General features: G+C 49.3%; 1 protein-coding gene across 4 annotated transcripts; it reads right to left on the bottom strand.

Annotated features, from left to right (window-relative positions):
* Nucleotides 1-75,457: 75,457 nt before the first annotated feature.
* Nucleotides 75,458-140,855, bottom strand: LOC119378968 (nuclear hormone receptor E75). Of its 4 annotated transcripts, none has more exons than XM_037648082.2 (6): nucleotides 140,666-140,855; nucleotides 80,043-80,131; nucleotides 78,694-78,838; nucleotides 77,463-77,701; nucleotides 76,746-77,145; nucleotides 75,458-76,664 (listed from the first exon to the last, which is right to left on the bottom strand). In XM_037648082.2, exons 1-6 carry the CDS (start codon nucleotides 140,721-140,723, stop codon nucleotides 75,754-75,756), a joined length of 1,842 nt encoding a protein of 613 aa, XP_037504010.1. In that variant the 5' UTR covers nucleotides 140,724-140,855; the 3' UTR covers nucleotides 75,458-75,753. The 4 variants fall into 4 exon arrangements, with proteins under 4 accessions (XP_037504010.1, XP_037504009.1, XP_037504011.1 ...); XM_037648081.2 differs by lacking the exon at nucleotides 140,666-140,855 and adding an exon at nucleotides 80,688-80,983; XM_037648083.2 differs by lacking the exons at nucleotides 78,694-78,838; nucleotides 80,043-80,131; nucleotides 140,666-140,855 and adding an exon at nucleotides 78,150-78,375.
* Between the last annotated feature and the right edge of the window lie 3,324 nt (nucleotides 140,856-144,179).

Below are 144,179 nucleotides of genomic sequence, written 5' to 3'. Positions count from 1 at the left end.
TGATGAGGCATCTAAGGCTTTCGCCTTAAAAGCAGATGCTTCCGCTGCTGTAGATGTCAACGCACCGCTGCTCTACTCAGGGAATGCAGTTGTTCGCGTTTGGTATAGCAAGGTATCCAACCATAGCAGTTATGGTCGGATGTCTCGTTATATCTTATCAGTCCAAAAGTTTTAACCGTTTTTTATAAGTGTATATCGACATGATTCACCAATTTCTTGACCCATTCCGCATAGTTCGTATGATTGATCCACGTATATACAATTGAAAATAACGATGTCTGGAATATCTTGCGTTTCGCATAGAAAGGCACCCAAATACCGCAGCACGCAAGGTATACACCTCCGGCTCAAATGACCGCCACAGTCGCGACGCCGAGGCGTGTACCCATCTGTGTGCCATACCGCCGTATTGCTTGAGGATATACAGTGGTGGTCCCCGTGTGCGGATGGAGAAGGCAGGCCCTCTTCCTTTCGGTTTCCGTCTGCCTACAGGTGTCGTCCGCTGACTGCGCGATCGATAACGCGACGGTGAAGGGCTGCACGAGAGGCTTGCAACTCAAATACATGCCTGACCCTGAGCGCACGTCGCTGTTTACGCGCAGTCTACGAAGACAGCGAATGAAAGAAAAAGAAAATGCTGGTTTCGTTTTCGAAATCGCGCCCTGGAACCTCGGTGCGGCCGCCCGTGCTGATGCAATCCACTTTCATAACGAGGCTCGCCTGGTTGCGCCGTGCAATTGGCGTTGAGCCCACAGCGCTGCCGTTGCGCTCGCCTTGTAGAAGTCTGCACGTGGTGTGACGCGTCGGGACGATCTTTAGTCGACTATGCCAACCACTAGAAATCTATTCAAAGAGAGCCTCGGCCGTCTCGATACAGAGCCGTAATGGTGAATGTTCTGTCACGTGTTAAACGGCCTGTCAAGCAGGGCAATTACCCAAAACAACGGAGGATCATATTCCTCTGCGCAGGGGCGTAGCCAGAAATTTTTTTCGTTGGGGGGGGGGGGGGCACCTCCTTGATCTGAAGTGGGGGTAGGGCAGGCAGATGTGATCGAGTGTCATTTTGAGCTCTGTATGCCATGGAAAAAAAAAATTCGGGGGGGGGGGGGAGGGGCACGGGCCCGGTGTGCCCCCCCCCCCCTGGCTACGATCCTGCCTCTGCGTATGAAGCATGCTGTGGCTCCTGCGAAACATCTTAACAGCGTGGTATGTTAGACTGCTCTGCTTCAATTCTACGTGCTGCACACGTGGCTGCTATGAAAATATACTCCACTTGGCCTGCGATGTCCGACCCTCGATGATTGCCCTGTATCCGATTGGTTGTGCTTTTATACACGCGACCATCTATAGGCCTATCGCGGGCCGCCTATATTCTCATGAGAAGCTGACTTGGCTTCCCAGTTGCAGAACATTTATTTCATTGTTATGGAGGTAACTTTTTTTTTTCTTTTTAGAGTCATTTCGTATTTAGTTTGGCCATCGCGTTTTATTTATCGATTTCTTGCTTCTGGCGTGTCCGTTTTTTGTCCTGCTGGCGCACTCTATTACTTGTCGTGGCTTTACTTTAGCTTGTGTGGCTTGTCATGTTATTCTTCTTGCCTTACTCATTTCCCTACCAGCACCTTCTTTTTCTATCCCCTGCTGCCTAAAACGTAGGCACGCGTTGGGCCCCTGTGGGTGGCAGTTGCCAGCTTGCTCGCTCCCTATTTCCATCCTTGTCTTTTGTACACGTTCGTTTTATTGCGTAATAATGGTAACAATAAATACTAATCGCAGTGCGGTCGCAGTAGCCCTCGGGGTCACACACTACCGGTGTTCTGCTCACTTTGTTCACTGCTATCAGCAGCCGTCAGTTGGCCATCAGCGAAGGCAAGCCGACACACGAAACGCGAGACTTATTTGCACGCTTCGCTGAAGCCGACACAGGGCGTGCTGGGTCTTGCTTGTTTAGGACTCCGGGGCTGCGGTGAGTCCAGATGGTTGGCGCCGGTGGGTATACGTACATTCGCCTGGCCGGCGGCGCCATGAAAGGAGAAAAAGAAGAAAAGCAAAAGTGAGCGATAGGGCTAGTTAGCCGTGCGGTTGTTGCGTCATGGCCTGCCTTGGCCGCGCCAGTGGACGTCTTATTTTAGAAGTGGAGCTTGCGTATGCTGAGGATTCCGCGCAGACGCCAGCACAGCAAGCCCGCTGTTCGACAGCAGGAGCCGAACAGCATTGAAGACATTTATTTCTTGTCGTTTTTTTCGAGCTTGCACTTGGCAAAAAGACAAAAAAAAAAAGCCTGGGATGCCGTGCTTCTCAGGGAACAATTCTAGTCACGCAAACGTGATGATTTGAAATTAGATGAAACAGGGTGTTATTTTATGGACTCCACTGGACTACCACGAGGAAATGGCAGCGAAGGAAGAAGTTCAAAAGTGACAAAAGCTCAGAGTCGCAACAAAATGAGATACTATTAGATATTTGCGTTGCATCTACGTTGAAAAGATGGGGAACTATTTGAAAGACGGAATATTCGCTGCAAGACAGTGTGTAACGGAGGTTATGCTACATCACAACAAAGGCTGAGCAGAAACGAAGCCTGTAAACACAGATTTCAAACAACCTCCTTTCCATATCCCATTCTCCTAAACCGGATGTACACAATGAGCCTGCAACAAGGAATGCAATCACTGCAGGGTACCCCACGCCCTAAACCACATGGTATGGGAATGTGGCGGCCGTCGACGTACAGGGCATCAAGGAACCCCGACCCTGAGGACCACACTCTTGTAAAAAAATGTTAGTGGAAATCTTGCAACTGCAAGCAAATGTTAGTAACGGCATGTGTTACTACGTCTTGTACACGGCATCTTGGATTGAGGACGCCACCCACCTTGAGCGAAGATGTCGCCTGCTCCTCAGAGCAATAAAGCTGCTGCAGCATGCAATGACGAAGAGATCAGTAGCACCGCTAATTACGCTTGGAGAAAGGAAACAGAGCCTCGGCTCTGCAGCTCGCGCTTGGTTAGGGAGAGGGAGAGATAGAGAGTATAGATCTTTGTTTGAGCAATAGAATCTTGCAGCAGTGGTTCCATCAAAGCCAGTTACTGAGGCAACAACAACTGCTCTGCGCTGAGCCCTCTAAGCGACTGGGCTTACTGCTCAATAAACCCCCAAAAAGTATCTTTGCTTCGCATTGGCGTAGCCAGGGGCACGGGCCCGGTGTGCCCCCCCCCCTCGATTTTTTTTTTTTTTTGGTATGGCATACAGAGCAAAAATGACACTTGATCACATCGGCCTGTCCGGTCCCCACTTCAAATCAAGGGGATGCCCCCCCCCCCCCCCGAAAAAAATTTCTGCCCACGCCCCTGTTCCTTCGACTGCATGTGTTTGAGCGCCTTTTCCACCTAGACGAATTAGTTTACCATTTCAGTGGATGACTCCACGTCAATAATTACGTTCTGAGAGAGCAAAGGTTTTGAAATTATCGATATATATGCTACATCTTCTAATAGGATCATATACACCTTGGGCTTAACGCCGATGTTGTGGAGTGCAATGTGCATTTCCTGCATGTATGTGCATGTGTGCATTTTTGTTTTGTTTTTATTTTATCTCTCTCTCTTTCCGACCCCTATTTCCCACCCCTGTGCAGGGTAGCAAACCGGTTATTACTACCAGATTAACCTCCCTGCCTCTTCCTTTTCATCTATTTCTCTCTCTCTCTCTCCCACTTATGGCGTCAAATATAGCGCGTACCCAAATGCGTCGATCAAGATATTCGCATATCTGCGGAACCGTGGTGTTTCGAAAACGTACTTTTTAGAATGCAAGCCGTGACGATGAAGCTAATGCCGTAACACGCTTGACAGTCTCGCCCTCCGCGAAATGTGCGTATGAAATATAAATCTTATATTTATTTGATATCGTCAAGTCGTAAGCGTTAACGCGAGAGAAAAAAAAAACTTACATTTTTAAATGGAGGTGCTGACGTCTTCGCGAGATGCTTCTAAGAGCTTAACGTTCCAATAAACGGGCAAATAATTTCAACCTACGCATAACAATCACTTAACTGTCAGATAACAGCCCCTTTTCAGAAAGAGCAAAAGATCTCGACGAGTACAAACCATGACATCAACATGATCTGCCAACGTGCGTTCGGTGCCTTGTGTTTGTGGTGTCGCTCCAGTCGTGTGATTCCGTTGTTCTGCGCGAAAACTTTAGCACGCTGCGACTCAGATATACCTGTGGCATTTCGTTGCGGTGCTCAGCGGTCGAGGATTCGATTCCCAAGCGCGCGGCTGGTCACCTTTCGACGTACGCAGAATACGAAAACACTATCCGCGATGCGCAGCGCCTATAGGGGCGCCACTGAAAGCCGCGTAGCGGCGGCCGTTGGAACCGCTCGCGGGTCGCGTAGCAGACGCCTCAATTGCGCGCGTGCGATTCGCCGGTTGTGCGCGTCCCAGATAATTACTTTTGCGGCAACAGTGTGCGCAAAGGAGCCGCACTTTATAATAGTGGACATGTGTCCGATGTCACAGCTGTGTGGGACGACAATGTCGCCATACGCGACAAGTGATTGTCACAGACAATCGACAACAAGCTTCTCCTACGAAGTGGAGCTCATCGTAAGTACACCGCTTTCTTTATAACGTCCCGATCACTAACGCCTGCATGCGTTGACGCGTGAACCAATGTTTTTTCTCGACACAGTAGCTTCGTTTACGTGCCATGTGCTGATATAGTAGATTTTGAGGGAGCGCTGTCGCACCGGCGTATAGATTTCACAGGGTCGGCCACGTGAAGGGTCAGCGTTGGTAAAACATTGCAACCAGCACGATAAACTTGTGAAAAAATAAACGATAAGCTTGTCATCATCGGTGCAGAAGCGCACAGCGAACATTCTGCACCGATGATCGCATTCCAGTGCCATCAATAGGTAGAATGCAGCCGATTTCGTACAGTACACGTGTGATTCCACGGCGCTTTTTTAAAGGAGCCGTCACCTGCCCTACATTCTCTCGCATTGCGCTTCGCGCCATTCGTTTTTCAAGTGAGCCAAGGTATCGCGTCTTATCAGTAATAACAACCTCATGTGAATTGTAGTGTCTACAATGCAGGCGAGGCGACCAAGTGTAAACGTAGTAGCGTTCGCTGAAAACGTAGCGACAAAAAAGAAGAAATAAAAACACGGTAATCGTTCTAACACTGCTGTAAACAAAGCGCCATTGCTTAGCTTCTACGTCGTAAAGCCGCAATCCACCGCCGCCGTCGCTTTCGCTCATGAAATAGCACCGGAAACCTGTAGATGTGCGTTCCTGGCGATTTTTTGTGTGTGTTTGAGCAGCCGACAACGCAGCAGGTATTTTTCGACATCGCTGAGGCCCGCCTCACGATGAAAAACACATCCATCCGTGCACTCGCGGGAACACTGCTCGCCGGGCCCCGCGAGCGCTTCCGAGCCATGGCGGCAGATGGCGTCGTCGGCGCTTTGCGCATCGCCTATATTATAGGTGCAGGTTGATATCGCGAAAGGTCAAAATATAACTTTTAGCCCGCGATATCGCGCCTCCCTTAGCTTCAGGAGTTGCTATTGGATCAGATCGTTCTGTTTGCACGTACAAGTAAATACTTTTTTCCTCTCTTAGTCCTTAACACTTTGGCAACGGCAAGTATAGAAGGCGTCGCCAAATTCGGGCTATTTAAACCAGTCAGGTTGCATATTGTTCGATTTAAGTTTTCCAGCTTCTATTACAAGTGTGTGAGCGTTTGTTATACCAGAAAGGCCTTCGTTAGCATCGTTATAGCAGGTGCCTCCTTTCGCATCGTGTAGCTTTTTGAATAATGTTCTCACATGCCATGCAGGGACTGCTGACTGTTTGTTTTTACATTAAAGGGACCGACAACCAATGTTTATGGTACCTGTTTTCGTTAGCGCAACGGAAAACTTACCGAGCAAAGTGTCTAGTCACGGAATGGTAACCTGGAAAACGCCGCGAAACATTTATTTCTAAATGTTTCGATATGCGGCGGCTATGAAGTCGTGTACACACAACACATGCAGCAAACAGTGGGAGGTGAGCGCGAGAGCGGTTCGTGTTTGTGCGCATGCGACTCGACATGTTGCACTATTTGCCGCGAAGGCAAATAGTGGAACATTGTGCATAGTAAATATATAGTGCATGAAAGCATCAGACTACGTACAGCAAAGTGAACGACTCCATAATCCATGGCTTAAGGGCTCGGCTGCCAGACTGCGCTACATAACGTTTTTCTTTTTTTTTTTGTCTGTGTGTGTGACTTTTAAACGCGATTTAAAAATATAAATCCCCCTCACATCGCGAAGAGGAGGCTTGAATGTGTCACTATAATTCACGCTTCTTTTTTTTTTTCATTTCCACCAGGATCTAACCACACGTTCTGGCCAGTTGTCGACACCTTTAACTGGCTTACAGCTACAATAACTTTAAAACTTCGCATTTCGAATAGATGTGAAACAAACGAGCCCTAAGGAACGGAGACTTAAACGAGAGGCACACAGGACAGGCGTTCATGATGTCCCCGTTTCTTAGCGCTCATTTGTTTCGCATCAAGTATGAACCAACTTGCCCGAACACGTGTCTTGCTAAACGAATAGATGTGTTTTACAGCGAAAGCTGTTATGAGATCATTTCTCCGGCCGTTTTTGGCGCCGTAGTTGTCCGCCGCCGCCGCCGCCGCCGCCGCCGCTGCCGCCGCCGCCGGTGTCCGTAACCAGTATCGCTCGAAATAAGAAAAAAAAGCTAAATAAGAAAAAAATTCCAGGATGGAACGAGGTTCGAACCTGGGCCCTCTGCGTGGGAGCCCAGTATTCAACCTCTGAGCTATGCCAGTGCTTGAAACTGCTTTGCAAAAAGGTCCTATACAGGCTTCATGTCGGGAAGGAACCACATTAGCATATGCAATATAGCGTGGTAGAAGATTAAAATAAGCACCAAGCGTCGCACAACGCGAATTCTGTAACCAGGCGTCAAACAATTGCGAATTGCGCAACGAGTAGGTTGTTGAATGCTTCCAACCCATTACAAAAGGGCTCTGCCATAATTCTTCATCGTCATCAGGCGCAGAATCAACAAAGTGCGCATAATCCCTTACATGCGTTTAGCAGGTACCAACGCTCTCTGTAGAATGACGAAAAATGGCACAGTGCCTGCTGCCCTTCTTCTAAAAAATTACAATTATTTATAGCGTAGTGGGTTCCTCGCAAGTGCACTTGCATTGGTTGCCAAGGAAGCCCATAAGCGCATGATCCACTTCCTCGGGGTCTCAGTAACATTACAATGATTTATAGCGTAGTGGGTTCCTCGCAAGTGCACTTGTATTGGTTGCCAAGGAAGCCCATAAGCACATAATCCATTACCTCGGGGTCTCAATAAAGTTCTTCGCCCCCCCCCCCCCCGTCTCTCTTCCACGTCAACGTATACAGCATGACGGGAGAAGGAAATAGCGACCGGGCGTCACCCAATGCAAATTACATAACTGGTGGGCCGTTTAAAGATTCCAACCCATTACAAAGGGCTGAGCCATAATTCTTCATCGTCATCAGTCGTCACGTCAACAAAGTGCACATAATGCCTTACAGACGTGTAGCTGGTGCCTCGCTTCTCCATAGAATGACGAATAATGGCTTAGTGGGTGCTTCCGAACTTCACAAAAATTTTGATTTGTGGCGTAGTGGGTACCTTTCTAGTGTACTTGTATTGTAGCCCCAAGAGAGCTTAACGGGCTCTAGAAACGCCGCTCTTCCAGCTTTCGCTGTGACTGTGCTGCGGTTTCAGCGCAGGCCTGGCGTTTTTTTAGCGACTCCACGTTAGAGTCGCTGTGAAATAGCGGGCCACTGGAAAGTGTAGCCTATAAGTTGAAATACCAAACGCGAGATGCTTCACACGCGCTCACACAAAAACGCTGCACTTGGTGCTCGTGAGCGAGTTCGAGCGTTTTTCGGTCAGTTTAATGAAAAATAACGGAGCATGGCTGTGGAAAAAGACGAGCACGGTGTGATAGGACATACGCCGGCGGAAGGACGTTCTTCGATTCAACTTCTTCGTCACTGTCATTTTGTTTGCGATGTTTTTTTTTTAATTTATAAAAGGTGATTTTATCGTTTACTTGTTTATTAGACGATGCGGGATTGTAAAACCGCATGTGACAGATAGCGTTATCGCAGTCCTTGAGCTTGATTACTCGAAACGGCGGCCATTGCTAGCTCAAAAAATGGTAACACATGATTGACCAATTGACAAATAATCACTAGTATCTTTCTAAATGATTACTTTAGGGCACGTATCGCAATCTGCCAATTGTAGCCCGCGAACTTGCAAAACAAACCCACTCGGAACAAAATCTGAGGGTCGCACAGATTTCGAGATATGCGCCATCAATTTCCCACTAAAATGTCCTGTTGTTCGAGTTGCTTTTTTTTTTTTTTAACAAACCCCTGTTTTGTGCTGTGAGGCACGAAAGCAACTGGGACGTTTACGTATTTAATTGCGCTTTCAGCATGAATTTCTTCAAACTAATGTCACCCTGGAAATTCACTCAAAGTGGATATGCCTTGGGAACTCAGTGGTTACAATTTGTGTATTGCAGTATGTACCGTAAAGTCATGAATTAAAAGCTACGTTGCAAACTTTTGGAAATCAGGCATTTATTTATTTATTTATTTATTTATTTATTTATTTATTTATTTATTTATATTTGCAGGCCTAACAGGCCCAAGCAGGATTGGAATGTCAAGCAATTGTTGGTACAAATTTAGGCTCACAAAATAAATAATGTCGTTAGCAATTGAATAAGCGTATGTGTAATCAATGTAAGCGTAAAACATCATTTGCAACAACCAACCAGCTTTGGATCTCTCGCTGAAGCAATGTCCAACGCTTGGAGTAATCGAGCTGAATTATTACAAATATGCGATTTGCCACTGGCGATTTTTAAAAGTTGTCGAAAAAAAAAAGGAAAACATGCCGTATATTTAAAATAACAGGCCCACCATGATTGCTTTACGTCAAGGTCTACGTGTACCTGTGAGGTGGCCTCTTCATTGTTTGTGCCACGAGCGCAGAAAGGGGGACGGCGTTTATGAATGAACAACGGAGCATAAAACACGGATGCAGGATTGAGGCTTGTTGTCGAAGTCACAGGGGCGGAAAATGCAACAAAACAAGATAAGCCCCTGTAGGCGCAAGCTGTCTCGTAACGCGTCTGATGTTCGTTATCAAGGTCGTCGATCCCGCGTTTGGAACCCAGTCAGCGATGCGATCCGCGCTCTCACGAGGGCTTGCAGAAAGCTGCGCCGCTGTCGCTGTAAACATGCGCAGCGGACGAGTCACACACACGTGCCTCGGCGTCAGCGGAAAAGCAACGACTAGGTCAGGTCCCTGCTGTTGGGCTTCGCACTTTCTTTTCTATTCTATGCCACGCAAGGGAGAAAAAAAAAGACAGGTTGTTTGTTCGCTCGACTCAAAAAAAAAAAGGAATGCGCGCTCTCTGCGATTGCGTAATGAATCTCTCTCCTCACAGTGAAACTATAGGGGCGTTCCTCGGACTCTCTTACGTCATAGTTCCGAGGTCTTTCTTTAATGCTGTTGCAGGAAAAGTACCAGGGATTGCCGAATTCGCCATCTTGTCAGCTCCGAGTGGCTCACGGGACTCACGGGAAAAAAACTACGGGAAGGCTACGACCTCTTGATTGGCTCAAAGTGTCGCCATTGAAGAATCTGACATGTGGTATTCGACAGTGCCCGGTAAAACATCCGAGCCCTCTGGATTGCGGCGTTTCAGTGAATTCTGGCATTAGGTATTCGGTGAATGTAAAAGCTAAAGCTAAGCGCGGAAAGACACGTGTGGCAAGGCTGCGTCACGAGGATCTTAACGTTAAATAATTAGATAGTCATTTACACTGAGAGGACGAGTTAATGCAAAACGCAAGAATTATGGTTTCTTATAGTTTCCTTTCCCGCTACGGTTGACCTTTATAATCGTTCAATATGGCGAGAGGAAAGAGTATTTTGCAGGGAATTTGATGGCAGGTTTACAAGAACAAGAGAGGCATTCATGAACCTTCGTTAATCTGTACACCAGGCGTCGTTTCGGTGTTTAGGAACCTGCATTGATGCTTGCAATGGCTTTGTGACACAATTGTGAGGTTGAATGTGCGGGACTAACCTTATCTCATCTTTCCTGTTTGATAAAGTGCTTCAGTGAGTCAATTATTTTGTATGCGGGTGAACCACTCATCTAAATAGATTAACCGCGGACCGCTATCCTCCCGATGCTTCCAGCGCACGTCGGAATACGCTCGCCTACTTTTGAAAGCTCCCGGGACGCACATATACACTTAAGTGAAAGTCTGCCGCTTTTGTTGCTTTCGCAAACACCAACACTACAGTTCGTGTACATACCACGAGGCGTCACTGCAACATCTCCATCGGGTTTCTCCTTTCCCTCTTCTCATAGTTTCTTACCGTAACGTGATCCCTCATCTACACCAAGGCATTCCTTAACGTTAGTCTTTTTACTAGATTGTCAGATCCCGTGTCCCTCTTGTCTATTCTTTAGTCGAGATGCGCCTTGTTTGCGGCGTGGCGTGCGCGCTGACGAAGCGGCTCTCTAAACACAATGACTGTTTGCGGATGCCACGTATAGGGCACCGTTGACCGCAGGATGCGACTGCGCAAAAAATATGGACGTAAATAAATACCTTCGTCCCAAAGAAGGCTTAACCTTTAGCCAGGACGCTGGCAGCGTAACTGATACGGTATTGTTGACCGCATTTCTCGGCGCGAGGCAACGACGTCATCGCGAGCAGCTTACACAAGGCGCTTTCGCAAAGTTTCGGAGAGGGCGAGCAAGAGAAGGGGTGTTGGTGGCTTTCTGCTTATCGCCTGTTGATCCCGCCTTGGATGCCTGCGTGTTTCTGATTCCGCAGGTCTTTCTTGCTGCGGCTTTTTTTTTTTTCGTTTTTGGCAAGAATGCGGCGTGGATGGGTGAGGGCTCGAGCGTCTCGCCTCCTGAGCGTTTTAGCCTTTTTTTGCCTCATCCGTTACTTTCTTTATTGTGAGGTATGAAAAAGAAAGAAAAAAAATTAAAAAAAATAAAAATAAAACCTCGGCCTGCACCATAATAATACTGCAGCCTCCGCATGGTCTCTCGCGGTGACCTCACCAACCGACGTGTACACGTATGCGTTTTTCGCGGTACTTGTTGCACTGAGGCGCAGTCAAGCGATAAAGCTAGCTGTTCCATCTCAACTAAGCTCGTGCGCGTGTGCTTTACGTTATTACGACGATACTATGTAGGTGAATAATACTTTCATTTCTCCCCTTTTGGCGTGTCATAACATCGCGGTTCGTTGTCGCGCCGCCCACACTCGCGACGTCTTGATGGTGCTCGCTTTCACTGGCACCACTGCGCTTCGCAACGCAGCGACGTCCTTGGGGGGGCCGCGGGCGCCGTGCCCTTCCGCTACGCGGTGCAGGGCAATCGTTCCTGATAAACGTGTCTTTGAAAGAAACGGGCTGCGGCCGTAGCGCGTCTTCGCCGGCACGGCCGCGAAGCCCCGCAGTGAGCTACGAGGCGGTCCAGCGAACGGCGTCGCATCGCCGTCAACTGATGGCCGTTCGGCACGTAAGCGGCGCTGTCAGGATGCGCGGTTGCCTCACGTCGTCGTGGCCTTGTTGACACACTGCGATCATCGGAATGCGTAGTGCCGCGGCACAAACAAGATGGGGCAGTACACATCGGGGGTCGGCAACCGAGACAAGCGAGCTTCGGACAACGGGCATTCGAAGCTTGTAACCTTGGCTTGCGGACCAAATTAATAGCAATGTGTAAATGCGTCGTCGTTAGCCCAAGGAGAAATTGAAGAAACATGTGTGGAGTTTGGAAATCGATATTTTGCCAGAGTGGCGCAAAGTGTCCTCGCGATGTGCGATGAGTATAGAAACAATACCTTAGGTTAAGAAAAGTTATTGCATGATCTTGGGGCTGCTGTCCTCTAATTACATAAAATTAGCAGACATTGTGTATTCGTCCAAAGTCTAACGAGCGTTTGTGTTTATGGAAGAGGCACAGTGGATTCCTTCAAGCCCGGAGGAAAGGAAATGCGTGTAAACATTTATGTGATCTCGCAACCTCCAGGACTGCTTTGACGCGTGCTATACTGCGCCGTTTGAACGACGAGAACTGCTCAGACAACGTCGCTGGTTTTTTCTTTTTTCTTTTTAAAGGCCGGAAAACTAAGATCAGTTAGACAAAGCTACAGCGCATTATCGGTACTGTTTCTTTATATATTATATATATATATATATATATATATATATATATATATATATGCTGGCAGAGGAGGGAGGGAAGAAAAGAAAAGGTTCTGCCGTGTTCTCTCACGTTCCTTCGCTCGTTGTTAATAGTTCTTGCTTTTAGCTGCTTCTGCATAGGTTTTCTTCCTCAGTATGCGGCTTTGCTCACTCCTGAAAGATACTGCATTGCTGGGATACTAGTCTCCCGACGAAACCTGCCATGGAAAGAGTGGACGCAGACACGTTATACGGTCGCTAGTTGGGCGAGTCGGTTAATTTGCATCTTTACACACAGTGCGAAGGAAATAACATAGACAGTATAGAAGAAAAAACGATAAAACACTAGCGCTCACTCATGACTAAAAGTTTATTCACGCAAACCACACATATACAGAAAAAAATTGCACATGGGCGTGAGAGCACACCTTGCCCTCCACTCACCATGGCGCAATAACTACAAGAAACGCGGCAAAAGGTACGGGTAATTAACGATTGCATACATAAAAAAATTGTTTTTCCCTGCTGTGCAAAGTAAGGGACGCCATGCTGATGCCCCTATCGCCGCACTTGGAGATCTGATAGGCTTCAGAAATCAGGCGGGTCTTTTCGTTTCTACTTCTTCAGTGAACTCTTGTAGTATCAAGACTGGGCGTGCAACCACAAGCCGCACAATGGGTCGCCAAATATGATGTACCTGCGTTCCCTAGTCTGAAAGAATGTTCCTGTAATCTCTTGTCTATACATCGGCCCGTTTGGCCGATGTGGCAAAAACCGCAGGACAATTGAATTTCGTACATCACATTTTCACCACAAGGCAGAAATCTTACCTATGCTTTACATTGCATGAATTGTGAACAACAGACCCTAACATCCGAGCGTGTGTTTGTACAGCTTGGCATAGAGTGGATAACCTCTTCGGACACTGAAAAACAACTCTAACCCCATAACGGTTCGCCACGTTCTTCAGCCCATGTATGTATAAATAAGTAACAACTGCTAGCCTTTTGCGATAACTGTTTACACTTCCATTACTAGAACTTTCTCTTCTTCTGAACCATTTCCCCATCTTCTCGGCAGCCGCCCTAATTATGTGGTCAGGGTAACCAGCCCTGCTTAGTCTAGATACTTGTTCATTAGCGCCTTCATTACGTCTCAAAACCACGTTATGATTATGAGGGAGGCCATAGTAGAGGGCTCTGGAAATTTCGACCACCTGGGGTTCTCTAACGGGCACTTGAATCTAAGCACACTGGCATTTCGCCTCCATCGCAAAGAGGCCGCCGCGGCCGGGATTCAGTCGAACACCGTAACCACTAGACAACCGCGGCGGGCTTCAAGCAACGGAAGGCACATGGATGCAAACCATTAGAGGAAGAAAAGTCGGGTACGAGGATCTCTGTTAAGTCCGCAGACGGAAGCACGCAGGTGCAGGCCTTGTGTTGCTGCGCGGTCGGCGTGGCCGTTGAAGTTTAACTTGAAATCACAAAAGCACAGCGGGATCCCCTACTTTCAGCAGCCCCGATGAAAAGTGCATGATCAACTGAATTAGAGAATGCAATACTATGGGGAAGAAGTGACAAAATTTAGTTTTGCGAATGTTTGATGGAAGTCTGTTTATTGGGCATTATTCGGAGAATGACGATCGGTCTGCGGAGCGCGGCAGTCCTCAACAGGGATTTACTCTAAACAGTGATTCAAGTCTAAAACATTACCATTACAGTTCTCAGCAGCACAATGTTGATCAAGGCAGTTGATTAAAAGCTAGCAGTGAGTAACATTTGTTCGTTATCGTGTCATAGTCAAAAGATGTCTAGTTGTTTCATTGAATGGCCAAGTCTGTTAAGGCTACCAAAAATAAGTAGTCGGTGATCTAAATGCATGGACGCAACATGTTCGGTAGATGTGATAACCTCGTCAAACGTGACAGGAGTCAAGTTACGTGACACATATGAAGTTCCAATTAACATACGAAGTTCTAATTATCTTGCCAGAAGGCAAGATAATCACTACACAACCAGGTTTGGGTAATTATAACATTGTGGAGAAGGAGGAAGCAACGCTAGCGAAAAATTCAGGTGCCTTGCTATGAAGCCGTAGAGCGCCCTCCCGATTACAGATATCAAAATTACACAATTTGACACATCTTGGCCACCGCAGTACAGGATGCAGCGTATTATGCAGCTCAAGGCGAAACCGCTTGAACAGGCAATCCACCGAACACACAGGTGGGTCGTTCAGGTGCTTGAAAGCCACGTCGTCAATAAACACGTTGAAGGAGTCGCAGTTTGTTTTAGGCAGAGGCTGGAAACGGGGTTAATATTGACAGTGGTGTTCTATGAGCTGTATACAAAGGAAGGCGAAACGTGAGAGTTTCGACACATTTGACACGCGTAGAAAAAGAGAAAGAACATCAGGGCGCGTCAGTCTTTGGGCAACAGTTAGTGATAATAAAGTTTCGTTCTCGCGTATCCATCAGAAAAATGGTGGACGTTTTTCTACTCAAATTTTGCAGACGTTTGCCCTGGGAAGCAGAATTTCTACAGACATTCTGATGACCTCCTGATAATCATCCGTCTCCTCCTTGTTACCAATTGTGACGCATTTTTCCGCAGGAAATTATTGTGCTGACCATTTGCAGGTATATGGTGCACCTTCTTTGCAGACATTTGACAGAGTTTGTGTAGCACAGCAATCGTATGGCAGGTTATCTGTAGAAAGTCTGCAGTACACTTTATGCGGAGGTCTGCGCCGACTATATAATTAGAAAAAAAAAAGAGCCACAGTTTTATTAAATCGCTTCCAGTGATTTTCCATCTGGGAGTTAGTTTAAAACATAGGCATCAGGACTGCACAGCCGTGGAGCAAATTTTGAAACTTTGACAGAGGACTGCAATAGCAGCGTCGGATTTGCGAATTCAACACGACAATGACTTTTGAAACAACCACACATACTTGTGGAATATAGAGCACCGTATAAAGACACTCGAGAAATGTTAAACGCAGAATTTCGAAAGTCATCTAAAACAACACACACGCTGCGACACACAAGTAGTGGGCTCTCATTATTTATAGTCACGATTCGCGTTCCTCAAAACGACCTAATGAGCAGCTGTACTGTTTTAAGGATTACGAGTCACCTGCTCGCGCTGGTTAGATCCGTTCCTTTGAAATCGACGTAATGCGTAAGACAACAAATAACTTATAAATAAAGGCATCAAGAAGACCAACTTGATTGAATAAGGTTTCAAAATTAGCATCTATTAATTATTGACTGCGTGCATAATTTATGTGTACCCAGACCACAAAAGGTCTCCTGTGCATAGAAGGGAACCCCACGAAATGAGCAGAATGTCTCTATACTCAGGCCTCACAGGTATGCAGAATCATTTACACAGGACAATCACAGGATGTACGCACAAAACATCCATGCTCTGTATACAGGAATGCAGAATGTGCAGGAAGATGACGGAGGTGAGAGGAAGTATACAGCTTGTCTGTATAATTGTCTAACTCACTTTTGTAATGGATAAGCGCTTCGAGACAAAGCAAGCCATCTTCATAAGCGTTGCCGAACAGTATTATGCTGCGCATGCCGAGCGCATTATCGAGGTCTTATATGTGCACACTATCAGAGTGGCCCCTCACATGCATGCAAGCGCTACAAATAACCATTTACCGTATTGTTTCTCTTAAATGTCTTATATGTTCTATTGTCCAATGTCGGCATACAGCAATGAACTCTAGTTCCCTTGTTACGCCACACTGCAAACTGCGTGAGTATCCGGTGAGTAAACACTAGCGAATTTTAAAAGGACTTGCCTGCATTCTTATTTTCGAGCGGGGCTCTTTTGGGACAGAATTAAGGCTACTCGTATCTTGACAGATAAACTTGCTTTTTAACATGTTCAGAGCAACATCGTAGTTCACAGCGGGACATAAGCGTCGCAATTTCTGTTACGCCGTGTCGGTAATTGCAGATTTCTGCAGCTGAGACGGGTTTCTACTTCGCTGCCCTGGTGGCCGCATTGCGAAGAGGACATGGCGCAAAAATGCTCGCGTGCCTAACGTATACCTGCACACTGAATAACCTGAGGTCGTGAAAATTAATCAGAGGCCTACTATAAGGCGCCCGTGAGTGCATCTGTGGCATGTTAACCCGAAACGCTATACTACTGTAATTTCATGTTCTGCTCAGCTTTTTTTTTTCTGCTGTCAAAGTCAGTTATTAGGGCGAAAATAGACTTCGTACTTCCTTCCGTATAACGTGTTTTGCGTGTCTGCACCTACGCGCGATAAAAGGCTCGAGCCATTTATCGTCATGCAGGATAGAAAGCTAAGCCACCGATAAATTGCGGCCACGGATTGAGTGGCTGGACGAGAACTTGTAAAAACATTTCTCTGTTTCTTGCCTATTCTGAAAAATCCGCTTGCGCGCTAGCGACGTCATATGTTTATTGTTTACAAAACGCTTGTCAGTAGCAACGTTTTGTTCATAGACTTTTTATCTCTGTAAGAGTAATTATGGGCCTCTTTTTGATGACGTTGCTCATCATGTTTTCAGCACTAATGTTAGATACAGAGCCTCAGTTGTTTTCCCAAGGGACAACAACGGTAATCGTACGAACACAGACATGATTGCGAGATTTTTGCTTTTATTGCTATAGCAATTATATTGATACTCCCGGCGTATTTTTGCCGTCCTTTTCGGCATCGGTGCAGCCGTGCGGTTCCGTATGAAGATGAAATCGGTTAACTTCGCTCCGCGCGTCGTACGTTCTGTGTGTGCGAGTGAAAGCGTGCGAGGGCAGCCGGCGATCGCGGCTCAAGCAGAGAGGAAACGCGCCGGCCTTCTCCGCGCGAATGGTGGCTACATGGCTCCGGCAAGAACTTCGTACTTTGACCTGCCGGGCGAGGACGCCCGCTGTCGCCGTATCTTGAGAGGGATCCGCAGACGGCTCATACCGTTGTCCGTGTTGTGCTCTCATTGCTAAGTTTGAGTTGAAGCCATAGACAGCACAAAGGTTTGTCGCTGAAACGGCAACGTTTCCTTACGGCAGCGTTTTGTTGAGTTGCGCCAGGTTGCATGCTAAAGGGGTGAGCTGCTAGCCTTACTTCGTATAACATTCAATTTTTTTTGCTATCGCATTCATTGCTTCGCCCTTGCGGTAAGGCTGTGACTTTTTTCTATCACTATAGTTAATGATAACCTAAGAATTAAATGGCATGTACAACTCGAGTACAATTGGCATGAGGCAAATTTATATGAATTTAACTGGCCCTAGTCAATCTGGATTGCTGATTTCTTCACGGAGGAGGCGATCGTCTTTCAATATCGGTGTCGCAGCAGTGTTTGGTGCATGAAGGCACAACGATAAAGGTTAAGTGTCGCTCTGTGAGAGGAACTCGTACTGCATCCTAGGTGTATACACCAGGGAGATTAGGCAAGTGTTGACCATTTTAGAAAAGCAGCAGCCATTCTAGCGTTACCACTACGGCCTCATATATACTATTGAATCGAAGAGTTCATAAAGAGGGAGGTTAGAAATAACATAACTAATCAGCTTAGTGTGCCTAAAGACATAAACTCCGTCTGTGCTCGTTCCTATACTCTACCTGTGAATTCATTTGTACGCCCAACAATAGAGTAGCGTAACTAAGGATCCCCTATTTCTGAGAATTTTAATTTCATTAGTGGGCTCGGGCTTCGGTCGCATGTGGGTCCTCTTCAAGAACAATTAAGCGGCGGACATTTTATGAATATGCTACCGGATGCAACCGCGAGATTTTCGAACCATACTTCGACGGCATGTCCACGGGATGTTTAGAGTGGCAAGGTTGTCACAACGCCATAGGGGAGGGGTATAAATTGTATGCAGATCAACAACGCACCGAAACTGCCGAATCTGAATGATGTGACCGCAGGTGTCGGTTTCTAAGCTTTGGGTGCACCTTGAAAAACCACAGCTGGTAAAATTAATCTGGATCCCCACCCTAACTTCCGGTGTCCTTTATAGCTCATTGTGGAATACCTGGATGTGAGGCCTCATACTTAATGTTTGTTACGTTTAATGCAGCAATGTGCTCTTTATGGAGTATTATTGAACATTATTTGTTTTCATGGTCATCGCCATTTTTGCACACATACCCACACACACGCAAAAAAAAAAAACGTATATGTTGTTTCACAGGATTTGGTGAAGTGATACCAATGTTCCGTTACCAATGTTTTTATTGAGGAAGTTTTCCTGTGGCTCGCTTCTCTACAGGCGGCAATAATTTGTAAGGTCTTCGTCCCGTTGCGTGAAAAATGGTGATCGAGCTTTCGGCCGGTGTGTTTTCCTGCGAATTTCTTCCCCCCCCCCCCCCCCCCCCCCCCCCCCCCCCCAGGAGAAAAAAGGCCCTTAGCTTCGATACGCCTCTGTCGAAACAACAAGACAAACTGTTAATGATGAGCTACCGTCTGGTCAGCTCAAATGACGCCCCCACCTATAACGCCTGCCGCCACTGGCGCGGCCGGTGCGCGCGGTCACTGCCAAGTGACGGCACCCAAGGGGGTCATCGTGGTCGCTTGGTGGTCCAGCGCCGGCTATAAAAAGCAACGCGGCGGCGTGGGCCCGGGCCCGGTCCGGAGGCAGCGGGGTTCGACCCCGCGGCCTCGAGCGTGAAGGTGTCGGGAAGAGCCAAGGTCAGCAGGCGAGCGGGCTAATCTTGGCGACGACGGCCGTGATGAGGGGCAACCGGCATCGATTGGGCTTTCCTCTCGCGCGCGCGGAGAGAGTGGAAAGATTTTTCAAGGGCAGCATCGATCGGCCCGCCGACACCGACGCGGCTGTAGACCGGGGGCCCGAGGGGCGTGCTCGCTGAGCGCCGCCGGGCGAAAAACAAATACACGCCACCTGAAAATTCGGCCGCCCCGTTGCTATTTCGCGCCTGACCGGCATGCGCTCTGGCGGCGGGACCCCGGACCCCCGAGCGAGGACCCACCGGTCGCTCCGCGTCTGGGAAACGTCTCGCGCTCTGCTGTGGTGGCACGCGCGTCCCTCCCGTATCGATTGGACTGCCGGAAAAGTGTCGTCACAAGCACTTACACCCAACCTTGCCCACCGCGCACTCCTTACTACCAGTGGTACGCAACCCGCGCTATAGTCCTCCTAACCAGGTGACCGGCACCGCACGCGAGCGGTCCGCGAAGCTGCGCGCTTGCTTGCGAAAGTGTGCGGCCCTGCAGAACTGCAACGGTTTTGCAACCTTCCCGTTGCCGGGTAGCATGAGACTGCGGATGGTTGCAGCACGGGAGGGGAGTGGGGGGATGGGATGACGTGCTTCCTCCCGGAGTGAAATGCGAGTGCATAGATAGCTGCCCTTCCACGATATTCACCGATCTCATCCGCCGTGAGATGAAAGTGCGCAAGTGCGCAAACGGGCGCTTTCGAGCACGAATAGCGGATAGAAACTTTACGTCACTTCAAGGCTCACTAAAAGCAAGCTATATACCAGCTAAATACATCTATTGGGACGATCTCTTTGTTGTGGTAAGAGAAAAGGCTTCATCAGTAACCGAAAGTTCAGTTGAGCGCCTTTTTTTTTTTCTTTGTCGGCATCTGGTACGGCTGAACCGCTGCTAATGTTATATATTGTTTGATATCACAAATTTCAGTGCCTTTTCACGCATGGTTCTCTGTTACTTTTTATTTCTTTTTTTTTTCTATAAATCATCCGCAATATTTTTTTATAGATACTTCTTGGGTATTTGTTAAAGCGAAGCAATTCTTTACAGTGTAGTGTTGCATCACCTGGACCCGTGTATGGAATCAAGATGGCCTCGCTACGTGTCGTACGCGCTTGCGTGGTTTTACCACATATCAAACGTTTGTACTAAGTTAGACAGGCGGGTTTGTTGGTTGACGTCCATCTTCGTATTTTTTTAAAGCGCTACTAGAAGACAGGGCAAGCACTTCAAGGGACTCCACCTTGTCCATTCGTTTTCCTCGCGCGAACCTTTGCGTGAGACTTCTGTATATGCAATGCCGACTCATATAGGTATCCGTAAAGTGCACCGACATCTAAATGGAATGGCCCATTATTATCAACATATTCTTTGATTTATTTCATTTCCTTTGATTCAGCCATTCGCCAAAATCCGTTGCACGCGAGCCCATTCTTAGCTAATCCTCCAGAATGGATCTTTACCACTGTAACACAAGGGGTGCAGAATCACTAAATGTAGCAAGGTGTGCGCATATACCCCTGCCATCACCATGTTTTCATCGACAAGCATCATACGTCATCGCTGCGCACACCTAGTATATTTGAATAACGGAGAGCTGAGCTAGTTGGTAAGTATTCATTCTAAAAAGACAGGGCGTGCAAACACGGACACAAGAAAGAAGTCAGGACACCTGGTGTCCTGACTTCTTTCTTGTGTCCGTGTTTGCACGCCCTGTCTTTCTAGTGTATTTGCGGGATTTAATGTTTATGTTTGATAGGTTATGGGCGATGTATACAGCGCATAAGCATCCTCATTGTGCGAGAATGAAGCTGTGTCATTTGTGGCTGATAAATGTAAACATTCCAGCAGAAAGCACTTTGCATGGGACAGAAGTAAATACGTGTCCATCGCCGTTATCTTTGAAGAACTTAGTTAACGTGATTCGACTAAAAAACATTGCTTCACATAGATTCCAAAATATACCTTGGATCTGCCTAATTATTGTTGTTTTTTATTGTTTTTTTTTTCTTGTTCATTTTCTTATCGTCTTAACCACCTCCGTTTGTACACCGATAGAAGCAGAATTGCATATAAGGTAAGGCTGACATTACAAAATACACATTTCTGCTCTTTAGTGTAGTTCCTTGGCGAACTGACACTTCGCCTCGAGAAAAATTTAGGACAAATGCTTATTTGATTGATGCCCTCCGTACAAAAGTTCACCGAAATTTACATAGACACAGACATGAGCTCTACACCCCCCCCCCCCCTTTTTTTTAAATCTTTTCTCTCCATCGTTCCAGAACTAAAGTTCACGGGGATAAAGAAAGCTCACGGCAGAAAACTTCGTTGCCTGTAGACATACTGAAGCGGAACGTCAACATGGTCTTCCTGGAACACGCATAAGAGGAAAAACGGATCACTCTCTAAATAAAACAAGATTAAGCCGACTGAAAGTGTGGTTGCATGAGAATTTGCTCAGTCTTGTAATCTCTCAGTGGGGTTCTACTACTACTATCACTAATAATAAAGGTTGGGGCGTCATTTACGAAGTTAACCAGCACGAAAGACGAGACGAAAGACACATGTACATCAGCGCTGGTCCTATTGTACAAGTGTCTTTCGTCTCGTCTTTCGTGCGGGTTAGCTTCGCAGAGAACGCCCTTGTTCTTAGACTTAGGCGCACGTTAAACAACCTCAGGTGGCCTAAATGAACCCAGAGGGCCCCACTACGGCGTGCCTCACAATCATATCGTGGTTTTGGCACGTAAAGTCCCAGCAATTACTGTTATTTTTAAGACACACACACACAATGCGTGCGTGACGGAAAATACGCTGCTGTACAGTGAGCTCTTGTCCGACTTCCAAACTCGAAGCCTGTCTGCAAAATTAGGCTGATAGTCTGTTTACATTGCTCGCGCGATGTTGCCGCCCTAAATCTTAGCGGATTGGCCACACTTCGCGTGGCTCCCACCATGAAAGTCGAGGGAGCCAACGCAAACATAAGGTGCTTCTAGTACGCTGACATTCGGACCCGAGCGTTTTGTTTTGAAGAGAGAATGTCAACAGTTGTGTGACGTGCTAAATTTTCCATATACGTGACCTATACACCTCGAAGTATGGAACAATGAGTCATTGTTTTTCAGCAGACACACTTTTCCATTTGTTATTGGGACGTGCTGGGCTGCTCGAAGAAAGTAGACATTCTCATGTCCCAACTCATAATAAACGTGTCGGAAATTAAGAACAATCAAAGTCTCTATAGTTACGAACCGCTTTCTGCCAAATGACGTGTGTTGAAGGTTAGCGGTGTTTGTGCTTCGTTGCCCGTGAACTTTTGCTCTGATGATAGTTCAACGATGTACTAGGATTTAATTCGAATAAAAGAAGTACACGTGCGGTTACTGATCATAACGAGTGCGCAGGGGACGGTTTGTTGGGGCTTGTAGAGATGGGTGCCGTAGCTTTGGCTCAGCTTTCTGTGAAGTATCGCACTATCACATGCTGCTAACCTTTCCTGGAATTTTCCGACGCTTCGTGATGTCTTTCGTACGTAGAAGGCTGGACAAAGTGTCTATCCTTTGTCCTCCAAAATGTTTAGTAATCTGCTCTACGTGTCGAACTCGGCAACTTTTCGCACAGATTTAATTAAACATTGTGCTGCTTTAAATATCTTCCGACTTTAATTATTTAAGTAAATACTACATAGCAGGCCGCAATCATGTATAGGTACTAATGACGGAGAAGTCCAGACATCGTTGCACTTCGCTCAATAATGCGGCTACTCCACAAGTAAAAACCGTATAGTCATTAAAACAAACATTGTTCATGGATGTTGTTACACTGAACACGGAACAATTATACAAAATTTGAAGCGCTCTGGTGCATGTAAGCGATGCGTTTAAATAAAAAGGTACCGAGCGAGGGTGCTTCGTGGTTCTGAGGCATTTAAGCTGTTCTGAGAACATGAACTCGCTGGTTTCAGTTTCGTATCGTTGTAATATAATTAGTTTCATATAGATAGATACTAGACGTTTGTATTCACAAACATAATCACGTATAATCGTAGTGGTTCGTGGCTTGCGGTCGCGTCGGCTGTCATTACACGCGTCCCCACGTTGGCCGGCCAGCGATCGGTGCCTTAGGTGATTGATGAATGAGCAGGCCGCCTAAAGCTCGAAGCGCTCGGATGTCGACATCTCCAGAGCGCTCTTACGTGCGCAAAAAAACAAAAAACAAAAAAAAACATTCGAAGCATGTCACTGTATACTCGTAATCGGAGTTCGTATGCCAATGGAACGCTGGGGAGCCGCGGCATTTCACGCTGCTCTTTCGTGTATCCAGCACCACACTTTTAACGCGACAGCGTTAAAGAGCTCGTTTCGCAGAAATTCCGTCGTTGGCGTCGGCGTCGTTGGTTGTGAGCGAAAAAATCATCATGTTGTCCGTGATGGAAAAATCGAGAAAGATGCAAACAAAATTACCAAAATTTTCGGTTCGAAGTCAGAATCGAACCCACGCCATCTGCGTGGCAAGCAGGTGTTCTGCCACAGAGCCACGCTACTGCCTGAAATCGCTTTGGAAAAAAACACGATATGAATGCCATGTAGTGGAAGGAGTCTCCTTAACGCATGTAATATTGCGTGGCAGAAGCGTAGAATCGCGCCAGGCGTCAAAACATGTGAATTGCGCAACGAGTGGCTGTTTTAAAGGCCCACCCATTAAAAAGCCTTCAGACACATTTAGTCATCATCATCAGCAAAAGCATCAACAAAGTGAGCAGCTGCGTAGGTTCGCGTGTTGCCTTGCATATCGTAATTCTTCCTTTTGCGAATCAGCGTAGTGGGCCCGCTGATTCGGGAAAGGAAAAATTATGGCGTAGTGGACACTTAACAACTGTACTTGCACTAGGTGTTCTAGGATAGTTTGAAACGGCCAATGTTACGAGCCCAGTCCTTCGTTTCCTTACGGCACGGTTGAGGCATAACCGGGAACCGAAGCGAGGCTAGACTTTGAGAAGGCGATGCGCACGGGGCTCGATTGCGCTATCGCGTTCTCTCTATAGAAGGTGAAGCTCAAGCGTCCTCCAAGTTTTTCTTTTTTCCTTCAGTTTTAAGCTCCTTTGTTCATTGGTATTATATTATTATTATTAGAAGTTGTAGTAGTAATAGGAATAATATTTTGGTATTTTAGGATTTGGCTTATGTGCCTCTTTATCCCGTTCTTTTTTTTAAAAAAAAATTAATCTTTTCGTTCCATTTTCATCCCCTAACTTTTCTTGGCAATTGTTTTCCTTTTGTTGCCTTTTTTTCCCTCCTGCGCGCCAGTGTCTAGACACCCGGTTTCCCATGGGCAAGTAAAATAAAATTGATTGATTGATTGATTGATTGATTGATTGATTGATTGATTGATTGATTGATTGATTGATTGATTGATTGATTGATTGATTGATTGATTGATTGATCAAGGCATCTAGCGGCATCCCTCAAGCGTCGGTAGGAACACTAATGTTATTAACGTTTCTTTCGGTATTCGCATTTCTTATTTCGTTCTATATGCCGATTACATATGTAAGAATAAATTCGCATTGTTAATAAATGTCGCATCCTGCAGTCTGACCCGTTTTTCTTTTGTTATTTTTTTTTCCTGAATGGTTCAAACATATTGACCTCACCTTGATTACGGCTAAAACCAAAACTTTTGCTTTCACCCGCAAAAGAGCAAGGAGTCTGTTTTCTATTTTGTATCGTTGCGTAAGGTTTTTGAGATCGATGAATTCCGTGTACTTTTCGATACAGCCTTGCGCTTTCCTGTTCACACTAAATATGTTGCAATTCCCGGACTGACACCTCTAGACTCTGTTTGCAGACTGTTGCAAAATTCAATTCTCCAGCAGCTCTCTGTAATTGTCTCGGCATCTGCTTTCTTCAACGTGAATGCGTGTCGCTGGAATGACACTTCTAAACATCACAAAACTGGCCCAGAAACATTTTTTAGGCATATAGCATCATCCTTTTCCTATCATTGGTACGAGTACTTTGCTGAGTTGGTTCATAATAGTAAACTGCAGAGCACAAAATAGGTACGGGATATAGAAGAACACAAACAGCACAGGACAGGTGCTGTGTATGTGCTTATATGTCCCGCAGCAATTTACTATTAGGACCCCTCCTAATCTCTTTCTCCTTATCCTTTACCACTCACCCCCACTGCTGACCATCGTTCAGGTGTCAGTAGATCACGCTTTACAGACAAGTGCGATCAGCGGTAAATGCCATTTTCCTTCCATTCTTTATGTATTCGTGAAGATGCAATACTGTAAATAACCAACCACTGCTCTGCTCTGCCCTGTAACAGTGAGCGGCACTGAGTAACGTAACTATATTACGAGGGCGACTCTGCGAGCGGCTTCGCTTCAGGGCGTGTCCCTCCGGTGCACTTGAAACAGCGGCGCGTTTGCTGGAGCGCGTCCGGTAAGGGAGCCCCGTAGCGGGTGTAACCCTGCTTTTGGGAACTGGGGGTCCTACGGGGGCCCGGCTGCCGGGAGTCCTTCGCGGCCGGAAGTGCTACAGCGGCGGGCGTCCTTTGGCTGCGCGCCCCGCGCCGAGGCGAGCTGCCGCAGGTATAGCGGCCTCGGCTCCCGGCGCCAGGGGCCTTGAGGAGGTCGCCGCGAGGGTCACTGCTCCGTGTCAAGGTGGTCTCCGGCGGCGGCCGACGCTCCAAGGCTCGGTCGCCCCCGCGCGCTCCCCCCATTACGCCCCGGCAAAGACGCGGGGTCCGAGCCTCCTCCATTCGCGGATTACGTGCTGCGCGTGTGCTGCATGTCGCTTGAGCAACCGAGCCTTGGTCGTTTCGTGAAGTTGGGAACGCTCCGTTCGTCGACTCTATCTGTTTCGTTTTCCTTATTTCTTAATGTACGGAGGCGCTAAGAAGTCAATGATGTCATTGCATGGTTTGATTTCAGTGCTAGAGTGTAACGGCACCAGAGCAAAGCAGAGGCCACGAAGGAAGCCAGTAGTTTACTCTGTATTTAATTTGGCAACCGGGGGTCCTCTTAATGTGCACTCGGTTCTCGGAATGCGCGAGCATTATTGCCTTCTGTTTCAACCAAAATGCGGCCTATGCGGCCGCGAATCGAACCCGCCACCTTGTGTTCAGCCATAGCCACTGAGCATATGACCTGTGATGTATAGCACAGCAACCGCATCGAGTGGAGGAACAGCATGTGGCGTATGAGACGGTATGACTTCTACAGCGTTGTTATTTTTTTTTTTTTAGTCCTGAGCCGAGTCTTCAATTTCTTGCGCTCGCATAACCACTGAGCTAATCGTTTATCTCGGAAGTGATTTTTAACGTTTTCTGTAAAACGTTTTATTTCGGTAATTCAATTCCATTTAAGTCAAATTAAATCATTTTATTTCCCAGAAAAAAAAAGAAACTGATTATGTAAAGGTATCATTGGTTAAAAGCTGTTATGGACAACTTGACTAGTCCAAGGAACCCTTTTGCAAGGCAGATGGGATTATGAAAATTTTTTTCAAGAGACAAGAAATATATGTGACATATCACTGTTTCTTCCCCTAAGCCACGTACTTGTTTTAGCTGCTACGAATATTCATGACTACAATGCCCGCATTTTAATCTTTATGTGTAGTATAGGAAGGCAAAAAAAAAATGACCATATGGAAGAGCGACCCATATTTTTGCCGTTCTAGAGGATAGCGGTTTGAATGGCACCATATCGCTGGATTCACTGGAAAGTGTGCCTCGCTTCATCGATCATCACGGCGTTGTGGAAAGAGTGCTTGAATCTCAAATGGTGGAAAGACGTTCTAAATGAAGCCGCGTGAGTCCCACGGCACCCGTATTTCAGGTGGCAGTTGCCTAATGGTAATGACTGAATGCACCTTCAAACTCCGGAGGGCAACAGTGAATTAGCAGGATCACGGGGCGGACAGACTGATATTATCACATATCCGACTGTAGACATATTTTGTTTGGGGCGGGGCAGTTTAAGAGTAGCACGTGGCACCGTGAAAGAGATGACCGAAAGGTATACTACAGCGCTAAACTACCTCGTAAACTTTAAAATTCAATTGCTGGGTCTAAGGGGTGGCGGGGGTGTAATCTGATCACGTGGGATTTTTGAACAAGCCGCCAAAGCTTTCTAAGCGATTTCTTTGCACTTACCTGATCCCGGCCGCGGCGGCCGAATTTTCGATGGAGGCGAAAATGCTTGAGGCCCGTGTGTTTAGATTTAGGTGCACGTTACAGGACCCCAGGTGGTAGAAATTTCCGGAGCCGTCCTAGTGCTTGTGGAGCCACCCCGCTCAATGCCGCCGGACCCATAAGTTTTTACTCACTCATTCCACTACGGCGTCCCTCACAATCATATCGTGGTTTTGGGATGTTAAACCCAAACAATCATTATTATTATTATTATTACATCGCTACCATCAAAACGCGGCTACCATGCCAAGGAATTGATTTTGCGACCATGTTCTCAAATAAATTGCTCCCGTAAACTTCACATGCGCTATTTTTTTATTTATTTTTTTGCCGAGGAAGGGATTTCTTAATAAAAGCCAGTCATACGGGGAATAATTGCAACCGCCTTTTGCCTGGTCAGAAGTAATTAATTATTAAATTATGGGACCAAGTGATAAAATACAGTTTAGAAACGCACTCTGCTCCACTGGCCGCAGTAGAATGAGTAAACCTTTATGTTGGCCCGCCCTCATGCGGAACCACGACCATGCGCGCCCTGATGCTGAACTTTATCTCTCTAGTGGTTGCATTGTCGTGCGCTAAAAACGTCGCCATGGCTACGTTCTTAGTATCTGGGCCGCGTTACAGCATGGATGCGGTGAGCGTGGAGCTTCGCGACTTTGACCGCGACCCCACAAGTAATCCCGTGATTACAACGACTGGCCATTTTTTTTTTTCCAGCTTCAGTGTTCCACCGTGAGTTCAGTTAGGAGAGGATGTCCGGCAGTCACCGCGTACATCCTTTTACGATAAGATAGGCGGGCGACTTTAGCATGACTTTATGAGTGCACGGAGGTCATGGTTTGGTACGGGTCAAAAGCAGCTGTTGTGAGGGTGTGAGGGCCTTGATTACATATCTAGGTTTTCTTTGCCTTTCATTTCCTTGCATCGCAATTTAATCTCCTAGACAGAACAAGAACCGAGCGCATGTATTTTTAACACTCAGCGCCAGAGCGCTGCGCGGTACGTGAGCTGCGTTCACAATGACGGCAACATATGCTGTTTTCAAACCGAACATAGTCGTATCCGTTAACATACGCGGTCATCTTTTGAAAAGAGATGTTTTAAAAGTATACAGTTCAGCGCCTTCTATAAAAACACTCCGGCTGAAAATGGATGGATGGAAAAACTTTATTATATCCGGCTAAAAAAAACATTTATTTCTTTTTCCTTTATTCCGTGAAAGCCATTCAATTTCGCGATAGAGACCTGCATACAATTTTCTTTTTGTGGCTACATAAACGTGAAACCTCTTCTTTAAATATGGAAACAGTGATATTTAATATTCGATGCACCGAAAGCCCTGTCTTTGTGGCTGCTGCGAAGTAAAAGAAGTTATTATTTCTTTCAAAATCTCAGTCATCCAGAAATTACCGTGACTTTTCTTGCAGTTCTGGAACAAAACAAATATGCATTTTATTCAACGGCACCTTAATATACAAAGGGAGGGTTTCTACCCCGAATAGAAACAAAGGAAAAGGGCTTCATAACACATGCGTGCTCAGCGTTTTCCATTAGGGGGTGTCAAGTTTCACCGCAGCCCTCCCCCCCCCCCCTTTTTGTTTTCTTTTGCTCGAGTCCGAAAGAAAACGAGCTCCGCAATGGATGCAGAAATGAAAATTAAGCGATGACGTCCTTCTCACAAAGGCCTGCCATTGGTCCCCGGCTTTCCGGGATAAAGGCGGGAGGGAACAGACATTTGAATGCAACATAGGGGTCCTTGGATGCCATTATCGTCAGAAAACATGCGTAGCCCTAACCCTGTGCATTGAAAAATGACGTGAATGGTCCGACTGAGTAAAGGTATTTCGCAGTAATGCCCCCCCCCCCCCTAGATAATTGGGGGGGGGGGGGTCGTCCCCTGCCCCCGCTTGCGCACGCCTATGCTTCATAAGGAGCTAGTTGACTGGCAAAGCGAAATAATTTTCTAAGGCATATCCGCTCCGATGTTAGTGTCGCTGAAGGAATAAGAACATTTTCAGCTGAAACATTTCGGAGGAGGCCTCTTCAGATGAAAGGAAGTAGCCTCTTCTGTTTGTTTGTTTGTTTGTTTGTTTGTTTGTTTGTTCGTTTGTTTGTTTCAGGTATTCGACAAAACGGTTCGTACGTTTGAGATACAACAAAGTGCCTTACCTAAAAAAAATGAATAAATAAATAAATAAATTCTGAGTTTCTAGGTGGCAAAAACCACGATCAGATTATGAGGCATGCCATAGCGTGAGACTCGGGTGAATTCTGATCACCCGGGGGTCCTTTAATATGCGCCTAACACTGTCGTGTGGCGCGAGCGGTTTTCCATTCCGCGTATCAACGGAACGCGGTCATCAAACCAGCGACCTCGTGCTCAGCAGTGCAACGCCGTAGCCACTGAAATACCGCAGCGCGGGTCCTTACCCCCCCCCCCCCCCAAAAAAAAAAAGAAACCCCTGAACGTGCATATTTTGCGCACCAATCCACAAAGGCTCGGACCTTGACGAACGGAGCAGAATTATCCTCGCATACTTTTCAGTATGATAAATGTGTTACAGTATGCTCGTTTGTCACGTACACTGTTGCAGGAGAAACGAAAACAACGAAATTTGTTGGCACCAGCAGGAAGCCGTATGAAGCTGGACAGTGTCTTTTTGGGCGCTACTATAAGGCTGACCTTCTCATTCGAGTTTTCCAAGGCTTCTCTGCACTCGGATGGCTCGAAACCAGTTCAGCTGGCCCGTTTGTCCGAGTGGCCATGCATTGTGTTCCTCGCAAATCGGTGCACAGCGCGGCTGCCAGAGAAAGCTGCTATTTGCCGTGCGACGCTTGTCACGACCGTTGTCGTTCGAAATGGCGACCTCAAAATCTTTCCAACCGCTGTCAGAAAGTGACGGGCCCGGGGGTCTGGAATATATATATATATATATATATATATATATATATATATATATATATATATATATATATATATATATATGTAAGCGAAAGGACGCGCGCTATAGTATATACGCGGCCGTCGCGCTCACACGTTCTCACCGATCCTGCTCGGCCGTTTTCTTGTTCGAGCGATAAATTTCGAATGAACGAAGAACGTCGACTTGAAAGCGCGAAACACACCCGAGACAATTCCTTGGGAACAAAAAAAAAACGGAAGGCGCAGCTGCGAGGCCTTTCCCTAGTAGCACGCAATGTTGCCACGACGCTGAAGCAACTTTCTTAATGTGGCGGCAACGTTGTGTCAACATTTGGTGCTACTAGGGTTCCGGCTCAACTGACGAGTCTTTGGGACGTTAAACCCCAGCAGTTATTATTACCGACTGACGAGTGGACGACGCGTCGTAACACGAAGAGGGAGCAATGTTTTGCTGGCCACATTTTGATGTGAATTAACAAGAAAGTGCTCGAGATGTGCCTTGCGAGAAGAACAGCGGTTTACAAAGCCATCCTATAGTACAGGGGTCTCGAACTCGCCTCAGCTAACGGCGGGCTGCAGTCACGAAATTGTCTCCCGCAAGGGTTGAAGGTTGAAGCGGGGAAAGGGGGGAGGGGTGTACAAAATGTCAGCTCACGTTGCCATTTAAGACCTTTCCCACATCTCATATATGGGTCATTTCTGAAGGAGTATTGACGTAAGTTTTCATATCGATAGTGACCTCCAGAGTGCCTGAGATGTGGAGCCCGATTCTGAAGTATAATAAGTTTTGTTCCACGATTATGTTTGAACACATGGTGACCGCATGGGGTGCCTCAAGAAAAAAATTTCTTGAGGCCGGTCACGTTTGTGTCGCTCATGCACGTACTTAAGAAAAAAAAAATACGGAACGAGACCGCAACATTAGTAAACGAAATGTTTTGTTTTTAGACGTGTGTATATTCATTTTCTAATATTTCTTCTTCTGGTTTTATATACAAGTTTTCGCTTCTAGGAAAGTTCGTCGTACGCCATGGCGGCACATGATATCTTCCAGCTGCCCTCACGTGTGATCTGTGTGTCGATACTTGGTATCTACTCCCTGATTTAGGATATATGTTGTAAGCGATGCGGTGACTTCTACTCGCGTTTGTAAATCGCATGTTTTTTATACAGTTAATTAAAAACATATGTACTAAATCTAGAACTTTCTTGTCACTTCATGCGAACAACTATAGTTCAATGGAGTGTAGATTGATGTCAGCTAAAGGGAAAGTTAAGAGAAAACGCATGCACAAGATGGTGAGATGGTATTGTCCTAGATGCCTCAGTGAAATGCCTGGAGGAAGAACTTGTCATATATATAGGTCTTAATGGTGGTCAAGGTGTCGTTAGGAGTCGTAAGCGACTCGACAGCACCTAATAACAACGTTTCCGTTTATCAGCTATACGCGTTATTTGTTGTTGCGATAACGAAGCTCCGATTCTCTGAGGCAGAGTTATTTTTAACTCTACCGAGTTTGTCGGCTATTATTAGTGCTAAACAAGTTGCTGACCTTTCTTCCTTTTTTTTTCGTTTTTGTCTTTTGCATTTCATATTTTCTGTCAACGCTCAGCGCACATTTATACGAGCGTGCACCTACGGTTCTCTCGAAATGGAACGGAATAATTCAGGGTGACATTTCAACTCGGGGGCCGCAGCCAAAGCGTCGAAAGTATAAGCTACGTTGTCATAGAGCGAACTTGGGCATGTTGGTGTAGCATAGTGAAACACACAGCGCGAATTACGACGGGGACACACGAAGGAAACACACACAGCGCTGAACTTACAACAGTTTATTAGATCAATTTTCCTAACATATGTACAGAAAAACAGCCGCATCAATGCGCATGTCAAAACAAATACACTTCCTATCATCTTGGAAAATCACATCGAAGTAATGCTAACTCTTTATTCGATAACTCTTTATTCAATTAGGTATGAACCTAGGGCAGTTAAACCGCTGCTATCTTTTCAGTCTGCACATTCCAAATTGGTGAAAAGAAGTGTTGCTTGTTTTTGTTTTAGAAATGCCTTGTCCAAGTCATGTCCTCATGTAATGATGGAGGCAGTGCAGCTTCAGTCAGAACGCTTATCTCTGGCGGGCTATGCGATGCATGTGCAGGTTTCAGTAGCTGAAGGATTGCTAAAAAAACTGGTGCGACCACTGCAGCCGCAACCAAGCAACAAAAAGAAGAAAGTGGCCATTCCATATATTCACAAGCTGGAACATAATCTTAAACGAATCGCTGACAAATCACAGGTGTCAACTGTACTTTCGGCCCCGCTAAAGCTATCGTCTTTGTGTATATAGGCTAACGCAGCCCAACAGAAGTAGTGAAGAGGCAAATTCTTGCACAAAGAAACACCGTGCTCCTTTTCAAGATTGCGCACTTGGTGTAGTTTATGCTATTCCGCTGAGTTGTAAAAAGCAGTACATCGGCCAAACTGGCCGATCTATAAATGAGAGATTCAGAGAGCATGCTAGTAGTGTAACGAAAGGTCAAGGGGGTCTTCTTGCTCTTCACTGTATAGACTGCACGTGTGTGCCATTTTAATGAAGCTGATGTGGTAAGCAAACATAAGAAGAAGCATGTGCGTGAGATTATCGAAGCTGAGATGATTCAAAGCTTGGGTGATGAATGTGTCAGTTCGCCGTCAATCATGTTATCGAATAAAGAGTTAACATTTCTTCGATCTGATTTTCCAAGATGATAGGAACTGTATCTGTTTCGCCATGCGCATTGATGCGGCTGTTTTTCTGTATATATGTTAGGAAAATTGATGTAATAAACTGTTGTAAGCTCAGCGCTGTGTGTCCTTCTTGTGTCCCCGTCGTAATTCGCGCTGTGTGTTTCACTACGTTGTCATCTTCGCATGTCCTATAATGTCAAAGGTTTGACGCGGTGTCCGGCGCTCGTTTGCCTTTCCTTTGCCGCGCAGCCGCTGTTTGCAACGCAGCAACGACAACAGCGTGACACGCCGAGCAATCTCCGACGCGAGCGTTCGCACATACCACACTCCTTTGTTGACTCGGGCGCCCCTGAGTGTTACGCCAGCAAGAGCGTCGGTCTCGCACCGACAAGGTGTTTTCCCGCGTGTCTGCCGCGCAGTACATGTGTCGCGGGCGCGCCTTTCTGCATCGCACGCAGCCCCCTTGACGACCCGCGCCGTCGCAGTCGCGACTCTCTCCTTAGGCCTCCTTGCGAACCCGAGCGAAAGCGACGCTGGGCGCGCACTTGGGGTTCGTGCAGCCGTATTGTCTCGGCACCGGCTGGGGCTTCGCCGGTGCGTCATCGGCGCACCCTGTCGCGGCAGTCCGAGATGGTCGGCAACAGGCAGCGACACTCCAATGTCGTGCTCGGTCGACTCCTCGTTAGCATATGACATTTTCGTGCCTATCGTCGCATTTGTCACCGCACCCAGACTCTCTCCAAGCATCGAACCATCGCAAATGCTATTTCTCGACACGCCAGCCGTGTATAGGGCGCTAAAAAAGAAAAAAAAAAGAAACAAAACAAAAAGGAAACACGCGCACGCATGCATATACACGAAGCTAAACAGAGGGTTGTTTGCATAACACGGCAAACGTTACCATTGCTTGTTTCCATGAATGACATTTTCCGCTAAGCGACGCCGTATACTCTTCTGGCGGAAAAAACAAAGGTTAATTATCACTCAGGAAAATGATGGTCAAAATTAGCCGTCTACGCGTCATTCCTCTTTGTTTGGTGCACGCGCTATACGGTGACGGAGAAGTCTATGCGATGTCGCACGCTTTAATCTGTTTTTCACGCCACGTGGCCTGTTTCTGTGCAGGAACAGGTCCGACAATGTGGCCAGGTCTGGGATTCGCTTATTCCTGAATGCAATATCTCTGGTGTCATGTTGTCTATAGAAAGAATACGTATACTTGCCCCTGAGCAGAGGCAGTCATATGACGTCATGGAGAGGAGTATAGTAGCAAATCCAATGTGGCGTCACGTATACCGTCTTACATTACTTAAATCCCTTCCCGATTAACGTGCCTTAAACTATACATGTCGCAGCTGGCCTATTTAATACTCCAGAAGTGTGTTGTGTAGCCCCGCCACGGTGGCCTAGTGGCTATGGCGCTCGGCTGCTGACCCGAAGGTCGCGGGATCGAATCCCGGCCGCGGCGGCTGCATTTTCGATGGAGGCGAAAATGTTTGAGGCCCGTGTACTTAGATTTAGGTGCACGTTAAAGAACCCCAGGTGGTCTAAATTTCCGGAGCCCTCCACTACGGCGTCTCTCATAATCATATCGTGGTTTTGGGACGTTAAACCCCAGATATTATTATTATAAGTGTGTTGTGTATCAAGTGGTCCAACTTTGTGCTTATCTAGAGTCTCATGAAAGGCGCATCTGGTTGAACCGCAGGCATAAGGAAAAATCCTTGTTGCGAAAACAAATAACACATGACAACTATATTTTTGGAAGTGGCAGCAGCTGCAAGTGTTTACAACCACGCGAATGTTGAATTAATGCTCCTCTGACGAACCTACATCGACTGCTCTAATGATCTCAGATTTCTCGCACTTCGATCCCTGAAAGTCTTATTTTGTTGTTAGTATTGCCCTTCGTTTAGGAAGGATTTTGTTGTTGCTGCTGCTGCTGTTGTTGTTGTTGTTGCAGTCAGAAGAAAAGAAAGCTACGAAAACAAACAGGAGTGCAGCTGCGTAAAAGTTGACGCAACGTCGGCATCGTGACAAAGTTGTTTTGCTCAGAACAAAAAAAAAACTTAGTAATTAAGGACGTTTGTAAAGTTTACGTTGATGTTCACACTGGACATCGAGAAAAAATGCGAGCGCGTTTGTTTCCAGCCGTTTTGCCACCGCATAGCTATTCGTTTCTTCACTTGTTCTCCCGTTATAGCTTTTTTTTTTTTTTAGCGTGTCGCAAGTATCTGTGCCATGCTTAAACGTGTTGCTTCTGGCCTTTATAATGAGCACGCTTGACAAATGGCGCCGTCTGCGTTGTTCTCAATACGGGTCTGTGCGCGTATTCGCCATAGCCTGATCATTATTTTTCTTTCTTTTTGTTTTGCTTTTTCTTTTCATCCTACGAGGGTATACGAAGTGCGCACAGCTCGAAGGAACAATGATGCTTGAATGTCGCAGAAAATGTGGACCGCGTGATCCTCCGTATAGTCGGCAGGGGAAGGGGGGGGGGGTTGAATCTGCATTCTCCAGCTTTGCTTTGAAACATGCGTCACTTGATGTTCCTCCTCGCCTGACTTTGTGACCTTCTCGAGCAATAATGTGCTCGCAGTGCTTCATAGAGAATTGCCCTTGACATTTTATTTTATTATTTTGGGGGGGACTGAGAGCCATCGTTGTTTGTCTCATCGACTCGATAGAATTCTGTTTTCAAACGCTCATGCTTAGCAGCTCTCCAAAGTGCGTCATTAACGAACGTATATGCACACTCTCCTACATCTTATAGCTCGACTGGCACAACAAAGAAATGCAGGGAAAATCTTTTTTTTTGGCAATGTGTACGTGAGAAACTGAGGAATTTGCGGTTTGAATTTCAATACCTAGCATAAACACTATGTAAGTACATGCGCGGTTCCGGTTACACACTCTTACTCCCGCAGTGTTTTGGTGACCGTAGTCTGGCACTTATAGGGTTGTGGGATAGGAGTTAGGCGGTGGGGTCTCTTTTTAAGGTTTGTCAGTGCACATGCAACTTCGCAGCGCTTTTTTTTCTTTCACCAAAATTATTCGCCTGATTTACCAAGCAGTCGTGCTGCAGACTGAAATGGCGCGTACTTTGAATTACGCAGTTCAAAGTGGGGATTGGGGCTCCAAAACGGCCGTATGTATGACGGACTAGGCCGTAATTATCGTTTGAAGGTTTTAGTTTTTTCCTTTGGTTTATAAATTTATTTATTTTTGCAGGTCCTCATCTGCACTAATCTGTCTTATGAATCAGCGCAGTTCCACTTTTCATGAACCGCTACGGAACGCAATTAAAGCGAAAGCTTCTGACTGCTCCATATAAGCACTTTCTCCGGTAATTAAGTGCCGGAACGTCGCACCAGCATTCCGCGCGTGGGCGTGTTTATTTACTAATGTGGAGATGGTTTCGCTTCAAATTCCAGCAATATTTGCAGCAGAGACGTTTTGTCATGCGACGGATTTGGCTATTTGAGGTAACCGTGCTACGGACTTTTGGCAAGAATGCATGAATCATTGGCGTATTGAGTGTTTTGGCAAAGGTGCACCTGGGTAGGCTTTGCTAAGTAAACACAAACATAATTTTCTTCGCATCGCAACCTCAAGCTATTCCGAACATGCGGCGCGTGAAATGTGTATTTTTCTTTTTCTTTTTTGCCACCGACAAGTTGTCGCCTTGTAGCGCAAATAAAACCTTTGATGTTGAAGCTGTTCGTTATTTTCACACAGAACACAGCACTAGAGACTCTTATTTTGGAAATGAAATGTTAATTTATAATATTATTATTAACAGCGAGGCTGTTAAAGCTGGCAGTAAGACGTCCGTTAACAAGAAACCCCTGCTGCGCCGTGCTTGTGCTAAAAATAGCCATACCGCCGCCGAGCCGTCGCCATAGCAACCGCCACAGTTTCTCACACCGTGGCTCAGGGACAGCGATTTCAACACATTCAGAGCGGCAAGCTTTGCGCGTATTCCGGATGCGCCCGTCGCCGTCTCTTGGCTGCCGCTTCTTCGGCCAAGTATATGCTGGATCCAATTGCCGCCGGCGTTGATTCCCGTGCTGCAGCACGACGAGCTGAGGATCAACCAGCTTCGCTGCGCCAAGCTTTGGGCAACTGAGTGCAGCCTTCCCGCATTTTCTTTAATTTCGAGAAGAATAAATCCAAATAGGTGCATGAGCGAACCAAACGCAATGCCCAAATGAGAAACGTTTACGGTTATTTGGGGTGTTCTGTTTTCAACGTGGTGCAATATACTGTAGCATTCTCGGTGTCCTATACCGCGAGTGTCCGGACATGCACAGGGCATCATCAAGGAAGCACTACTCAATCAGGTAGGAGATAATTTCAGTTTTCTTTGGTCATTCTGAGCAGCCGTTAACAACTGAAAACTGTCGAAAAGTATATTTTATGTAATTGCCAGTTTCATTATTGTGTATACTTCTATAAAACAGAGCCGCCGCGGTGGCTCAGTGGTTACAGGTGGCTCGGCCGCTGACTCGAAAGACGCGGGTTCAATCCCAGCCGCGGCCCAAGAAATTATGTTATTATTCTCTAAAACGTAGTGTCCAAAGTTTTGTTAGCTGCCATTGGTTAATCGCGATGCAGCTCTCAACTGGCATCAGGCAAGCTCCAGTAAATAGCGACGCGTCATTACGTAGTCGCAGAAACGTTGTTTTATCGTTTCATTCGCTCATGCTTGGCCCAGTTTTCCTAGTCACTCACGCACGTGTGATACCCCTCGCGCGTTATCTGACAATTACACGCATCTTTCGTGCTTCGCAGCGCGAATCCCGTTGTAATACGTCCGTTATCGCTCCCTATATACCTCGAATTCTCGATGGCGTGCGCGCTGTTTACGATCTCACGCACGAGCTCAAAATATTCTCCAATACAGCTGTTGCTCGCGCAGCGCATGACTGGGTTTCGAGTAAATCGGACCCTGAGATAGCCATATACCGGGCGTTGCGGTACGCCATTGCCTTCCTTTCCCGATGGCCGGCATAACTGCGCCGCGCACTCTCACCAGCGACCTTGTCCTTTCCAAGCGTGCCGCTGCTTGTTGATCGCGCAGCGTGCCGGGCGACAGTCTTCCTTGGGTGCACATATTTGCTCGCATTACTGCCACCTTTTCCCGCGCTTGTCTCACCCTGGCCATCTAGAGCCGAGTGCTCAGCCGTTTTTTTTTTTTTTTCCCTCCCAGCGTAAGCAGGCGGATGTGGACGCTAGCTTATCTGTCTGCAACCATGCAGTGCGCGAAAAGGCTGTACCGCGCAATGCCGGCGCTGTAATTTGCTTTTGAATGTTCTTTTCCGCTGCTTACTAACGTAACTTATAGGAAGCGCGGTTAGCAAACGTGCCGTTCGCAGGGCAGGGGGGCAGTACGTTGCCTCGAGCGCTCCGTGGACTAGCGCCGACGGACGCACTGCCGCAACTTGTAAACAAGGCAACCCTCTCTGCATGCTCGTCATTTCCCGCTGCGAGGTGTGGCTACATCCCCGGGCAGCGCGCTGCCGTTTGCCTACAGAGCAGGGCGCACGGGCTTCTTGAACGTTAATGTAACCAAGAATTAACTAAATCCCGAGTTCTTATGCATGTGCCAAAATCACTATTTGATTATGACGCACGCAGTCGTCGGAGAATGCTACACACAATCGTAATGCGACCGTTGCAGCGGCGATCACAACCGCTATCCCGTGCTCAGCAGCTTAAAGCCATATCCACTGAAATTCTCGGTGATCACCCGCAGCGATTGCCGAACCAAAACACCGTAACTATCACGCTCACCGTCTGGTCGAATTCGCTTCAGTGAAGAAGTGTTCACTCAAGCAATTCCTGTGTAGCGCAGAAGAGCGTTATTGAATATTCAGTCGAATGGCGGCGCTACGCTTCATCCGGGTGTAGCGCGTCTCGGTGAGGAAATTTGCAATCTGAAGGCAAACGTATCAGTAAAAAAAAAAAATCACAGCATATCCACGGAGTGAATGATGATGAGTGGGCGAAGCTGCGGAGGTTCATCGGTAAACCGTGAATCTTCCGTGAATTCTGCCCAGTACATCATCACCGACGTGGGATCGGGCGCGTTTACACTAAAGGTTCGATGAGTTATGACGACTTGCAGCTCACTTTAATTTTACATGTACGCTGTGAATTTTCATTGTTTAGAAAACCATTGCTTTAGAAAACATCTGGCGTCTTTCGTTAAGCAGCTGGCGTCTTTTCGTTTTGCTTTAGAAACATCTGGCGTTCTTTCGTTTTGCTTTTAGAAAACATCTGGCGTCTTTCGTTGGTTTATTTCATCAGTCAACGGCGTTTTGAACAAAATTTTTATTGTTTAATCACGCACAGGAGAAATCTCACCAGGCACTACCTTGGAGGTAAACAATGGCTGCTAATGGGAATGAGAGACAGAAGAAGTCGGCTTTTAGCTAACACTTACACTTCTACTTCTACTAACGTTTCCTACTGGAACATGCCAATGGCTGCTAATGGGGAATGAGCGACAGAAGAATTCGGCTTTTAGTTAACGCGCACGCTGCGAATTTTTTATTGTTCAACAACGCACAGGAAAAATCTCCCACCGGCACCACCTTGGAGGTCAAGATCTGGTACTAGCGTTACGACTGGTTACGCACTACTACTACGACAACGAGGGACGAACGAACTTGCCTTCCACCTACTTACTTCTGCCACATCTGCAGCTTCCATAAGAGAGCAGGTGTTAGTGATATCTCACTCACAACCACGATCACTCAACAAGTCGCACTGACATTCTCGACTGGGACGACGCACCATGACACCACCCAACCCGAAGTCGTACTGGCGCCGACTGCAGACAAGCACACACCCAAACTTACGATACACCCTACGGAATACCGACACGAATGCCCCTGGTGCGGAGGGGCACCAACACTGGCCCACATTACACGTGACCCTCACGTCCCGGTGAGCCGAAATCCTCGCTAATACAGACAAACGCACTATCTACCACACCGGTCGTGGGAGGCGCGACGAAGGCAACTGGCAACCTTGGACCGGCGAGCCGCTATAACCAGTGGAGCACTGGACAAAGAGCCCCAACCGCCGTATAGCTGAGGAACTTTTGATTAAATAAACGTTTTCTCTCGCTCTGTCTTGTGTGCGTTCCAACCGTTCTTTATTGAATTACTAGTTCTTTTGTCGTGCTAAAAGGAAGTAGCCGGCGCCAATGAAGGCGCACTGTACATCTTCAATAAAGCATACGTATCAATAAAAAAGAATGCGGACTGCTAAAACAAACTCGCACTGTGTGTGTTTTTGTTTTTCCATAACATGTAATCACCGTAGCGTTAATATCTCAATTATCGACAACGTTTTACTTCTTTGCTTTCTTGCGCTACAGACGTAACGGTATAACGTTGGTGTAATTACCTCACTGTCGGGCAGCGAAAGTCTCGATACTGCTTTAAATGTATTTCTTACATTGTTCAGCCGCGGCTGGTCGCAACACTCTCACATGACCCGATCCTCGTTCTATCACCTTCCCAGCAGTACTTTATTTTTTTCATGGCGTAAAGAACAAGTTACTGAAGGGGGGGTGGGGGGAGGCAGTACGATCTCCCTCGATTGACTAAGACGCGGTGGAGCACCTGAACTGTCACCGGGATGCTTCCAGCATTTGCGATACGTTACTTAACTTTTCATTGTAATTACGAGAAGAAAGAACTCACACGGGCCCTTATGCATTTGCCTAAGAAGACTTCGAAGGTGAAGGTCAAACTTTTTCTTCTCAGCCGATTGTATTGAGTCCTCCCCCACCCCCCTCCTCCTCAAATATTCGTGCACCCAAACGAGGATTTGCACTAACTCTGGGATCGGAGGCATTCAATTTTCTGCACATCACGTGGTTTTGCAGTGCCTCCGTGATCGGCCGCCTTTGACCAAGCGAAGTTGTCATGTGATGACGTCATCATGCGACGTCACGTTATCTGATGTCGCATGATGACGTCATATTTTGCTTCACTTGTGTTGTCTCACTCGTGTTGACGCCGACGGTAACCTTTCGTGTTTGATGAGGCATTTAAGACTTTCGCCTTAATGAAGGAAACGGAGCACACTGCTACCCTCGCCAACGGGTGGTACCTTGACGTCGACGAGCAGAGGGCAGGGGTAACGAAAAAAAGAAAGTACAGGGTGAGAAAAAGCGCAGCGAGAATAACAATATCAAGGCTCCTGAAGATGGATAAAGAAGAAGTGAACGAGAAAGAAAGCAGCAGCCGCCATAAATGTCCCTCGTTAACCTACTGCTAAAACCAACCGAACTTGCAGACGTCAATCATGATATGATTTTTTTTTCTTTACTGAAGTGGCAGTTTCAAGTATCATAACAAGCGGCGTCATGCCGCGCTGTCTAATTTCTTACACGTCTATGACACGTCACAACACTTTTTAGTGGAATACGCAGGAGTTATTAAGCTTTTTTCCCCTTGTTTCTTTCGTTTTAACTTCTTCGCCTATTTTAAAAGGTATACTTTATACTTTTTTGTATCTTTGCGCTCCATCAAGCCGCGTTATGGGGGAATATCATAATAATTATTATATCTAGGGTTTAACGTCCGAGAACCCCGATGTGATTATGAGAGACGCCGTAGTGGAGAGCTCCGGAAATTTCGATCACCTGGGGTTCTTTAACGTGCACCGATATATAAGTACACGGGCCTCAAACGTTTTCGCCTCCATCGAAAATGCAGCCGCCACAGCCGGGATTCGATCCCGCGACCTTCGGGCCAGCAGTCGAGTGCCATAACCACTAGACCACCGTGGCGGGGCGGGGAATGTCATGGCACCACGACTTATAAACTTTGAAGACCCTCATGTAATCGCGATGCACGTGAGTTGATTGCTGTGGACTGGTGGTGGTGGTGGTGGTGGTTGTGGTTAGCCTGGCATAGATAGCCGGCAATTCACCTAGTACGTGTCGATGTTTCCTCCCTGGGCACGGGCTTCAGTGAAGTCAGAACAGGGGCAAGATATCGACATAAGGCCCGCACATCTCTCCAGTTTTCTAGGTTATAAGTTTTACATAGCTCACAGTAGTTCTGAACATAGGTCGGCAAAAAATGTGGAGCTCACTCAGACTCACTCATGAAATATATTTTGCCCTTAGAGCTCACTCGGACTCAGATTCACAAAACTGTTCCTCAACCGGACTCACTCGGACTCAGACTCACTGAAATTTTTCTCAGCCGGACTCACTCGGACTGAAGCTCACCAAATTATTGCTCACTTGGACTAACTCAGACTCAGACTCACGGCTCTATCTGAGTCTGAATGAGTGTGAGTGAGTCGACTCATGAGTCCATTAACGTATAATTGGCTTTGTCGACCATGGTGTCAATGCTCTTTCACACCAATATCTCTCATAATTGGTGCTCTACTTGGCGCCTTTTGGTCTCGTACCTTCAAATATGGCTTATCAGTGGTTTTAATCCAGTAAGGATATTTTTATCGAAAGGGATGACTCACATAAAATATTTTTATCAAGAACTTCCTGTGAAAGAGTTTCCGGGGGCAGGTCTTGGCACCTCCCTCCCCCCCCCCCCCCCCCCACTCTGTAATTCATGCCTCTGATCAATAAATATTGAGCTGGCGTATGAACTCTAGGGCTTGGAAGTATGTGAGTCGACGGGAGTATAAACATGAGCCAACATCAGGCTGATAGTAATGCTGAAGTGCTGTGGATAGGTCGGCAAAAAGGTGTGGAGCTCACTCAGACTCTCTCAAGAAATATATCTTGCGCTTAGAGCTCACTCGGACTCAGAATCACCAAAGTTTTCCTCAACCGGACTCACTCGGACTCAAACTCACCAAATTATTATTCACCCGGACTTACTCAGACTCAGAATCACGGCTCGATCTGAGTCTGAGTGAGTCGACTCATGAGTGAGCTTGCCGACCTATGGTTCTGAATGCCATCCGCAATTATTTTTTAAATGCGAATGCATTTCTTAGTCGGGCCATGTCAGGCGTCCGGCGTTGTCCGCAGCGCCCTCTCCCATAGCAACAGCTGCGGGCGCGCGCACTTATCCTCGCCCCTAGCAACCGGAGCATGTGGTGCGAGAGAGTGTAGGAGAGGGTAGGCGCAGTGCTTCGCCGCTCCTTCTCTCGCCGTTCGCTCTCTCTCCTCCCTGCGCCCCACTTTCCCGTCCGCTCGCGCTTCACTCTCGACCGTTCGCTGGTTGGGCGCCTCTCAAGGACATCCGGAAATGTGTGCTCGAGACGCCGCTGTGAAACGCCAACGCCGAGCTGAGAACGCTGGCGCCCCACTCTCCCGTCCGCTCGCGCCTCACTCTCGACCGTTCGCTGGCTGGGCGCCTCTCAAGGCGATGGCAGAAGTCGGTGAAGGCGAATGTCTGACGGCAACGGTACCCTCTCTCGGCGCAAGAAATGCATTCGCATTTCCTCACGATTCCCTTCGGGGAGGTGGGGGCATTTTTTTAACCCAAATGTGTGTGATCCTTACAGGCATAAAAGGATCACACACACTCGAAAGTTAAGCAAGGTTTGTGCAGTGCGAAAAAACACACGGTTCCCTGTCTCTCGTCGTCTCCGTTTACGAGCAGCGGCATTACGGGACGCGGGCAAGCGCATTAAGTTCGCTTTATATCCGGTCATCTAGGTTACGAACCGGCAAAACGAGCTCTGAGCTCGTCATCCTGTCCGCTTCCTTGCTTTTGCAGTGAGAGTAGCCAGTGTTAAAGACAAACACATTGTAGCGGCGCCCGACGTGGCGCGGCGCTCGAGCAAATGCCAACACTTCATCGAAGCTGTCACACGCGCTCTTCGACAACCGGCCCATCATTTCCTCTCCACTCCCGCCGTAATAATAATAATAATAATAATAATAATAATAATAATAATAAAATAATAATAATAATAATAATAATAATAATAATAATAATAATAATAATCGCTATAGCGCACGTGCCAGATTAGCTCCACTCGCACGTAAACTGCCTCGTGCGTTAGAGGCCATAGACGCTGCCGTTTATCGCTTATAGCGGGCCTGACAGGTCCAGTCTGCGCTGTGTATAGCGCCCAGGCTGCTGTCGTTATTTTCGTCCTCCACAGATTCGGTGCGTTGGCCTTAGTATACGGGACACAATCCTCGGCCGGGGCCGCTTATCGAAGCCAGGCTCGCCACCGTGTCTGCCTGCCACGCGTTTTGCTTTCTCGGCTTGCGTAAACACGTCTGCCACACTTCCGATGCGAGGATAGATGCGTCGTCGTATACACGCGTGCGCTCACCTCGCCCTTCGGCGTCCTGGCCGGATCCCGTTTCGTGAGGCCACGTGGCGCGTGCTCGCGCCCGCTCGTACGCCTGCAGGTATACGGGCCGTATAGGACTGACCCTACGACCAGCACGCTCGGCTGCACTACGGCAGCCACGGAAACAACAAGACAGGGATGTTCACCGGAAGAGCGCCCGTCTCGCTATCTTGCGCTGAAGGTGGGAATCGGTGAGATGGGGATCGAGTGATAAACGAAGGAACCACGGGAACACGTGACTCAACAAGTGCAAGCACAGTTTCCCGCAGTCGAACCCTCTCGCCGTGGTCGTATTCCAGTACATGCACATATCGTTCTCCTGCTTAACACGAAGTCTTGGTTTCGATTCCTTGCCCCGCTCCGGTCTCATTCATTCTGGTGGCGGCAGGACTTAGGTACGCTCCTGTTACGAGCTTCTTGGGCGTGTTGAAAATGCAAGCGATGAAAATTAATTGGTAAACCTCCCACCTTACATCATCAGTCTCCCACAGCGACATCTCCACTCTGCAACACCAAACCAGCAATAAGAAACTACACAAGAGAGTGGATCCAGCGAAGCGGCCGGGATACTATAGATAGCAAGGCAGAGGACTTCAAGAAGGCAGTCATTACACCCAGGTACCTGAAATGGATCCCGGTGCAATGGGAGAGGATGAAGAAGACCCGAACATCCCCCCAAACTTGAATGAGAAGGCCCATCTTGCCGCGCGCGAACTCACCATCCGCGGCTGGGAACACCCCTCTCACGACTCCGGTGGTTAGGGGGGGGGGGTGAGGCGATAAAATTAAAGATGTTAAGGATAGGCTGCTCACCCTCTACCACATATTAACGCACTACAGGAAACAGAGAGTAATACACCCACAACCCCACGATAAGCTAGATAGATCACAAGAAGTAGACTGGGGACGTCTGCAAACAAGAACCTTCGAAAACCCGGTGTACCTCAAACCCAGGCAAATCTACCCCAGGTAACTCCCCGACGCTGGCTGTAGACTATGTAAACACGAATACGCAGACATAGAACACCTCCTACGGAAATGCACAAACACTACACAGCTTTTCGATCATAAAAACCCTGACCTCCTTGAGGCGCGTTAGCGCGACGCTCTGGCTATCTCAGAATTAGAAGACCAAGTTTGGGCCATCCTAGGCCAGGAAAGCGGTGGAAAGGCTAAATTTTGCCGCGAGCACCCGGGTGGCCTAGGCCAGGCCGTCAACCTGTAGGTTCTGAATAAAGTTTTGTCCAGTCCAGTCCAGGTGTCTATTGAAGAGACTGTGGTGGTCATCCGGATGTTTTCAAGATGTACACTGTGTCTGGAAGTCAAATCGAGAACAGTAGCATGAATAGGCCGATGTTTTCTCTGTCGCCACAGACATCGCACATAGCACTGTCATTTATGCCAACGAGTAATGAATATGCTCCTAGCCGCAGCCGATACGGAAAAGATGCTTCATGTCAGAGCCGTCCAGTTCAGTTATGGTCCACTTGCCACTTGGGGCTCGATATGGGCTGGTTGCTTATTCCGTTTTCAAAGGTCACATTACAGCGCAATACTGGGCGCCATTGAAGGCATAACACTCGGACGAAGGCAACCAAAAACACCACAGTGAAGTAGCAGCCCAGTCTCTAAGCGTATGCACTTAAAAACGAGCGGTCGGGAATGGTCCATAGAGAAATCGGAACAGAGCAAGCTGTTGGGCGTGTAGTCTTTTCTAGCCATTGTCTATCGAAACGATACTCGAGCAATGATCTCGACAGTCATAGGCACACAATGATCTGAAGCCGCTATTGTGTTTCTTACGTCGATTAACCTGTGTGATTGTTGTATTTGTCGCATATTGGGAAGCAGCCCCCGCTTCGGAGAAGCGTTAACTGGAAGACCCCGCGGCGAAAAGGAGGAAGAAGGACAACCCGGGGGGTCGCGTTTTCGGGGTTGCAGCCACAGCGGCCCGCGATTCGGAGGCGACGACGAGTGGTCCACATGACGGACAATACAGGAAGAGCGGAGAGCGTCCTTGACATCGTCGTTTTTACGACCTACACGCCGACCCCGTGAAAGAAAACTGAAAGCCACAGGGACCGTCTCCCAACACAGAGAAAGCGTTTTCTCCCTCTGTTCTTCACGTCCGTTGCACGTGCGGGATGCAGAGAAAACTCTTTTGACTACACTTGCTAGACGCAACATTAATTAGAACTAACAGACAAGAAGGTCAACGAAACTATAGGGGAGGCTATTTGCAGTAATTATGATGTAAATGTGAAGAAAGTACATTTGGGCGATAAGATAACTTGCCGCCGGCAGGGACCGGACCTGCGACCTTCGAATAATACGTCCGATGCTCTCAGAAGAAAAAAATCCTGCGCCATAAGAAGGCTGTGCAAGCGATACTGCGCTTTCTGCGCTCAACCGGTCTCTCAGGAAGGCTCTGATTGGAACGTCCTGCGTGTGTGTGTGTGTGTGTGTGTGTGCGCGTGCGTGTGTGTGTGCGTGTGTGTGTGTGTGTGTGTGTGTGTGCGTGTGTGTGTGCGTGTGTGTGTGTGCGCGCGCGCGTGTGTGTGTGTGTGTGTGTGCGTGTGTGTGTGTGCATGTGTGTGTGTGTGCGTGTGTGTGTGCGCGTGTGTGTGTATCGGTGTGTGTGTTTTCGTTTTCATTCTATCTCTCTCTCTGTCCTCTTTCCTATCCCTACTTCCCCACGCCTGTGCAGGGTAGCAAACCGGTCGCTCGCACCAGGTTAACCTCCCTGCGTTTGCTTTTCATCTATTTCTCCTTTTTTTTTTTGTCTGTTAATTCTAATTAACGTTGTGTCTAGCAAAGAAAAAAAGCAAAAAAAAAATTCCCCTTCTTTTGTTTGACTATACTTGGGTTTCTGTGTTTCCATCTTCCATTTCAGTTCCCTCTCTACGAGAGCACTGTAAATAGTGTATGAATAAAGCAGTCTTCGTAATGCGTTGAAACCGAGCAGACGCGTTAATTCTCTGTCGTCGTCCAACCAAAGAAAGTTTGCCTCCCTGCTATTCCGCCACAGTGATCGCCTTTGATAACGTAAAAATTTTCCGTGTGCGAGCTTGTGTTCACGAAACCACCTCTTTCTCTCTCACGTTTTTTTCTATTCGCCCCCGTCTCCGTTCACCTCCTAATCTTTCAATCCCCTTCCCTCACCTCTGTGTGTGTGTGTTTGGGGGCAAGGGGAGGGGGGGGGGGAGGGAGGTGGCTAACTTCTGTCGTTGTGCGAGGAGACGCTACACCACATCCTGTGCGGTATATAATGTTCAGAGACAGTCACTGGCGTCCGTTCTAGCGCACCTTGACAGTAGACAAATGTCTGTTGAAACTACTCTTGCATGTTGTCAACAGAAGACATCGCAGCTGAAGGCGACGAAGGCCCTGCTGAGGTTTTTAAGAGAAACGGACTTGGACAAGCGGTTGTGACAGTAATGTCGCGTACCACGCAAGAGTGACCGACTGTGACTGTGTGTGCTGTGTCATGTGCTACCTCTCTCTCTCTATTTCCTCTCCATCTTTAAATCTCCCCCACCCTGTTCCCATGTGTAGGGTAGCAAACCGGTTTTCCTAAACTGGTTAACCTCCCTGTCTTTCCTTCTCTACTATTTCTTCTTTCTCTTGACCTCTAACTTTCCTGCTTGTCTCTCTTCCAATTCTCTCTCAGTATATAGTAACGAAGACGCGCATAATGCCGGTTGTTTAGTCACAATGTAGCGCACAGGGGCGTAGCCAGAAATTTTTTTCGGGGGGGGGGTTCAACCATACTTTATGTATGTTCGTGCGTGCGTTTGTATGTGTGCGTGCCTATATACTCAAGCAAAACTGAAAAATTTCGGGGGGGATTTGAACCCCCCCAACCCCCCCCCCCCCCCTTGGCTACGCCCCTGGTAGCGCATGAAGATACTGAATTTTTAGGACCCATATTGGTTTAAACCGCTTGGTCGCGCAATCTTGGTAGCATGCCCGCGCTTTGCCTTTAAAAGGATGAGCATGTTTTCAACATAACCTGAGAGGAGGAAACCGGGCGGGGCAATTGCCTGCATATCTCGCAAGGCTATAGATCCGCCTGCAACCTGCAACATCCTCCTCCTCCTCTGGTATAAGACAAATGCAGTTGGTTGAATTCACTAATGCCCAGTACACTCCCAATTAAAGTGAGTAGCAATGGGTCTAAGAGTCATGCAGCACAAAATAAAAGCTTACATCTCCGACTTCTGGCATCTGAGAGTATATATACGCATTTACCCGTCGCTGCTATGCACAAAGGACAGAAGCCATATTTAATCACTCTATAGTTGGCACATTGGCCCATCTATCTATTCATCGATAGATATCAGTCAAAACATTCTAATTTGAATTTTACTGGAGCCAAATTCATCAAACTCTTCCTTCGCAAAAACTCTGCCGTAGAACTGACGGTCGCAGCGGTCAGGTCGAATTGAAGCACATGACTACGGCGGACGTTGTTATAGGCACAGAGATACCTCGAGCCTTTTTCCCGCCCGTCTAAAGCCCACATTGGTCACTGCCATGCAGGCCTTCAGTAGCTTTGTTTGTTACAAAAAGAAAAAAAAAAGAATTAACTTAGTCTTACACAGTTGTAGTTTTAGTTTACCTCCATGCTGCACATGTAACATTGATTTCATATGAAGTGACCAGTGTATCTCATATTTTGTGCCCACCAGTACTGCGGCGCTGAATGCCAACGGGAGCAGGAGCCCTTTCTCAGACCTTCGTAGCCTTTTGCTCCTGTTCCTCGCTTCTGTAATGGAATCAAATGAACTTCAACCTTCAAAACGTAACACAGGTATAGGACGCCTGAAATGGCGTCATAGGCTGCAGATTAAAGGGGAGAGGGGGGTGCGGGGGACACGTGTCCAGCTATACCTGAAATCGGCAGGATCCAAACGTCACAACGGGGCAGGAGCTTTGGCTATTGTGCTTTCTTTAAGTTCTCTAATTGAGTCAAAATCCACAGAAGCGGCACCGAACCGAATAAGCACAGCAATAGAACGAGAGGACGCAGCACCTGCAGGGCATCAATTCTGAGAAACGCAAGCTTCGCGACAGTTCCAATGGCCACTTTAATGGGGGAGAAAGAAACGATAAGACACATCTTGCTTGCAACTACGGTTGCATCCCCGCGACCGTATTGCTCACAGCACAGCGAACACTATATATAGCGAAGAGTGCCTGCATGAACGCGCACTCGTTTCATGGAACTGCAACGCGAGCCCCGCCGCACGAGGCCCTGCTCAGCCATATGCGGCAGGGATAAACAAGCAGTCCTTACACATATCGGCCGTCCGCTTCATTAGAGCCCGACTGTGCTTCTGTCGTCGAGCGCACGTGTCCTTTTTTTTTTTTTTCTTTCCCTTGGTGGCGCTTTTTTTTTTCTCCCCGAATTCATGCAGCGTTGCCGTAAAACTGTATCAGCCACAATTCGTTCCCTCGACCTCTCCATGAGCTGCGGTCAGCAGCGCCGTTGGTCACCAGGCACGCAATGCTTCGCGTAGCGCGTCCTGCAAATGAGCCACGCGTCGACAACGTCGTTCCTCTAAGCCAGGATCCAACACATGGGAACCAAAAAATGCGGTGTACGCGATCACAATGAGGCAGCATAAGCAAGAAGACTCGGCGTGATTTTCGTGATTCCTTCGGCGACCAACTCCTTCTACTGTGACTGCAGCATGCTCACGCAACTGGAAGAAGTATTTTATGATGATGCTGTCAAGCCATGACGCATATACCCACTAAGGTGGATTGGTGGAGAATCGTATGGCTCAGGCAAAATGCGCTGCTCAGATTGAGAGGAGTCAATTTATGAACAGCTTCTTTGGCGGCGCATACAAACCCGTGGCCTCCGAAATTTATGTATAAACGCTACCATTTTGATAGTAATTCTACACTTCAAGTATAAGATCACGTGACAAATTTTATAAACAGATTTGCGTGTTTGCGCAATACGTACCACTGTCAGTTCACTGCGGTGGTCAGCAGTTGGCCTGGTGGCGGTCAAATTTATGATAAGGTTTATATTCATGACATTGGAAAATGATAATAATTTCTAGGGTCTTGCGTGCCAAAACCACAATATGATTGTCGGGCACGCCGTAGTGGAGGGCTTCGGAAATCATTTCGCCTCCATCGAAATGCAATGATCGTGGCCGGGATCGAACCCGCCTCCTTCGGGTCAGTAGCCGAGCACCGTAACCCCCGCGGCGGCCAACATATAGGAAAATCAAACCTCTAGTAATATTCTTCTGCACAAACTGCCCTCAGTTTTTCCACTCTCAGCGAATTCGTGCGACTTTTGTTTCGTTCGTATCAGTGGCAGTAAGGAGACAAGCAAATATATTTTAGATATTAAATGCGTAGATGGGTGTATTTTACATGCATCCTCTTCGAAATAGAGTGCTGGTTGTTGCAATGAGCTCGTTATAATTTTTTTTCCTCAGGGCCCGGGCGTCGACTACAAGCCACGGCTATCGGGAATAAAGAGGTCACCCACTTCTGGGCGAAGAATATGTGCGGCTGGCTGCAAAACAAAGTTTGCTGGCCAGCGATAACCTTGATGATCAGATCAGTTTGATCGACAGGGCACGCAGGGCGGCAACTGCCTGTGGCGTCCTGGACTGAGGGCAGCCAGCACTGCTATAGATGGTACTTGCGGACCAAGCATCACAAACCCCTTTCTGTTAATAAATGTTTTTTTTCCTCCTCCTCCCTTCCCATGACGTCTATTCTAGGCTCCTAAGACCTGTCATGTACTAATTAAAGAGCGAGATATTAAACTGTTCTGTCCTTTTCCGCTTCTCCGCCACTCTATCACTTTTCTTTCCATGCTCGCCTTTCAACAGCGCATGGTGTACAGCAAGTGCGCACACTGAATTATCTCCCTGCCTTTCCCAGTATTCTGCCTCCTCCTTCTCCGCCACTAATATTCCAGCTGTTTCCCTCTCTCCTCCCGATTCGTTCACCTCGTTTTCGGAAAGGCCAAGGCCTTGGGCAGAGTACATTAGTCCTCATTTCGTTCTGCGTCAACAGATGCCACACACTGAAAAAAGCGTACTCAAATGTTCCTGCTCGGCTTGCTCGCTCACTGTTAATATCACTTATCAATGAAAATTGTCCTCCAGGTAACACGCCAGAACGTAACTCCACCACCCACCGATACAATTTAAGACGGACGCGTACTTAGCCATCAGAAGGGAACTATCGTTTCACAGCACTAATGCGAGCGCATATCTTGTTGGTGATTTCTAATTCACGAACATATCAGTGCACCTTACGTTTCCAATTTGAATATAAAATTTCAAGATTCCTCATCTTTCTGCACTCGCCGTGGTGGTTCAGTTATATGGCGCTGCTGAACCCGAGGTCGTGAGTTCTATTCACACTGGCCTATAGGCGACCGCATTCTCATGTATGTCAAATTCACCAGCACTCGTGTACCGCACTACACGAGTGCACGTCAGAGTCAAAAGGCAAAGCACTTTCCAAAGTCCAGGTTTAGGGTCCATGTTCATAAGAATCTCTTAAGCTAGAATTAATTGTTCGTAAGATAAAATTGTAACTGCGGTCCTGATGAGGGACATATTAATCGAAGGCAGCTAGCCAATGGCGGAGAGCATTTGCCAATGAAAAATTGCCGCTCAAGCACAGATGGTTAACCAGCGAAGCTGAAATGTGCAACCCCGTTGTTTAGCACTAGCCCGACGGTTCATCAATGTCTCTCTCAATTATTGGTTGTGTCTGTTCAGAAATCTTAATTGGTATTTGCCTCCCGTGTGTTCGCTCCTTCGTTTTTAGTGGACCACTGGCGAGTCTGCCCAATTTCTGTGGCACATACGTTTTTTGTTAACAAACTACTTCTTCATTTTTGGCGGACCGTTGGCAATAGTGTGGCTTGCACAATTTATGTAGAACATACGCGCAGTGTTTGAGCACATAGGACGTGAAAATTTTGGTTTCGCCAAGCCATATGCAGCTTCGGTGTAAAACTTCGGGAATCGGGGCTCCAGAATTTGGCCATGGCGTGTTCTTACGGATAAGCGGCAGAAGCTTCAGACCGTTGGAATCGAATTGTCACGTTACGAATGGGAACGCCTCTCTCATTATTATGCGCGGGTGTTAAATTTTTGCTGAGACAGCACACATATATGTGGTTATGTGTGTGACACTCCTGTGTGTGTGTGTGTGTGTGCGTGTGTGTGTGTGTGTGTGTGTGTGTGTGTGTGTGTGTGTGTGTGTGTGTGTGTGTGTGTGTGTGTGTGTGTGTGTGTGTGTGTGTGTGTGTGTGTGTGTGTGTGTGCTTCCCTTCCTCCCTATCCCATTCCTCTCTTTCTTACTTTCCTGTCTCCCCTTACCCCTTCCCCAGTGCAGGGTAGCAAACCGGATATGTTTTCTGGTTAACCTCCCTGCCTTTCCGCATTACATTTCTCTCTCTCTCTCTCTATATATATATATATATATATATATTGCCACATGCCATCATGTGGCATTACTCCCTCTCTCGGAAAATAACGAAAAATCAGAGCGGTCATCATCAGGTCGTTGCGTCGAGGGAGGCTCTTTGACAGTTCGTTGGGAAGCGGCTTCACCCCCAGAAGCCGCGGTTCCTAGTTTCCCCTGTGGGGACTCGGTGACCGGCTTCTGAAAGGAGCGTAGGACGACGAGGGCAAGCTAGGTGACGTGGAGCGGCGAGGCGACGGTGATCGTGATTGGCGGCGTTGAACAGGGGGAGGAATTTGTTGGCCCGTAAGGTACGCTTCGATTTCGCGGGGCCGCTCACCGTAGCGTGGGCACCGAGCATCAGGGTGGAAGCCGCGGAGACCGAGTTGGCGGTACGGACAAGTACGATACACGTGGCCCGCCTCGCCACAGTGGTAACATAGCGGACGGTTATCCGACGTGCGCCACACGCTTGCCTTGGTAGCGTTGTGTCTTGAGCCGGACGGCTGATACGTGGGTGCGCTCGGGAACCTTGACGCAGGTGGCGAAGTCGAAGAGGCGTCCTGGAATAGGTGACTAGGCGGGTCCATTGTCCGCAAAGTGGGACCAGTAGCGTGTGGTGCAGGAGATCGCAGGGCTGCCGCATAGGTCAGGACAGGGACCTCAGGTCGTGGTGGTGCGAGTGGTGCGACCGCCTGTCTGATTTCATTTCGGATGACTTCCGCGAATGTTGTCGCGGTTGGCTGAGGTCCCACTGCTTGGAGTTGGCGGAGCTCGTCCCGCACGACACTTCTTATGAAGTCTGCGAGGGCCTGCCTCTCGCTGTCAGACCCGATAGAGCATGCCGTGGCCGTTATGTCGTGGCGTTCGTACTGTGACGACCGCTGCTGAAGAGTACGTTCCATCGTGGTCGCCTCACTGATAAACTCGGCCACGGTCTTTGGTGGATTGCGTACTAGTCCGGCGAAGAGCTGTTCTTTAACCCCACGCATCAAATGCCGCACAGCGGATGGCTCATACATGATGGCATGTGGCAATATATATATATATATATATATATATATATATATATATATATATATATATATATATATATATGTTAGACACAATATTAATGAGAACTAACAGACAATAACGCCAAGGAAAGTACAGGGGGTGTTTTCTGTAGTATTTAGAATATAAATGTGAAGAAAGTAAAGTGGACGAAAAGATGACTTGCCGCCGGCAGGGACGGCAGCGGTCCCTGCCGGCAGCGGTCCCTGCCGGCGGCAAGTCATCTTTTCGTCCACTTTACTTTCTTCACATTTATATTCTAAATACTACAGAAAACACCCCCTGTACTTTCCTTGGCGTTATTGTCTGTTAGTTCTCATTAATATTGTGTCTAACAAAGATAAACGAGCCCTTGAAAAATCATCTGCTTTCCTTCATTCATAGCTAGGGTCTCGTCCTGGCAGACTTAATGCCTTCAGGTAGTATGCGAGGGATTATTGGTCAGCTGCCAACTCGTATAAAAAGATCACGTGCTACGTGACGCCAACAGGCAAAAAAAGAGTGTTCCACACTCGCCGCCATGGCTGCGATTGGCGCTGACTAACACTCCTTGGTTTAAATCAACATATATACCCCAGAAAGTGGACGGGAGGATGACCGCCGCCGTAGCTCAGTGGTAGAGCATCGGACGCGTTATTCGAAGGTCGCAGGTTCGGTCCCTGCCGGCGGCAAGTCATCTTTTCGTCCACTTTACTTTCTTCACATTTATATTCTAAATACTACAGAAAACACCCCCTGTACTTTCCTTGGCGTTATTGTCTGTTAGTTCTCATTAATATTGTGTCTAACAAAGATAAACGAGCCCTTGAAAAATCATCTGCTTTCCTTTATATATATATATATATATATATATATATATATATATATATATATATAACGCAAGCGCGTTGTTTCTGAGTATGGCGGTTATTCACTCTCATCGTTTCCGTGCGTCGAAAAGCCAGAGCGCAAACAATTCTTCGAATTGTTAAACGTCGACATATAAACGTTTAAATTTACGACACATTACTATACGCGCCATCTGTTTACGCTTTTTTTTATTACTCTTGGCCGTGAAGCTTTGTGCTATGACAAAATGTGTTCAATCTATTCTAGGCTCGTATACACTAAAAGTTGTTAGAACTCTTCGTGATATGAGCATAGGCTAGCGGACAATGGCGGACACCACTTAATAGGGACGAAAAGCTTCGTGTAATAGGATTGTGATATTTAAATCCTCCTTCACTCAATTCCTAGATGAAATATTACACCATTAAATATTAAATTATGTATGGCCTCCTAACTTTCGAGAATGCAGGATAAGAGGAAAAAACTTGGGAGAACAATCTACAAGAGAACTGGCAAACGCCGAAATTCTTTTAAGAAGAAAGTACCTTTCGTAATTAAGAACGGTACGTTGCGAGTGCGAACATGCAAACAGCAATTAAGTGCTGTTTTCATATTGGCTTCCATGATTTGCTGATTGTATGCGTCTTAACATCATAAATGGCCAGAATACGAAGCTTTTGCAAGCCGTTCTGACGTAAGCAAGGAAACAGAAAGGCAGAAGGCAGGGAGGTTAGCAAAAACATGCCTGGTTGGCTGCCCTATACGCTGGGCGATTGGGAAGGAGGGATAGATATATGAGAGAGAGAGAACAGGAAAAGAAGGAAGAAAATGAGCACTGAATTCAATCACGCGAGCGGGACTACACCCTATAGCCATAGGCGTTCGCACAAGCCCCTCGTCCTCAAGCAAAGCAAAAGTGTCTTCACTGCGTTGTGGGCCGATGAGCGATGGTGACGCTGCTCTAGCAGAATCTGCACGGAAAGTGACCGCTAGCGCTCGTCCGTCCAGTCCTCGCAACCCACCGGAAAGCACTTGTCTTTCCGCGGCAAATCGAGGGCAGTGGCATAACAGGTCGAGGTTGTTGTATTCGGTGTAGTAGCGTAGGCAAAAATTTTTCTGGGGGGGGGGGGGGGCACCTCCTTGATCTGACATTGGGTCTGGGCAGATAAGTGGGGTCGAGTGTCATTTTGTGCTACGTATCCCATGGGGGGGAAATTTCGGGGGGGGGGGGGATACGCCCCTGCTTCGGTGCCGCAAACATCGCATGCAGCACTGTCGCTCATTCCAAGTAATGTTGTGTATGCCTTCGTAAAGGTGACTCCCAACCAAAGCCGACAGAGAAGCTAAGCATCGTGTCGATGAAGCCAAGATGTAGTTGCAGTGAATGGATCAAATGACGCAGTCTGGTATGCCTTATGTTCGTTGCGTTCCACTCCGTGACTAAGAGATTACGGGCCAGGGCCCGTATTCACAAAAACGTCTCTCGCTGCAAATTTTCGTAAGAGAATATTTCAGACAATCAAAATACGGTGAGGAGGAGAGAGAGGAAGAAAAGGCAGGAAGGTGAACCAGACGCGCGTCCGGTTCGCTATCCTACGCTGGGCGAAGGGGATTAAGGGGTGAAAAGTTAGGCAGATAGAAAGCACGGAACATACAAAAAGACACACGTGAGCTTAAGCTACACTGCTGCGTTCGATAGTACTAGACGTAGGACCTCAGGCTTATCACGTTTCACGTAAATCGTCGAGTCATGGTGTCTACTGAAGGCTTGCAAGTACTGGACATAGAACATCCAGTATCTGTAGTACGGGCTCAACGTATGGCGATTTCAACCTGCCAACGAACACGCGAAGTGTATCTAACAGTGATTGAAGCACTATGAGGATTGATTTGTCATCTTCTGGCAACTTGTCAGTCGGAGATTCAGGGTTCACACTTGCCGATGTGCACTGTGAATCTTCACGTCGCTGCGACTTCGGCAACGTAGTCCAAGCTGCGTCAGTTGTGTCCATGCATTCCATGGTGTACTGGTTTGTACAGGCCGTCGCCGATCCGTGTGGCTGCGGCAATGTAGGCCAAGTGGAATCCACAGCAACCATGCCTTTCATTGCACTCTGTTTCCTACCAGCCATGCAGAGTCCGGGTGGCAAAGGAGGCGGTGAAGCAAGGCGTCTAATGGGCGCTGCGGATGCAGAGGCATTGGTTTTCTCCGCTGTACTTCGGCGCCGCTTTCTGGCGGTTGCGGCGGCCTCGCGATGCGATGTCTCTCGCCATTTGTCTCAATACAGCTGTCTCTCTTTTCATTTTTGGGCAATCTTTTGAGGAAGCTTTGTGAGGTCCATTACAATTTGAACACTTGAGAACATTGGCTTTATAACTGTCCGCGGAACGGGTTTCAGCGCAACGAGAACATACTCGCTTTTCTTCGCATACGCTTCTCACGTGACCTAGTTTCATGCAGTTGTGACATTGCAGTGGCTTCGGCACAAAAGGTTTTAAAGGAGTACTGACACGATTTTGAGACATCTCAAAAGGGACATCCTCCGTTTCTTTAGTATGCAGTGTCAACGCTGTCCACACACCTGTGTCGGAGAACACGTATAAAATATATTAATTTGACTTTGAAGTTTTCGTCGCTGAGCATCTGCAAGTCAGCCCTACTGCAATGGACATTATCCCGACGATGTCAAGACAGTTCCCCCGAGTTTGCGAGTTCTGCGTCCTGCATGCCGCCTAAATCGCAGAAATCATTGTCAGGGTCACTGGACGACAGTTCACTCATCGTTGTTTACGTGCACCACGAGCAGATGACGGATTTTCCGCTAGTACGTCGCGAGTTTCTGTATCCCCGTGACGTCATACTGACATGAAACGTCACTGAGAAGTCGCCCCCTCGATATCGAAACCGAAAGTGTCTTTTTAAGGTAGCGGTAATTAAAATATATACGATGCATTCCCAGGCACCGCAATACTTGGTTTAGGTTTCTCGACACCAGTATTTTTATTTAGAGCAACAATCCGAAAATTTTTAAAATTCGTGTCAGTACTCCTTTAAGCCTGTTTCACGTGACAGCGATTTTGCTCCAAGAGCGGAGCGGCTGCCCAAAACCAGTTTCTAGAGCGTCCAAACGTCGCTGCGATCTTTTTCGCTACAGTTGGAAAAATTCGCTTGCGGCAGAGCGTCCGCCCAAGGTCAACCAATAGGGGAGCAGTGAGTTGGGGAGTAGGTGACTGCAGGGGTGGAGTCGAGGAGCGGTCGCGCGCGCCGGGAGGAACTCGCTTTTCTAGCAGACATCAGCTGCAATGAGCTGGCAGTGTAGGTAGAAGTGCCGTTCTTTTCCTTTTGTTTTTCTCAACGGCGCTGCCACCAATGCAGACAAACCATTTGCACGTGTCGTTTTGTTCTTTTGCATTTTTATCGAATTGTGACACTGTCACGACTCGGGGCCGAAGCACAAGCTTTTCCCAAGACGTGGCATGAGGGTTGGGCCTCTGGTGTATGGCTTGCGCCAATCGCCGGTATGAAGGAGTCAAGGGCCTTCTCCAATCAAAGAACAACAAGCTTTAATAATGGGTTTAAACAAAGATAAAGATATTTCCAAAAGAACAGAACAGTTATCTTCAAGACAAAGGTGAATTAGTTATACAATCCACAATTATCGCGAATAAGTGCAGCATGCATGAAAGTTGAAATATGTAGCAACAATGAGCAATATCGGATGGACGACCAAGCAGCAAGAGCCGAACCAATAATTAGAGTTCGCAGTCCACTAAGTTCAAGCGATTGACATACGTAACCGGGCGCAGCAGAGTCCTTCAACACCGGCGCCGTTCATGAGCGACCCTCGAAGCTGGCGAGACGGGCCGGTGGCGGTTCCACGATGACCGGGGGTGTTGGGTCGCTGCGTTGTGTCCCGGGAGTTGCCCAGCGTGGATCTCTTCTCCGGCGCAGAGCAGACTGTCGAAGTATAGGATCGGCCCTTTTTTTATACGCTTCTCTAGCCGCCGATCTCAACTTCCACTGTAGTATCGATGCATCCTTGAAACGGTCACGTACGCACTGGTTGCTGCCGTGGTTCACACTTCACTTTCGGTGGCCTTCACGGGTGAACAATTGACTCACACACAAAACACCAGTCACGTAGGCACACGCGGTCTAACACGTAGCTAGGATACAACGTCCTGTGGTTCAGACTCTGCTGTCGGTCGCCTTCACCGCGAGCAGTTCAATAATCTACAAAACAAAAGCACGTGAGCTCACACGTAGCTCAGATGCACGTCTTCAGGTTCAGACTCTACTGGCGGTGACCTTCGCGGCGAGTAGTTCAATAATACACAAAACAAAAACCCATGATCAGGCACGTAGCTCGGTTGCTATATACGTTCGGTGGTTCGCATTCCGCAGGCGGTCATCTTTTCGAGCCAACAGCTTTAAAATTACACAAAACACGAGCCACTATATTTCGTATACAGTCTAGCCTTGTTAGGACCTTAAGGTTCACACTCTACTGGCGGCGACCTTCATGGCGTGCAGTTCAATAATACACAAAACAAAAACCCGGGATCAGGCACGTAGCTCGGATACTACGTTCTGTGGTTCATATTCTACAGGCGGTCACCCTTCCGAGCCAACAGTTTTGAAATTACATAAGACACGAGCCACTATAGTTCGTATACGGTCTAGCCTTGTTAGGACATAGACGTATCATATTTCCTTCCGCTAACATTAAGTGGTGCACGTACGCTTACGGCACAGCATTCTTGGAAAAGAATTGCAAGCACGTTCGCCCTTGAGGCCAGTGGAAAAATACAAACACAAACAAAAAGGCAATCACCTTCCCGAGCGAACAGTTTTGAAATTACACAAGTCAAGAGCCACTACTGTTCTTATACGGCCCAGCCATATTAGGTCATAGAGATATATTTCATACGGCTAACGCGAACACACGTACACTAAGTGGTGCACGTGCGCTTACGGCACACCATTCCTAGAGAAGAATTATAGCACGTTCGCCCTTGGCGCCGGTGGAAAAATCCCTTTTCATGGCATACGTTAGGACATCATGCGCAAAAAATGTTAAGCATGCGCGACTTTTGTGACAGACACCAATATAGGTCCGGACAGGGGGGCCCTACGGCACTCCACGTTTGTAGTTCGCAGCACATGTTGCTGTTTCTACTCTGACCCAGCGACTTCGAATAGTTTGCCGTTTTCTTCCTTTGAATGGTCACGTACCCCGATGACAACAAATGCCGCCGCCTCTTCAGTGGAATGCCCATAGGCAAAGAGAGAGACGAGCTCCTTCACAAACCCACAATGTCGTCGACTGGGCCGCTTGCATCCGGTTGCCGGCCTAGACGGCGCACCAACGCCTTGCGGCATTCGAGAGCAAAAGCCACCGAAAGCCCTGTGAAAGCTTAAAACCACAAAAGAAAACTCTTTCTTTTGCTTTTCCATAGCCACGTGTATCAGCGCGCAACAACACTTAAGTGGTGAAAAGAAAGCTGGAACCCAAATAAACGTGACAAGCTGTGTAATTGCACTCTGATACACTGTACATTTACATCATTCAAGGTTTAGACGCGTGAAAATCGAGCACTGAAGTAGAAGGCTAGTGAAACTCGCAACCCAAGACAAGCGAACTCCGGGAAAGGAAACCCGCGGGCGGGCGCTTTCTACAACCATCGCGGCGCGTCGCAGACGCGCTCACCGCGCAAAAGCGGTGCATGTGAAACGAAGCGGCGTCCGCGCGCCCTGGTGCCGCTCGATCGCCGCGGGCCCCGCCGCTCAATCGCTCGCATGTGAAACAGGCTTTCCACCTTTACATACGAAAAATATATTTTCAAGCAGCGTGAGGTATACCCAAACGAGCAACCTTGGCGATGGCGCTATAGCTTCATTAGCTGGCGTACGGGACATATCATTAGCGAAGCCGGCTGACCAATGAAAAAACGCACGTCCGAAAGAGAAGTTTTGTGAATTCGGCTCCAGGTGTCGAAGCTGCATTGCAGTGTCTGTCCTATAAAGCGGGATTGGAACGATGTGCACTTCCTGATGTCGTGCGCGAGCAGCGTTATCTGCGGAATCATTGCCATTGATATCACAATGGCCACGTAACCACTGAAAGTCAACCTCGTAACCTTTTTGCTTAACGTGGTGTTGAAGTTTAACGATTTCGCTCCAACTCACAGCACTGCACGGCGCACCAGAATTCATTGATTCTGAGCGACCGAGTACGTGAGCTGTGTTTCCCGATTCAAACCTGCAGTGCATGCAGTCAGTAACCCGACGCCGATGCCACGTTTTAACGTAAGAATTATGCTGCATATACAGGCCTTGTTTCCCATTGCACAAAACGCGGTCCGCTTAATGAGCAGAGAGTTGTTGAATGTCTAGCCCCGTGCATATTGTGTATTTCAGCTATATACGGTATACACACCGGAACGCGGGCCGACCGCGCACGGTGCTTGCGCGCCAACAGTTTTACCAGTCATAACTTCATGACCGACGGCTCTTGCAGCTAACACAGTGCTTGATAATTATGTATCGTCAGATAAAGCTGGAGTCGTTCCGCTTCTTTCTTTCTTTTTCTTTTCTTTTATTTCCTTCAACTGTACAACGCCACTTGACATCCGCACGAATTCGAGGACACCGAAGTTGTGCGGATGTCAGCTGACTCAGAAGGCTTATACACTAACCGCCTTATAATCTCAGGAAACGCCTGCGGGTAGATGCACTGAAAGTGCACCATTTCCTTTCTTTCTTTTAAAATGTCGCTTAAAGAGATGCAAACAGGATGCGCCCCGCAGTTAAAGGCAGAGCTCGCCTCGAATGGGAGGAAAAGGAAGGTCATCAGCGTATTTTTACGCTCGTGGCATTCTTCGAAATCATGGCTCGAAGAGCACTGAGCATGTTGTGTGCATACGGTTGCTTAGGCGCTGATGTGGCGATTATAGCTACTGCCAATGACGGACTAATGTTATCTGTGACGAGAGATCAATTTCAGAATGTTCCTTTAGATAAAGGGGAGGGGTACTTTACGAATTATATTTGCAAGGCTTCTTGGTCAGAAGTTCAGTTGGCCGACGGCTTTCGCTAGTATCATGTCCGAAATCACGATGGTTTGACATCATTTCTTACGAATAGTAATGCAATAACTATGTGAATGTGAGCCCCGCCGTGTCTTTATAGAAGCATGTGTAAACAGCTGCTGCTCCTCGCCGGGTGCTGCAGTGACGGCGGCTGGCTTTCTGCGCGCGCTAACTATCACTCAAGCAAGAACAGCATCACCGAGCTTTACTCGCTGCACCCCTGAAAATCCAAGCTACGTCGCATTTTCGCGGCAAGGCCGTCGCTCACGTCTGGATGATGTCCGTGATATCGTGAGTATATCGCTGCTCGGACCCCTAACTAACAAACAGAGAGAAGATAGTATTAAAAGAGAATCGACATGCTGCCTCATTATATACCTACCCAGATGAAATCACTTAAATATCGTAAGGTACTAATCAAGCCAGCGATAAGTATGCGAGTATATACCCAAATTATAAGTACAGTGGCTAAATAAGTACAGTCGCTAGAATGTACTCAATATGGCAAACCACCATGCGCATACAAACTAGCCGATCTATCAGACGGCAGGTTTGGATCCTGTTTTGAAAGCTGTTGAATCCGTTGTTGGTAATACTATAGCAGCACGCCCAACGGGCAGTTTTACTTCACCCTGAAAGCCTCAATCGAACGCCTACATCTCCGTTCGTACGTGGACTTCGAAGATGGGCAATAAGATACAAACGTTCATGATGCCAGGCATTTCTTGAAAGGAAAACGGTTTCAAGACGAGAAGAGGCGTCCCCTTCTGATACTGGACCGATTAGAAGCAAATTAAGACGTTGTACACGATCCTTATTGGTTCTCCTGTGCGTATAAAGAGTATAATAAATACCCACTGGAGGAAATTGATAGCCACGAACACAGGGTACAACTTTACCGTGGTAATCGCTTATCCGCGCTCAGCGACTTGAGTCAGTAGGTGGCGATAAGGCATCGCTTCTCGTTTTTGCTGTAGCCGCCTCTCAACAACAGCAATATACACTTCATATAGACAACGCGCTCGCGGTAAGGATAAGAGCAGCTTGACGGGATTCCTCGGAAAGTTGGCAATATTTCAGCCCACTCACCCACTTGCAGAAGGTTATGTCGATGTTATACCCAAGACGCTTAGTGAAAAGTTAGTCTTCGTGTTTATTCCTCCTAGTTCGAAACCGCGTGTGTTGTCTCTCTCGGCCCTTCTATCTTTTAAAGCATTCAGGTATGTGTAAAGGTGCTTTTTGTTCGCCGCATTTAGAGCCACGAAGTTCGACTGCGAAATCCGCGGCCGTCCTGAGACAAAGTAACCCCCTCCTTCCTTTCTTTTATCTCTCCCTTGTGTGCATTTATGCATTCCAGCTGGAGGGACACAAAATAAGAATTCAGTGGCTTTCCTTTTCTGCTCCGTGCCCTTCCTTTGGGAAGATTGGAACTGGTCTTCCTTTCCGTCGCATCCCCTCCTCCGGCCTAGCTATTCGGAGCGGTCCCTGCTTGCTCTTGCCGGCCCTTCCGAGCACCGTTCGCGGAGAAGCCCATCGAACCACTCGAGGTGGAGGGACCGCTTTGTGCGACGGGCGGTAATTGGAAAGGCGACAGGGCGATCCCTATTCAGAGCGTCGCCTAGTGCGTGCCCTGTCAGAAGCAGTGCACCAGAGATCTCCCCCGATAGCACGCCCCGTCTGCGCAGATTGAACGCCGGACCCTACGTGACCCAGTGTGGCTCGCACAACCTCGACGCCTCAGACCCTCCAGTGAAGGTGAAAAACAGTCATTTTGTATGTGCACCTAGAATTGAGCCGGAGATACACTGTACAATATTTCCCGTTCTATCACGGAAAAGAAACTGCATCCCACGAGGACGACGTTGGATCCCTTCGTATAAGTTCTCGGACAGTTGTATTACGATAGAAAATATTTTATTAGCGTAAGCGGCCGGGCTTCTGGAAATCAATGTTCTTAGGAAACTCTCTCGAGAATCTGGCCCTTGGTTTTCTAAGGCGCGTACGCGGACTGCGCCTTTCACCAGGCTCAGTTCCCATCTTGAAGTCGCGTTTAATCGATCGCACCCTTCTAGTACATGTCATGACCAGAAGCTGAGTAAGGTCGTAACTGTCGTGATGTTGATAAAGATTACACCAGCTCCCGTTTTGTCAAACGAGAGCCGATGGTCTGGGGCATTTATGAAAAGCAAGCGCGTGCAAGAGTCTATCTCTGGCGAGCGCAGATGACACGCGTGTGCGCTTGAAGAATCGAGGACGACAAGAACAAAGAAAAGTCGTACATCGACACGCTCTCTCAATAATGATGAAATTGGCACTTACGCAAGCACGGTCTAGCGCACAGGGCGGCAATGGTGAGCGCTTGGAGACAGCGATCGATGTCGCAAGTGCGCCTAAATACTGAACGAATAAAGGGGGAAATGAGCGAACATTGAAGGAAAGCAGTGCTGGGCTGGAAGCGAGGGCGCGTGGCAGCCTTTTCTTGAAATGACGTTGTACCATTGGCCGCACCGCTTGCACCATAACGCGCTGTCAACGTTGTGGGCTCTTTTTAAATGCGAAGCATTTCTTAGCGAACCTCAGGCACTTTGGCCGTTTCTATCTATCTATCTATCTATCTACCTATCTGTCTATCTATCTATCTATCTAGCCGCCTACGCCTGTGCGCTCTCCTGGTCGTCTCCATAACTTGTAATATACCGAAATTGGCAGAGCAGGGAATCAGTGTATGACGAACACGATGCACAGGTCATGACATGAATAACGCAAAATACCTGTCGCGTACGTCATGAAACCCTTTCTCTCAGTCACGTGTGGCACATACCCGTATACCAGAGTTCATGTTATGCGGGTATGTGCCACGGGTGATGCAGAGTCTCAACCAGCACAGTAACAGCGAACACACACATTGACACGCAAGGAAAGTTATAATAATAATAAGTATTTGGGTTTTATGCCCAAAAACCACGATATGATTATGAGAGACACCGTACCGAAGGGCTCCGGAATTTTTGACCATCGGGTATTCTTTACCGTGTACCGAGATCGTACAGTACACGGGCATCTAGCATTTTGCCTCCATCGAATTGCAACCACCGCGGCCGGGATCGAACCCGCGACCTTCGGATCAGCAACCTATAGCACCGTAACCGCTACACCACCGCGGCGGACGCAAGGAAAGTGAGGAAGCAAAAGGCAGATCACCTCTGGAGGACGCTCAAGTATACCATCCACTCGTCCACGTGGTCCGCAACGTGGACGACGTGGACTACGCAAAAACCAGGGTCAGTGCTTCCTACAATATATCTGCTGAGAGAACCAGGCCTCTCATCATTACCGGTGACTTCAACATTGAGTTATCAAGACCCAACAACGCTTGGTCCTTATACTGCGTGAAAAACGGCTTGGATGGGGAAAGGGCATCAAAAGAACTCTCTGCCACGTTCACGACATGAGGCATCATAGATCATTTCATCGTAAGAGGCATCCAGGATATCCACCAGCTGCACTATACCTCGCACTTCACTACACTTAGACTCCTCATGGCCACGATCACGAACGGATCCGATTAACAAGTCCGGTCAAGCTGCTAGTGCTCACTGATCACGTTGATGATGACCTTGTTGAAGAACTGTCAAGAACCCCTTCTACACATGCGCACGGTTTCGTGAAACGTGCGTGCGTTCTCCGTCATAAGACAAGCATAGGCTTCCAAAGCAACGTCGAGCTGCGCCACAGCTCTTATCGCAACTGGGTGCATCGACGGCCACAACACTGCCGCCCCCGCTTCCGAGCACGCGCAGAGCTCTCGGAATGCATCTGTGGTGCGTCACAATGTAACTATCGCTGACTAGCAGTGCAGCATCGTTACGGAACTTTAAACAACTGCTTATATAATACATATGCTACTATCCAACATATGAGTGTACGTATACCAATTCCACATTTATCTGGCGTCATTCCGTAACGGTTCGCTCAATGTGAAAAATTACGCCACAGTCACTATACTGCGCATGCTTCGCATAACATCTATTCCCACGGTACGTGAGATCTGCCGATTTTTTTTTTTTTTTGTCGATCGTTAGCGGCTTATTTGGTTGATCCAACATTTTCCGGCGTAATCCATAAAGCTATGAAAGTGAATTTTACAGCGGATCTCTTAGCCGCTGGTTGGTCGGGATTTCTCGCAACGGCATCCTCAAGAAAAGAAAAGGAAAGAAATAATAAAGAAAAACATTCAGCTGCAGAAGCGAAAAACGCATATAATCTTTGGTATCACGTATACCCAAGCATCAGGTACAACAGAGCATTGATTTCAATAGCGAATAAGCCCAAAACAAGCATCCAAACCACATAATTGATGATAATGTATGTATTTTGTATTGATATGTATGCCCTCCCTGCTATGAGATCGGCAGTATTACTAAACAAAGAATAGCAAATAGGGCGTGATAAGCACCGCATGAACAACATCCAGGTAAAGATAACTGATGAGCAAGTTGTCTTCTTTCTCTCTCTCTTTCTTCTTTTGTGTGTGTGTAGGGGAGGGGGGTGTTGTCAGTGTTCAGTGTGGTGGTTTATGCAATATCAAACTGGCATTCTCATGTGGCATACTACAGAAGCCAACTAAAAAAAAAAAAGGAAATTCAAGAGCTCAAAATAATAATTTTCCGATTCACCAAGAAAAAAAAAGAGCTTGTAAGACGGCAAAAACAAAGTATCACTGACAGCGGAGCGCTGAGCAATTGACTGTAGCGTTTAGTGCGCCGTGCGGTTCCTGGGGCCGAATTCACAAAACTTCCCTTTCGTAAGTGCGTTTTCTCATTGGTGAGCCAGCTTCCCTAATGATATGTCCTGCATTCTGATTGGCTGAAAAATTCTCTTACGAAAAAATTGGCAGATGCCACGTACCGTGGGAATCGATGTTATGCGAAGCATGCGCGAGATGGTGACTGTGGCGTACTTTTTGACATTGAGCGAAACGTTACGGAATGACGCTAGAGAAATGTAGATGTGGTATACGCACACTCATATGTTGAAAAGTCGCATATGTATTATGTAACCAGTTGTTTACAGTTGCGTAACGATGCCAACAGCAACATGGGTGTTGCCAACACCAGACGCGGCAAGCTGATATGTAGTGCTTATAATCTTCAATACTGGATAGCGCTAATCCGAACAGGGCAAAGAAGGAACGCAGATGCACAGGACAGGCGTTACTCGCAACTAATCTTCATTCAGGAAAGTTCCAGGAAAGCCGAGTGGCACGCGCAGGCGCACTGCACGTATACGTATACAGTCACAGTTGCAGTTGTTAAAGTTGCGTTTCAGTTGATATGCTTATATACTTGTCAGTTATGATAGAGAACGCACGCACGTTTCACAAACCTGTATATGTAGAAGGGCTTCTTGACAGTTCTTGAACGAGGTCAACATCACCGTGATCAGTGAACACCAGCAGCTGGACCGGACTTGTTATCGGATCCGTTCGTGAACGCAGCTACAAGGGGTGTCAGTGTAGTGAAGCGCGAGGTGTAGTGCAGATGGTGGAAATCATGGATGCCTCTTACGATGAAATGATCTATGATGCCTCCTGTACTGGACGTGGTAGCGAGGTCTTTTGATGCCCTGACATCGAAGCCGTCTTTCACGCAGTATAAGGACCAGGCGTTTTTGGGTCTTGATAAGTCAGTGTTGAAGTCACCGGTAATGATGAGAGGCCTGGTTCTATCGGCAGATTTATTATAGGGAAACATTGACCCCGGTTTTATTATAATCCACGTGGTCCACGTTGCGGACCACATGGACGAGTGCATGGTAGTTGAGAGTCTTCCAGGGGTCTTCTGCCTCAGCTTCCTCACTTTTCTTGCGTCCGCCGCGGTGGTATAGCGGTTACGGTGCTCGGCTGCTGGCGCGAAGGTCGCGGGTTCGATCCCGGCCGCGGCGGTCGCATATCGATGGGGGCAAAATGCTAGATGCCCGTGTACTGTGCAATCTCTGTGCACGTTAAAGAATGCCTGATGGTCAAAATTCCCGGAGCCCTTCGCTATGGCGTCTCTCATAATGAAATCGTGGTTTTGGGACATCAAACCCCAACAATTATTGTTATTATTATTATCACTTTCCTTGCGTGTCAATGTGTGTGTTCGCCGTTACTGTGTTCCTTGAGACTATCACCTGTGGCACATACCCGCATAACATGAACTCAGATATGTGGGCATGTGCCACACGTGACTGAGAGAAAGGGTTTCATGACGTACGCGACAGGTATTTTGCGTTATTCATGTCATGACCAGTGAATCGTGTTCGTCATGCACTGATCCCCTGCTATGCCAATTTTGGTATATTACAAGTTATGGAGACGACCAGGAGAGCGCCCAGACGTAGGCGGCTAGATAGATAGATAGATAGATACGTAGATAGAAACGGCCAAAGTGCCCGAGGTTCGCTAAGAAATGCTTCGCATTTAAAATTTTAACGTAGAACGCTTTTGTGAATACGGGCCCTGATCTTCTTGTTCCGCCCTCACGATATTGTTTTCCTATCAAGTCAACAGCCAGCCAACGAAAACACTATCCTGCAGATTGTCTGATCCAATGCTGTCTGACAGAGGAACGTTGGACAGTCTTGTTCATAACGTCGAACAGTGTTGTTGTTTAGTCTCTTGCGCTGTTTAATAATTGTGGTGCAAGAGATTTGCCAGGCATCCTTAGCGGCATAAATGATGTATTGCACTGTCCGATGGCCACAGCTTTTGAAATTACAGTGCTTAGTCATTCTAGCGTGCCCTTACACAAATCGGACGAAACGTCGCGTGCACGGCGATCACGTGTTTTAGCTGTACATTGGCTCATCTTGTGAATGCACCGTCCTTGCATGCTTATTGCAACGCGGTGCCTGCTTTTTATGCTCGTATTGAATTACAATGTTCTGAATTCGACGCAGAGCGTAGAAATAATCATAGATGGACTGAAATTCAAGATGGCACTGAAGTTCAATTGACATTTTGCTCACGCGAAGGCATTGGATATTTATAGGAGAGAGGTGAGAGAGGTGCTTCGGCTCCTCCTATAATACCTCCGTTGCGCCTGGTTGAGTTGAGTTTATTCAACCACATGGCAGGTATACACATGAGAGTACACATCTGTAGACGTGGTTGGGTTGGGGCCCGAATGCAGAAACGCGTGGGTCCAAGTAATATAACACGCAGCGTGTTGCCACTATGAAATGTGACGACCTTCCGGGCGCACCGCCTTTGATAGGTGGCGCTCGGGCGGAGAGATTGCCGGCAACCTTCGCTAGATCCGCCGGTTGCAAACAATTAACACTCCTCCTCTTCCTCTTTTATAGATGTTACAGCAAAATGTAATTAATTACAACTTCAATGACCAATACAATAATTTCTTCCGAACATACAAGTGATTTGAGTCGTTATACTTACCTGTTTAAAAAATAATAAAGCAAATTAAACCCAGAAAACTAAACAAACGAACAACGAATCGGGCACCGGGAAGCGACAACACATCAAGAAGCGACGCACAGGAGGCCTTTCGCAGCAAACAGTTGTTAAACGAAAATTTAAAACGTTACAGAAAAACCTTCCCATACAATGTAAGAAAACAGAATAAATTACACTATTAACTAATACAAAAACTGCCTAAATTTTCATAAATAGCGCCGCCAGCACTCAGTTTACACAAAACACGTCAATTTTCAGTTATTAATTTCCACTTGTTTAGCACATCTGGAGGCAGAGAAACGTATAGTTTGGAGTGGTTAATCTCCCTGCCTTTTCCCTTTTGTTTTATTTCTTCCTTACGGTAGTTTGGAGGCCACATAATTTGCGCGAGGACATGGTACATACCAATTCTCCGTATGCTGAATGAACCAACTGGCAGGATTAGATTGCAAGTCGGCCAAAGGTCCGCTGGCGGCTTATTGACACAGAGATGGACAACATCGTTTTCGACACCGTGCGTTTGCTCCACGATTTGTTTCCACTGCGTGTGTGACCACAGGAGTGTACTTAAGAAGCTTTCTTGCAAGGGCGACTCCACGATATTGAAGCTAGGTCACGGCGCGACATACGGTATTTCGAGGCCCGTCTCTAGGGAATCGTGGGAAGAAACGGAAAGTTAAGAAAGGCACAAGAGCAGTATGCTTATGATTCCCTTTCAGTACATCATAGTCCCTTTTCAGGAGCAACCTCGTCAGCCACTTAAATTCAAATTCGAGGTCATGTTGCAGTAAAAGAATGCAGGAATGCCCGAAGAAAAAGTGGAAGTTATTCCACCCGCATTACCCTGGCTTTTCTCTCTCTCCCTTGACGAAAACAGTTAAATAAAAGGGGGTTCCTCGTTAAGCAATAATTATGTCGCCTGTTATAGAGCCACGATGAATGACCGCTCTTCTTTGTGATTCCGGGAATCGCGAGGCATGCTCGTGCTCTCCAGCTTAGTTGAGAAACAAAGGCTACTGCCTAAGTGCCGTCGGAGCTTTGTTAGTGTCAGTTACTCCGTATAGTTGTAACTCTGACGTTGCTGCCTCGCACTGGCCATGTGTGAAATTTGTGTTGTCTGTTGCGATTGTACGAGTGCGTCTCGGGTGCCCGAAGCCTTCGTCAGGCACAGCTGTGTGCCTTCAGTTTTGATGCCCCTGGACATTCGTTAAATGTCTGAATTAATGAACTAATTAATCTAAAAGTAGAAAATACACCTTATACGCCTTAAGGAGCTTGCGGACCCAGGAAGTTTGCGAGCCTCCAGCGCGCATGCGCAGAACCCAAGAGGAAGGAGAAGAGGTTAGCTGGTTCGACCTATGGACGCCATCATCACCTATCATTGCCTGATCTCACCTGTAAATAAGCACAGTTAACCTCAATCGAACCGCAACAATACGCTTTTGAGGTACTCGGACACAAGCCCAAGGCGAAGCGAGTATATAGGCGTTACGCTTATTACAAGATGCGAGGTGAAACGAACAGCCCCAGTTGTCCACCCTAACAGCTTATTGCAAATATGTCCAGAGAAACCGCTCCTCATGCACTGCTGAAGAAATGTACGGGAAACAGCAATCAATGTATACCTCATGGCACATTCTACAGCGCAGCTGTATTTCGTCGGTCCACCGCTGGTTCACTAAAAATGAAGAAGGGAACACACGGGCGGCAAGCACCAATTAATATTGCTGGACAGATGTAACCAGTAATTCACCTGAATGAATCTTCGGGTGACGTTTCAGCTTCGCCGTCTGGACAGAGTGCTCGGACGGGGATTTTTGAGGGATGATACACCGAAGCTAACGCTTGCCTCGGTGAAATAGTTACCTAAACTTTAAGCTTTCTTGAGAAATCATTTCGTTTATAGACGTTATTTGCAGCTTGCTGACCGCGTTCGATAATTAAATGGCCATCATGAGAATTGGGTGAATCGTGATATTTTACGAACAATACTAGCGCATGAGCTTTTTGTAAATACTTGTGTTTAACAATGACTGCCTTCAGTCGCGAAGGTAAGTGACAAAGAATATCGGTATGGATCCGCGAATTGTTCAAAATTCGAATCGTGTTGGATATTCGAGCAAAAAGAAAGTTGGCTTCGAATATTGAACATTTTTCATGTTTCTGAAGCGGCAACAAATAATAAGCTTGCACAGAGTCCTTTTGACATAAAAGGGAATGTGTGTGTAATGACGCATGTGTATAATCTATTGTGCGTATGCGTCATGACGTTATGCATGCATGTGTGCACGTTAATAAAAGCTAACATACGTAAAATAACAGTATCCTGCAGAAGAGTCATTCGAGACAGTCCCACATCCATCGTCCCGCCTCTCACAGGACTCCAATAAGTGTTGTTACGAATATGCGAAAACTTGAAATATGAAATTCTACATTCTAGTAGCGCGGTCTATTCGATTCGGATATGAATATTCGCGCACTAAATATATTGTCATGTTAGGCACATTATTAGCAAGCACGGTCCGCCAATGGTAAAAACCACTTATATGTACGAGCGACAAGCACTGTGAATACGGGTCCAGTTGGTTGCCCTTAGCTACAGCCACACTTGACGTATGCTACCAAAGAAAACGATTGATGAACGTAAAACTACTGAGCGCATAAGTGCGCGATGCAAGGCATCCGTACACTGCTCTGTGTCTGTCGGGCGATGAAGCGACGATCTTTCTGTTTGCTCTCTGGCAGGAAATGCGTCTGACTTTTCATTTAAGCCGATAGCCGTTGTGAATTCACTTGGCTAACCCTTATACTGACCAGGTCGCCAAACTTAGGGGCGGCAAACAACCGTAACAGACATGCTCACCTTCTCGCGAGGCTCGTATACCAGAATCACGCGGCCAACGTCTTTCGGTTAAAGCGAGCTGCACGTTTTATTCGTTTTCTTCTCTCTTTTGCAGTGAGCTATAGCTGGGCGCTTTTCATAGATATACCTATGAAAAGCGCCCCTTGCATCATGGAAAAGAGGCTGCCCACTTGACGCCGGCCTGCCACAAGGATTGCCGGTTCTTGAACAATTGCTCCTTCTCGAGACCTTCGCACTGCAAGAGCGCCGACTACAGTCGCATGCCTCCGACGTGCGCGCGTCGTGATCTGCGCACGAAACCTTGCAACGGGGCCGCGGGCGCCAAAGTTCGGGACACGTACTCTGCAATGAACTGTCGCACGAATATGCGATGACGGACTTCGTTTCCTTTACTGCTATTGCAGGCCGCGCGAACTATTGGACGCTCAGCGTGATTCATGCAACTTTCCCCGGAGTCAGGTCCCTGCGTTCACGTCATTCACAAAAACGGATAGCTGCCAGAAATTGGAAAGGGGAGGGGGGACAATTAACTTTTCTGGGGCCAACGTGAAGTAATTTTACGCTATAGCATTTGCGCAATCCCATCCCTCCTTCAACTGGTGGATTGTACAGTCGGAATCATACTTGTCTAAAGTGGTCGAGCGCGTGGCTTTGAACGCTGGCGCCGTCCGCAGTTTCTACCTCGCGCTAGCTACAAGCTTTCGTTCATGATTGAATTATAGCACAATGACCCAGCATGCGGTATGACTATGTTTGGTAGCATTACGGCGTCGTTCTCTGCATATTTTTCCCCAAAACGGCGGCTAAAGCCACCGGGCCTATACGATTTAGACTGTACTGTCGGATTGATCCAAGTTTATCGTTTCGTAGTGTGGGAATTGGGTTCATTGTGAGGTGTGGAGTTATCAGATCTATGGCAAGGCAGCAATACTCGGATTCGTTTCCCACTGGCGGATGTGCGGCCCGGCCCGGCCCGGGGGAGCTGTATACATGTTTTTGTCAGTTTTGTAGTTAAGATGCTCCTATTTATACAATAAGTCACATGCTGATCGATATATGCTTATCTTTATTTCACAGGGCACATCGTCCGAGGCGGCTGTAGCTGCTTCGTTATCACAGCTTCCTAGACGCTGCATCTCAAGGCTGAACCAAAGTTTCCTTAACGTCCTGTCCGTTGTACTCCAGGCCCTGCACTCAAAAAATGTCTTGTGCTAGAATTAGTCCCAAGGGAAACCTTCAGCCAATTCTGATGCTGGAATTGCATTAGGGCAATGGCAAATAGCGCTTTGTGAATTCAGCCCCCCAAGTCTTCAAAAAATAAGAAAAAAAAAAAACAGCGGAAATCGTATAAGGCCTTGACTTACTCGAGTAGTCGTGTCTTTTGGGCGGCGAAGACACGTGCCGAACTTTTTCCGATAATCCCTTGTGGACTTCGTTCTTAGATATTCGTTCGCAAATAGGCCGAAGGAACAACGCTGAGAGCTAGAAATCTGAACGAATGGAATATTCTATATACGGGTACTTAGCATACACGAACGGCAAAATGAATTCCCTGCTTTCAAGACGATTGAGCCGAGTCTGGACTCTGCACCAATTATTCTATAATTCACGGTACGACCCAATAATAAATTATGATTTATTGGACTCTTAATTCGCGCCACACATGGTATGAATGATGAAAATATATTGCATGCAGCGCTGCAAGCTATGTTTCAAATGAGCTTGCTTTATCAGCTGTGAAAAGCGAAATTAAAGGAAGATACTTTTCTTTTATTTCGATAGTTTGCCCTTAGTAAAATATGGTGTCACAGACACACGAATAGATATGATTCGTGCAGAAAGTCTAGCAGTGAACGATGATATGGCCCGTGGATCCAACGGTCAAGATACTTGCAAACACGCTTCCCAGTTTTTTCTTCTCTTGCGTTTTAAATATATCATGCAACTATGACATAAAGCGAGATATTTCGATACTTCATAACTCACCTTTTTATGATGCTTGCGAAATACAAGTTAGCAGAGCTCCACGTGTGATAATATGGCGTTAATCTGTCCATACGGCCGCTGTGGCTAGGCGTTCTTCAGCCGAGCACGACGTCTAAATGCGAATGCACTGATTTACATGCATTCAGGCACACGTCGCCCCCAGCAAAGAAAACAATCTTGAGTAAGCGCAGCATGGAAATTTCGCTCAGCCATAATAAATTCACTCTCCTTCCTCTTAAGACGTCGTTGATTAATCCACGTCATACAGGCAAGTGAACAGTTTCGTCGTTTAACTCACGTCGCCTATGTCTGACCATACTTGAAATCAGTGGCCTCAAAGTATTGGCAATATAGCCACAGAATGGCAACCACTAGAACAGCTTGAAAGATTTCAACGAATGATTTCCTGAACGATACTGCGATTGTTGAAGCATCTCACAGCGTCCCTGCTGGAAACACTCGGGCACTAAACATATTGTGGTAATGCAAATCTCGAAAGTCAAAGAAAACAGAATCAGAGGAAAGAAAGAGGAGCGCTACACGTTTTCTTTCACTTTCGAGATTCGCGCTACCACAAGTTTAGAAAACACCAACTCGCCCAAGTTGTCCTGAAGTACTCAGGCACTCGCCGCATGTGTTTTGATGTCCTGGAAACCGCGGGCAGCAATAGTTGATATAGGTGGCGATAAGCATCGCGTTCCCTACGACCAAAACTGCAGAACCGCGCTGGGCTTACGATTTCGCCATTAACTTCGCTGTTACTGTTTCGCTATGACGAAACGGTGTAATCTTATTTTACAACTACGTATCCTAACTACTGAAGTAACGGAAGTGCGACTGTATCCAGTGGAAACTGCTATTCGATTAAACAATCAACGCTGCAAGCTGTAACACCTCCAAAACAACTTGCCATTCATGAGGCAATACGTGATGCCATTTCGTGATATTGGCCATTTAATTTTTAAGCGCTGTATAAATATGCAGAATTGACACTTCGCTATGCCCAATGCTTCAGAGGTGCTCCATACTCGCTGTCGCTACTAGTGCGGTCTTTTCGCGTCCACCTTTTTTCCCTTTCCCCCAGCACAGGGTAGCCAACCGGACGTGTGCCTGGTTAACCTCCCTGCCTTTCCTTGCTTTCTTCTCCCAGAAACACGTAACTACACTGTGCCGACGCTATAAAAACATTCTTAGACAGCAGCATTCTGAACGGTATGAATAAAAGCCGGAATAGCTGAAGCAGGTCGCTGCGACCGGCGTCAGCTCTCCAGAAAAGAAAAACACTGATTAGTTGGAGCAACCGGGGTTACGGTGGGCCGAGGTCAGGGGTCCACTGTTACCCATGGTTTTATTACCATGCCTCCCACTAGGCTCCAAAAACTGACGAATAAGTGACACTACAACATCCTTAGGCTGTACCGTTCCTTTTTTTTTTTATTCTTGAAGAAGTGGCTTGAAAGGAGCCTTTGTACAGAATGATGAAACGGGAGAGTACCGACAACACTCTAAAGACAGAGTCACCGGAGATGCACACACACATGCACGCGCACATACATACATTCGATAATTTACAACACCTTGCTAAAGACGAGCTCCATAAATAATGAAAGCACACCAAGACAGACACAACAAATGATTGCACATAATACTGGCTCCCGCAACAGCAGCAGCGCCACCGTGGATGGTGTCCCACCATAACTTATATTACCCTTCTGTACATTCCTCGCGTGATAAGTTATGCGTCCGTGCGCCCTATATACACTGGTGGGGGGATGGGGGGCCTACGTCTCTGTCTTGAGCGGCGGCGTGGGGGGCTTCTTGGATAGGTTGAGCGGCTGCGGCCCTTCCTGGGTCGGGACTAGCGGCGGGCTGGGCTGCGGGCTGTAGGGGCAACGTGGCGGCGAGCCCCAGCCCTGGAAGAAGCCCTGCGGACCCTCGTTGCGCATAATGATATTGTGGATGAGGTCGGTGCGCTTTAGCTGCTGCTCGTTGAGGAAGCGTGGCGCTTGCTGCAGCCGGCCCACGAGCGTGCTGTGACTCGAAGCCAGGTCTGCCGAGCTAGAGGCGGCCTCCTTCCGCACCGCACGGAGCTTCTTGTGGTGTCTGTACGCCTCCTCCATGAGCTGGTGCGGACTGACGAGCGGCGGCGCCTGCAACGCACGCTTCAGCACCGGCATGTCCTCGTCGGCGCGGTCTGGCTCGTCCGCTGGCTTGTCGTCCAGCGAACGCGGGCTCGAGCACACCGATGCGCTGGGCGTGCAGCAGCCGGGCTCCTTGCCGCTGTCGATGCCAGAGTCCGTGGGCGAGTCGAGCCGGCGCACCTTGGCGAACGGCTTGGCCGGGCTGTCCGGCGAGTAGTCGGTGCTGCTTGAGAACGAACCCGAGCGTACGGGACTCTTGGCACCATCCAGCGAGTTGGTCGACGAGGCCACTGAGTGTGGGCTGGCCGGGCTCCAGTCTTCGGTCGCACCCCACTGCTCCAGGTACGGAGGCGTCGCCGGCTCCATCTTGTAGGCCAGCAGCTTTTCTGAGTGCAGCGTGTTGAGCGTGCGCAAGTCAGGCACCTTCTTGAGCAGTTCGGCGCAAAGCTGCGGCCGGTCGGGGTGGCCCGCGGCAACGGCCTTTTGCAGCACCTCGCTCAGGCGCCGCTGCATCTTCTGCACCAGGTCAACGTTTCGGAGTCCGGGCCGGTCTGCGCAATGAAAAGAGCATTAGTCACTCGAAGTCGTTTTGGAAAGCGCGCTCACAAAGTCGGGTTCTGAGCAATACTCACCGGGTGCAATGACCACGACGGAGCAGAAGAGCCCCAGCTCGGCGTCCGACAGGCCCAGGGAGTTGAGCCGATCGGCAAAGTCGAACATGGAGTCAAGCAGGAACCGTGCGTTGCTGGCCGAATGCAGTGACTCGCGAAGTAGCACCTGACCGTTGAGGCACACCATGGAGCTGCTGCGGCTGTCAAACATGCAGGCCAACCGTACCAGGAGTACTTCGAACACGCCGGCCTTGAGCAGCGTCACTTGGTCATCTTGTGCCAGGAGACTGAAGCCAGGAATACGCTTCGCGAACTCAACCACACCGCGGATTGCAGGGGAGAAACGTTCAGAGAAGTCTTCCATTAGCCGCGGGGCTCCATTGCCTTCGGCTGGTTGCGTAGTAGGGTTCAGAGGGCACGCCTGCGGGCAAAACGGCGAACGGAAAGTCAATATCCGAAATTCGTTTTACTTTCGTGTTGTAGACACAAGTTTAATTATCATAGGGACAGGTGGCTCGCGCTTGGCGAGAGCGCGAGTCACCTGGCGCCATTCTTATATCACTTAATCACTAAAGACTCATCATAACAATCCACGCGAAGCTGTCATGCAAACACTTCTCGGGACTAAATTTCAATGGCGGATTACCATGAACTTGCAGCATGCCCACACATCTAGGTGAGCTAGCTAGCACGCTCGTGGTGCCCTCACGAAAGACCAGAAACGGTAAATTTACTTACCAGCTGTGGAGGGCACAGGGTGTAGACGGGGTGGGCGCGGGCGCGCTCCAGAAGTGGGGCAACCTTGTCGCTGGTGAAATCGCAGGTCTCCTCGTGCGCACGTACCACAGTGTCAAATAGTCTCATCTCGTCCTCTAACTCCACAGCCAACGCCTTTTCTTGCGAGCTGGCGTTCACCTTCTGCATAGCAGCGAGGATCTTCGCCTTCTCACGCTTCGGCACTCGTCCAAACCTCACGGCTACGTGCGAAAGAAAAAAAGAACTACAGTTAGACACCACGCACTCGAAAATCCATCACATTTTACTTTTGTTTTCCCTCGCTAATTAACTTTACGGTAAGTTTAAAAACTTTCGGGACAAGACAAATGTCCGTCGGCGCGCACGTTGATCAACATATGACACGGTGAGCTCAAAGCACTGGCGTTGCGCGATTGAACACCGAACCGAAGCGCCCACGTACCCCGCATGACCATCTTAGCGCAACGCGCGAGAAACGTGCGGCACCGGCGACAGTCCCGGCGACGACTCCGGCGCACCGCCACTTCCGAGGGGACGCACACGCCGAGCACGCCGAACAGCGTCCGCACCGCTCTCCGGCGGCGAACGCGAGAGCGACACCGCGCGGCGCTAGTTTCCCCTACGCGTTTCCGATCAACAGATGGAACAGTCCCGAGGACAAGGGCTTACGTTTGCCGTCCACATAGTAGAGGTAACCACCCGGCCGAGGATCCGGAGCCATCATCATGGTCGCACCAGGCCCGCGGTCCGAGCTCGTGTGCCTACTGCGTATCGGCGCTACCCATCGATGCTGCCGCCACAAGGAAGAGCGCCAAGCGCCGGTGAAATAACGTCACTCCTTTTCCGCTTTCCCTCTCAAGCTCCTGCCCTTGAACTTGTTTAATAACGCCCGCGCGGCGACCTACTTCTGAGTCGACCTTGACGGCGCGCCATCTACCGCAGGAAGCAGTCAGCTTCCGACGACCGCTCCGCCATCTATCGAGGTAGCACAAAAATGCTCTCGTCGATACGCGTCGCCCGCGAAGTTTGCGCTATGTCGTTCTGCCAGCTTCCGCAGAGGCTCGTTTAAACGACTGCGGATTCGCGACACGCTGACACAGTAACTCTTCTCGGACTACTGTACCGCTATTTTAAGAAGAACATATGGCACGAGGCCAACGACAAACACAAATAGTTTGCAGTTGTCTCGCGTAAACATCAAAACGGCACTTACCATCACGAGACATGCCGACTGCGATGCACTTCTTGAGCCTGCAGTACTGGCACCTGTTCCTGTTGATACGAAGAATTGAGCATTGTTGATTTTTGGTGCAGGGTCGGTACTGAATTTTTTGCTGGATGCTCCTCCGGAAGAAGCCCTGCGAATACAAACAAAGCGTCCTTGTTTAGCATTTGGAAGGATGCAAAACTGCGCTAGAAGCATTTTTTTTTTTTTTCGGTGGTAAGCGGCATACCCCCGAAACGCAATAGTTACGGGAAGCAGCGTCACTAGAGGCGTCGGCGTTGCGACAATAGCACTATGAAAGCGACACAAAAGATCCGGCGTGGCTGTGCTCGCAGAGGCCAAGTGCGGCACCGCTTTCCGGGGCATGTGGCAAGCACCAAAACAAGGGCCGCGCACAGGAAGTGACCGGACGAGCAAAGCTTTCCGCGTCCCAATAGCTCCGTTTTGTTTTTCCAACGCTCCAAGGAGAGGAGGGTTGTTTTGACCGTGACCCCGGCGTCGGAAAAAAATGGCGCGGTTCGATGACCTGGAGGTCGTTCAACCCGGCCCGGCGAAGAGAGGGCCAATAACTTTCCATCTCTGCTGACGGCAGCCAATAGGAGAGCGCGGTGGCCAGCCAATGGCGGCACTGGAATATGTGATTTTGGGTCTCGCGGGAGCATTCACCTCCGAGAGTTGAATGAACGCTTCAAGGACACACCTGCTCGTCGCCATGGGAACGGCGAGGGTGACGGGCCACTCTTTTGGGGAACTGGAGCAGGGGACAAATTCAGGGGGAACGCGAAACTAGTTCACAAAAGGGACACAGAAGGCTTCGGAGCGAACAAAGCTGCTTGGAGACCTTTGTTCGCTTCCTCGCCCGTGGGTGCGCCCGGATCAGAGGGACCTCTTTATGAAACTTATGGGTCAGGTAGTGCACGGAAAGTGAAATACTGGGACAACGTAACTTGAACTCAAGAATTTTCCAGTAAGAGTTACACGTGCGTAATTATTAAACACAATGTCATCTCACACAAAACTCTTTGCGAGTTTATTTTAATGCTGTCACTATATATCCAACAGGAGGAGGGCATTTCTGTCTTAACAAATGATTTCGCGATGCAACACTTGTGCGCGAAGCGGTTGCTTGCTCATATACTTTCGTACATTTCGCTGTGGTCATTGCAGCGACACAAACAACGGCTTCGCTGTAAGGCATTTTGACGAGAGGCGCTTTGTATCTGCAAGTATGCGGGTGCACTGACATAGCGCAGCGCCCGTCGCAAACAAGCAGGGAAAAAACGCCTTCCGTCGCATGATTCTTAGTACTGCTGCCACATTTTCGAGAAAACGCTCACCTTGCATCCTTCGCAGGAGTGAACGCCATAGTGGAAGCCGCTGGCCTTGTCCCCACATACTCGGCACAACACGGTGGTCCCGTCGAATTCTGAACAAGGAAGAAAGAAAAAAGAACGAGCAGGGGTTCAGAGCGATGTTTTGTGGACGCTCCCCAGCCCGCCCGCTCCCCATTCCCCACGCCGGCGTTGCCAAGAGCAACCAAGATGGCGCTCGCGCGGCGCTAGCTCACTCGGTCAACGAACTCGCGGGGCGCGCGCTTTCTCCCTCTCCCGAGCCTGCACACTGGGTCAGTGAACTCCTCCGATAAACATTTTTTCGTCTCGTCGCCATGGAAACCCGCGAGTATTCGGGTCAACGACTCTCGGGGAACAAATGTCCCTAGGAGCACGCCGCTCGGAGCCGCGCGGCGAAGCCGGGGCCTCGCCGGCGACTTCGGGCGAGCCGTCGCCGGAGCCCCGCTGCTGCCAGCGGCTGGTCGAGCCGCAGCGGCAGCGTACGACTCCGGCGGCTGCTCGGTTCGCGTGACGACGTAGCAAAACCTTACTGTTTACTGGCAGCACGCAGGGACATCATCACGCCACACACAGCCGTCGGTGCGTAATCCTTTGCGCCAAAGACGACGACGGTGCCCACGGAACACACACCTATTTTGAGATCAGCGTCCTTTCGCTCGAGCTGCTGCTGCTGGAACGGCAACGTCGCCAGGAGCTGGAGATCCTTCTCGGTGAGAATCATGGCGAGCGAGCGGCGGTCTAGCACATCCGTTCACGAGAGCGCTCCGCCGGAGAACTGCCGCTTCCTTCCGCTCCTCCGAGTGACAGTGAAAGTAGACGGGCGGCAAACCGGTTTCAGCGCGGCCGACGACGCAGCCCGACTTGTCGGCGCGGAGAAAGCAGGCCAAATCGTACAGCTCAAGTTCACCGCTACTAGTTTTGTGCGCGGGGCTCCGCTCCTTCCCTCGCCATGTTGATTGACGTGAGCGCCGGCGAGGGCCAATAGGAGCGCGCCGCGCCGGAAGCTGATTGGCCCGGCGGAACTGCGCCCGCCCCCTTAGGAGTTCGATGACCCAGCCACTACGCCAGTGTGTCGCTAACCTCGCGTTTTATGGATCAATATTTGGTGTCAACGCTCCACGTGAAATACTTTTTTCAAGGGTGCAAACTTCCCGCTGCCACAAAAGCGGCTCGGTCACTGACATGGCAGCCATTGCTGTGGACGGACTTGTCTCCGCCCAGGGGCCTGAGCCCTGGGCTCTCTCGCGCTTTTTTTTTCTTTTTCTCGTTTGTTTGTTTGCGGGGTTGTTATCCTCTCCACTCTCTCTCTCTCTCCCGCCTTCGTTTTCTCCGGTTGACGCGGCGCCTCAGGTCAGGCACCCGGAGCTCCGTGTTTTTCCTCGACGCGCGGCTGCATAGCAGAAAGAAACGTTGCCGTTCCGAGTTGCCCTTTCTTGGTGCGCGGCGCTGCTGAACCCCGCGTGACGCGTCTTAGGCCTAGGGCGCGTTCCACGTCGCACCTGTTTCTAGCGCCGCTTTCGGCGTGTCTCGCGCGACGTTTCATTTCTCGTCCTGGCCGCGCGCCGCATTAAACCCTTTACTCGGCGCGACAGCGGTGGTACTGATTAGTCGTTGGCGCAGTAGATTAAGATGTTTGTATGCTGTCGCCGCTACATGCTGCCTTCAATTTTAAAATAAATAAGTTCTCGATGAAGTGGTGATGCAGCTGCCAGTTAACGATGAACATAACCGGCTTTGATTTTGCTTTTGACTTTGTGCTTTCAACATTATTTTTTGCCCCGCAATATTTTGGTTCCGAGCTTCAACCACACTCACTTGGACTCACATTGCAAAATATTTAATCAGCGTTCAACTTTTTATTATCGATATGAGTACATTACTCAGCGCAGCACTTATACAGAGAAGCATCCCTGTTAGGTTATTGCAGCTTGTCACCGCAGAAAATGCATACTTTTTCCTAAACCGCGGATGACGTGCTGTGTTAATCCTCGCTGGCAGCTTTAGCTGCGATTGCGTGCTCATTCACCGGCGCTTGGAGGCAACGGACCTCCACCTCCTTATCGGTTACTAACACCGCAGATAGCACGGCCGGATTGGCAACAGTTGTATTTCCTTTCCTGGACGAACATCTTTCGTCCCCGCGTTATTTACCATCCGGGGGCCTCCCGCGATCCGCTTTTGTTTTCCGCCACAAACAGAGCGCGCGCAACCGTCGGTAACCCGGCAGGAAAAAGTGCGCGTTGCGCAAGCGGAGCGCCGAGCAAGCTCAGGAGTTACGCGAAAGGCGCCGATTTGGTGGCCGTGTCCAGAGGTGCGGGGGGGCCGACAAAGGCGCGTTTTTCGAGGAAGGCGGCCGCATTTTTGCGGGTCCTTTTGTGTGCCGCCTCCGCGCCAGTTTTTGTGAGCGCACCACCACACCCCTCCGGCTTCTCAGAACTCCAGCTATGGCCCAGTTCCCCTCCTTGTGGGGCTGACCCGCGAGAGAGCCCGTTCAAGGCCGCAGGTCGATGCACTGCCATCGGTTGACCTTGGACGCTGCTCGCCTGCCTCGCTCGGCTGGAAAGCCTTGAAACTCGGTCAGAGAGCCCCGTGTTGTGTTTGCGTCCGCGCGCGCCCCCAGGTGTGAACGGAATGCGGCCCTGGCCGACTGGAAAACCCTGGCGCCTTTCGCTGGACAGTCCGCCCGCGCATTAGTGACGCGCTTCCATAGCCGCCAAGGCTCGAATAGCACGCGTCGCGGCCACTGAGACTGCCGCCTGATGCGCGCCTGCGATTCCTCCAGATACGAAGCCACTTGTACAATGACGGCGTCTTAAGCGAAGTCGACCTCGAGCCGCATGAAGCTCCGAAGCGAAAACAGTCGAACATATCCCGAGTTGTTACATGTGATGACATTCTCGGTATAATGTCACTGACTGCAAGAGCAGTGAAGCATTAAAAAAAAAAGCTTTACTCTGAACCAGTTAGACTGAATCCCGAACCATATGCATCGTATATATCACAAACTCACGCACTCGTTCAGGGGCTGAGAACCCTTTCCAAACCAGCAAAACTGTGCCTGTGCAGTTTCTACGTAGACACCTTTTTTTGTATTAAATAAACATTACCAGAAACAAAACATCATTGCGACATATATATGTATTCTGTCAACATAAGGAAACGAATGGGATAATAAAACTCTCATCGATGATTTTATTGGCAATTTTATTATCGAGTATTCTTATGCATTTTTAAGAATTTGCATACGATGCCATTGCCCCTATCCTTTCTGGTATGGATATACGCACTACAATTCTGTAAACTAAGCTCGTGCATCTATCCATTATTTCTCCCCGGTAAGTGAATCAGCGCGTTTCTGATTTACGCAGCTATAGATCAACGAACGCGCCCTTCCGCGAACCGCGTTCGGCGCCGAGCATCGGCAGTGAAGGCAATCTTTTTGCGGGGTTATCGGGGCAGTCCACAGGACGGCCCAACTTTGGCTACTCGGCGCAAATATTCTTCGCACGGTAAAACGGACCAACTGGGTCCTATCTGGTGCCGGCTACGATACGGTGCCCGGTCTGTACCCGAAAGTGTGGGAGCCATGGCGGCAGTGGTTGGCCGGAGCGCGTGCCGACGACCTTGCGGAAGCAGGCGCCCCGCGCGGTGACCGAGCAGCTCGGTTCGTCGTCCGGAGGAAAGTGAACCCGTCACTAGGACAACGCTCGCGCTTCCGGCCGTTGACCGGCCGCTCTCTCGCCACCACCTCCCTCCGGGCGCCTTTTGTCAGGGGCCGAAGATAATCGCAGGTCGAGGAACTCGATCCCGCCGGCCGCAGGAGGAGAAAGTGCGAGCGCCTCTCTCTCTCTTCTCGCCACAGGGTTCCGACCCGGGTTCCGACTAGCAGCCTGACGAGAGCGAGGCCCGCGCAGCTCCGCTACTCAGCAGAATGTTTCGGACGCATGCCGCTGCCACATTAAACAGCACTCGACGCTGTCTGTGTTGTGAATCGCGTGGGTACAATGTAGCTACCATTTTGCCACTTCAAGGCTTCAGCTCGTTATAATACGACTCTTTTTTTTTTATTTTCTTCCTTTTTTCAATCGAGCCCATTCGCAGCTTCAGGGGGAGCTGCATTACATGCCACGCTCGTCTTCCTGTACAATTTCGCATTCCTTTGCGATGAGTCCAATATATGATTACCACCGTCCAGACGTTTTAGGTGCCGGCCGCGAAGTAAACAGTAGAAGAGTTGTCGGACAAATCAAGCGAGCATGCTACCACACCCACGCATGCTGTCGAGTCATGGAAACTATGACTTGGATGGGTTCGATAAAACAGACGCGATCGACATCCGAAGCCGTAAGATTTCCTCAAACTCTCCCTGTGACGGCGTAATCTTCTAAGGATGCAAGATTAACGCTCGACGAGGTGGGGAGACGGTCATAATACAGGGACAGGAAGCGACAAGGGCGCGGTTCTTGCCCCGCTGTGTGCGGATATATGCTGGGAGGTGCATTGTCCGCGAGTGCGCGAAGTGGGTGCGCCCGACGTCTCCCGGTCCCTTTCTCCGAAGGGTGCCAGCGCCTTCCTGGGCGCCCAGGTCTAAGACGACGACTTCCTCTGGCGCACGGTCCGAGCAAAGACGCGCTCGGACTTCCTCCCGTGATGCCCACGCTGACATCTGCGTGAGCTCCCAAAGCTGCGCATGCTTCAGCTGTTTCTATAGCTGCCCGTGTCGGTATGCTGCTTGTTTGATTGTTCCCAATCGCGCCCATCCCCGCATATTTTTATTTTATTTTTTCCCCTTCTCGGCTACGTTGGCCGCGCGCCGCTCATCTCTCTCCGGACATGCTGCCGTTGTTTGGACGCGTCGAGTGGTTCAGTGACCTCAACGCGCCCGTCGTGCTATCGGCACTCGAGCGAGATACGCGCCTGCCCTCCTTATTTAGACCTGAGGCCGACAGCCTGCTGCGGAGTTACCGACTTTCACTGAAAGGGGTGGACACATAGGCATTGTAGAAATTGGGAGGAATAATCGATAAACGAGAAAGTAACACCGGCCGCGCAGATCAGAGCTTGGAAGGGGTGCGAATACCGGTATAACACACCAGTGACCGAGACGAAAGGACCAATTGACCAATACGTTCTTTATTTTATTCAGTTATCCCCTTGCCTGGCTTAATCAACCAGTGAACGGGCTTCGAATTTTACGGCCCATTCGTCGTGGCTATTTACTCAACGCATACCGATGTTCCAACTATCTAGAAGACCTAATTTCTGCAGCAAGGCTTAAGCTCACTAGGCAGAAATAAAGACGTGTTAAAACACAAAAAAGAACTATCGTTCCGCGTTGTCACCAAGCGAACTAAACAAGCTCTCGACGTTATCAGCTATACAGCTCAGCTGGATTGCGCACGGAAAGCCGACAAGTTCATTGCCAGAAAGCAGTCGCATGGGAACTAGATAGTGCGCTGGGGACTCGGAAGCATTCGCTGCTGTACAGCACCTGTGCCACATTCGCACTAACGTCGCGTACGTATAGCGTTTGTATTTTGTTCGTGGAAAATGATCGTCGTCACATAGCGTTCATCGAGGCAGAGAAACTTCATCTGAAGCACGATTTCAGAGAAGTTCTGTGCGTATATTTACGAAGTGGTCTCATGAGCACAATAAACTACGCATTATTCTGCTGTTGAATCACGACGTAAAAGCTGTGTCGAACGAAATTCTATACGGAGAACACAGCGTTCGACGTGTGCCGAAAAGGTCAATCCTCAAATGAGCGCCAGGCTTCACGAAGTTGTGCTTCTGCGAAACGGTTCTTATAAACCGGTATAGCAGCTTGCTAGATAGAATGATACTATATAGCGGAACCTCTACTAAGATAAAAAAGAAAAAACTGCTATTGCAATTCAAGGAATAAACTTTAACAGTGATAAGAATGAAATCAACTGGAGGTGCGCGCAGTCAAAATGTCATAATGACTGCTCCCCCAGCAAAAACAGAAAAAAAAAGAGCACGATGTTGTCTTACTATAAGACAGTGACTTTCACCCTATACACCACCTCATACCAAGAGTACCGCGAATCTTAGCAGCATACCACGCGAACATTGATCGGTGCTACATGTGGCGATTTCGTAGTCGGGGTCTACGTGGGGGAATAAAGAATATTTCACTACACCACGTCAGAAAGAGCTGAACTAAGCGAGTGTTATAACCCCTCTCTACGTGCGCGAAAGTCACCAACGTCACACCGAAGTGTTCCTAGTGCATGCAGTTGTGCGCGCACCTTTGTTGTTGCTCACTATCCTTCCGTCCACGCCATTGATGAGAGACCAAAAAGAAAGAAAGAAAAGGCTCGGAACAATCGGCACGGTCGACGACTCTGCCGCATCCCTTCGCCCTATCGACCCTATTGACTGAGCAACCAGTTGATTAGCCGCGAGCAAGAAGAGGCTAGTGCCGCATGTCATGTATTCTCGCTGCTATCTACAGTGCTTTCTTGCCGCTCCTGCTAGTGGTGCGTGTTTGTTTTTGAACGAGAATAACGACCGCTATCGCTGAGATCGGCGACACCTGCTTCACAGCCCACTCGAGATGCCGACTTTGCAAGCGGCCGAGAAAACAACGCGCTCTAAAAGAAGGAAAAAAAAATTGAAAAAAAGAAACCGAGCCAACAAAGAGAGCGCCTGGCACTTCAAGGGCACTCAATGTGCGCTTATGGACAAAGGGTGCAACGGCCCCCGCTGCCCGGTCACGTCGTCACCATTGTAACCACGTAACGCTGTCACTAGGAGGTGGAAAGGGGACTCGTAGTACATTTCAGATGATTACAACGCGGAGGAAAGCCGTTACGTAACGAGCTCGACGGCCAGACCCCGGACCACATCTCTATATTCTCTCCGACTTCCTGCACGATTATATCCGGAGTGCTGACTGCACACGCAAGCGTCTTACGCAACCGAGGCTTCCCCCGGAGGGCGACGGAATGCAAATCGGCATAACGGAGGCAGTTCGCTGCGCGCAATAAAGGATACTCGCTTCTGTTTCGACGAACGTGCACTGCAATACCATTACCAGGCTCGACACACGTTCACCAAGGGTAGTCAGCGTAGCGTTGATGCAAAGCAGCAACGCTATTGGTTGCGCATGCTTACTGTATTCGTGAGCTGTCTTACAGTGGTGGCATTGATAATAGTGGCTAGGCAGCAAGGGCATGCATGGTCTTCGTTATATTGTTGATTGTCTCGCCCGAAGCGCGTACAGTCGAAAAAAAAAAAAAATCCCCGGAGCCGCAAATGATACTGCCTGCCAAGATAGGCCCCGGAAGCCCTGAGCGGACAGCGCGTCTGGCGTCACCGCGGCGTGCAGGAAGAGAAGCGCGCGACTGCTTGGTTTGTGGCCGCTTCCGTCCACGACTGCTGCTCCAATTAAGCGGCCACGGACCGCGGTGAGGACCGAGAGCGCTCAATCGATAAGCGGCGCCGCGCGGGTCGCTGACCGCGGCCGTGAAAGTTGTGCGCGGAGAGCCGCGCGAGCCCCGGGTTCTGTTGAACCCGGGGCGGCGCGCGGTCCTTAACCTTGCTCTTGGAAGCCTCCCCCCCCCCCTTCCTTCGCGCGGCGCGGGGGAGGGAAGCGGCGTGTTTTGGCAGCGGGCAATGCTCCCGCGCTGGGAGCGCGGTGTAGGCTCGGCCGGTCGATCGGCCTGTTTGGTCCGCGCTCGGGGGCAACGGTCTCCGGAAGCAGACCGCCGCTGTGAGAGCTCGTGCTGTTGCGCGACAAATGGCCGCCGCTGAAACAGTCCGCGCGGTGACCCAACTTTCTCCCAAGATCTCCTTAAAGAGCACGCGCCATTGCGCGCCGAAGAACGGCGACACGACAACAGAGTATACGTGTGTCAGCGGCCGCTAGATCAACGTGTCCGCATGTGTCACGGCGCGGTGTCGCAAAAGTCCAAGGCGGACGTGTGTCACAGCCTGGCCGTACTCGCATCCTTCGAGGGGCTCGCTCCACGTGATATGTCTTCGAATAGCGAGACGTGCCACGGCCAGAACAATTGCTTGCATCTGCGCGCTGCAGCAATTGTTTGTCACAATGTCGCACATATTCGTCATGCTGCCTTTTCGCGTCTTCGCCATATCGCTTGATACGACTCGCTCTGCATGCACTTGGAACGGCCTCGCAATGATCAGTGCTATGACGTAAAATGGAGCATGCGCGTCGCGTCAAAGTTACTTTAATGTTATGAATTTGGCTCCCACTTGGCTGTAGCAGTGTATTACCATACCATTCTCGTCGAGCTCTCCTTAAGTCGCAGTACTCAGCATGGTGAAAAGAAAATACGCGAGACAGCGAGAAATTGGGGGCGTCAGAATAAAGTATACCAGAGAAGATGATTCACATGCCACCACCCACATAAATGTCTTCACGCTGCCGTACTCGCCATTTTCACCATTGCCAGAGGCTGGCTCGTGTTGATACCACTATTGTATATTCTAAAAAAAAAAATAAAATAAAAAGAACACCGCGATTGATGGCTGTGTTTAGTGCGAAATATGACCATTTACGTAGTTGACTATTATTATTATTCGCTAGCGTGACTAACTTGCTTTACAATGAAAAAGTATGATAAATAAGGAATACTAGCACAGCTATAGGCTATCATATTAAACCTCCCCTTTATTTTTCTGTTTCTCTTTCAACCACAATATTTTTGCGTGACCAAATGCAGCATGCATTGCCTGATTATACTCCGATCTCCAAGGATCAGAGTTTATTGTTTCGCTCCGCGTTCATGCAGTAACAATACTCCGCTACATCGCCCGACGGCTTTCAGTGGCTGCTGGAGCAGTGACGTCGGTAGCCTGGCAGGCGCCTAAAAACCAACATGGCGTTAGGTCACGTCATCTCATTCGAACTGACACGAGACACATAGAGCCTTTGACCACCTTCGGTAAAAGAAAATCGTTTTGTGTTCCTTCTGTATATATTACAACTCACGACAAGGCGAAGGTTGTCATCGACAGTAGCAAGCGTCGCGGGTGCCCCAATCGTGCACGACAGGCTCACACGATTAGGGCTGCATCTGATCTGTGTGCTACTGTGTTGTTCTTTCTTTTGCTGCTTCACCTAGAACTTGATTTATGCTGTTTTCGTATGATCTGCGTTCTTCTGTTTGTTGCTGGGTTTTTCATGAAAATTGCCTCATGGAAGCATACTGCTAGCGACCAACGCACGTGATACGATCAGCATGTGGTAAAAAACAAAACAAAAAACAAATGGCAACAGCAGAATAACGAGCTTTTAAAAATTACTCCCAGCGTACCTCGCAAAAGTTCCAGCATGGCGGGATTTAAAAAAAAATACTACCAGAACACCACGCAAAAGCTGTATATATATATATATATATATATATATATATATATATATATATATATATATATATATATATATATATATATATATATATATATATAGCAGCGCCATGTAAAGTGACTAAGGACACAAAAGCAAGGTCCTTCCTGATAGTGAGATATTCTACGCAGCACGTTATGAGAACAACAGCATGTCATTGCGAACGCTTGTACTTTTTTTCGCTGTTCTTCCTTGTTTTCGTAAAGCTGTTACCGTCATTTCCTAAAGGTCATGCGACGTGTGCATTCCTCGGCGATTACAGAAAACTCTTGGGATAAAAAAAAGAAGTACAATGCCACGACACAGACACTGTTGAGCAACAGCGCTTCTCACTCGGGAAATAAGTATATTCCTCCCTCGGCTTCGGTGATGCGGGCAATGCCTGAACGGCCCCTGTCCGCCTCATGGAACCGTGCTCACCGACTGCGTAATGAGCGCCCGCAAAGGGAGGACAAAATAAGCAGGGAATAAAGAAAAAGTGTGTACTTCATTTTGAAACTTAGGCAGTCCTCCTGAACAACAGACAGAGAGGTAGTACACAGCTGCTATATCATTCGGGCACGCGGCACACAAGTTGTACACTGCAGTGTCGACATCATCTCTCTTTGAGCGTGCGTTTTCGAGGCGACGCTTGCTTTCGCTAAGCCTCGCGCGCGCAGTATGGACCGCCTCTTTTCCGGGCCGAGCGGTTTGCGTCGCGTCACAGCGCCTGTGACACGTTTCTGTGGTCATCTTTCTTTCCGGACGACGCGAATCTCTCTTCTCGGTCGTCGACGGGAGGAAACCGCGTCTCCCGGGGCATCGGCAGCGTGTTTCCACTCACAAGGAAGCAGGAAGAACGGAAGGGCGTCAAAGACTGGCGGGGAAAACGCGTCAGAGGGACGCGCGCACTTTCGCAGCGTCAGTGGCGACGCCGGCGTCCGGAGCGCTCGCGCTTACACACACACACAACACACACACACGCCCTTAGCGGGTGAGCCGCCGCCATGACCTTGCCTGCCCGGTGTCATCGAACCGCGGAGCCTCTTCCGAAATAGCGCGCCCGTCGCAGGCCGGCCATTCGTTCCGTCACCGGGATTTCTCCGAACGAGGCTATGACAGCGCTAAAAAGGCCACGACCCGGCGGCTATTTTAAACGCCCCCTTCGGGCGCGCGCCGCGAGCTCCTTCCCCTCGCCACTTTTTTTCTTCTTTTTTGCCATATTCTCGACTCCGGGCGCGGACTCGGCTCGTGGCTTCTCCGAGTGAAAGGGAGGGTTCGAATCCGCAGTTGACCATCGGATTTTACTATGCTGCGACTCATGTAACTGATCGAACAGTGGGATTGGCGACCGCGTGCCGGATCTATATACAAGAAAGTTGGCCACGATCGGGGCATGATGAGATATACGCTACACAATATCCTCACTGTAATACGTCAAAGGGCATACTGTTTGATGTGGTTCACGGATCGGAAAACTCAGACAGCGCAAACGTTACTATATACTCGGTGCACTGGTATTTTCATCAGCATCTATATAAGAGCAAAACCGCAGCGTTTCAACGATTCGCCGACAAACATCCTCACGTAAGGACCACTTCTGGTTCCATTACTTTAGATGCAGCCGGCCAATGCGCCGCATCATGAAAGGAACCAATGTGGTTGGGATGAGTGGATGGAGTTTATCAGCCATCGAAACGAGGTGGTGGCGGAGAAGCTTCTTCGCCCGCCATGTTGGGGTCAATGGGGTATCGAGACGTACTCTCCGGACTCTATGCATTACACCGTATAGTTGGTGCAATATTACGTCACAGTTTGATTTCTCCAGAGCAGTGCTGAGGTCAGTCAGCCGTACTTCTCGCTTTCGTCATCGAGTGGCATTGATTCGCGCCCCTGACTGTGACTCGCTGCACAGCTCCAATTTGTTTTCCTATCGCGAAGAAATCCAGTAGAGTAAGAAAATTATAAAGATTTATAAGCGCCGGTAGCGACAAGGAATGATAAGGCGAAAGGAACAGTGGTAGAAAAGACGGGCTCGCTTTATAACCAGCAAAGCCAAGAAAAGGCTCCGCTTTTCTGGGGGGGACACCCCGTGTGCATCCTGACTACCGGAAAACGGCCCGGGGCCTCGTACAGTGACCCTGAGTGCACCCTGGAGCAGAACCACCAGCTCGGCCCGTCGGAACAGGCTGCCACCCTCCCGAAGGCAGGTTGTTTCTCACGAGGCCAGTGGCTCTCGCGCCGTGGACACCGCGGGACCCAGCAAGAGCAAGGAAAACGACAACAAAGAGGCACTTTCTGCAAGGTTTCCAGGGCGTCGAACTAGGCTTCTGGGGAACCTGAAATCCTCCTTTTCTACAAGTTTCTCCCGGCAATACCAGGAGAAACACGGAATAACATAAAAAAGTGGGACGACGAAGGCGAAAGCGTTCCTTTTTCAGGGAAAAGAAAAGAAGAGATGGCGGGAAAAGGTGGGGGAGCTTTTCTTCGGCGACGGCGCACCCAGGACGGCATCTCAGCCGCCCCTCTATACCCAAAGACCCCCGTCGCTCGGTTTTCTCCGAGCATGGGGGTCGAACAACCAGAACGATCCCCCACTCTTGTTTTCCTTCCCTCGGAGAAAGTCAAGGAGGCGGCGGGGTGAACGAACGCCGACCTTGGCCCCCAAGACGACAGTCTTGGTCGGCTGGCAGTGTGCCAGCGGCCCTGCCGTTGGGCCGCCGCCATGGTGCGCGCGCGTTTCTTTCGCGCTGGTCCGAGGAACACGCCTGTGTTGACAGCGCCTTCCGCTTGAGAGACGGAACGTCGTTGTGTAGTACATCGGCCGCTCTGAGTCTTCGAGCAACCGTTGCAGAAACCCGCGGCGAACGATACAAGGGGAACAAAACAATAGCCCCTGACGCCGTCCTCTTCTGTGCTCGAAAACCGCAACTGGACTGGCTGCGCTACGCGAGTCGCACTCTTTATTTCCGTTCGATGAATGACGAATGTTTACACTCAGCAAAGTTCTCGCGAAAAGGGGTGAAATATTCACACAGGAATGAACGAACATGAAAAAAAAAAAAAAACAGTAGTTGACTGTGTTGAGCTTCTGTGAACTAATTTACTGAGAGACAACACTAGGATCTACTGAAGTAGCCATCATTTTCACAGTATGGCTTGACTGCGACGCACACAACATCGTGTTTGTCCAATATGCAGCGTTTAGTACAGTGGCCTCTGAAATGTAAGCACACGCGCTACCACCACAGTGGTTATAAAACCAACCAGTTTGATAACTGTCCATAGCTCCGTGTAAGTTTCTAACAAGCTTGACCCGTAAGAAGTAGTCCCCGTAATACACCAATATATAGTGCGCCAGCTGCGGCTACCAAACGTGCTATGGGAATTAAATAACATTTACAGCCTTTCACAGGTAAACAAAAGCGTGTATGAAGGTATGCGAATTCCGAGAGTGTAAAGGCGTGTGAACAGCCCGACCAAACGGACTGTGGAAAACAAGATTTCGCAAGGCTGCCAAGTCGGCCTTGAGGACCGACTGCCATGCTTTGACTCGGCCACTGCCTCGCAAAAGCGCACATAAACGGAAAGAATTGCGTCTTTATGGCGTCAAACATGGAACTGATGGAGAGAAGATGCTGCTTTGTGTGCGCGCGCCCTTGGCGGCTTTCCTGATCACCGATTCTCACATACAAAGCGCACGGGTACAGAAAAACAACACCTATAGAGTGAGTGAACTAAGAATTAACTACAGGTGCAGATTTGTCGGGTTCCCTTTCACCAACACCGGGAGTTTTATTCGCGAGGTACGACCAGTTCTACGCGAAAGCGAGACAGTGCGTGTAGGCCACTCAGAATGACCCAGGGAATGGAAGCCAATCCTGGAACAGACGCCGGGCGCGTGCCGTCGCACCTCAGACGCGCCCCAAGCGGCTGCCAGAAATCTTGCACCGTTCGCCGAAGAAGCGCGTCTCGATGGAAGTAACGTTTTTTAGGGGAGAAACGTCGCTGCTACTTCCTGGCCCGCAGCCGTGCAACTGGACACCGGGTCCGCTGTCTGCGCGACAGCATGTGGCATGACGGGCAGGAAGTGAAAGTGGAGACCGGGGTCCCCAAAGGGTTTGGACTGGAAGTGCTTCCCGGAACGCGGCAGCCATGTGCCCTTCGCGAGGACGACACGGCCAGTGACCTGAGGAGCGATGGCCAGGAGCGTGACCGAGGAAAGTGCGTCTGCCCCGGAACCGGTTCGTTGGCACCGCGCGTAAGCCTCTGACCCAAATCGGGTTCCGGTCAGCCGCGGGTCGACACCGCTCCGGGCAAGAGCCGGCTCTTTGCCGGGAAGCACTGTCGATTTCGCCAGGTTCAACAACCCACACGAGAGCGTGCGCCGCGGGAACTGAATAACCTCGGGAGGGAAAAAAAAAAAAAATAAACGCGTGCAACCACCCAAACGCGGCGTCTTATGTAACGGGGGAGCGCCTCCCCTCCTTGCTCGAGCGCCCGAGTTCCACAGCGCTGTCTCTTACACGCTCAATAGATGCGCCACGGCTATAGCGGCGTAGCTGTGCTCGAAGTTTCGACTTCAGTCACGCTTGCTGCAGCTGCATTTCGATGGGGAGAATATACAAAAAACGCTCGCGTACTCAGATTTAGGCGCACGTCAAACAATCCCCAAATAGGAAAGCTTACGGAACACCCTGCTACCGCGTGAATGTCAGCATGCGAATAATAGCCCACAATGGCGTCTCTGTGAAGCTTCTAACTAAAGTAGCTGATATGCGTCTATCCCGCTTAGGCTCTGCTTCTTGTTAACGAAGACGACGGCTGCGCTCTTCCTCATCAGCCTCCCCGATAGAACAGCCTCGCGGTCACTTTCGCGGCATGTCACGCAACTCAGTCGCGCGACATAAGCGCCTTCCTCGGGGAGCGGTTGTGCAACTGAGCTGGATTTCGATTCGGAAGGAGCATCGACCAGCGGCGGCCAACCGGTTTGGCCTCACTGACCTCTTTCCGCTTCCTGAAACTTTCGCTCTGCCATGACGTTCCGGTGACGTAAGCAGCAATTAAATACTGCTGCGAATGTTCAAGGGCACTTTTTTTCATAACGTAGTGGCTGCATGCGGTGGCCTGTCTCCGCTGACTCAGGTTGCTTTTACAGTGAACTTCAGGCAGCTTGAAAAGAGCTCGACTCGATAAAGAGCGGACATACAAGAAATGGCATTAATAGATTCTTGAACACTTTGTTTTGTCTATCAAAAGTACAAATATATGGACACAATTAGTCACTTTCGAAGCGGGTCACGACAAGTTTGTTCTCGCTAAAGTCAGGAATGTTGACGTACTGAATGTCTGGGGTCAACAAAACGTGTCTGCGTTAAAGGCGCATTCACCGTTCGATTGACGTGGAGGCTTAATACGAGAGAGAGGAACGAACAAGACCATGCTCATTCTCTTTTGCAATTCCCTAAGGCGTACAAAGTAAAAGATGACTGGCTGGACAAGGGCGTCTGAATGATGCCGCGAGTGCACACAGTACGAAGGGGCGCGCCACCGGGTTCCTCGCGCAGGGGGGTATGCTGCTTGCGGCAAATGGGTTTGTCAGAGCGCAGCTCGACTGGTTGTGAGAGGGCCATTGGACTGCCGAGTCAGGAGCGAAAGTGCGAGCGCGCAGGGAGCGTCGTCCGGCCGGTGGTTGACCCGGCGGAAGGGGGCCCCTTCCGAGGCGACGCCGCCAAGCCTGACCCAGTTCGCCGGGGTCAATGCCTCGCGCGCGCTGACCGTCGCTCGACGACCTCGGCAGCACCCCCCTTCCTTCCACCTCCGGAACCCGCCAAGCAGCCAGCGCGAATGCCGCTCCCGCCTCGCCGCACACGACTGGCGCACATTGACGCGTATTGATAGATCTCGCACGAAATTTCGGCCTGTTTACCGACAACAGGGACGTAATACACTGCCGATATAGGGCGCAAAATAATTTGGTTTGCGTTACGTCACATGTGACTACACTTGAGAAAGCTGCTCGGGCGCAAGCCTCGCCAGGGTGTCTGTTTTCTCTTCTCGAATGTTTGTCCCTCGATTAAGAAGTTTTTACAATCATGGGCTGCAGATGCTTTCAGTTTGTCCTAAGTTCCTGTGACCGTCGGCGTCAATGCGACTTATAAATGACCCAGAGAGAGCCGGTGGGGGCTTGCACCGCAGTACTGACCTACAGCATAACCGAGCGTAACGTAAGCACAGCAAACGAGCAGCGGTCTGTTTGGGCGCTCGTTTTCGCCGAACAATTCCAGAGACCCTTGTGGCGCTGACATGAGGAACTGGTGAGCTAGTTATGATGCTCCCTACAGGGATGGAGAGGCGCTGATTGCCATTCGCGAAGCGGCTTCGTATAAAGAAGTCTCAGGGCTTCTAGTACGCAAGCATTAAAAAAAAAAAAGAACAGTGTCTTGCGCGTCATAGCTTTGACATTTCTTGCTCTTTTTCCACGAGTGACTGTCGACACAGTGGCAATGGAATAAATTTGCCGACTGGAGGTGCTGTACAGAATTTGGCAATGACGCACATAGTTAACGAGCTCATTTATCTTTCTCGTAGGGTGTTTTTTAAAAGGAGCTTGCTTTCTTCTTCCCGGTAAAGGGTATTCGAGGGCTGCTGGAATTCTTGGTGCCGACATTTGCGCACATTCCGAGAGTCAACGGCCACATAGCGTACCAAATGACAAAAGTACGTCATTCATTCTTGGAGCAAGCGAACCTTCATGCGTACGTGTGGACGTTGTCAAAATAGAAAAAATACAGCGCTCCAGCGCTGATAGGGGCTCAACTGTGACAAATTACACGACCTGCCACACCTGCTCCATGAGTCGCGCATTTGAACGAGCTACTAGCGCGTAAAGAACGCTGCGGCATAATGAAACGACAAAGCGAAAAATCAGAGAGAATGACAACAAAGAGAACACGAATAATAGCAAAGAAAGAAAACACGTCGACCGACTGAATAGAGGCGACTAGTGGAAGAACGGCGTCAGGCGCCCTTGGCAGTGACAGGGGAGATGGACAATGGCGGAAAATTTGCAAACGTCTCGGAAAACAGAGTTGGAGAGCCGGTCGGATGACGTGCTGCTGTCCTCGCGACACCACGCGTGTTCGCTTTACTGGCCCGATGACGTACTGTCGACCTTCCACTGGCAATGCGGTAAACAAGCCTTACCATGCTCCGGCGCGTCCGTTCCAACTGCCGAGCCGGATGGTGTTCGCTGAAACCGCGTGAATATCGACAGCATATCTCAGCATCAAAGTTGCATTGAACAGGCGGCTCTGCTCAGAAGGCGCGGACACTACCTTACCTCATCACAATGATATATACAATACGTCTACAGCAACGGCTTGTTGCGAATCTGCATTGCGCCACATTCGACGCAACAAATACAAGCGCTCTGTGCTTTCAAAAGCGTGGTAGCCGACAGATTTCAGTTGACCTTGGTAATGCAACGTGATGACGTTTTTTTTTTTTTTTTAGCTGTATAGAGTTCGGAGTCGGGCGAAGCATGACAGCGGCGCTACGTCACAGCGCCATGGGCAGGGCACCCGGAAGAGCCGGGTCAAAACAACGCCTCGCGCAAGAGCGGGCGTCTGCTGACCCAGCGGGCACCAAGAACAAATGGGGCGGGACCTTCCCACTGGTTTCCCGCTTCACATGCAGTACAGCGCGCGTCACCCGGCCCACCACCCCCTCGTCCAATGTTGGCAGCACATGACGTCTGGGTGCATTGTTTGCGTCGGGGGTCGTTGGCCGTGCCACGCGACGCCCAAGGTTTTCACTTTCGCGGTCGCGGGCGACTCTTCCGGTCTGCGCGACCTTCCGCCAGTTCTCGCTGGCTTCCACAACGTACGACCCCCCTCCTCTCCCCCACTCGATAGCGATCAACCCGGAAGCGCGCTGCCACGACCGCCAGCTGGTCTTGTTTTGCGAGCGGCGGCGGGGCGCGCGGCAACTTTCACCAAGCCCCGGCGCGTGCACCGCGCGTGCGGAAGTGGCAGCCCCCGCGGGCACAGGGCTCCCCTCCAGCGTTCAGAGACCCGTGTGCACAAAACCGCGCAGGCTGCTGATTATTTCCGCCTTAGCCCTAACGGGAGCCGGCAGACCGACCGTCCAAAGGCAGCTGGCGGCGGGGACCCCAGGAATGCCGTTACGGCCTCTCTCTGGACGCTAGTCTCGATGATCGGAGCCCCCTTTTGTTGGCCGCCACGCGCTGCAGCAACAGCTGTTGTTTGGGTTCAAAGTGGTGGGGGTCTCTCTTGGCGCGAGGCAACCTCTTTCTTTCACTGACTTGTGTGTGATTCGCTTGTCTGGGCGCCGGTCGGGGATGGATTGTGAGGGCTGGCGCGTGGCTGCCCGCACATGCGGTTTGTTTTCGGCATATGGTCAGTGCGGAGGAGGACTGTCGACCGGAGGGCACAAAGAGACCCTCGCAGACAGACGTCCCAGACAAGGAGGAAACGAAAGGGACAACTACCACTTCCGCTGTCGCGGAACGCAACCCTATGAGTCAACAGCAGAGCCAGAATAAAGGGAAGCGGAAAGTGCCGATACTTTCGTCGGACGTTCGCTTTCCCCAGCATCGCCAACAGCCGGTCATTGTGGCGGAGCGTTTAGCTGACCCAGAGTTGGCAGCTGGCTGGTACGGCGCGCTTCCCGAATCATCAGCCTTTTCCGGCAGCAAAGGTCCGCACACCTTTTTACGCAGCGGCGACCACATTGTCAATGCAGGAGGGACAGTTAGAACGACCGAAACCTCCTTGACATCCGCTTTCTAACAACGTTCCCGGAGTTTCCGCATAGTAATACGAAGCTGTACAATCTCTGTCCGATGGCTGTTCCATTCCCCCGCTCCCCGAATGTGGTAGAAGTGTCCACCATAAGTGAGCTTCTTTTCCTATCGATGGGATCTTTCTTTCACGATGCCTCGCACACGTAATAGTACGTGAACATTACGTCGAAATTCACGAGCGTGCGTAAATCACACCGCCACATATAGGCTAAGGAAACGAGACCTGAATTACGTGAGAAGTTGCTAACCCGAATAATTTTTGGGAATCCGCGCACGATGCACGACAGCAACAAGTTTTATTAAAACATAATAATTTTCGGGGTTTAACGTCCCAAAACCACGATACGATTATAAGAGACGCCGTAGTGGAGGGCTCCGGAAATTTAGGCCGCCTGGGGTTCTTTATAACGTGCGTTTAAATCTAAGTACACGGGCCTCAAGCATTTTCGCCTTCATCGAAAATGCGGCCGCCGCGGCCGGGATTCAATCCCGCGACCTGTGGGTCAGCAGTCGAGTACCGTAACCACTAGACTACCGTGGTGAGTTTTTATGAAAACAGTTGAGCACCATGCTTCCGCAGTCAGCATTTCGATCGCACGGCGGGACTGTGTGCGACGAATAAGGACACGCATGCTTCTTCTCGACCTTAGCTGCGGGCGTCATGAGATGTCAGCGTAGAAATAAATGTAGTTGCTTAGGTTACTCATGCGAAAGGCATCTAAAGGCCGGAAGCAAGCAAGCCCGGGCGAAGCTTTCTCGCTACGAATAGAAGCGAACGACGCGGTTTGAAATAACACGTCTGCAGCATAGTAGAATGTGCCTACACACTTTTGTCGTCAATGATTTACTCGTCAAAGGACAGGATCGCCTCGAAAGCTCAAGGGCGAGTGAAATAGACCACAGGAAAGCCAACATATTCTTTGGCAAAGGGAACGCAGTCAAAACAATCGACTAGACATTTCATACGTTCATAAGCGCTAATGCCGTCGCGTTGTCTTTTTTATCTTCTTGCAAAAACATAGGTCCCTAATGTTTTTGCTGCCTTGTCGGTGAAGAAACCATAATAGCATTTCTTTTTGTAATTATTTAAACACGCACAGGGCCTGGAGAGCATTGGAGGCCTAATTATGAATAGTGACTATGTAAAGATTCCTGAAGCAGATACATAAATTCAAGTAAACCAGCGATTTTGCGTTTACTGCCAGGAATCGAACTCGCACCTTCGTGTTCAACTGCAGAACGCCAGCAGTACTTAGCCGCTGCGGTCTATATGAAATGCTTTCGACGGCGTCTGGCCTAATCTAAAGTTCGCACTGATGTACTCGCGGCCGCATTGCAGCCCAACAAGAAAGATGACCTTGAATCTGATCAGCGAATCTTCAAATTCCTTCTGCCTCCGCTGCGAAAGTTGTCAAGTCTGTACAAATATGGCATCCATGACGTCACGCGCTAGTTATCACGTCTGACGGACGCCTGCGCAGCGCAACGAAAGCTACATACCAGGATGGTGAGAGCCGAACCGAAAGCGATAAAACGGCCACCGTTCGCATCTAATCCTCCCGTGCCCAACGTCGGTTGAATTGAAATACCGTACATGGATTTAGCGACGCGCAATGGGCCAGCCCTTCTTGATTCCTCTTACACACGCAGTAGCTGTGTCTAGAATGGCAGCTGACGTGACGCAACCCCCTTGCTTCACTGCACGCGCAGTTGATGACACGCAGTATCTGCTTCACCCCGCCCGTGAGACTGCGCAGTACAGCAGCGGCGTCCAGTCGCCTTGACCTATTGCGAGGCCGTCTCGGTACAATCTGGTGGCCCTCGCGGTGGGAACCCTTTGCGCACGGGGCGCCTGCCAGGAACGACAGCCGGAAAGCGGCCGCGCGTGCGCGGGGCTTCGAGGGGGCGGCTGGGATGGATGACTACACGAGGCGCATAGAAAGGAAAAGCCAGCGGCGGTCCTTTCCCCGTGCTGCTGGCCTTGGTGAGCCTCAAGGCCTCGACGCAAGCCCTTGTTTACAACAGGGGCCCGCGCGCGAGACACACTTTCGAAACCCAATCTCTCACTGTCTGCACGCTCCCCAGTCCTCGTCGGGGAGGGTAGAAAACAGCGCATGCCGTTTGCGCAGCAGCGTCGGCGACAGGTCGGTAAATGACCGCTGCGCTGGCCGACACGTAAGCGGTCAGGGACACAGCGGTGGAAAACAGCTGCCGCTGCGCAGGCTGCTTACGGGGCGCACTGTTTTTCGAGGACACCGCCGCGGTAACGGGCCCCGCGCATCATCGCGCGAGACACCTGGCGGCCGTGGGTTGCATGCGAGAGGGTTCTTGGAAGGGCCATTCGCTCCGATGATGATGATGTTTAGCAGACGTTTGTCGGGGGACAAACAAAAGCAGCTTCCAGTGGGGAACTGCGCAGTAAAGAACGCGCAGCTTTAGGCATTCCGGCGCCGCCGATCGCGCCACCGTTACATGGGGAGAAGCGAAAATCCCACTCACTGTCTGGAGCTGCGAGCTGTTTTTAGAAGTGCCCGTGCGGTGTAGCCACTCGTATATACGAGCGAACAAAGCGTATAGCGCATAAATGTGGAAGCGGTGAGGTCACGTATTTGTTGCCCCGGTTTATTGTTTCGCTGGAAGTCGCGTTAAAAAGAAACGTTATTTCGGCAGTTTCGCTCTTCAACGGGCGCTCGTTACTTTCTTCTTGCACAATGGCAGACATTGGCCACATATAACTATGCTATATTCACTTCTACATTTCTCTTACGCAAATTCTTAACGCCCAAGTCCCATAGCAGACGTTCACGCATCGTAAAAGAAAGAGGAATAAAAGTACAGGATACTTAACTCGTCAATTAACTTAAATATAAGCGAGTGATAAGACAATGACTACAGTAATATATGAAATGCAGGGCTATAGCGCCGCATACGTCTTTTGTGCTAATGAGAAGAACCACGTGGTCTTGTCATGGTTGTTCCAACCAAGACGAAATTTGCATTCGGGATTTAAAAAAAAGAAAGATAAAGAAAGCGGAGCGGGGATAAAGAACTTCAAAGCTTGATTTTACAGCAATGACGCAAAAGGAGGAATATATAACACATATTCATCATCCGGGTATGCGAACTTAACAGGAGCTATTTTCAGTGACGCACTTAAGAAGGCATGGCGTGCGTAATACTCTTCTTGTTCATTATGATAACAGAAATAATTTCTTCCTTCCATCGCACCTTGGAATTATACGTGAACCTGGTGCAAGGTCTCTCCCTTCTGATACAAGTTCCAAACTGATCTTATTGTTGTCTGATAATAGAAGGTCCACGAAAGATATTGTTATTGCCATTGTTCTGTCACGCTGCGTTCTACGCACATTAACGAACAGTCTTTTGCGGTTAATTTTTAATTCACTTCGCAAGCCTGATCCTACCACGCCATGACATTTAGTCAAAGACAGCGCGGAACTTGTGCGTTGACGCGTATGCAGCGACACATTGACTTGACCTTTGAAACTGGCATAAGTTTTCTCTCTTCAAGTTGCCCGGACGTTACCAAAGGAGCGCGACGGTAGACACTAAGAGAGCACCTAAACTACATGAGATACACTTCAACATGGATAGCCGAAGACGCAATGAAAGCTCCTAGATCACAATGTAGATGTCTTCGCCAAGTAGCGCAATACACGGCTAGATACAGTCCAGATTGCACTTCTGACGCCGCAAAATAGTCGGCTGAAGACGGCGGCTGCCCTTTCATTCTCTTGTTCTGAGGAAAGCTAGAAAGCGTTAGAATGCGCCAAGTCGGCCGTACCGCCGAGCACCATTCATATTTCGATGCTACAGTGTTTGCGAAACTGGCGCGACGTTTACGGTTTGCAATATGCACTTGTCGCAGGCAGCTGTATAAGTCAAGCAATGCGTCTTTTTTTTTTTTCTCGCACTATATTTCATTCATTCACTTTTCATTCCTCAGTCTATAAACGCTGGCAAATATTTTTACCATTTTACAGTCTTACACTAAAAAGAACAACCGTGAATCACTGCCACTTTTGCACAATGGATCGAAATGCTTTAACACCGCGCGAGCCTCTGTAGTATCTCTCGGGGGAAACAGTACAGCAGTATTTCCTCGTATTGTAACGCGCCACCCCACTTGACTTTTGTGGCTTCGAACGCCAAATCAAATAGCACATTTGCCGTATAGGCTCTGACCGTTTCAGAATAGTTTCATCGTGTTGAAAGAATTACACAGCGTCCAACGGAATATAAGGTTAAAACAAAAAGGTATTTCGTCTATACGAAAGGCGCTGATTAGAACTTCGCTAATAGACAAAATGGCGGCCATTCAACACCACTTCTGTAAAGAAGGACAGCGGACGCGTCGTGGCGTTGTAACGGGGCAGGGTCCTCGCGAAACACTATTTAAAATAACTAGAGGAAACCAGGCGTGCTTGAAATTACTAGAAAGTTATTTTTAAAACACTTTTCATTGCAACCGCGACACGGTGGTTTAGTGGTTATGGCGCTCGACTGCTGACCCGAAGGTCGCGAGATCGAATCCTCGCCGCGGCGGCTGCATTTTCGATGGAGACAACAATGTTTGAGGCCCCTGTACTTAGTTTTAGGTGCACGTTAAAGAACCCCAGGTGGTCGACATCTCCGGAGCCTTCCACTACGGCGTACCTCATAATCATATCATGGTTTTGGGACGTTAAACCCCAGATATTATTATTATATTACTGTTCATTGCCGGAAACTGCTTACAGACGCAACTTACATGTTGCAAACGATTACCAGAACATGAGCGACAATGAAAAAAAAAAGAAAAACAGATGCCACACGCGGTCTGAAGGGCTTCCTTGCCTTCGAGTTTCTGCTAAAACCAAACGACAACGCCCCCTGCCAACGACTTTCCGCCGTAAGCGGGCAGTACCTTGAACGAGCGGCTCCCGCGAAGCGCTCGCGTGACGCATGGAAAGTGCGACGCGCGCTCCCCGAAACGAGGCGCGCATTCCGCGGCCGTCTTGCTTTGGCGGTCCTCTTCGTTGCTGCCTATAGGGAAATCGATCAGAGAATGCAGTTGCGGGACAACGACCGCGCGACGGTGAAGCGTGGGTGCAGCTGTTCGCACTCTGAGACCCCTAGTCGGCTTCAGCTAATTTGTCCAACGAATGCGTCACAGTGATCTTCGATGCATAGCAGATACGGACCGGGAAACAGTGGAATTGCTATATATATATATATATATATATATATATATATATATATATATATATATATATACGTTATACGTTTTAGGCTCAATGCACACAAATTGATGACATTGCCGGGGACCGGAAGGACAGAATATATTGTTGCACGAAAGAGTCACACTCATCACGCGGCCACATGTCCGAGAAGGTACTTTTTCGCATGTCAACTGCGGGATACCTGTATCGCAACTTTACCGTCCATCATTCCGGTCCCCTGCTACAATTTCCCCGCACGCGGCGCGACGTCTGAATGCTACACAGGAATCAGAACGGTGCAACTTTTCCAGAAAAAAAAAAAAAGAACAATGCCCGCGAAGTGCCGGTCGTGAGGCGCAGGAAACGCGGCAGTGCTGTGCCGCCGGGGGCAGTGTCCTCCCTTCCCGGCTCACGGTTGCGTCACAGTGTTTATATAAATAACCGCGAGCAGCAGGCGGGCGCGCTTGGGCGAGCGTTGCATAAGCGCCCCCTTCCGAGCGGCCGGACGAGGAATGCAGCGCCGGGGTGAGCGACCCGTCCCGGCGGACGATGGCCCGCCGCCGGAGAAAGTGCTCCCGCCGCTGCCAAGAAATGGGTCATGTGGCCAGGATTCCCGGCCGCGCAGGAAGCACCGCCGCCTAGGGAACGGCCGGGACAAACACCGACGTGAACCACGTATACGACTGTCGGTGCTTGGGTTTGGCTGACGCGCTCGAAATACTGCTACGTTTTATTTCCCCCCGAGAATGTGCTTTGCAGCTGGGTCATCTCCAGCGAGGCCTTGCTACTGCCGCTGTTAGCGAGTTTCTCACGCGTCTGAAACTGCGTTAGCCCTGAGCCATGAGATTCTCGGTGATTGTGCACACGCAGGCCGCCTCACTTACCAAGTGCATGGAACATGAGTACAGTTACGCAGGTTTGTAGTGCGTATTTTAGGCGGCAGTATCTTCATTTAATATTTAAGCTGTCCAAATGCCGCGTTCAGAAAGTCACATACCAATTATACCACGGTTCATTAATTCACAAAAACCTAAAAAAACAACAACAGCCAACTTTAAATATCCGGAAGGTGTCACGGCAGCACTCCTGAAGTCGCACTCTTTGTCTCCACCGATTGCATCCGTTGCAAGAGGGCGCGCAGGATTAGTGGGCGATGAGCGTCACTTCTCAGAGGCAGGAATGTGGTGGGCTCCTCCGATTGTGTTTTGCCGGCTAGCGAGTAACCGAGTGGGACGGGTCCGCCGATGCCCTCGCTGCCGCTACTGCCGCAGTGCCCTGAGCCAATCAAGGTCACGGGCGGTTGTTGCACCCACAGCGTCATGGCGGCGCGCCGCCGGACGAAGAGCGGTCGGAAGCCGGTTGGGGAGCACTAGGGAAGCAGGGTCCCTAGGCACGGCTTCGCCATGGTGGCGTGGCGCTGCTCTCCCTAGCTTGACCTTGAGACTTCTCCGGAGAACGTTGTGTAATGGTGCGACGTACGGCGCTGTTGACCGTGTTTCTCCTCGCGCTCATCCTCTGTAGTAAGATTGCCTCTACCCCTTGCGCTTCCTACAGACTATCGAAGAAAACATTTCGCAATTTGCTCATTATTTTGACGGCAACAGTTCCCACTACTGGGCACTTTCACGTCCCATGAACCACGCGTGCAAGTACTTTCTTACCATTCTTTCTCAGGTACGTATTAATCCTGAGCCGTGAAAAACGGAGAGCTGTATCCTTTATTTCGCTATCCCGATGTTTACGTTCAAAGCGCAGTTATTGTCTACAATCATACTGTTCTTCGAAAATAACGCAAATCGCAGTGCAAAGCCTTCTGCAAGGTTTTTCACAGAGAGTGCATTCGCATCGCCTGGCCCCATCTTCTGCTCGAAAGCCACGGTGAAACCATCATGCTCGCTCCGAAATGTCACGTGGCGCGGCATAAGCGACCAAAGCAGCAGTGACACAGCAGCGCCATGTCAGCAGCGCGAGGCAACAACACCCAGGCGTGGCCTTGACGAGGCCGGGCGCGGATGCAGAGAGGAGGCGAGTCGCGCGCGTGAGGGCGCGCGACTGCCGCCCGAGGTCGATACTCCGGCGACCGTCACTGGGGCAATGGGCGAGTGCGTCGCGCCGCCCCGTGGGCAGCTATGCGGCCCTCATGACGTCACGGCGTCTTACAGAGCGACCAGCTCTGTGCGTGTGGGGGGCGCACGTGTACTTACTGGTGACCCTGACACCTTAGCAGAAACAACCGCTCTTCTCGAAAGTGCGGATGGGGGTGCTTCTGCCTCTGTCGAAATGGGTTTGTTTGCTCCTGCCCGATGACGCGGCTCGCTATTTTGTTCGCCCCCTCCGTGTTGACGCGCTGGCGAAGGCCGCCGCAATGGCGTCGGGCCAGACAGAGTGTCAGGCAAAGCGAGGAATGCAGCGACTACAGCGCTCCTAGAAGCGGTTCGTTCGAGAAGCCCACCAGTGGTAACAACACCGTGCTCAAAGCCATTTCACGAATAACACATTTTTCTGGAGGCTAAGCTGTGCCTTGGAAATGCAGCCGACGCCGGCGGAGAATCTTAAAACAACGCCCACTCATGGACTTCCATTGGTAACGTGCCTCCTCCCAGCCTTGTGAGCGTGGCGCTCTTCTCAAGGCCATTATGAATGAACGAAGCCGTGCGACCCTCAGCATTGCCCATGACGCGTTTGCTGCCATAATGCACTTTCATAGCGCGTTTGTCGAGCTATCGCCACCCGTTTAGTGTGTTTGCAGGCCGATCGTCACACGTTCGCCCCAGACATCTACAACGACGCCAAAGCCGCTGTGCTTTCTCTCGCGCCGTAAACATTCCTGCAGCGTAAACGTCGCTGACTCTTGCGCCCTGACCGAGCACGCCTCGCATCCGCAAGGATATCCGAAGAGGAAACCTGTTCGCTATGGCCGCGTCTGTCAGGACGGGTCGTTCGTTCACCCAGCGACGCCGATCGATATATATTTTTTTCTTGCTCTCTCTCTCCACATATATCTTGCGGGAAGTGCAGCGGCGCCAATTACAGCCGCGCTCCGAGTGCAGAGCGGCGTTTGGGGTTTCAGCCCTATCGATCCGCTGGGGCCTCGCTCCCCGAGGTCAATGGCCGCGGCCGTCCACCTGGGCACCGCAGAGGCTGAGCGCGTCTTCCGCTGCCGCGGCTCCCCAAAACACGGCCGCTCTCGGTGAGAGCAATCACCCAACTTTCCATCAATTAAGCTCAAGATAGTTCCTCCAATGACGGACAATTTGTGCCAATGACGAATTGAAAAGGCAGCATCACATAAGCAAATTACATAATGCGTCTCCCCGCCTCCGTTTCACCACGAGCTGATAACCTATCGCAAGTTAAGTTTTAACAGCCACTTGTCGGCTGCAGCACTGTGTAACCAAAGCACCTGTGCGTGTGTGTGTACGTCTAAGCGTGAATATTGATCATCGTTTCCGTCAGGTGTACTCGACTGTGCCGTGCACTCTGTACACTGGAATGCATCGAAAGGGAGAGGTACGAAAGAGAAGTGATTTAAAAAAGGAAAACAGCCGTCGCAGGGAAACAGAACATAGAAGCGCAATGCTCGTAATCACATTTAGCCGGCATTATCAGAGCTGCGTTATCACTCCAATTATTGCAAAACGACCACAACGCCAAGCGTTCCGGCATTCACCGTTGCGTGGCAGGTTAATCCACTTCCTGCCTTTACTTTTTGCATCTAGCTGGCGGATTTCTCTTTCACGGCGGGAGAAACCGGAAGGCAGCGACAGACCCGAGCGCGATGTACGAGCGGGAGCTCGACCTTATGCCGTACGCCGTCACAACATACCTGCAGTGCCAGTGATCTCAACAGGGCATTGTATAGGAGTCGCGGAAGACTACTCATCTCTTCTCCAACTTACAATCGTCGCCTGACGACGGTCAAATATTTCCCTGGCATTTAACTATAAGCAAAAAAGCAGATGAAGTCCGTAACCCTTGAATGAGTATCTTCATGCGTATCGCGTTTTTCTTTCTTATAAATTTTATTATTTTCGCGCGAGTTTCCGCGTGGTATACTGAAAAACGTCTAAATGCCTGTGGTGCCTACTAGCTGAATAATATTAATGCATAGACGCTGCCCCAACCATTTATTAAACACTCATTATGTTCCCCCTCAATGCTCCTTGACGGGCTGCCTACGTTTCCTGCACATTTTATGCGTTCTGTTTCTCACTGCCGAGTAATGCGATATACCTTTTCGACGCGATTTGATTTCGTTTTCTGTATGTGGTTCTCACACAGTTTGTCGCGCCTTGCACTGATGTGCTTCTCCATGTATACCACGTGAAGGTGGGTCACTATTAAAACAATGACATAAGACTTCATGTACTCCGCTCGGTCTGGCGAAGGCTACGTTAGTAAACCAGACACTTCGCACGTGCGTGTCCTTCCCGAATGGATTAATGTCCGTCTCTCCGCAAAGCAACAGCGCTGTGGCGGTGAAGTGTGTATATATATGCAATATACATAATTTTTTTTAAATATCTGGGGTTTAACGTCCCAAAACCACGATATGATTATGAGAGACGCCGTAGTGGAGAACTCCGGAAATTTTGACCACCTGGGGTTCTTTAACGTGCACCTAAATCTAAGTACACGGGCCTCAAACATTTTCGCCTCCATCGAAAATGCAGCCGCCGCGGCCGGGATTCGATCCCGCGACCTTTTGGTCAGCAGTCGAGCGCCATAACCACTAGACCACCGTGGCGGCTATGCAATATACATTGATTCGTAGATAGTTCAGAGATGAACACGCGTACTAAATGTCCGGTTTTTACTAACGTAACACCGTTATACAAGCATTGATGGACTGGTTATACTAAGAGAGCATATGCGGATTCTGGCATTGCTGAGAACGTCATGTAGAAGTGCACTCGTTTCAGTGGTCGACACGGTTTCAAGATACCTGCAGCTAAAGCCAAGTAAAGAAATAAGGAGATCTATAGTAACAAGGGGGTTTCGCTACTGGCCGAACTAATCACGGCCTGCGGCGACAGTCCATGCTGCAAAGCGAGCATCATCCGCGCCGCACGTGCGGCGGCGGCCGGGTGGCGCAGCGGCGCCGGGGCCGACGAACTGCGGAGGGCATCGGCCCCCTGCGCTAGAGCACAGCAGCGGCCGCCCTCGCGTTCCACCCGCAACAATAACCTCGCCGGCGGCGCCGGATGGGGCGCGCGTCTACGCCGCCGGGGCTTCGCCAAGGAAGGCACTTCAAATCCGTCCACCTGCGGATGAATGGCTGCCGCCGGCGGCAGGGACGCAGACCGGGTTGCAAACCGGGCCCCGGCTGCAGTTGGTGTGCGCGTGCGCGTGATTTATAGAGGCACAGCACGGCAAAACAATTACCGTTCGGCCGCGCTGCGCTGCAGTTCTTTGTTTTCTTTCCTAGTCTGGCCCCGAAGCTCGAAGAAAGTGCCTCGCAGGAATGTCCACGCTGCAGCCGGTGCACTTCGAATAAGAGAAGAAAATATACGGCAGATACCTTGCTTGCTTCGAACGGGAGAAAAACTGTCAGCAGCGGAATATGTTTACGAGGCCCGTTTGGGTCAGTGACTTAATCAATGTAGCAGTTCAAAATGCCTCTGAGATGAATGCACTTATATTCCCTGATTCATCATCGCGCCTGATCCAATGAAATAATCAATGAAGAAGGCCAGAGTAAAGAAACTTCGGTCAACGACTTGTTTTTTAGAGGTTACGCGCAGATCGATAGTTTTACATTGAGATGCCATGGTTGCGACCAAAAAGGGCGTGCCGTCATTGGCTCGCAGCATCACTTTCAAGGGCGGCTCGTGCCAGCATGGCGCGCACAATGGAGGCACCCATCCGAGCGCCCTCGGTGGACGAGCGGTGCGGGGTGCATCGCCCTTGGGCGCGGTTCAACAAAGCAGCGCACGCGCGCGGAAGCCAGCGCTTCCTTCCTTCCTTCCCGCGCAGGAAGCGGAAAGTGAAAGGAAGTGCGGCTCTAGCTGCTTCCTGGTGGAAGAAGTTCGGCTGGCTGCCGCTGCCCTTGGCAGAGGAAGCAAACGCAGAAGCGAGGGCAGCGAACGGCGGCGAGCAGAAGAGCGAGGGGGCGCCGACGCCCCGAGGGAGGGCCCGACAGGACTTTCTTCTTTTGCCTCCACCGCTGACCCATTCCACCGGCAGCAGCTATGAGGAGGCCGTTGCTCCACTGGTCGAGTCAATGACACCGGGGGCCCCCAAACATGGCCGTCACTCTGCCGCGGCGCCATTCGCGGACGCCAATTACAGCGCCGAGGGGGCGCTCGCTCGCCTTCTTCCTCTCTCCGTTGCGTCACCTGAAGAGGCCCAACTGTCGCACTCGGAACAACCTTCTCGACACCGAGTGCGTGTCGAGTGCTCGCAACGACTGCGCGGCCCTGTAAAATGAAGGGAAACCCCGCCCGGAATTATTCGCTCGGACTTGAGACCGCAGTTATGAGTAGACGCTGCTAAACTTCCGTTTCGCGCCGCTGCAGCGCAATACCACCATGGTGCCCATTGACAGCTGCCTCCGCTTAACCTTTCACGACGAAAGAACGCGTTGAGGAAACTTAAGCTCGAGGTAATAGCCTCGAAATTTTTGAAAAATTCCGTCAACCTATACGCAGCCTTTCACGGCTCGTCAAGCTTAGCTTATAACTGCCCTAATTGAATTGAAATAGTTAATGATCGCTGACAATCGTGAGTAAGAAGGCTGTAAACGTAGCTGCTTTGAGCATGTTTGTTGAGAAAGCCTGACCATTTTTGTTCTCTTTCTTTCTTTAGAAAATACAATTTGTATGTACAATGTTGTTGGAAAACTAACCGTTCTACAATTATCATAATTACAAGGATACGAGGAAGCACTCCGAAGCCTCTCCGTTTTGTGTAGAGCTGGTGATGTACTGTTGAGTAGCAAAAAAAAAAAGAAAAGAAAAAAAAAACTCTAAAGCCATAGATGAGCGAGACGACGAGCCGAGCGCTGAATGAGTTCGGGTACAACTGAAGGCTTTATTCTGCACTCAGCAAAGATACACAACGGGACCTAGTTTGCCAAAGGATGGTGGTGTGCAATATACTAACTGGTCCAAGCTCATATCTTCCGTGACTCGCTGTTTCGCACCACAGACGAGGTTAAAGCTAACATGCGGTAATGTGTGACTGCACCTTTATTTCATTGTTCCATAATCGTCGACCACAAAGAGAAACGCCGAAAGTCGAGGCGTACCAGCGAAGAGCATTGACCTTGTTGTGTAAACGAAGCCGTGTTGTGTTGGGCGCACACTTCCGCCATACAGAGGGGGGTAGCACGTCAGGTCAGCACCCGGGGTTCTCTTGCCGGCGCGAGCCGTCTGACATGCCGAACAACCCTGAGCTGCGGGCGTTACTGGCCGTCGGTCGTTGAACCGCTCGCCGACCAGGGAGGGACCACAGATGTCTGCGGCGGCGGCGCGCGAGGTCGACATTGTGCGACCCCGCCAACACCTGCCCTGGTTCCGCGCTGGGTCGACGGCCGCCCAAGCGGCGCCGAGCGAACGCGGAAATCACTTTCTTCGGCCGGTCGCGTGCACAATTACGGGACGGCGAGGAGAAGGGAAGCAAGGGGCTTCCTGCTACCGCCTATGCATAATGAGCAGCAGCGGCCGCCGCCCTTGAAACGCGCGGGCCGCTTCCGACGCCCCCATCAAGGCTCCCCGTACGGCCTTGGCTGCCTTTTCTTCCGCACCCCAGTCGCGCAGGAATGCCCTTTCCCCAATCTGATTCGAAGGTGTACACCTCTCGTCAGCACTACGCCAGAGATCCCTAAGATAGCTGCGCTACGCAAAATACGCAGACGCGTTCTTGAGTCACTCGCGAAGGTGAGCGAGCCCCGTTAGATTCAACCCTCCGCTCAAGTTCATTCCGTCCTCCGGTCGCTAAGCTTGATTAGGCGAGGAAGCCTTCACGCTGCCGTGAAGGCACTGCATGTGCAAAGGATATGTGTCTCGAAAGGTCGATCGTCCCTCGAAAGGTCGCTGGCGTCCACTAGTTCCTGCGACCAGCAGAGTTCCCGTCCTGAGAACGCTCGTACACCCGGCCGGACAAGGGTGGCGCAATCTCGAAAGGGGGGAGGGGGGTGGCTCGGCGCGTAGTGCGTCGTGCGCTGGCGCCGCCGGAATGCGTGCCAACGACCCGGTGCGCGCGAGAGAGAGCTGAAGTCGTGCACGGGGGCTGCGCGGGGCAAGGACCGACGCGAGGAGAAGGACCTCGTCACTGGAGAAGCAGCCCGGGGGCCCCGTCCGAAAGGGGGCCCTCCCTGCGACCACCACGCGGCGGCGCATCTCAAGAGCATGGCTCTCCGACTGTCGACTTGAGGCCCGCCGTTCGGTCCTTGGCGCTGAATACCCAGGCTCCGAACCATTCGTCCGCTTAGCGAAAGGTCAACAAACTGTGACGAAGACTAGAAATCGGGGAACTGGCTGTCATTTATAGCCCGATACGTTAACACTGAACGTTAGTGGACACGCGAAATGTCGATGGCGGAAGGCGAAGCCGTAGCGGGCATAAACAAAGACCGCTGTGCCCTATACTATTTTCTTAGTTATTTTTGCTGTTTCTTTTTTTTTCTATCTCTTTCTGCTTGTCACGGCTGTTCATTTTGAGTTGTTGCGCAATACTGCCAGCTGTGTTACTGCGCAGCAGCGCCAATAAAATCAGGAAGCTGTTACTTTTCTGGCGCAGACAAAGAAATCACATCTGGTTTAGTCCACCCAAATTGACGTTGCGCTGGCTAAACCTAAAGTTTGCAAAGGCTCCAATACAACGACAAAGAGCAAACATATGACTCAGTTTCAATTCATCTCAACACCTCCTTGCTTTTGTTTTGAAAAGAACAACAGAATGGCACGTGTCATATATAGTTTCAAGACCTAAACTACAAAGTGCAACTTTCCGCACTTGGTGATGCGAGAAGTTTGTCATTTGGAACTGTGGCTCCCGCGGAGTGTCGTATGAGGATCAGGTCCTGGTCACCTACTGAACGGACGCGACATTTTACATATAATCCCTAGCCATATCCGATTCTCGGGACCGAGTCACGCGCATTTATCGTGTTAAATGCTGGTCGAACTGGGGCAGGGAATGTCGCGAGAGAAGGTTCTCCGTGTAATCCGCGGGCTTCCGCCCGCATTAAAGTGTACGCGTATATATATAGTTCTTAAAAAAAGGACGTTGCCTAACTACCCTGGTGCTCAATGAGTCGCGTGCATGATTGCATCTCCTATCAGTGGTCTCAGCGACGCTCGCGTTGTACACGCACACATACCTGCGTGGTGAAAATACAAACAGATATATTCTATTCGTCCTGGACTTGGTCAATTTATTCTAAGTTTAGTTTAGTTTCAGGTACATTCTTGCACAGAATCAACGCTGTCAACACAGCGCAAGGGCAGCACTTCGCGCCTCCCGAAAGCTCAGGCAGTTCTGCGACATCGACCTGCAAACCTGCGTGCATGCACGCCGACCAACTGCCAAGTGCGTGGCCACGTTGCGCAAGCTAGCTGAACAGAGAAATGACGCAGCAGCCACTCAGCTGCATAGTTCACTCTTGGTTAAGGCAAATGCGAATCGGATGCCAGACTTATTCTCAAAGGTTGGTCGAAAAAGGCAAACAAGAAACGAAAGGGTAGAACGCATGTAATAACGTAGTAAATGATCACCTCCCTGCAAAGCTTCATTGCGAAGATATATACCCCAGACGTCTGCTGGGGGGATCGAGCGCGGCGTTACTGTTATATGGTTGTTACTTTTATTATTGTTTTCCTTGCATCGAATTCCGTCGTAGATGCCTTGCAAAGCGGCAATGAACAGCGCGATCAAGTTCACCAAACAGTGACACCGTGCACGCTGCCATTTTATCGCGCTCCTTACATCAAAGACGAAGAGGCTGAGCCGCGCCGGATCGTGCTCTTTCTGATTTTTTTATTAATTTTTTTTTCGCGGTGACGTTTCGGAGGACGGCGCGGGTTCCAGTTGCGAAGCGGGCGCAGCAGGGCGGCGAGGTAAACACGATCTATTCGAAAACAAGAGAGTGTCGCGAAAGAAAAAAAAAAGCAAAAGAAATGTTACAAGAAATGCCAGTCTCGCTTGCCGGGAGCGATTAGTAAGCACGAGGCAGGCTATGGAAAAATTAAACACAATAATATAGCCCATGACTAATGCCAAGTGGCATTAGTGGCACGAACTATATATAGAGAAAAAAAAAAAGAAGAATAAAACGACAAGATTGGCTTTGTGAGCCGCCGTGATCTAGTCTAATAACAATTTCTGGGGTTTTCCGTGCCAAAACCCCGATAAGGTTATGAGGCACCCCGTAGTGGAGGGTTCCGGAAATTTCGACCACTTGGAATTCTTTAACGTGCGCCTATATCTAAGTACACGGGCCTCCATCATTTCGCCTCAATCGAAATGCCACTGCCGCGGCTGGGATCAAACCTGCGTCTTCATATAGCTCAGCAGCCGTTGATCGTAACCACTATATACCGCCACGGTGGTATAATAAAAAGGAAGAAATAAGAATAACATAATTGTTTTTTAAGGCTTATTGGACAAATGTCTTTCTTGCCCGTATACAGTCAAAGTAATGTTGGAGTTCATATTTTTATCATATATACGACTGCGCGGAAGTAGCCATGACGTGTCTGCCCTGTTGTTCTTCGCTGCCTTCTTCAGGGTGCAGCGCAACACTGCCATCGGTGATGAAAGAAATGTAGTCTCTGTGTACAAATACTGACAAAGGAACTTGCTATAAGGCGTCTACACGGGGGCGAACAGAGGAGGCACAAAATGCCAGTTTGTGGCAACTATACTGCTATGTATACAGTGCTCAACGTTTATGCCGAAGCCAACTAGCGATGTTTGTGATCCCTGTATATAGTGCGTAAGCAACAAGCGAGCAAGCCAAAAAAACATATCAGACAGTAGCATATCGATGCAGTCGCAGATGGTTTTCGTCACCTGAATAACAGCTAGCGCATCACTTTCCTGAAAGCTCTGAATTATATATATATATATATATATAACATTTATATATGTTAAATGTTATCTATATATATATAGATAACATTTGCTTCGGCTTGACAGGGCCCCGTGAGATAGTGAATGCTAAACAACACGTTATGCCTAGTTCTTCGCATTCTTTTCCTTTTATCGCCCGGCCTTTCGCGGCTTCCAGACCTTTCATTCATACCGCTCCAGTCATCACTGCGTACGATATGAGAAAATTAATAACGTTACGGGGCGAATTAGCAGTCCTGGGCGCTCGCGTCATCTCGAGCGGCTAAGATGTATTGTTTCGCGTTCGATAAGGCACGAGCGAGAGCCCTGTGCTCTCGAGAAAGTCACGCGCCATCAAGGCTGCAGCAGCAGGGCAAAAGCAGCTGCGGAATACGCACAGAAATATATTTCGATATAACTACTAGCTGATATATAGCTGATTTCCAGGACATAATCTCGGTTACAAGCGTCAGGGCCCAGTTCGTAAAGCTTTTTATTTGCAACAACTATATTCATAGCTTTGACATGACGCTTTCACTGAGGTTCTATACTAGATATATTCCTATTGCCCAATGCCGGTTCTTCAGAAAGTCTTGCGAACCGCTTCTCGAACGCATGGGAAAGATCGTACAGAAGTTGCTCTGCGTTTCTCACGAGGCGGTTATATTTATCCGCTGTTGTACGATACTAAGTACTGACTCGAAACGAACCGGGTGCACGGCCAGTGATACCGCAGCGAACGTTTCGTGCCATGCCCGTTGCCGTTTGTTGTGACACTGCTGAACTATACGCTCTCCTGCTACCTAAGCGCAACTGTGGCGCAAGTGACCGTGGCGCAAGTGACCGAAAAGAAATGGCTGCACAAAGTGAGAGCGAAGGGCCGCAGTTTGCTCGTATATAGCCCATCGCAGGCGCCTCTGAGTGCCGCTATCGAATGGAGGGGTGTTGCAAGACAGAGTGACCGCTCTCCAAGTGCGGAGCTTTCTTTTTTTTTTTTTCGCGCGCGGCCTTTTTCGAAAGAGTGCCGCGGAAACCAGTGGGTGGTCGCCGCCCCTTCCGTTCTTCGTGAAGTCTCTCGGTGGCCACTGCGGCGTCCTGCACGAGGACTGGTCGCCGGGGTAACCGCCGAAGCCGTCGACCCCGTCCGCCAAGGCCGGTGGCCCCCGGCCGGTGCCTACTGTCGTTAGTGCCGCTTCAGTTGCCGGTGAAGATGGCACACGAAACCGCACAGCAGTGCCAAGGAGCCAGCGGAGACGCTTGGCGCAAGGGGAGCGCTCACGTGGCCGAAGGCAACGTGAACAGCCTGACGCGCGTTTTCCTCGGAAACCTATTCCCGCGTTCTGCCGCGAAGCGACAGAACGCGAGAATAGATCGTCGAACGAGCCGGGATCGAACGTCTCTATTGCGAACACCTATATCATATCAGTTGGGATCGATGGTGGTAGACAGGGGCGTAGCCAGAGGGGGGGGGGGGGGTTGACCCCGCCTTCCCCCGAAAATTTTCAATTTTGCTTGCACATATACACGCACACATACACGCACACGTGCAAACATAGAACCTAACTTATATAACGGAAACAGCACAGGAAATAGATACATGAGCAGGCATTGCCGGAAGCTCTCAGGGGCGACTGCGGGGGCAGCATAGCTAAGACTTATCCGGCAGTGAAGCGTTAACGTTAGCGTGTGCAGTGATAGCGTTTCAACGATTGTGAACTGGAATGGAATGGAAGGACGCTTTCGTCTTTGCATCCCATGCAGTCATTTCGGTGAGCGTTAAACAACCAGATGTGATCGAGATTAATACGCAGCATTTCCACTACATGGCACCTCTCGCTACCCCGGTGGTGGCTCGAGACTTTAACTCCGATAGGTTATTATTACGGAGGTCTATAATAAGGTAGCCCCCTTCATATTCTTGTGCACGCCTTAACCTAATATTTTCTGATAGTCGAGCACTGGCTCGCGCACCTTTTTTCGAGCAACGGCCAGAACGAGCGTAAGGCTTCAGTGTAGATACGTTGCGTGGCACGTCGCGCTTACATCTCAACAAAAGGCGCGAAGGCGCAACGGGACAAACCGAGAGCCCACTGGGCTGGCGCCTACAGCTTGGAATGCGCGCCTCGGCGACCGAAAGCGCGCGATAGTGTCTGCACCGAGTCGACCCTGAAACCGTGCACCGTTGCGGCCTGCCCGACAGCAGGTTGCCCCCGCAAGAGAAAAGTGAGCGCACGCACGTATCAGGCCGGAGAACGAGAGGGAAGGGGGGGGGGGGGAGGACACCTTGTCCTTGAAAGCAAACGAAGGCGAATGTGCGATAAAGAGATATAGCTAAGACAAGAAAAAGGATGAGGAGGCCCGCTGTGCCGTTCAAACGGTGTTGTTTCCTTTCCCCCCTCCTGTTCCTCCAGCAGCCGTGGAAAAGAACAGCCGGTGAAAATATCACTCAGAGAATAACAGATTAGCAGGGACCCCCCCCAGTAAGTCATCTAAAGAAAGAAAGAAACAGGAAAGCAGTCCTCTCCTTCTCCTTTTCGCCCTTTCTCCAGCTGAATTTTTTTTTTCCCTACTGAACTGCACTTTGGAATACACACAAACAATCAGCGCCGAGATACTGTCTGGGCGGATAAGTGTGGACGTCGGGCATTGAAAGCGCATAGCTGGCAGCGGCGTCACCTTGTCGCTCACTGTTTTGTCGCTGATTTTGTTTCGACTTTGTCGAAAAAAAAGAAAAAAAAATCAGTACAGCGGTCGGCCACGCTCGCGTCCCGGCTTGATTGCGAAGGCATGCAGACGACCTCACGCAAGTGAAGATGAGCGTTGCGTCTCGAAGAATAATTTCTGGAAAATTTCTCCACTTTATCTTCGCAGCATGGAGAAAACGAAGTATACACTGACCCCACGGGGTAATCTTTATGGATCTTCGGCGATGACGCAGATGGCTCTTCGCTGCACAGGACGTATGCATCACTATACGTTGCATCAGTGCCCCAACTAAACGGTGGTCTGGAGCTGAAGTTTGAAGCATTATAGTTATAGCCACTTTGATTTGCTGTTGAGTTTCGAGAAAAAAAAAACGCTTTTTACATAGACAGAGCTTCTAGACGGTTGGAACTTGCCATACAAAATATGCAAAGAAGGATAGCAGCAACGCATTTGAGGTGCATGAGCAATACAGAGTCTTGAGTATTCAGCGCTCGTGGTTCAACCTATGTTCTTGTTTCTTCCTTTTCTTTTTATTTCTCTCGCTCTCTCTCCAACCACGCACAGACACACACATACACTCACACACACTGCTCTATATAAGAGGAAAAAAACTTCGCTATTCGCCCATGCGATGAGCGTTGAAAAGTTCAAAAGGCCATCACCATCGCACCGTAGACCGAATCTACGCGTTAATTAAACGCTGCGAAATTCGTCGCACTAATTTCGCGATGAGCGAAACAGCTTTTCCGCTAGATATTTTTCAAAGCAACGAGCGACCCTGTTTGTCGCTGGGAAAGCATGTGTCGCGAGTCGCGATATTTAATAACCTCGTCTCTGACGTCTGTGACGCGCATCCGTCGTCAACCGGCGGCCAACACCTGTTTTATCGCTGCGACTGCGTGAGAATGGAATCGGGAAATAAGGCAATAAATGTGTGCTATCGAGATAGATTCTGGTGCCTTATAATGTAGTACGTGCATAAGAGAAATCAACCCTGACAGCCAGTTGCCATCGAATTTCGGGAGCCCACCGATATTCATCGCGCAGTTTACTGGGTCGCCGCCTAGCTGTCGCGCGAGGCGCCTAAAAGACTCCGGTGCTTCATTGACGTCCCTATCGTGTCGGCACCTCGTAAAATTTTGTCTTTATTCATTCGTTTCTCGTGGCACGAACGGCAAAAAAAAGTGGCCACCGTCATCTGGCAGGGAAGAAGGGGGCGCCCATGAAATATCTCGGGAAAACACGTTCCTGGTTACGTGACATTCGCGGCTCAACGAGTACGAAAGAGAACAGGAACAAACAGAAAAAAAAAACACAAAAACACAGTGACGAAGAATCAGCAGTGTGGGACGAGACGGAGGGGAGGAAGACCTTTCGCTGCTGACAGATTGCCCCCCGAGTGCATCGGCCCCGCGTTAGGCTCACGATAAGGTGGAAGAGGGGGGGAGGCGCAAAGTTAGACGCGGCGCCACACACCAGTGGGCGCCAGATCTTCACAGCCACGGTGTGGAACAAGCCGCCCTGTAAAATAAAGCGCGAGCACGTCCTAACGGGGCCTCCGGCGTCACGTCATGCCGAGATTACTCGAAGACCTATTTCCTCGAGTTTTCTTAATGAAGCTCTAAAAGTTAGTGTATATTCGACACTAACGGTGAGCCAGCTCAATGTACACAAATTTCCATCCAGCCGGTCTTCATATCCATGCAGAGGAGCGGACCAAGCAAATAATACGATTTTTTCTTTTTTTCCCGCCTGTTTCATATAGCTCTTCTTTTATCTCACAAGACCATAGTTCCACGCACGACATTAAGCCCGTATTCAACGAGAGTTACTACGCAGCGACACTTCGTAAGCCTCGCGTAACGTTTTCTGCGAAAGTTTTACACAATCCTTAATGTTAGACATAGCGAAGGCGCCCGACCAGTGGCGAAGAGCACTTACGACAGGGAACGCTTTGTCAATTGCGCCCCATGACTCATGCGCTCAACGTTATTATTTTTAATACAAACCAGAAACATTTAGCAGCTGGCGAGTGTAAGCGTAAACAGCACGATGATCTACGCCGTTGCACAGTACGTATGGCGTACGATGTTCGTCTCGCGCACATAGTCATGCAAATCATTGATACCGCGGTGATCGTACACCGTCCGCACCGCCGCATATACAGCAGAGCCGCCAGCGAAAATCGCGTATTGCTCGTTTCGGGCGTCCGATGACCGTTCACCTGCGCGTGGACACGTCTATATCGCTGCTATTTACAGCAGCTGCGTGGTGCAACGCTTGCAGACTCTCGCGGTTCGGGCACTGGAGTGCAGTGGCCCCTGGAAAGAGGTTCAAAACAAGAAGGGGCGTAGAGGGGACGAGGCCGAAAGGAAGCCGGCCTAACAGCAAGCAAAAACGGAACAGTGGGTAAAAAAAAGAGAGAGAGAGAGAGAGAGAAAGAAAAGAGCTGAGACCCACTCAGACGACGAAAACGCGGGGTGTTGCAGCGCGCGGGGGTCACGATAACGCGCGTTTCCCGCGATAGTGCGGCTGTCAGTGACTCCTCCGTGTGACCCAGAGAAAAATAAGCGGTGCAAAAATAAATTGGGCTTGTTTACGGCGCAGAGTTGCCCTCTGCGGCATTGTCTCTCCTCTATGTATTTTCTTCCCCGCAGGGGCAAGAACGTGGAGGGCAAGATACTGGAACAAACATGCTTCCCATGTAAGGGTTTTTCGAAAGTGAACAGCAAGGACGTTTTACAGGGTTCGCACGTGTTTTGGTGTTTTCTGGGCACTTATGGAGGCGCGCAAGGGATGCAGCGAGCGCGTTGCTTCAAATGTCGTTCACGGCGATTTTTCGCGCACCGCTGCAATGACGACCTTTCGCGGCTGCGCATATCGGCCGTATATGCAGCGTCGTCGCATATATTCCTCTCCCGTTGAACTACGTAAATTGGGCGGAAAGATGGATGGCCCGTCTCAGACGGTGTCCCCATATGCAGCACGGTTCGCCGATTTGTTTTGACACGCATGCAGCCATATTTGCTGCTGCTGCGAGCAAAAGTTCGCCCCCGCGTGATGCGAAAAAAAAAAAAAGAACACTCAATTTGCACTGACTCCACGAACTCGACACTGCGTCTTTCGGCGCTCTTATTATTCGCTTTACTCGACAAAGAAAAAAAAAATCGCCCGACAGCTATAGCCTCAAAATGAAGCAATGACGTAAAAGAGTGCGCGTGCGATGTCGCCCCTGGCATGCGTCATCAGTAAGGCATTTGCACCTTCTAAACTCTAGAAGGCCGCTAAGAATAAACCAAGAACGGAGAATGAACCTTGCTTAATCGGCGCGATGGGTAAATGCTTTTTGGCATGAATATGTGCATCTACGGTAAGTCTAAGTTGATTGTAACGGCTTGTTTGCTAAAATAAGAAACTAAGAAGTCAAACGTCCGCGTGTAGAATGGCTCACATATTCGATAATGTCAAGGCGTCGCGCCGAGGCGTGCGCACTGCACAATAGACTGGAAATTGTGCCAGGCTCGAATGGCACGTTATAATGTTTCCCCTCAGAGGCCACGAAGTGGGGCCTAACACGCGCAACGAGCGCAAAGAAGGCGCCGGCAAAAGAGCGAGGAAATGAAAGTGCGTGACCGTTTTCAAAACTCGAACAAACTCGAGCGAGTGTACGGGGTGACATTTTGAGTGGCGACGAAAAGGTTGAGACCTAAGACGCGCCCGCAAACACGATAGCAGAGGATGCACGGGGCGCCCACGAGCTACTTCAATTGCATGCGACTACTAACGAAAACGGGGGGGGGGGGGTATTATTGCCATCTTCCTGCATAATCAGCGGCGGGCATTCTTGGCCCTCGTCAGCCGGTGGGTGCCTCCTCTGAATATGCACGGAGGAAAAGCCTTGGCGCGTGCGCGGTCCGCAGGCAAGGGCGTTTTTGCACGCACGCGTCCCCGTGGAGCTGTATAGTGCTGGCGCGGGGGAAGCCACTTCTCCGATAAAGGTGAACTACTTTTCGGGGCCGCCGCTGAGGTCGTGCCGTCGGGATCCGCTGCTGCCCAGCTGGGTGTGCGCGAGTGTTTAACCTTTCCCAGGAACGCACCTCGGTGCATTTTCAATCCACCGCCATGGTTAAGGCCGCGGCATTTCCGTTCGCGGCGCGGTGGAAAAGTCCCCGCGCTAGCCACCCTACCCGCGCTCCTGTGGCACACTAGCGCCGGCTGACGACGAGCCAACGCGGACGCAAGCCTGACAAACCGTTGGTGTAACACTTGGTTCGCGCGTCACGCGCGCTAACTACTTATGAGCGCGACTTGCGCACGCGCAACTATAGCGGTTCTGTTACGCCGTCACCGACACGGGGCGTTACAACGTAACCGGAAAGTGGAGCCGCCACACGTGCTGTCTGGGTTCGAATTGCAGCACGCACCAAACAAGTCTACACTACAGCCAGCCTACACTACACAAGCTCCACTCTGCTACAAGCTATATCTTCTAGCTTTTCTGACGATATTCCTCCGGGAAGAATGAAACTTACACTATTGTCACTTAAGGCGTCGTCACTAACAATATTCATACATGTATAATAATAATAATAATAATAATAATAATAATAATAATAATAATAATAATAATAATAATAATAATAATAATAATAATAATAATAATAATAACTGGGGTTTAACGTCCCAAAACCACGATATGATTATACATAATCATATGCATAATCATACATGCATACGTATACATACGTACGTACGTAGGTACGTACATACATCTTTATTTCCAGTTAATACTGCAGCACAAAATGCAGGACAGCTACAGCCTCAAGAGCTTGAAAGGCTGCGCCTGATAGACAGCAGAACTGCAAACTTAGCGACGCTGACCCCATGCCAAGCTATCATACCGAGATAGCTAATCATTTAAGCCGTATTCTTTCCGCGGCTTCGACAGAACGGACCAAGCAGATGAATATAAGCACAAACTCAAGCCCCTGTCACTGACCCTCTGATTCGACACGAGTGCATCAGCAAGAGTGGATTGCGTCAGCATGGCGGCCACCAACGAAACTAAAGGACGGGTCAAATAAAAGCCTGTAAAGCGTTTATTTAAGACCTCTATTCACGCAAACTTAAATGCCTCATTAGATGCTCAAGTGCATATACAGCGCCGTGCCATCGTTAAGCTCGTTTTATAGTCGCAGGAAAAAAAGAACAACGAACAAATGACTTCTCGAAGAAGTAACTGCGATAACTAACCCTGCACGTCGTTATGCAGAAGATCTGAAACACTTTTCAAAGCAGAAAAGGCCACGGCATATTATTTCTTTGATTCTCGGAGCAACAGCCATAAACACTCTCTATGAGCTCGTGAGAACGCCGGCAAGAATAAAAACAACACAAAAGTTCCAATGAAAAGAGTTGGTTCGGCTGGCTTGTTTGTATGGATTTAGTGCTGCGGTTATGAGTGTTGTTCGCGGCATAACGCATTATAACACGTGGCGCCGCTTTCATTTAAGGCAGCCTGGAGACGTGTGCAGGTATTTTCGTTTGGATTCGACGTCGCCGTAAGGTACAGAAATCCCGGTATATCCCGGAATAAAACATAGCCGGCAGCCATACGCCGCTCCACCGGCTTTAAAAAACAGCGGTGTACAGTTACCGTCACTGTATAACTTATTACAAAATATTCTGTCGCAGAAAAGACGACTTGCTTCTATACATGTGCTAATGCATGAGGCTGTGCAAGTGTCTAAAAAAAAAAAACCTTTCGTTCGAAAAAGAACACGGTTTTATACTTGTATAAGTCTTAACGAGGACAAAAATGCGCTTGCAGAGGGCGCCATATGTCGCTGTATTAATGTCTCGATTTAAACTGGTTGGGAAACATAACCGAACTTATATATGCATAATGGCTGCAAAGTTCACAGACCAGCCATAAAACGGTATATATATATATATATATATATATATATATATATATATATATATATATATATAGCGAAGCTGAAAGCCTGTGGGTTAAGCCAAGGAAAACTTAGGAATGATGACAAAAACGAGAAAGAGAAATTTAAACATAACGAAAGCCGTCTTAATATGGAGAGGCACGTTTTCGCATATACCTGTAACAAATGCAAAGATAACACAAACGCATGTATGAACTAGTGATCGTAAGCTAATTTCTTCAAATTCCACTGTCTGTGGAAAATTGCGACTTGCAGGCCGGTACATACTTTTCAGAACGGCAGTGTTGACCGCCAAACGTGTTGCGATTAATTACGTATTGCGTAATGACTTGTATGCCCGCCTCGCTCAACTATAGTGCGTGCAAACAACTCCCCCCCAGCACACACACACACAATATCGACAGCGTGTGTATCGACATGCTCAGTAGTAGTAGTAGTAGTAGTAATAGTAGTAGTAAGTGGCTGTTTATTTGGGGAAATACATACAGGAAAAAGGAGGGAAGGAAAATAAAAATTGGACAGAAGTAAACTTTCCTCATGATCTCACGTTTCAACGATTCCTTAATCCTCCCTAACGTTTATAAAGGTTATACGCATGCATAAAGGGTTATGGGAGAATTTTAAATACATAAATATTAGTAGCACATTCGAGTATCTGAACGGGCACCGGAGCCCGAACTGTCAAGCTTTTGTTTGCGCGACGAATATTGTCATTAATCATTGGATCTTCCTTCACGTGTTTTGCTGAAGTCATCGCCGAGTGCCACGTGTTCGCGTTAACTGCGTAGGGTTCGTGGAATTTATCGCCGTGCCAATGTGCATATGGTACACTTACATTAAAGCGGTTGTACTTATTTATTTATTCGCAGGCCGACACACAATGGCTCATCTGGATTTTCGAACGCAACCCTTTCATGCCGAAGACTTTCACGAAGGTGGCTTTGTACTTCGCGGTCCGCACATGTCCGTGCGTCTTCGAAAAACAGTCGCCGTTAAAAAACAAATAAGCGAACTACCGAATTAATGTAGCAAAAAAGAAAAAAAAATCCACGCACTGGCGACAGCTGTAACGGAGCATCCTGAAGGCCGGGCACCGCTGCAACTGAAATACGGAGACCTTTTTCTCAACCCCCCCACCGCCAAGCGCTCCGGCCGCTTGCACTGGTTCGCGGTATCGCGCATCTTTTGACCCCCCTCCTCCCTAGCGCAGTGGATCACTGAACCAGTGCTGGGAATACGGGGTGGCCTTGCGGACACGTCATGGGAAGGCGCGTGCATTGACAGCGACTCCTCCCTCGCTTCGTTCCCGCCACCCATTAGTCACGTCCGCAATCGCTGGCTTTAAATAACGCCCGATGGACTCGCACGTAGCGCGCACACGAGTTACACCGCAGCCACTACGCTCGCAATCCTTCGGCGTCGCGTGAGCGAAAGGAGCAGAAATGAATGATAATTATAAAAAGGCCGGCAAAAGAGGGGGGCGGCGGTGGGGGGGGGGGGGGGGAGGTGAAATACTGGTGGTGGCTAAGGGCGGTCGTTCATTACGGGCGTATTTGCAGATTGCTTGGTAGACCGAATTTGCAAGAAAGACATTGCTAGTAAATGCTGTTTCCCACTAGCTGACAGCCTTCGCTAATGATGTGTCTAACATCGCAATCGGATGACATCTGCCTTTACTAGGAATTCTAGCGTAAAAACGAGTTATGCGAAAAAGCAGGTATCCTAGAAGCAGCTGTACACACGCTTGACCCTTTTAGTGAGACTGATCTGTTTTGCGGGCACAGGAACGTCCACGGTCAAGGGGCTGTAGACGTTTCTACTTTACGTAGACTTTCTACTACACCCTGGAGTGCTGTTACGCTACTCTATTACACTTAGTACAAACCCACAGGACCCATTTTACGTTATATTAAACTGCATTAGGCTTTGTGTAATTGACATGCATCAGGCCGCAACCAAATAACGAATTTCTCAACCAAGTGAGGCGGCTTAAACTCTCCATTCGTGGCAATTACAAAGAGAGACGGCTTGCGGTTCACTTTCCGCGAATTGTTACCTGTACATAAGCTCATGTGCGTGCCAACATCCGGCTTCTATACTCTGAAGCCAATAATCATGGTCATACTTCAGCGTGAAACGAGCACACAGACGTCAATAAAATAATCACGTAAATAATGAGACGCAGAAGCACCATTCGAAGAAGTGCTATGACATTCGTGAGAGAAGAAGAACCAAAAATATTAATGCGTATTTCTCAAGTTGGCTGAATATAATTACAGAAATGTCAGCGCGGCAAGCTCTGCGAAAAGCTCAGCGCGCCTACCCGGTCATTATAACGCCCGTGCCGAACAATGGGCGTTTTGACGGGTATCATGCGGGAGGACAATATTATCCCTTCTTCGCGTATTTCCTCAGCGAGCGTCCGGTCAAGCGCATCGTCTTCGGGCTGTTTACGACGGCTCATGTGACGAGCTAGTAGAGAAGATGACAGGCGAACGCGTTTCCGGCATGGCCGAACAACAGTGTCGTCAGCGTCACGTTCGCGCCGCAGCAGTCCGGAGAGCGCACGTGGGACGACGTTTGAGCCGCCACAATGAACGCGTGGCGCGGCTAAAAATACGGCCCTCTCGATGCAGACAAACAAGCTAGGAGAGCGCATCAAAGGAAACGCCGGCCACCGGGAGAGGGGCAAAACAAAGCGAAGGACCCCCCCCCCCCCCCTCATCCGCCGGCCGCTCGGATGACGACACGTCCCACAGAGGAGGAGGGGGCTTGGCTTTCCCGGCGCCGCACGCGCGTTTATTGACCGCGGTCGCCATGGAGACGTAACCGGGTCAAGTTCAGCTCCACGACGCCGCCGCCGCGAGCTCTAGTACCTGCCTTAGCCGCCAGGGCAGCGCTACCCGACGGTTCGCCAAGAGAACCCCCGCGGTGCGACCTTCGCCACAGCGCACCAAAACACCCAGGTGCAGCCGACAAACGCGTCGCGTCGTAGCCCACGAGGAGTGATTGATTCGCATCTGTGTAGTCCGCGATGCAGTCGCAGCCGATTCGACAAGCGTCAAACACTTCTTTTCACAACGCCTAGTGTGGAAAACACTCGCTGACGTCTTGCTGGTTAGGCAGAAGAATGCTCATTTGCATTGCAAGGTTCTGCTCGAAACGTTTACGACAACACGAAAGTTTTAACACTAAGGCTGTCAGAACAAAGTTTCGAAATGCGATATGATCATGATAGAGAGACCCCTTACAATAAATGGTACAGATAACGACAACTACGACAATACATTATATTAAATGAACAGCGGCAGTATTCGTGCGAATAGATTGGGAAAGCTCAAGTTAACACAGCATACGCACTAGCGTTATCTGCGGACATCTTTCATTTAAACTGGTTAACCTCCAGAAGTGAGCGTTTCTTTTCATCCCCCCCCCCCTTTTTTTTTCATCTAGCTAATACAGAATACGTCACAATCAGGGCCAAAGTCAGCGACATCACGAGGGACGGCTCTACGCGCACAGAAACGAAGTTAGTACACCTCCATAGATGTACAGCATGTATTTAAGCACGTCATACAAATCTGTCATGCAGTACTTTGACTCAGCATTCACGGAATCCTGCCGTGAAAGCGAAGAGAAGGTCTGCCGAGAGAAATCTCAAGAACACCTGCGCAGTGTGCGCGCTTCAGATATATTTGAGTTAGTAGCGCGGGCACTGCTGAAAGACACGACGTAGTACGCCGAAATTAAGATACTTCATCACACTGTTCTTATCTGGAAAGGCTGTTTGGCGCAGGAATATAGCTACCAACGCTACATCTAGATACAAATATGACGCGCTTTTGGCTGCGCGTCAGCACATTCATCTGCCTCTTGTCTTTTTTTCTATTACACACCCACCAGCAAATCAGAAGCAAATCATATCAATTACTCCATAATTATTCATTATGATCAAAGCCTTGGGTCACCTGCTACGGCGGTGAAAGTGTGCGGGGGTTTTTCAAAACACATTTGTTTATCCTCAGCTTCATATGCTGGGCAAAAAAACAAGATAAGTCCTATGATTCAGAAGAAGTGACGCAACGGCAGCGTCAAAGCGTAGGGGTCTGACAATTTCGTATCTATAAAGTGCTCTGTAGATCACATCGGTTATAGTTAACCCTACGTGGGATTCTAAAAAAGAGCGTATGTGTCATACTACAAAACAAAGCAAGAAATGTGGATCGCACGCCGTTAAACGTATAGCTGCAGAGCTCGATATTTCGATTGAAGATTATAGAGACGATATGAGAGAGAAGAAACAAACAAACATGAAAGTAAATAAACACACACAGCGTCGGCGTTACTCATATCTATGATTTCGTTCACGCGTCACTGAGATGGGGCATAAATCATACATCAAAACAGATATTGCCCTCAAAAACCTCTACGCGATGAAAAGTCTCGTTTAACACAAATTTATTATGATTATTTTTTTCTAGCGGCCATTATTGTTTTTGCTGCGCCACGCGCGCAGGCGCTGCAAGTTTGTTGCATCTCCGATAGATGGCGCCACCCCCCGCCGCGGCGCCAATGCTCCCTTGGTCGGGTCGTTGACCGCGCCGCTTCGCGCATGCGCCGTGCCCGCACAACGGGGTCAAGAAGGTGGCGCGCTTTAGAGCAACCATTACGCAAGCCTTCCTCTTTCTATTCGGCGCAGTGTTCCGATTCCACTTTTCTCCTTCCCTTTGCGCTGTGGCATAACAGCTAAGAAAGCATACAGCGAAATACTTCTTTTTATCAGCGCTCAAAAGACTTCCTTTTGAGCGCTGATACTTTGTCACGGTTTCACCGAATCAAAAGCAATTCACTAAATGATGTTTTCGCGGCAGGCAAAAGTTTTGTGTGGGCGCATGAACGCCTCAAGCAGCGTTCGTTACATACTTCGTTACAGCGTTCGTTACATACCAATAGCATTAAAGCAGGGCGCTCATTTTTGAAGGATCGGGCATACACATTGTACCTCTCATTTACCAGCGCTTATGCAAAAAGCCATGTCATTCAACACGGTAGCCGAATGCAGCGCCCTACGCTACTCTCGGTTGATATGAACGCGGAGATGTTTTGTCCATGTGTAAAGGTTAACGAAATGCCTCGCAGAGTGAAAACACCTACCCAAGTGACGCACCAAAAGAAGACTGATGAAATAACGTGTTTGTTTTCGCTCGCAGTGAGTCTGCTGGCACTTTTCTTGACGTAACTCGCACATTGCTGTCACTTCGTTAGAACGATTAGTCGCTCTAAACGGCGCTGCGGATGAAGGTTAAGAGTTGGCCATGTTTTGACAAACTGTCACAGCGATGAGAATGAACGATGATATTGCCTATAATTGAATGTTATTACACTAATATCTTATTCGTCGACACAAAACTTGCCCACGTAATACTTCTCAAAGAGAAGTATTTCGCTACAGCTGGAACATAACGATGAGACCACGTAACGTTTGGCCTACCAAGGCAAGGCTTCCAGCGAGAAATATGCGCATCATGGTCGACTAACCGAATGCATAACGCTAAATTCCAACGCCTATATTTGTAATGTGTCCCACGTAGTGTGGCTTCAGTGAGCCACGTATTTTAAAAAATGGTATTCAAGAGCAATTAACTTCCACGTCGTCGCATATTTATTTGCGCATACATGCGCTTTCAACTTGCCGCAGACGGATGACTATATAATAAACCTATGCAAACACGCAATTTTTGAAACTCCCCCGCGACAATATTGAGTAAATACGCTGCTTTTCAAGTGATGCAGTTACTCTTATTGCGAACACAGCAGGTATGTTAACTCGTGCACTGCAAGCCGGAAGTAATCTTTCTTTATTTCTTTAGCCCATTAAGCTGGACATTGGTTTACCGCGCACTCAACAAAGCACGTATGCATGGTTTTAAACACTCATATGCCCCCTTATTGCACGACGGAAGAACATTTTTGTCACAGCGTCTCATCCCCGAGGGGGACGACATGTCTCTTCCTAGCAGCGCAGTTGGAGCGACGCTGCTCCAAAGATGGCGCCAGCAGCGGTGAACTCCGTTACCAGCCGCGCTGACTCGCAGCGCGCCCGCAGCGCCACTGTCCCCAGCGGCGCGCCGGCGAAACGCGGGGTCGTCGCCCCCGGCGGATCTGGGTCACCCGGTCCGAAAGTGGAGAGGGACAACCGACGGCGGACGCGCGAGGAGAGCGCCAAATCCGCAATTATGTCACAGCCGAAAAAAAGAAGGGCCCCCCTTCCTACAACCGATCACGCACGGTTGCTTCGCTGAGCGCAGCTGGCGGTTCCCAGAAAGGGAATCGTACCTTCTCCACACAAATTCCGGCCGCCGCTCGTAACTTGCGCAAGCCTTTCATTTCTTCGCCGCCGACACCGCCTCCCGCGGCTGAGACTCGATCGTTACTGTTGTCGAATCTCGTCAAGCGTCGCAGCACCTGGTTTTGACGAACTGCAGTGTCTGCGCTGCGTCCAACACTACCCCCCCTCCCTTCCGCAGTGCGGATTCCGAATACATTTCTACTACAACAGCGCCTCCGTAAAGCGCAATAAAGAACACTAGCACCACTTTCGACGTTTCCTCCACAAAAATCTGCCTGACGAGGCGAATGTCGAACACTGTAACTAAAGCAGGAAAGCTTATCGCAAGTTGCGCGACAGTGAGCGTATATACAATCTCAGGGTCATCATTGGTGAATTCCTGGCAGCAGGCCCGTAGCCAGGAATATTTTACGGGGGGGGGGGGGGGGGGCACTTGCTGAAAACCTTGGCTATTTGAGAAAAAAACCTATTTTCATTATTTATTTTCGGTGAAAACACCTACTTCACCAAAATTTCGGAGGGGGAGGGGCTTAGGTCACCCTCCCCCCTGGCTACGGGGCTGCCTGGCAGTAACGGTTCAACATTGTGGGGAGAGTGCGGTGCCAGTTCACGTAAGTTCGTAAGTTGTCTCCGACGTGACGAAGTGCCCCGTAAGTAGTGAGGATGGTTTTGGTGGCGCTTGTTTTCTTCATGGATGTAATACCAAGTGTTTGAATTAAACGTTAAACTGCAGGGGACTAGTGTCATAAACCTGGTATTCACCTAAAGTGACGATAAAGTTTACCGTTAAAATTGAATCGTGCATTGTAGACTGCGGGCTCGTGTAAAAAATAATTATTGATATGAAAAGCAATGACGTCTCTATTTTATGTTATATTTGAGATTAGCATACTAATGTCTCGTGAAACTTGAGTAATAATGCAATGATACGATGACACTACGACAAAGCCTTAGCAGTGTATATTTTATAACGGCTGAATGCACGTTTGACAACACACCACTCCGGAGCACTCTTTAGAGCTCTATTTACATGCAATTTGAGCTTAACAATTTTCGTTAGATCTACAATCAAGTGTCTCCAAGCAGCCGCAAGTATCTACTATCAAGAGTGGGATAACTTGTTTTCCCCAACAAATGCGGCACTATCCTTTGTCCTGGAAAACCTTCCTCGTAATTTTCTGGGGCGATCAATTCTTACAAGGGGCACAGCGATTGTATGACAAACAACAGGTACGCATAACTTGGCGAGTGTTTTCCGTTACAAGAGGAAGCCGATCAGCCGCGAAACTAAGCACTAATTGGCACGACAGTGTACGATGGTAGACACGCACAAGCGTGACAAGAAGCACATGCCAGATCGAGTTAAGCGCCCACGACTAACTGGAACTTGATGCGTGCCTCATCAGAACTGGCGGCCCAGACTTGAGGGGGGGGGGGGGGGGCGCAGTGGGCCGCGGCGCTGGCCCTGTTTCTCGATGGCTACGACGAGTCTGTGGTTACGCGTGCAAGCGAAAAAACAAAAAAACAAAAACACGAACGCCGAGGAAATAGAGCCAAGTGGGAAACAGAAGGGCCGAGAAAGGGCACGCGACCGCGGAGCTCTGGGCCGATGGGAGGCCGCCGCATCCGGAAATGCGAAACTTAATCTCAACCCATTTCTCGCTTTCGATTCCGGCGAGAGGGGCCTGCGAGCGTCCTCGGCGCTCGGCTGTCCTAGTTGCGGTGTTCCCCCCCTCCGCCACCAACGAGGACGGGTTCGTTGACTCCGCGCGCGTTGCCGGGGCGACGGGTGCCCTTCGCCGACTTTCGGCCCGTCCCTCTCTCGCCTCCGCTCCAGTCCCACTTTCCTTCGCCAAGGATATTCCGGGCCGAGCGAAAGTGGAAGGCCGCCGGGCGCTGACGCCGCCGCCCGCTCGGCGAGCGAGCTCCCTTCCTCGGCCGCCGTTACTACCGCCGCTGCTCGATTGTCTGCTGTGATGGACGACGCGACAGTAGTGCTCGCCGCTCACGAGGCCGGCCGCGAGAAACGACGCTCTTTTCTCCGCCCACTTCCGAACTACGGGCGGAATATGCCTTAAAGAAGCCAGTGCACACAAATACCGAAAGCTCGTTAATTCGTCAGGTAGAAGCGCCTTTTGCGTACTGCTGCGGAAAGTGATTCCTAAAAGTGAACGGCCATGCTTGCAACAAACTCTTTCTCAACGCGTTTATGCATTAAGAATTGCATGATGCGAAAAACAGGGATTAAATTTTAAAAAAATGCACAAATGCAAGCGATTCGACGAGGCATTACTAGGCATTGACCGTCCGAGAATCGCAGCAGCAAGGTGTGTGAGAGAGAGAAGGGATGTAAGAAAGGCATGGAGGTTAACTAGACTATGCGTCCAGTTTGCTATCCTACACATGGGGAGGGTGAATAAGGGAGTAAAAGAGAGAAGGATAGACACATTTCACATCACACACACAGTGCCGAGTTTCACAGGCGGTCGCTCAATGAGTTGCTTTCAAGTACCGCAGGAGGGCTCGTGTGGCTTTCTGGGCTGATGTGCTGCGCGACCAGGCTCCAAAGATCTTTCCTCCAATAAAGGGCCGATCATCGAGTCTACTCAAGGCACACTGGAGAGTCCGGCGGTCTTGATCAAACTGGGGACAATGGCACAAGAGATGTGCAATGGTCTCTACACAGTTGCAGCTTTCGCACATGGATGAATCTGCCATGCCAATACGATGGTTGAATGAGTTGTAAATGAGCAAGGTGTGGATACAAATTACTCGTAAAGGGCTATTTTCATGAATGGAAGGCTTGATGAAAAAAAAAACGCCTCTCAGCCTTCGAAAGTCGCCCTAGTCCTAATATGTAATAATCTTAAAAGATTGCGTGTTTTGCCCGTGTTTCTAGTGCTGTATTCTGCAGGCCTTCATGGCTAGTCAATTTAATTAATCCGTATGTCAATGACTGATACCATCCCACCGTCAAAGCCTTGTGCGAATCATGGGTGATAAAGCAGAGAGCAGTGGTTGTGATCTATCATGCAACTTCGTCACAGCGACGTTGGGTTTTGACAATTACGCCGCCTTCCAAGAAGGCAAAGCGGAGATCGATACTAACATAGTCGAAGAACATAAGAGGCATAGAAATGCCACCGTTTGTCAGCCAACAGGTTCCAGAACATGTTCATTGTCGTTTGTTGTATTTGCCTTTATTTCGTTGTAGTAAGCTGGGCGGTAGCCAATCAATTAAACCCGCACGCAGTGACGGCATACGAGCTGCAGCGTAGTTCGTGTTATCGTTCCCTACAAAGCATACCGGTTTGTTAATTCATTTTCTGAGAAAGCCCCGTGGTTATTCGCAGAAAACCGTACTGCTTCTATCGTCTTCTGTGGAACGACAAAGACTAGACGAAGCTCGAATCACGAAATAACGCACGAAATAACGATTGTTATGTTTCACCTTGTACTGCCGCCCCCCCCCCCCTCTTTTTTCTTCTCTTCTTTTTTATTATAACGCATTTCCTGGGAAACATTTTGTTTATCAAACTTAAGGCAGGTCGGACAGTCCACTTTGCAGGTTTGAACTTTCAGCTTTCAGCGAAATACTTAAAGAACTGACGTCTGTATATTCGCGCACAAACTAACAATTTGCGCGCAGGCCTGTGGCCTCGTCACGGCACGTTGTTACAAAAACGCTAAAGAGGCAGCGGACGTAGCTCAAGTTAGGCCCACAGTGCACCCAGCATACATATTAGAGGTATTTAGATATAATGCGCCAGCCTGATAGATCATCTGTCAATCAGAAAAAAAAAAAAAAAGAAGATGCATAAAGAAACGAAAATCGATAGGCCGTCAAGGTTGTTAGTCCATAATCATTGGTTATCGGTCCGCCTGATTCCGTTTCTCACGTAATGCACCGTCCAGCCAAGGGAGCAGCTGTCACTTTGTTCATTGTGCAGTATGGTGGTAGGTTGGTAGAGGCGCGCGCTTTCTTTTTCAACTCTTTTGCACACAAATGAACGACTGTTTCAGTAGACGGCGCTGCATGCGGAACGCGCGCCAGTTGCAATGAAGGCACCAGATTAGAGCGAGCAAAAGAAATGACCGAGGCCCAGGCTCCCCAAAAGCGCCGCAGTGGATGGAGCGGAAATTCGTTCCCAGTGTACTATACTATATAAGGAACATTGAAACCAAAATGAGGCGACGAATTCTTTGATGCCTACAGTCGTGCTTTCTGCATGAAACGAACGACAGGCTAATTCTTTCTCGAATTGCCTCTTTTCCCGCGAGCATATTCAGCATGCATGTAAATACATCCACGCGTGTAGGTCGCGTCAGCGCAGTATCGTTGACGATTTAACATTATTTTGTGATGTCTTATGTTCGTTAGATAATATTAGATTCGACACTTTCGTTATAGATGAAGCGAATGCGCGCAAGTGCCCAACCTACATTTCTTATTTACAACTTGTCTCTGTTGCTCCGATCGAGTACCATTTTGGCGTAGTCTCAAGTATAACTGAGTATAGCTTCACTCGCCCCACAGAGTCGAAGTGTTAGCGTTGCTGCTCTTCCCAGAAAACCAGTGGTTACGTACCCGTCTAACCGCCCTATTGAAAACAACGAAACTACCCATGTTTATGAATCACTCCCACGCAACTGTCGATTGTCGAAATGCGCAGAGCAATCCATCGACCGTCTTATCCTTCAATAGGTTTTACTCCTAAGGCGGATATTACGTAGTTTTCTCAACATAAGCATGATCGTATGAGCAGCGCCAATCGCACAACGTTGCACGCAAACCCACGACACCACTCATTTCGGAGCGGCCGATATGCCCGCTGCAAGGTTATATTAGCGGATATTCAAGAATCTTCTGCAGCACACGCGAACGCAGAAATAAGGTTCGCGAAACATTACTATGGATGGCGAATACGGGAGATCCGAAGCTGCCAATGTTGTCGTTGCTGCCTTAGAAAGTCGCATGTTTCTGGCCCATGTATACATACGGGTGTCTCCGCTTTGACACGGGGGAACAGCATGTCACGAGAGGGGGTTTCCAGTCTCGGATAGATATGGATCGTCGTTAGAGGCGGCAGCGAGTGACATGCCGACAAACCCCGCGGGTGCGACCCCCAGCTTTTTCGGACGCGGGGCAAAAGGCGACGCGGGCGAACGAGGCAAGGGAAAGGGATCTATCGGCGCGGCCATGGCTGCGCGGGCGAGCAGGCGCCACGAGCGGCTTTTTTTCTAGCACACGGCCGTGACGGCGAGCGTTCACCTGCAGCAGCGCCGCACGCGCTTTTTCATTGGGGACAAGGCCTGACGTAACACACATCTCAGTTCCACGGCGGGGGCAAGGTCTCACCGAAGCAGCACCATTCCTTCGGCACTGCAGCAGCAGCCTGGTTGCACGCAAGGACTGCAGCCCAACCACGCCGACGCGACTTCATTTAAACGCGCTAACGGAGCGCGTTACTGCTATCATAGGAGCTCGCCTTAGCGGCTACCTCGCTTGTCTGACGATGAGAGAGGTTGTACACGGGCGTAGAGCGCTTACTTTCCTGCGAGGTATCTGCGCCGACTCGACGCAATAAAATGCGCTATTGTAAGTTGGTCGGAGTTATAACAAGATAGATTAATCTCGCTGTCACGCAAACTTCAAAACGGGCTCTGTTGCTACTGAGCATGCGCGGTAGCTGCATAAGAATTCTCTGCGCACGCGCTGCTGCTAAGATTTCCTCTTGCTGACGTAGCAACTCCAGACTCACTAGGGGACTCGTTAGTTTAGACACGCAGCGAAAAGCCTTGTGAAAACGGTGTATGTATTTCTGGTGCAGAATTGATGCGCTTCACATGCTTTACTTCAGCGCGCCCGCAGCAGAAAACAGTCAGAGGTCAGACATTTCGGCTGGGGGGGCGCACTGTGGTTCGCGGAGATACGTACACCTGTGGCGAATGTTTCTTTCGTCGAGCTATAAGTGCTACGCTAAGCGTAATTGTCGATATAAAAGACTAAAGATTGAATATTGGCCAGCCGACTGATGCAGGCAATGTCTATACCGGTACGCGTGTACTCTTCAGCCTATAACGTGAGATAAAAAAAAAAGTTAAAGGAAAGAAAGCTTAGTAGTGTCCTCCTTGTGGACCAAGGTATACAATTTTTACACAGCGTTAAAGCATTTATTCTTTCAACGGAAGGTACAGTTCCACGAAACGGTTAATAACGCTATGCCTTCTGTTATACAACGGAAAACTATAACCCTATTTTGATATCCGCGTATCTCTGCTCCCGAGTAGGGTTGATAGTATCGGCGCCCACTTCTCGGTTGCGCTAAGCGCGCACGCAAACGCTGTGAGGACAGCGCTAAGCGGCGGCAACCTTTCCGCCGACAAAAGCGCGAGGGCGTAAAAAGAAACAAAGGAGGCGAGACTCAGAGCTGTGACGCACCGTTCAAGGCGAATAAGAAAGAACTGCGCTGGAAAGGACGCTCCACAAAGAGAAGCAAAACCTGCCGGCCTTTAACGCGCTGCCCAGAAACGCAGGTTTGCGAGGGCGAAGAGGGCGCCCGGCAACACCACTACACGCGCTCTCCTCTAAAGATAGAGCCCGGGGAAGAGACGAGGGTGCGCGCCTACCAGCGCTTTCGCCTACGTCGCGCGCATTGCACCCTTTCTCGCCTCCACCCTCTGCGCTCTTGAGCGCCGCCGCGTTTGATTGGTCCGCTGGCGAGAAGTAAACGAATGCTTTGCAAGAACACCTGTTGTTTCGCGCAGCCAGTCGGCTCGCTGCACGCGCTAAACACATGCAATAACCTCCGATTTTGCCGCCTTCTGTGCCATTTGAACAATGCCGAAAAGATGTCTAAAGATTTCGCCGCGGTCACGTGGCCTATCAGCTATCAGTTAATGCTCCCCTTAAGTACTACGCTGCCCCCCCCCCCCCCCCCCCCGGGATTACAGGTGCGATCCTGCTGCATTCCTGAATGTACAGCGTTGTACGCGTATGTTTAGAGATTGCCGATTCCAATCGGTCCAACGCGCGCTTCAGCTCACAATAAAACGTTGGCCTGGGCTGCGTTACGCGCGTAGCTTTCGGTAGCAATGAATAGTGCAACTGAGGCTTTCTTTGTCCTGTGGGATAACGTTTGTCAAAAGGAAGGTGACTCCTACGTTGGTACCACCGGAATAACGAATAATCATAGAGGGACGCCAACAAGAGCTTCTGCATTCACCCAGTACCCAGAATATTTCGGTACAAACAGCTATATGAACGGGCTAAATTTATTGAACTGTTTCTCCCACTGATTGTGTGAGTTCATTTAGCTTTATATCGCAACAGCACACGGTTCTGAAGGAATGCCCCCATAGCACACATTCAATACAACGTTTACACGGATAGTGACAAAACCAACCCAAAAGGATGTCATGAGGACACCGAAGCACATGGTCTGTGAAAAAAGTAAAACACGTATTCTTCACAGTATCGCAAATAAAATGCAGAATTACGTGTACAACCCCCCCCCCCCCCAAAAAAAAAATAAAAGAAAGGAATAACCAGAAAACGACACACGCGGGATCCACAGCAGCTGGTCAACGAAACGCGCACGTTTCTCAGCCGTTAGAGAGTCGGATTTCAGCTGCGCTCTGCTCAATTTGGCAGTATTGAGGCATCCCAGCGCGGCGACTTCCGAACAGGAAGCTACGCGGGGTTCAGGCACGCGGCCTCAGCCGGTAACCCGACGGGGCCCATCTCTGGGCCGAATGCAGTACCGCGGCGCACAACAACCCAACGCTTCCGCTGCTGAGCCGCGCGACGGTGACGCAAGGATCGGATGGTGACGGGAGGGGGTCTCACTTTCGTTTCGGGGAGCGCGCGCGCGGCGAAGAAAAGCGCGGTTCTCCCTCGGGATGTCGTCACCAGTGACCTAGAATGGGCCGCGCGGGTCGTTCACCCGCCAACCTAGTCACGCGCCGCTCAGCCCTCCTCCCGCGCGCTAAGGTTGTTCCTCCTCGCCGCCCTCGGCAGCGCGAGCGTCTCTCTCTCCCCACCGCCGTCGTTGATACGGGCATCGATTTGGTCCCAGCGCCGCGGCGTCCGCTGCGCACTCTTCGCCCCGCCGCAACTGCTTTTTTCGGGATTTCCTCTCCCCCAATTTCTTCCCCTTCGTTCGGCGCTCTCTCGTCGCAGCAACAGGAACACGGTGCCCTCCTCCTTTCCCTCCTTGCAGTACCCCTAACGCCCCCAATGACAAGCGCATAAGTTGCTGCTACTACTGCCTGAACATCGATCGCTCGGACGTGAGCTATCGATCTGCCGATAGAACGGACTTGGTCGGCCTACCAGGCGGCATCGGAGCCTGCGCCCGAGCGTGTTAATGAATATGATACACTCTTCGAACTGGCTTTTCGATGTCGTGCTAATTCCAAAGCATTTCCAAGCAGTGACTCGTGCGAAGAACAAACAGACATGTTGAATGAAATCATTAATGCAAAATATTAGCTTGTGGTTTCCCAAGATTCGCATCTTTTTTTTTTTTTTTGCGGCTCTATTGAATTCGGCAAAAGTTTCTAAACCGATGAACGTATGAGCCATAAAGAAAAAAAGACAGTTTCATCTATCGAAACCTTCTGGTTGCACAAATGCGGCGAATAGTTAATATGAGGAAATATGTGCAGACGCCCTCCCCGATTCCAGATTCTCAGCATAAACTTCGAGAGAAGCACGTTTCTTTTTCTTCAAAATTCATCGCATAGCGCAGAGAACTTCCTCCGTTATCGCATAAGGCTGCAGTTATATCGATACCGTTACCGCGCAGGATATAAATACGAATGTGCGCGCGGTACAAGCGGTTGTCCACCTGCCGCCTTGCTGGGGCAGCGACGGTGTAAAGCACCCCTGAGGTCTGCCAGAATGCTCTTTCTACATTTCCCCGCGACTCTTTTTCGCGGAAGCCGCTCTGGCGAAACTTCGCGACCGGCCGCGTCGAAGGAGAGCAGGGCGGCCCATCCGCGGGAGACGCCGTCCTGCAGCATGACCGTGCTGCGTTCCTGTTTCGTATGCGTCGCGGAAGTGGCCGATCAAAGTCTGCAAGGGTGCCTCGTAAAGGGCAGCGACAAAAGGGGCAGCGCGAAGCCAGGGAACAAGCCCCTCGGTGTATCCGCGGCGGTGGCCCACTCCGCGCGCTTGCTTGAGCGGAGAAGGGGGGCCTACCAAAATAGAGGCCAAGCGCCCGCTCACAACCGGCGTTGCGTAAGTGTTAGGCGTAGAGCGAGGAGGCGATACACCTCCTTGCTCCAGACCACAAAGATGGCGCTGAGGCTCTTTTTCTTTCTTTTTTTTCCCTTGCTTCTTTTCTTTTCCTGGTGAAAGTGAAGCCGCCTCCTCCAGGAGGAACTTCCGCGAGAGGAAACTGCTTCACGCAGGCGGGTGCGTTGCGCAACCGCCGTCACAACGCGCTCGTCGTAAAACAAAACAAAAAACGAACCGAGGTCCGAATCCCCAGTTCGAAACTCACCCCACTTTAACAACACTACAAGGACACGTCTCGTAACAAGGCGCGCAACGGGTACACAGAAAAGCGCCGCTTTGCGCCACCATGCACATGCATAAGACAAAAAAAAAAAAAAAAAAAAAAAAAAACCTTCGAGCTCGTCAACCACGGGCCGCATTCAAAGAACAACGTTGGCACAACAACATGCAGCAATGCACCGTTACATGGAATAGTAGAACCCCAGCAACCCGCAAAAAGAAACCGAAATCTCGTTCCGTTTAAGGACGCCCGTATAGAGGATGCATTCCAACCCTTCCCACCGATGTTCGAGTAGAGTACTGCATGCGCCGTTTCATTAGACTTTCGGCGTTGCGTGTCAGTAAGCTCTTCAACACCATGCAATTCAAACGGCGCTTCGCAAGGAGACCTGAAGTCTTTCTTTCTCTTTTTGAAATTAAAACATCAGTATATGACGCGTATGATGATAGCGCACACGTCTCTTGGTTTTGTTACTCTGCTAAAAGACATATCTGCGTAGTCTCCTCCCCCCCCCCCCCCCCCCTCCCCGCTGTGTCCACGCACTTATGCAAGTAAATCCTTACTTTTTATCTCGTTCATTTGTGCCGTGCTACCTCAAACGCATCCAGGCATCTTATGCTCATAAGCAAGATTATCGTTATTTTTACTGATCCTGTTGTGCGAACGAACAAAACCTGTGTACCCTCTGTTTTTCGAAACCGTACCATGTATCAGCCACATGCTAAAATTGCATAAACTGTAGCTCCATAGCGACGCTTCAGAAAGTCTCGCTAAGGTATACCTATGCCCAACCTCTTTCTCCAACCGCTAGACAATGACGTGAACTGAGACTCCGAGCAAGCCCGCCAAAGCGAACGATACCGAAGCATGCGGTATATGATCGGACAGGGACGCAAAACAGACGTAATCTTCATTCAGCTGAAGCACAGCGATATAAACACAAAGCTTGGCATGCGTTGAAAAAACTCATTCAACTGAGTGAGCCATCATCTGCGGACTCGTCATTCGTACAAACTAAAGAGCGCTTTATTCATGCAGCATCACATCATGCCTTTAGACTTCGAGAAATCAGTTGCGGAAGCAAATGTGAAGAAGCACGCAATAAGGTAGGCCTCATTTGAAAACTACAGCCGAGCAATTTTACAAACTACGCCTTCGAAAGCGAAACTCAGATAAACAAGCAGTGCCATCATTAAACTAACAACAACAACAACAACAAGAACAACAACAAATTCATGCAAACGGCTTCACAACATTCAAACCCACTGCGCTCCGACCGGAGAAGCAGCTCTCCCAAGCAGTAATAAGAGATGGAAGCTGGCGAGCTTTCATGCGTCAACACACCGCACGGTTTCTACAGGATAGTATACACCGCGAGATGCGACGCAGAAAAATACCCGCACACAGCTCACAAAACTGAGGAACGCTTCTCCGGTGCCGGAGCAACGCACACCACACAGCACACGGGGCTCGGACGAAACTCGGCGCACAGCGCGCACACCACCAGCGCGAGCTCCCGGCGCTCGGAAGCGCGCGGTTGTTGCGCGTGCAGTTACGCTGTCGGCGGAAGGGGTTGCGGGACTCACCAATCGCTCCTTCGTGGGGCGGCTCGGACGGCTTGGCTTGTACGAGTCCTTGCACCATGTTGAGACTGCAGCTCACTTGCGTTGGACCCCGGGCCCGTCTCGGCGGCACATGTGCGCGGAGGGCAGGCAAGGCGATCCAGCGCGGCCGCTAAGAATCCGGTCGCGGAAGTCGGCAGCTGCTCGCGGCCGCTCGGAAGTTGGATTGCGGCGGCGGCTCGACCAACTTCGGCGGCGGCGGCCCACCTAGATTCGCGCAGGCAGCGCCTGCCGGAGCGAGGGAGAGGGCAGGCCGAGAGGAGGCGAGCCCAGGACGTTGACCCGCTGACGTCGGCCGCGGTGGCGCTGCCAGCCCCATTGACATAGTTTCCCGGGCTCGAGGAAGCGCCCGCGTTCCGGAGGAGCCCCGGCGCGGGCGAGGGGAGCCGGGGTGAGGGACGCTGGGCTCGGGTCTCCCCGGCGAGCTCCCTCGGCGCGCAATCGGGCGCGCGCTTTCAGGACCTGTGCAAGTGCGCCACCGTTTCTCTGATTGGCAGCGCCGCGCGAGCTAAATGAGAGTGCTAACTCAGTCTGGCAGCACGCTGCACAGGTCGCACATGTGGGCACTGCAATGACTTCGTTTGTTTACAATGTTGCGAACAGCCTCGTGCACTCGCGACAAGTTGTTACACGCTGCTGTTTCCAAATTTTATATTGCATATGCGTGCGAATGCACGGGCTTCAGTGCAAATATATTTTGGCAACACGCTAACGTCGACATGCACAAGACCAGACAAGTAGCATATGCTTTCACACCATCGCGAGTTTCACCCTTGAAGTAGAAATAACGTACAATGCCTACAATACATGACTACAATGCATTAGAAAAGGATAATAAAAAATATCGGTAAAATTTTAGAAAAGACCCCAAACAAACTAAAGGACGCGAAAGAAAACTTCATAGCGATCTTCGCCCGGCGTCCTGCCAATGGTTGCTGTGCGGTGCCCGCGCAGCGAAACGTAGACTTCGTCAATTTATATGGACATTCCAAGATGACGGCGGAACATACTGTTTTTTTTTTTAAGTTCAATAAGTTTTGACCTTGCTTTTGCCCCGGAAAACGGTGGAGAACCATTGCGCATTCTCATAGATAGTGGAGATCATAAGGGTAGGGGCATAGAGTTTCTTACAATAATACCTAGAGGGGAATCTGGCGCTAGTGTCTACGCGAGCTCCTTGAGACGCGCTTCAACCACCATGGGAATGATGGGAAGTACAGGCTTCGGATTTGCTTCGGATGGATTAGGTTCTTGAGATTCGCAACGCTTGTCTGTTGACTGTAAAACAAAGTGATATGAAGTTAATTTTAATTAAAACTTGCTTAATTCTTTTGTATGTAAAACTTATTGCAAAAAGTTTGTGTGACCGTGAGATGGAACTGAAGCCTGAACAAATTCAACCACCAGGGTATGCATTACTCTGCAGCTGTGTTCCAGATTTGGCATCACCAAATAATGAATTATTTTTGTACAACACTTGAAAAGAAACACGCTTGTTTTTCCCTCGAAAGTACGCATTATCTATTTATGGAAATAACAGCACTGTATTGAGTGAGAAACACTTAACGTATCGTTCGCTGCGATGCCAGGTGCGTCTGTTCAAGTGGTCTGCCTCCAACGCATCTCTCGTTTTGTTGTGAAGTCGAGTCAGAGGAGCGCGACGGTGCGTCTACTTAGCTTCGCCGTCGTTTTACAGTCGATTTGAAACAGCTTTGACAAGTAGCGCTTATCACGAAACGTGAACTCGATGCAGTTTGCTGCACTGACATGGGACGCTACATCTGTGCGCAGCGGTGAGTGCACGACGCTTTGCTAAAACTGTCAAATACAACCTGTAAAGCCGCAGCGTCGCAGCAAACCAAGAGATCTAGCGGTCTTCAGCCTCTTTGAACAACAAAGACGCTGCTTGAATGCTTTGGAACGCACCCCACTACCCACGCCTCGCGAAGAACGAAACTGAAACTGTAGAAAAAGATCTGTAGACAGTTCGCTAGCGAACGCTATCCAATCCGAAGCCTGTACTTCCCATCATTCCCATGGTGGTTGAACGATCGCAGCGCCAGTTTCCTCTCTAGGGTATTGTATGAAACTCTATGGGTAGGGGTAAACCTGTAGTACTACTGGTTATTTAGAGAGAGATAGATCTCGTCTACATATTGGCCGCGAGATCGAGCAGAGTCGCCGCCTGGCGGCTACTGGCTGAAGCGCGCCTAGTGTGGATTGCTCCCTGCGTCGTCTGCTAGCCACGTCGTGTTTGCATGTACGCGTACGTCATGCACGTTCTCAAAGGGCGGTTTGTTCTGTTATGTTAGCGCGAGTTTAACTGCTCGTACGTACACCTGACATGGTGTACAGAAGCAAATGGGCTTGCTCGGCTGCATGCGCATTATAATAAGAGTGAGTGCGACTTTCGAGAGGGCTGTGTATTGGTGTCGTACCTTTCGTTCACCAGAATCATTTCAGTGTTGGTGCTGCTTTCTGGTCCAAGCACGTCGTGAAGTGCGCTTGGCATAGTCCCAAACATAAGGAGCATTAAATAGTGTGTGAATGCCGCGTTTTAGCGACTCGGTGGTAAACAAAAGTGAGGCTCATGCACTTTCGCATTGTTGTTAGGTGTATAACTGCGGCACTGTAGTTTATGATGAGATTTAGTTGTGCTTGTCCTTTTATTGTACGGTCGTGGTCCCACTATAGCGAAATATTTCTATCAAGTGAAGTCTGACACTTCGGTACTCAAACTGTCCCCCTAAAAAAAAAGTGATAAAACGGAGTTGCCGCGCGCAATTTTAACTTTGGGCGAAATTTATGCAGAAACACCCGTGTGCTTAGATTTAGGTTCGCTCTGAAGAACTCAGATGTTTAAAATTAATCCCGACGGCGTGCCTAACATTTTTGTCGTATAATGTCACGCAAGACCTCATCCTTTTTTTTTCACATTATCTTGACCGTTTGTGTGGAGTTGTTATAAATTGATGGAAGGCGGCGGACAGGATTAGTTCGAGAAAAGCCCTTATTGTATAAAATAACCGGACTTTTGTTGCATCACTGTCGTGCACGTAATCAATCGATGAAAACTCTGTGCTAAACACTCTTACATGCGTATGCGTATTCGCGCGAACAGTGCTATTGAACTCATTGCACAGGAATATGGGCTGGTATACAAATGAAGAAGAAGTAAACACTTGAGTAGTTCAGGCGTGCTACAGCAGTGCGTAGTACACAGAACACATGGTAAACACGGACAGAGAAAACAACAAAAAACGTCGTATAGTGCGTAAGCGCAGATTGTCACCCAGGGCGAGCATACCTTTCATCGGCAGATTGCGCTTCTCGCACTAGTAATAGTAATGTTGGATGGTCTTCGTTCATCGATTAAACAATGAAGATCATATATATTACCAGTAAGCTGCAATCAACGCATTTTATTCGCCGACAATCGGCTCAAACAGCTCACAACGAAGCGCCGCTGTGTGCATTT

Source organism: Rhipicephalus sanguineus, chromosome 1 (genome assembly GCF_013339695.2).
Source record: "Rhipicephalus sanguineus isolate Rsan-2018 chromosome 1, BIME_Rsan_1.4, whole genome shotgun sequence".
Taxonomy (NCBI): Eukaryota; Metazoa; Arthropoda; class Arachnida; order Ixodida; family Ixodidae; genus Rhipicephalus; species Rhipicephalus sanguineus.
This window is presented reverse-complemented; position numbering and strand designations above follow the sequence as displayed.

Bases quoted from the DNA above. Each gene is read 5' to 3' on its own strand.
- LOC119378968 (XM_037648081.2), bottom strand. From the start codon at position 80,778: ATGATTCTCACCGAGAAGGATCTCCAGCTCCTGGCGACGTTGCCGTTC. The intron at 78,839-80,042 runs GTGAGCGTTTTC...TTGTATTCGCAG, and splicing joins ACTCCTGCGAAGGATGCAAG to GGCTTCTTCCGGAGGAGCAT. The intron at 77,146-77,462 runs GTAAGTAAATTT...TTTTGCCCGCAG, and splicing joins CCCTGTGCCCTCCACAGCTG to GCGTGCCCTCTGAACCCTAC.